Here is a 113,111-nt window from a genome sequence, read left to right as displayed (position 1 = left end):
TGGAATTAGCCAAATGTTGTAGTGGGGCCAATGGGAAAGAAATTGGCCAAAAACCATTTTTCATCTACAACTAGCTGAGGTGGATTTGGGAGGCATTGGGAAGGAATAAATGTGAGGTGCACCTGTAAAGACAAGGCACCGAAGGCAAGTCGTGGATTTCAGAGCAGAGTGCCTGCCCTTTCTCGCTGCGTAGCAGAAATCAAAACAAAACTGAGCTGGAAAGCCTTTTTCAGCCTCATTTTCAAAGCCATCTCCGTCCTGGAAATAGCCCTGAAATGAGTCTGGGAAGTTAAGAGCCACGCAGGGAGGCTTAGGGAGGGCCCTGCTGGTGTGCTAGGAAGGTTTGTTTGTGTGCACGACGTATTATTACATATCTCGGGAAGCAGATGACATTATATTGCTTTACATTTTTGCTATTTTTCCTTCAAGGCTCCACCGTGATTTGTGGTGGTGGGGCCAAGGGAAGATAACAAATGGGTGTCGCGAGCTTATGAAGAATGGGATTTTTCCCCATTCTGTTAGAGTATTAAATAGCTATTTGTATTACAGCCATTTTTTTGTGGTGTGCTGAGATAAAAAACAAAACAAAACACAACTTTATTTGCTAGTGCCACGTTGTTTTGTTTAATCAGGCTGAAGTACGCCTTTTAATAACTTTGCTTTATTGCAAAAAGGTTCTTCTCCGTGAACCCATGTCGCTCCTGGCCCAGTGCTGCAGCAGCCAGCAGGATTTACGCTGCCTGTGCCATGGTGTTGGTCTCACGGGATCAGGCTGAGGTTAATCCAGCCAAAAGGGGTGGCATGGAGATGGACTTTGGGGGGACCTGGTGAGAAAGAGTAGCCAGAGGTGGAAATGCCCCAGGGGAAGAGCGGTGAGTGAGCAGTCCTACCCGCCGGCCCATTTTTACCTGCTGTCACTTGATAAAATGCAGGGAATGAATGAGGTGACATAACTGTAAGACCCCATAGAGTTGCGTGTTGTTCAAGATCTGCCTCCCCCTTCTTGCTAACCTCTGGTGAGTGTCCTCTGGATCCCCCAGTGGCTCCCCTGCATGGGGCAGACCTTTAGGGTGGCCTTGTGCCATCTCCCAAGCACACTCCATCAGCCCCGGCAGCAGAAGCTCTCCGTAAAATATACCCTTCCCCAAAGGGTGAGCTGTGTTTTTCCAGGTTTGCTCGCGATCCTTTTACTAGTTTCCATGAAAACAAATTGCAGTTTTCATAAACATAAACTGCCATCTGGCCCTCAGACGGTGGTGAGTGTTTTCATCTCCCGTTGGCGGGATTTGCAAACTGCTGGGAAAATCCCAGCAAGGTGAAAATGGGCAGCTCTGGCTCGGCTCCATGGGGCCTCTGCCTAAAATCCCGATGGCTGTCTGTATGGCAGGGCTTGCCGCTAGGTTTTTTTGCTCAGGCAGGCTCATCAGGAGCACTCGACCCCTTCGTGAGCCTGGCGTTTTCTGCCTGTATCTCTCTTATCGATGTCCCAGGAGCGCGGCATGAGGACAAAACCACAGAGGGACTGGCATGGCCAGGCTGCCCATTAGCACAAACCTTTTTCAGTCATCCTAAACCGAGGAGACGCTCCCCCAGCTTCACTTAACAAAGCCATTAGCACTCCCATTAAATATTTAGCTCAGCATGGTGTTATCCTACCTGCAAGGAGCCGAGGGCAGCGAGCGGAGCAGATGGGACGGGGATGATTCAGAGTGTGGTGTTATGTCCCAGAGCGCCAGCCAAGGAGCTGCTTAAATCAAATCAGGCTTAGGAATGGGAAGTACATAATTAGATGCTTTAACGATCCTGGGTGCCCCGCGTGAGGTTTTTGCATGATCTCTACAGGCCGGTTTTGGAGTGACTCAGGTCTTGGATGAGTCCTCAGGAAGGGTTTTTGTGGTCGATCTGAGCTGGGGGAATGGAGGGGGCGTCTCTGGGATGATGGGGGCTGGAAGGATGGGTTTGTGTGCACAGCAGAGGAAATCACAAAAACAAAAAGGAAGAGACCTTACTGAAGGTGAGAATCCAGGCAAAGGCCTGCCAGCTTTACGGGTGCTGGGGAGTGAAGGTCAGCAGGCGTGCAGGTTCCATCAGGTCCTGTCTGTGGCCACCAGAGTTAATCCAAGGGTGGGAGTCTGAAAACAGGGGGAAAATCATCCATGCCCGAAGTTTCCTGGCAATTAAAACGCATCGGGGTGCCTTTATGTTCTCTTTGGCTTTTGCAAATACTGTCCTGGTATTGCTGTGGTTTGGGTGAGTGCTTAGCTGACATAGAGGTTGGGGCTTGACTTTTGGAGACCTTGCCCATTTTTTTGGCATTCGTGGGAGACTTTTCGTTTGGTTGTCTCTTTTCGTGCAGGTGGAATTTAAGGGACAAGTTTGCTGCACAGGCTCTTAGCAGGCTGTTGACAAAGGTCACATTACAAATGCCTCCCCAAACCAATGTCACTTCTAAAATGTTTTCTCCCCGGGTTTCTATCAGCAAGCAGATTCAACCTCTTGACGAGACATTTTCCAAGGTGAAGCCACCAGAAAAATAACAAAACCCGGCATTGCCCCGTGGCTTGGGAAAATATTTGGATGCTTAAAGGGCTCCAGCAGGAGAATTTGAAGAGGTCTTTCGTCTCTGCTGAGGCTTCAGTCCCTCACCAGTGTGAAAAGATGACCTATAGCTAAGGGAGGGTGCTGGCCGGGCACGTTTTGTAGAGCTTTTTGCAGGCAGAAAATGCTTATTCATAGTGCATTCATACGGGTTCTGGGAGATCGTGTTCGAGACCTCTGCCTGATGGAAAGCTGGGGTTAATTAAACCTGCGCGGGGCCAGGGAGAATCAGGCAGAGCAAATGTGAAATCCTTCGTCTTCTCAGGGAGCGCTCACAACACGCGTATTGTGTTTCCTACGCTGGCGTGCATCTCCCCCGGCTCTCAATGGAATCAATCGCTAAATTAAAAGGCTTTGGAAGAGAAATCCCCAGATCTCACATCTCGCATGATTTTTGTTTTCAGGCTAGTTCTAGTTCCCGGCACAAGATACTGGCATACTCTGGTAGGGGGTAATTTGGGGGATTTTGAGGTCTTTCTTGGACTCTGGACTGAGAAACTATGTTGAGATGTGGCTCAGAGCCCACCAGCGTGTCAAAATTGATCAGAAAGGAGAGGTTGGTGGGCGTAAGGGATGAATTCCTCTTTGTGCCTGAATTTCTTCCATCACTCCCATGTCCCTTAAGGTGCTCCCTCCCCATCAGCATCTGCCCTTTTACCTCAAACACAGAAAACCTGCATATGGCTCCTCTCCACCACCCCAAGCCTTGGCTGCTCTCTGTGCCCACAGCACCCCGTTAAGAATTTTAATGCAGCCTGATTTGGTGCTTGCCAAAGAGGAGTTTCACATGGGCATGGTCTCAAATTGCTGCAGATGAGAGAGAAAAAGGGGAAAGGTATCAATACAAGTCCCTCCTCCTCAGGCATTTCCACACTTGACGCCTTTTTCCTTTACAGCTTTTTGGCCACATCTCCGAGACAAACCAGGAGCACTCTTCTATTTAATAACAGGGGAAATCTGAGTGATTTCAATCACTCAGGGGCTCTGGATGACTGCAGCTCCAGCTCCCCATCCCCTCCACGTTACGCTCAAAAAATACCCAAGAACATCAAATTTGTAGGCTGGCAACTGAAAGAAATCCCATCACTCAGAAAACATGTAAATTCTGTTAGGCTACGGGCTTGGCTAATGTTCAGCAATAAAGTAAGTTGTCTGAGGCTGTATTTTACCCTGTTTGGCAATTCTAAATGAAATGGTGTCCATCTCTTTCAACTGCTTTTGGCTGGAAACGGAGAAATAAATGTTTTCCAGGGCCTGGGCTGGAGAATCTCTTCATCTGGGCTCTGAAAGGGAAGAGGCTGCAGTTACCTGGGGAAGGTTGTGATTTGTGCTTGGGCAGATCAATATATATATATATATATATATATATTTTTTTTTTTTTTTCTCTTCTTAAGAAGTCCATCAAACTCCCCAGAATCGATTTAGGTAGCCCTCATCTTTTCTGGGGGCTGGTACTTGGTGGTACCCCCATCTATTGCAGGGTGGGTGTTGCTGGGAGGAGAAATAAGTTGCTGATGGAGAGTTGGTGCAGGGGGATGAGGAAGAAAAAAAATGAAAAAAAACAGCATCTCTTCCTTGCTCTGCTCCAGATGAAGGAGGGAAAAAGTCTTTTCTCTTTAGAGAAAGCCATTAAAGAGAGAGGGAAGCCATTACCAGGCTTTGAATCTGGAGGTCTTTTAAGTCTCCCAAATCGAGTGTGGGCTGTCAGCAGAGGAGAAAAGCAGATGCTTTGCTGATACTGCAGGTACCAGTAAAACCTGCTGTGCTTCTACTGAATCCTGACGAAGCAGTTTCGGAGGGGAGGGAAAGCAAAACCCACCGGCTTCTGGAGCTCGCCCTGTGGTCTGCGCCTGCCGCAGGCTGCATGCTCCTCCTAGGAGGACCTGGTGGCTTCTCGCCCACCTGGGGAGCACAGCACATCTGTGTCCTTGTCCTGGGGAAACTGGTGGGGTCTGGGAGCTGGCGGGAGCATGCAGCACCCACCGGGGACCTCGGGAGGGCATCAGGGGTGCCCTTGGGACCGAGAGGAGGCTGGGGCTGAGGCCAGCATCTCCAAAGTGCTCATTGGGTCTAAGGAGGCACAGGAGGCTGGGAGGAGGAGGCCCTGCAAGTCTTTCGAGTATTTGCATGCCCTGAGGATTTCTGTAGGGCCCTTCTGAGCTCAGCCCAGCAGGGCCCTGTGCTGCGTGGTTTAGCAGTACTCTTGCAGCCAGGAGCTGGTCTCCGAAGGCTGTATCCATCGCTGCAATCCTGCTCACGTTGCAACCGTTACATCCAAAGTTACCTTCAGCAACCACAGAGCAAACTTTTCCTTTGATGGCAATGGCAAGAAAGAGTAAAGATGGACAAGGAAGGCTGACAACAGCGCGAATTAGCGGTCCGCGCAGCCCAGAGATGTGTGTAGTAACCTCTTTTATGTCTTATTCTCGCCCAGGGATACCTTTGTCTTCTGCAGCACGGAAGGATTTTTAATCTTCTTCACAAAGACAATCTTTGCAGGAGGGGGAAACAATCAGCTTTTATGGGGCTGTTCGCTCCTTTATTTATTCGCAAATTCTCAGCAACAGTCAAACTTGAGCAAGGGATTAAAAAAAAAGAGAGACAATCCAGGAAAGGTGAACAGGCAGGATGGGTATTTTTCTTCTTACCATATCCCATGGAATAAGAAACGGATGTCTTACACGTATATAAATAATAGCCATCTATAACCTACCGGTATTGAGATAGAAATGAGGTAACAGTGGGAATTTTATCTCATTCCACATGAAAAATGAGTCTCCTGTTGCAGGGAGTTTAAAGGCATGCCTTTGAAGCCGCAGGCGCGTGCTCTTCCCCGGGGCAGGGGGCAGCAGGGGCAGGTGGCACCCAACTGAGACCCACCCTGGTCCCCCCATGCCTGGGGTCTCAAGCAGGTGCCAGTGAGGGGCTGGGGGTCATGGTCCTCTTGGTGCTGTTATCACTATGCCCCAGGTATGAGAAGGTCCCTCTCCATCTCCTGCCCGCTGCCTTGTCCCCACAAAGCAGCACCCCTGGCCTCCAGGCATCCAAATTCTTCTCCTCTTGAGTCGGGGAATATCAGGGGGCATTTTGTACCCACCCAATTCTCCAGTTTCCCATTAAAAGGTGAGCATACAAAGGCCTCCCAGAGCATGCAAGAGTTGTTCCTTTCCGTAAATGTTTTCAGTCCTGGCATACCAATTGCTCGAGGAGGTTTTGGAGATCTTATTAACAATTCTAGGGGAGATCCTATTGAAATGGCACTATCAGGTTGGTTAGGACCAGCCTGTCTTCATCAGTCAAGGAGTTGCCTCTTGATGCTAACCACTTAAATAAAAGAAATCAGTACCTCCAACTCACGGCATCTGCTGGCAAAACAGTCGTATCACTCGGTTAAACCCACAGAGTTAAGAATTAGGAAATCAAGGTCACAAAGAAAAATCATGTAATGCTGTTGGAGATAGGCTTTTCATGAAAGTCTCTGAGATTTCCACTCCTGCAAAATATATATATATGCACATGTGTGTGTATATATATATATGTATATGGCATTTCATTCATTTAAACAGAGAAGTAATTAGATCTTGCAGCTCAGACTGCGACCAATTATCCTACAAACAGCATATGGGCACGGAGGAAAGGAATAGTTCCTGAAACACATGGTCTTGTATCCAAGGGTTTGTCAGCCAGCGAGCAAAAAGGAAGGTCTGTGGAAACATCTGTCTGATCCTGCATGTGCCCCAGCAGTCCTGGCTGAATCCATCCTGTGTGTTCTTAGCCCTAAAACCTGGCCTTGTCTGCAAAGCACGGGCTCGGGAGTGGATAGATAAATGCTCTAATCTCGGTGCATCGTAAACTTGGAGTGCATAGATCCATCACGCTGCTCCTCAGCTGTAGGAAGGGGAATAACAGTGCTTCTTTCATCCTGCTGCATCTCTCTGCTTCACCTCCCCAGGCCGCTGACCCTTCTTTGGTGTCGTCCTCCTCTGATGCGTGTGGTTTGCTTACCACCGAGGCTACTGACTTTTTTTTTTTTAACATATATTTAAGTGCTACTGCACTAAATGGTCATTATAAAGCTATAAATAGTTCCCAACACTCCAATTAGGAAGCTGTACTTAATTGCACAGGCAAGCAGAGGGAAAAGTTGGCTGCTGCTTGCAGTTCCTGATGGGGAGACTCTTGAACTTAGCAAAAGGCATCCTGAGGTCATCTGAGCACCTGGACAGCAGGCACGTGAAATGGCTTCTCCATAGGCCAGGAGCATGAGAGGGGTGGCTGGGGCCACGGTGCCTGGTTTATTTGGCACCCATGGGTGGGATGATGGGTGCACAGAGGAACTGACACGTGAACTTGGGACAGCAGAGCATCCCCTGCTTGTCCCCAAGCGTCCCCAGAGCCTCGCAGAAACCACTGATGCTGCTGGTACGTACTGCGGGAGGGAAATGAAGCAGGGGACATTTTACTTTAGGGCTTTTTCAAATAGTTTGGGAGGATTTCCATGGACGTGGAGCCTGGTGTGAATCGTGTGGTGAAGGCCCTTCCTCTGCCTGCTCCCACAGCGGCATCGCAGAGAGCAGAGCACAGAAACTGCGCTGAATGGAGCGCTCGGCGGTGTCCTTTTCACATTGCTCAGACAGCGGCCTTCCTCTGCGATGCCTTTGGAGCAATTTGCATGCTATTACCCACAGTGCCTCCAGCTTTAATGCTATTACCTCTTGGCAGTCTCTCTAACCTAATGAAGAGAAGCACTGCAGTGTGCCCGGACTACTCTTTGCCACCCCCACCCCCTCCCCAGTTATTTTTTGGGGAAAAAAAAAAAGTTTTGTCTGCTTTTTTTTTTTTTTTGGTTGCTATAGAAGAGGGAGGTTCTGGAGGAAGAAAATGGGAGCATGATAAACTTTAGGACAGGACTGGCCACGATACCAAGTACCACACGGGTTGTCTTGCTCGCCCCAGTGCCCACACGACCCATTGCCTTTATTTTATTGCTCACCCTACAGCCTATTCCCTTTCCCCTTTGCAGCACTTCCACCACCTACTGCTCCTGCTGCCTTCCCTGATCCATTTATTGCAAAATATCATTTATTTTCTTCTGTTTCTTGTTGCTTGTACAGGGGAGTAATGCTGCAGGCTTCCAGGAGATGGTTTAAGTGTGGTCCTCTTCTAGGTCTACGCTGCTCTTCAGGCTACCTTGTTCCTCTTGCACTAGGAAATACTTGCCGAGTGATGTAATGAGATATTCTGAGTTTTGAACGTAATTTCTGGAGATGCAGACATAGTTGCAGGCTGTGAGAGTGTGCCAGCCCGCTGCCGGCTCCCTGGCAAGGAGCCTGGAGCAGGGTTGCTGCAGACCTGGCTTCCTAATGTGGCCTTCAGGAGGCTCCTGCCTCCACCAGGATGGAGGATTTGGCCCCAGGGGAGGGCACTGCTGTAGGAAAAGGACACCCTCTGGAAAGTCAGAGGGATGTGTGCTTTGGCAGGGAGGCATCGCGGCGCTTTTCCCTGTTCCCTGGCGCAAGCCCAGCTTTTCATTATCTTCTTAAAGCAAAGGGCTGGAAGGCTGAGCTCTGCCTGTCAGATGAGCAGGGTTAGCTCCCCGCACGCAGCAGCTTGGTGGCTCTTCTGGAGGGCTGGGAGGTCCCCGAGGTGGGCTTGGGTGGCACAAAGGGCTTTTCATTGGGGCTGGTGTGTGGCTTCCTCCAGCCTGGCCCATGGGGAAGGGAGAAATGTTCTCCCAGAGGGAGGATGGATGTGAGAACAGTAAGAATAGGGCTGGCAAAGCATCCATAACATCTCTTTGGGCTTCTGGCTTTGGCTCCTTGAGAGCCAAAAAAGAAAGCTGCTTTCTCCTCTGGCTTGAACGTCCCGTGCGCTCCCAGAGAGCACCTGAAAAGCGTGTCGGGCACTGAGTTTTGGTGGCCCTGTGTGCCACCCTGTCCTTTATTCTGTGCCTTGGAGCTCTCTGAGGAAACAGGACGAGAGACAGGGGTAGAGCTCATCAGGGGGAGCAGGATTTGGCTGTAAAGCTGCCCCAAAGCAGAGCCCCAGCAGCAGGTTGGGTGTGGGCTGAAGCGCTGGAGAAGTAACCAGGCTCTCCTGGAAAGCTGCCCCTCCCTCCTCCTCCTCCCTCTCCCTGGCTTATTAATTAACCTCTGTTAATTAAGCCACAGCTCTCATTGCTAGAAGGTAGGAGCATGTTCAGGAGCTTAGCAGGATTAAATATTATTAGATGTTCTCAGATAATAACAGTGGCTCTGTGTGCAGAGCTCCAGTTGGTGGCAGGCCCACAGACCGGGGGCTAGAAAGTCGGGGAGAAAGTTTTTATTCACTGAGTCATGCCTGAACCAGAGAGTCTGGCTCAGTGGAGAGAAAAAAAAATAATAAAAAAGCTGGTTTTGGTAGCCAAGCTCTCCTTAACCTCACCTGTGGAGCCAGAGGCTGGGAGCAGTCGCTACAACAGGGGTGGTGAAAGGTGAGATGCTACAAACCAAGCTCGGGCGCTTTGTTTGGTGGAGTTTAGCCCTAAGCAGTGAGTTCTGTGCAATATCTTTTTCCTTCTCAGTATCCTGCGGTGGTCCTTCCCCCCAGCTCCTGCTCGGGGTGGGATGGGGGAACAAGGCAGGGTGATCCTGGAGCAGAGACAGAGGCAGCCGCAGAGCGTGCCGGATTATAAAGTGAGCAAACATAATATTTACATCCATTGGGCTCCCGTGTTTGACTAGAAGCTAAACAATTTAAGGCAAGATTGATTTGCGCGTCAAAGGGTAAACTGGGTCAGGGTTATGAAAAGCAGCTTTAAATACCATTCACAAAAGCACCAGAGCAAATCCCCCCGGTGCTCTTTAAGCGCTGGAAATGTCACACGGAGATCGCTCGGGCTGGGGCGGTGCTGCCGCGCGAAAGCAGCGCTGTGAAGTTGTCTGCTGCTGAGGTCTTCATCTGGTGTGGTCCTTGCAGTCAAGCAGGAGCTGGAATTTGCATCGTGTCAAAAAATTCAGGCCCTTTGCAGGTTGTGGTTATTTATTTATTTTTTATCTTAGGAATAGGAAGCTGCAAACTCCCCGTAAAACAATAAAAAAGTCAAGGCAGATTCACAGAGGCAGTTTATTCAGGTGACAACACAGCATCCCAAAAACGTGGCGAAGAACTTAAATAAAGCGAGCGTGAGAGAAATTCAGATGCTTCCCTGCTTCTCTCCCCCCCTCTGGTCAAACTTTTAATTGCTGGAATTCAAAGCAGCTGCTTTTTCTTGCTGGAAAACTGCTCCCTTGCATTTTTAAAGCAGTTCCCTTTACTCTAGGAGCCTTGGGAGCAGGATGGCACCTTGTTCCCATGGGTCACAGGGTTTGTGCATGAAGCAGATGATTTTTGGAGGGGCAGAAAGGCTGTGGACACTGTGTGCATGGGGTTGGGGTGATGCCGCAGAGGGGAAGGTGGGCTAATAATCACTGACTGCAAAAGTAAAACAAGAAAGGGCCCTGAGTCATGCAATGAATGGCCTCAAGCACGTTTAGCCCTTTTTCCCATGAGCAGGCTGTGACTTTTCCCTCCCCAAATAAACCCTGACAAGCTCCTATCCAAACAGTAATAATAGTAGTAATAACAGTAATTATCTCAGCAGCAATATTAATCATAAAAATAATCTTTTTTTTTTTTTTTCTTAATTCACCGCTCTCAAGAGCATGAAGCAGCCTTGCAGAGCTCGTCCGGGCACTCGATTCTCATGAGCAGGGTGCACCGGGCTGTTTGGGTGCAGGATATGGCCACCCTGATGCTGCTGACCCCCTTTGCACAGCACTCAGGGATGCTCAGCAGGTTTGCTGCATGGGTTCTGGCTCCCATGTGTGTTATCAGGAGCGAGTTAGTTCTTCCTCGGTGTTTTCAGGTCTGGCTCTGCGCTAGAGTCATCTGTAGCCCCGGGTCCTCCTCTGCCTGGCTTGCCCTTTTTGCTCCCAAAACCTGATCTGTGCACAGGGGACGAGGCTCATCCACCAGAAAAGGGCAGCTGGGTGAGCAGCCTCCTGGCTTGATGTTCTGCTGCTTCGGAGGGATTTTCCTTGGTTTTCCCTTTTCTTAGGGAACGACAAAGCGGGAGAGGGAGGCCTAGGGACAGATGCAGGGAACTGGAGAATTCCTCTTTTGGCTGATGCTTTTTCCCCTTTGATTCAGCACTGGCAGCCTCTCTGAAAGCAACGTGCTCGGGGGTCTGCAGCCCTGCTGGTGTTCAGCCAGGCGAGTGGATTCGGGTGGCAGCGTCGCAGCACGTGGCTGGAGGTGATGCTCCTCTGAGGGCAGCACACAGATGGATCTCCGGTGATGGAGCTCAAAATGCCAAGGAAATGCCATCACAGAACTAAGGAAGATGTGGTGCTGAGTTTGGGGAGAAAAAATGCTTTCTGGGGTCTTCACAGTCCCCATCCCTGCGCCACGCCGGCTGCTTGGCGCTGTGGCAATTAATCACTTTGTAAATATCTTCTGGTTTATTACATAAGCAATAAGCACTTTGTCGGAAATTACATAAGTTATAATCCAATTAAACAATAATTACATTGTAATGGCTTTGTAACTATGGCATTAATTAACTTTTATTGCCCTGTAAATTAACCACGGTATTGATACGGCGTGGAGAGCAGGCAGCTGTCTCCGGCAACGGGAGGGGAGCCCCAAAAGCTGGGGGGGGGACCACCAAAGCCCGTGGTCAGCCTTGGCGAGAGGGGGGTTTGTTGGAGCTGGGAGCATGCCCAACGTGCATCCTCTTCCTCCAGGCTCTTTCCCTGGGGAAGGGAAGGGTCCTGGTGGGCAGGGGTCCCTGGGGACCGGGGTTGAAGCAGTGGGAAGGCAGCTGCACATCGGGCAAGCCGCACGCCTACGCCTTGGTGCTCATCTCCACCACGGCTCGCCCGTATATCCCAGGTGCTCGAGGGGCTGGAGCCACGGCCAAGGTCCTCCCAGGTAGCCCGATACCTATCGCCTCTTTGGATGGGAGGATCCGTGCTCGGTGTTGGGAAATCTCCTTCCTACAGGGGGTTTCTTACCTGATGGCAGCACTTCAAAGCGCCCGCTGTTGATGGCTCTCGACGCCTTCCCCAGGGGACCAGAGAGCGGAGCTGGGATGGGGCTCGATGTGAAATTAAGATGCCAGCCTCTGACCAGGAAATCAGCCCTGTGCTGATGCTCCTTGGCACACGGATAGCGGGGGAAGTGTTTGCAGACCGAACCTCCGGGTCTCCCATACTAAACCTCCGGGTCTCACGGGGTTTGCTCTCCATGCTCCTGAATACACACATTGTGAGCAGCTCTGCTGAAAGCCCAGCATTTATTGCCCAGGTTTAGTAGAGCTGTCTTTACACCAGGCATGCTCAGGATCTAGAAAACCAGTGCAGCCACTCGTGTTCTCGTATAACCGGTCTAGTAATGCAGATAGGGAAATATAACAAAATAATTATCCTTTGATCTGGCATAATCTCTAAATCTCCTCCCCGGCTTCTGAACCCTGTTGAACTACCTCTCCGCTCCCTCCCGGTTTTGTAGCTCTCTGGCATGCTCCTGCTTTGCCACGTGGCTGCTCTGAACACTGCAATCGCCCAGGATGTGCAAGGAGCCATTACTTGGCCATGTGTTGTCCTACTTTTGTTGCTGTGTTGTTTTTTTTTTTCGTTTGTTTTTTTTTTTTTTTTTTTTTTTGCTTTGCATGGACGCATTGATCTTGGAAAGAATGCAGTTTGCATGCAGGTTTTGGAGAAATGGGGCTCAGCATCCCTCTTGGCAGAGCCTTGGGGGTGGCTGGTGGGCTTCTGTGGGTTGGATGGCAGCAAATAAAATGATTATGGAGACCTGCCACCTTGTGGGAGCTCAGGGATGTGGCAGGACCCCTGTCCCAAGCCCCTCGCTCTACACACGGGCTGGTTTTGGAGGATGCACCTGGGTATAGGGATGGGCACTGTTTCACCTCGGCTTGATGGGGCATGGGACCTTCTGGTCTCCTTTTGGGGCAGGTTTTGGCACCCAAAAATGAGAAGTTTTTGTTCACTGGAAGAAGAGTTAAGGCCACCCCCTCCTCTTTTTGTGAAAATAGATGGGGAGATAGAAATAAGCTAGGAGAGGCGGTTGGAGGTGAAAGCCGGTGATGGAAGAGCCATCCATCATGTTGGCTTGGGCCTGATGGGAATTTCCATGTTCTCCAGCCTGTGTGCACGTGCTGTGACCGCCCGGCCATGCGTTTCCCCGGGCCCCCCTCCTGCCTGCCTGGGCTAGCAGCCCCGCTCCTCTGCGGGCTGTCGCTCGGAGGGTGAAGGGCATTGCAGAGAAAAAACAAGACAGTGGCGGTGGCAGCTTGCTGTTTCTCTTCCCAAGCTACTGCTTCTGCAAGAGAAGTGGATGTGGTGATGTGTGGCGGTCGTTTTCCCCGGTTTCCCAGGGGTTCCCCAAATTTCCCCTCTTTTCAGGGCATCCTCAGCTGCATGGGCAGACCTTGCTATTTCGCTGGGCTGCATCACGTGTGGCTGCGCTTTTAAGAGATGGGGAGGAAGGAGGGGTAATTAATCACTGAAGATACTTTGCTCATTTAACAACTGGAGTTTAAATTATTGATGCCCAAGCTTCGTAATGCACCAGGAAATGCGACAGATGTCGTCAAAAGAGCGGAGCCCGGGTAATGTGAGACCGCGCTCCAGCCGTATTACACTTGTGTTGCAGTGGGAAGAGGACGACTCTTTTTCAGCAAATTAATAATGAGTGCTGATTAGCACAAAACAGATTAGCGAGGTTCCTCTCTCTGTGCTTTGTTTCGTCAATAGGAAGTTAATTAACAGTCCTCTGCCTTCTGACACCCGGCTCTAAGACAACATGTCAGCGTCGCGCAGGCCTTAATCTTCGATTATGAGTTTGTTCATTTGCTTTAATTTTAGCTACTGTTGCCTACCTCACGTGAGCTGGCTGGGAAGTGTGTTTTCATAACAGACGGGCTCATTTTGTTAATACCCTAAGTTTCCTTATTTCGAGGAAACATTGTATTGGTTAGAGCATTGGGGCTCTCTCTTCTGGCATGAAATTATAGCCTGGTTTAAAAAAGAAATAGAAAAAGCCCCAAAAAGATATTAAAGTGGTATGCAGAGTATTTGGGACATCCTACAGGTAGGAGAGCGTGATAAGGATAGAAAATGCATTTTGCCCTATAAATTGGAATTATGGCCCTGGGGCATAGACACCCCTGGACTTGTTTCCCCTCTCCAAAAGATGCACCACTTGGTGCAGGACTCCTGCACGTAAAAGGTGCCCCTATATACATTCACTCCAACCTTTAGCTCAGGCCGCTCTTTCTTAAATCACCACATGGTTAATTTTCCTATATTTGCCTCTATTTTCCCATAATTAGTGTGATCGCTCCACAAAAGCCTTGCCCCATCCCCACAAAACCTGGCCGCTCAGCGGCGAGCATCGGGGCCCTCAGGTTGGACGCGCAGTGGACCTTCCCGAAATGCCTGTGCTGGGAGCCGGGACAACACCCAAATTCCTTGTCAAGTCTTGACGAGAGAGGAGCGAAAGTCCTGCTCAGGGCTCGCCCTCCCCTCGGAGCCCAGCCGTGACACCCCATTGCCATCCCAGGAAAAACCACAAGGAAAATAGCCCAAAGACGCTGCCTGAATTAAGAACGAGCCTGGAGCTCCCGGCCTTTGATCTTCATCTCCCTTCTCCTGCCCCCACCCTGCGTAATTAAAGGGAGCAGAGAACGGGTTGCTAATTAACAGGAGGGAGGGTTCCAAAGCACAAATCAGATAGATCTGTTTCCATATAACCTCCGAGTGCCTGCTCTTTGTGCCGAATTCACCCGTTCGGGTAGGCGTACCCAGCCCCATAGACATCCCCCTCCCACTGGGGCCATTCCTGCCTCTGCCACCGTTGGTCTAAATCCTGACATCCAGCAGGGTCAAAAAAAATAAAAAGAACCAAACTTAACAATAAAAATAAGCAGTTGGGGCAGCAAAAGGAGAAGAGAAGAATGTGAGAGGGGATCTGAGGGGCTGCCAGCGAGCAGAGGAGCTGGGGATCAGCAGCTGAGTGCAAAGAGGGGTGGCGCAGGATGGAGATGGGGCAAAGCCTGGTGAAAGCCAAGGAGAAAGGGAGGACACGACGAGCTGTCCTGCTGGCTCCGAGCTCTACCCAAATCACCCCTGGCCCCGAGGGAGACACTGCTTGCACCTATTCGTTTTGAAAAATGGGTTCTGTTCCACCTGTCGTGCCATTACAAATCGAGGAGTGACGGGAGTCAAGGGGAACAGCGACTTCCATCCAGGAGCGATGGGCGAAGAAAGGCGGCAAGGATGGGGGAACAGCCCACCTACCTGCCTCCTTCGCCGTAATTAACCCCGGTGCTAATGAAGTGCAGCCAGACAGCTACCTTCATATGATGGAGAGGTTGCGAGGAGCAACACTAGCTAATGAGGACATTACAGGCTGATCTCTCCCTTGTCCTCCTCCTCTTGTTTTAATATTAGGCTAATTTCACTGTAATGTAGATTAATTGGCACCTTTCTGACTACGAATTCCTTGGACAGACAAAAAATATTATTTTTTTATTTATATATATATATTTTTTGTTTTTTGAAATTTGTTTTCCCACCCCAAAAATAGTTTGATTTACAGGAGAGGCAGGGAAAGGGGGAACATCTCCTCTGAATACTAGAAATAAGACCCATATGGAGCCTGAGCAGGAGGAAAAATGCATTTTGTTGTTCGGTGAGCAGATTCGTCTCACCCATTCTCTTGCTGGGCAAATGCCATTCCCTCCTTTCTCAGTGCAGTGGCAAGGTGGAATGAAAGAGGGCTAAATATGGCAAATAACATGAAGAAAGAGCAGGAGGGAGCATTGCTGAGCACCTAGCCTTGCAGACTGATGGAGCCCAAACCCTACTATTTGTGGAAATGCCTTTGCTCATTTTTCTCCTGGGGTGAATTTGGCAATTATTCCATTTCCAGGTGGTGAGCAGCCATAACGGGCTAGGTTCAGCTGGTGAGGACCATGCTGGCTCATCCAGGACGTATGTATCAAATGTTTTCTGGGCAAGGGCTCCTCTGAAAGCTCTACTTTCCACCCCAAGCACGCCATTTCTAGGTGACATTTTGCTTTAATAAGTAGGTATCTGCAACCTTGGAAGTTCTTCATATTTGTCATTACTAGTACCCTAATCATCTCCCTGGAAAAAAAAAAAAAGTGAGATCCTTTTACACCTGACTAATTCTGCTGCTGTTATTCAGTGCTGCTTTCACACCACTTCCCGAGTCTGCCAAGACACCCTTGAACCTGTTTAGAAAAGGCTAGGATGCTAATTAAGAAAAGCTATTTTTTCCCCCCTAACCTGAGGGAGAAATGTAAAAAGGTGCACGAGCAGGGGTTGGATCTATTATTATTCTTGTTTTTTTTTTCCTGCTCTGCAATGTATGTCCTGCTTTTCCCAGGGGAGCATGCTGCTCCTGCAGGTCCTGTGTGCCGGAGTGGATACGGGACAGGAGGTTAATTTGTAGCCCTGCGATGCACGAGCTTTCCCTTTGCACAAATATTGATATAAGGCTGTTCGAATATCCGTCCTGACCGTAATAGCAGCAGGGTGATACTGCTGCGGGAGATGTGCAAGGACGTCGGAGGGGAGGAGAACGGGGAAAGGAAGGAGAGGTTGGTAGGAGCTGCGGGTGGGGAATCCATGTTCCCTGCCTCTTTTCCTTAAATATCTTCTTAAATATCTTCGTCTTGACATCTCCCTCACCGGGCTGGGCAATATTTCAAAGAAGGGGAAAGCTCCCACCGCCTCTGCTCCACAGCAAAGCTCTCCAGAATTCCTTCTCCGTGAACAATAATGAAAAACCTTTGTAGATTAGCTGATTAGTCAGCTCCCCTAATTAGCTAATTGCTCCATTCTGCTTTCACTTGTGCTTTTATGTCCTTCTCCAAACCTTGGGCTGAAGGAACGATGCCCCTGCCTCCTGTGCCAGGGCTCCAGCACTGCCTTACGCAGCTGTACCCTCGCCTGTCCCTCCGAGCTGCCACCATCCATCCCCGTTAGACTCCAGTCCCTCTTTGTGTTTTGTGGGACATCTTTCTGTTGCCTGAAATCCCGTGGGTTTTTCCCAAAGCTGCAGAAGGGGATGTGCTGTCTCTTGGGCAATGGGTGAAGGTGGCTGGCTGCAGATCTTGGGGCATGGTGACGGTCATGGCAGGACAGACCAGATATTTTCAAAATACAAGGTCCTGTCTCTGATAGAGGCAATCCTGTGTGATCAGAAAACTGTGTAAGTAGAGGGCAAACAGTGGTGATATTTCTCCAGAATGCTTGTCCGGCCTCCCATGGTTTGCAGACCAGGGGCCTCCTCACCCATAAGCACTGTGTTTGTACATTAGAGGCTCAGCAAACACGCTTTCAGCAGAAAAAATCCATTTTTGTCATTTTTTAATGAACTCTTAGGAGCTCTTAGCAGCCACAGATCATCTGTTGAAGAGGCTCATGGCTTGGAGACGCTCTGAGTAGAGTGAGCGAGCTCATTTTGTTTGTTTTGAACCTGTGAGCTTCTTCTGGGGCTCCTAGTCCTTGCTCCAGGAGAGGTGAAAACAGCTTTTCTTGTGCTCCTCAGATCTCTGTTGTATTCCTTTCGAAGACTGAAGAGCCCTGACCTAGTGTTCCTCATTCCTTTGATCATGGGATTGCCAGTTTCCGAAGCTCGTATTCTCTGGATCCGTGGTAGTTGCCCTATACCCTCCGGATGGGGAGAGGGGGGGCAGAGCTTTGTGGAGAATTCAAGGCTGGGCTTTCTGCCTTGTTTTTTGCTCTTCCTCCCTTGCAAGTCCTTTCCTTGTTCCTCCACGGGAGCGGGAGAGGAGAGGAGAGGAGAGGAGGATGTCATGGTCAGGGGGGATGAAGGAGGGAGGCGGCAGGGGAAGGTGATGGGAAGAGAGGGGCATCAGTGAAAGCCAAATCCAAGGGAAGTGCCAGAAGGAGTGATGTACAGGAGCTGGTTAAGGAGGGAACTCAAGCCAATAAGTTGACTTTCCCCTTCTGCAGCTGTAGCAACGTCCTGACGAAGGGCCCAGCAAGAGTCTGAGAGATGATCCTGTCTGTGGCCAGGGGCAGGAGCCCCCCTGCCTCCTGCCTTTCCCATTTACTCATAGAAATGAAGTCTGTGGCGCAAGACCCTTAAGCTGGTTAGACACTTGAGGCTCCAAAGTCCTTAAGCACATTAGCAGCTGGAGGTCCATTATTATTCATTGAATCTCTCCGGGGCCGATTGGAATCCTCCTTTTAATTGTCTGCATCCCCCTCTCTCCTTTTATCAGGCAAGAAAGAAAGAAAGAGGGCGAGAGTTGGGTTATCTCATTACCCATCCGGACCCCGAAATGGGACACGCGCCTGAATCTGCTCTTCCCCAGCAGTTCAAGGAGGGAGGGTGGCCTGTTTTACATATTAATGGCAAAATTACAACCCTCCCCTCCCCACACACACCTCCTGCATATCTCCCTCAGCACGCTGCAGTTAATAACTCACACTTCATTAGCACGTCTGTGTGGCCTCGTGGTGCTTCCCTTCTGCCGATGAAGAGATACCGGGGAGGCTTAGAGGGCTGGGAATTGGGGCAGGACAAGCCGAAACAGCTGCTGAGATCAATTGGGCCGGATGGGAAGCTAATGAGCTTTTGGTGCATGGGACTTTTCAGTGTTCCCGTGCATATTTACTGTGGCAGCCAGCGCAGAGCAAAGGCACCAGGGGCCACAGCTCCTCAAGAGCTGGGAGGGAACCAGAGAAGACCCCCAGATTGATCACCAGCAGCAGAGATGGTTGTATAATCCCATTGCCCAAGGAGGTGGACCAGGGCAGGAAGACTGTTGTGGCCATCACAGCCCTCTGCCCAGCTGGAGCAAGGTACATGGGGACACCAAAGCCCATCTGAGCATCATTTGTTGGCACAAGGAGCTGTTCCTCCTTGCACAACCCCAGTGGACGTCATCAGTGCCCTGCATTTGCAGGTGAAGCACCGAACTAGCATGTTGTGAAGCTCCAAGCCACCAGCAGGAGCAGCTTTGAAGAAGGGGGTTAAATGAAACCCACCCTGGGAGGAGCAGGCCGTACAAGTCCTTCTGCCAGCGTAAAGAATTTTACATCGGGAAACTCATCTCTCGAGCTCGGTTCTCCACACACTGAAACATTAATCAACTTTTGAACCGTGTCCCGTATGAAATATTCATCTTTTCTCCTTGTGAAAAACAAACCAGAACCCCCAGCTATCTTCAAAGCTGTCTTGTGGTGCTCCATGCTCTGATCCTTTAGGAATTGCTGTGTCATTTCCACCTAAGTTTATTCTGTGACTGCTGGAGAGAGAGCTAAAAATCACTTCCAGAGTGGCTTCGCTGGTGTGTCTGGCTTCGCGAGACAAATGCTTTTTGGCTTAGAATTTGCTGGCCAGACCCCGGCCAGTTATATTTCCATTAAGGAGAGAAAAGGGGTTTAATGCCATTTTCAAACCTAATTTCATGGGTAGCCAATTCACGCTGTGATCCAGTGGCAGGTGATTTCTTTATTAAAACGTCTGAAAAGAAGGCAGCTTAGATCAGCCATCCTTGAAAGGGGAAAGACCATCCTGCCAGCCCTTCAAAGGCCGGAGGGAAAGTCTTTTTGGGAAGCACGGGAGCTGTGAGCCTCGTGGGGATGGTCCTGCCTTTCATGGAGACGTGCGAACACAGCCCCAGCATGGATCTTCCTCTGAAACTTACTCAGCTATGTGCCCTTGGATAACAGCCTTTTCCCTAACAAATAACTGCTAAAAAAAAAAAAAAGGCTTAAGAAAAAATAATAAAAGGGGAAAAAAAAAACATTATAAAATGTAGCTTCCATTAGCAGACCGTAAGGCACTTTTAGAAACGTTGAGTGAATGGAGTCTTTCCCTTGCCCTATCTGGGGTAAACAAATCCATCCTGTCCTTCAGCTTGATCTTGCAGTAATGTCATAATCCCACCTTTATTACATCACTGTTGTCATGGAAATAACTGTGATTTCATAAAGTCTCCATAATGACTTTACCACAAGATCCATTAGGATGGGAAGATGGATTGTGAAGGCTAGAAAAATGCTTTCTTTAAGCAAATGCATGCTGGATAATTAGCAAATGCAGCAAGGGGAAAGAATGGAAATTTGATGGAGATAAATAAATGGATCCATCCTTAACATGGGCTATTTATGAACGTTTTCCTTGATTCAGTTTCAGATGGCACAAAGGCACTATCATAATATTCCTGGTGAAGTCTAAAAGTCCTATACTTCAGAGCATAGCCAACACATGTTGAACAAGAAGTCGGTTCCTGCCCCAGCGAGTTATCCTCAGCCTTTCGAGGTCCCCCAGATTTTGGAATAACTTTTGAACAACTGGACGCTTTTAGGCTTCCACTGGTGTCCCGAGAGCCACCCAAGGTGTGGTGGGACCAGGTGCCTGAATGGTCCCAGGAGGAAGATGATGGAAGATGGCAAAGAAACCTCTTGGGCTTGCATCCCATGATCAGGTGTTGGAGGAAGAAGGCTGCCTTAACTCCCTCAGACTGTTTGGAGGAGCGATATTGAGCACAATTTCTTGCTGGGCATCAGGTCTGCGGCTGCCCGTTTCCCTGCAAGGAACTGGAGCTGGGAGGGGAGGTGTTGGAGCACCAAAGGTTCTCACTTGAGGCCTGCTGGCCTCATGCTGAAGCACAGCTTCCCTCTGCCAACCATGCCTGGCCTGGGAGCAGAGAGGTAGAAAAACACTCCTGAGCTAATTGGAGTGGTCAAGGTCTAGCCAGCGGCATTTCACGCATTAGTCAAATTTGAGCTAAAACTAATCTCCCAGTCAAGACAAATCTTTCCTCTGCAATCCTCTTACTGCATTTACATATGAAAATCCATGAACGCTTGCTGAACAGGGCCATGGTGAGACTTGAGGGGATTGCTTGTGAAGTGGCTGGCAGTGCTGTCTGGAGAGGTGCAAGGCTCTGATGGACCCGTGTTCCCCAAACTCCTGTCCCCCAGGATCTGGGCAGCTGGAGCCCAGCCCGGGTGTTTATATCAGTCCTCCTGGTAGGTGAGAAATATTGGCAAATGGGAGAAAGAAACCTGGAAGGACCTGATGCAGGTACACAAGCATCGGTGAATGTTATCTTGTTAATTGGAGAGCCTTACCTAATTTTAATTGCAAGCCTTGTTACTGACTGCTGTCAAACCCGTGATTTTGTGCATTGGCTTTGAGGAATAACAACTTTTCATGATTAATCATCGCTGCTGGTCACACGCAGTCTCTAACGATCTCCTGGGATGGCTTGCTGGAGTGGGAGGAGAAGGTTTTTAGCCACTTGTCCTGGCTGGGCTCCAGCTTTGACTGTGATGATTGGCCAGACAAAATTCATCCCGTGCCTTCAGCCACCCATAATGATGTTCCTCACTTCATCCTGGCAGCGACAGGGCTGGATAATGTGTGGTCTGAAACATCTGTTGCAGCTCGTAAAAACACCACGTTGCGGGGGGTGATTGCTCCTCTGCCGCAGAGCCAGGGAGCCACAGGCACAGCGAAGCAGTCATCATTGCTAACGGGGAGCCGAACAGCTTGGCACGTCCCAGGTGGGCACCGCCTTGCCCCTTCCTGCCATAAATACTTGAAATGTCTATAAACCAGCTCTGGAGCACATCCCAGGTTGTCTCAAAGCAATCTGCAGGGAAGCAGGGCTGCCTCGGTGCTCACTCACCATCCCCGAACCAAGGCACCGTGTCCCGGGGCACAACCCAGGGCTTCTGCATGTGTTTGCCAGCTCCCGTGGTCAAGAAAAGAGTCCAGGTGATTATTTTGGATCTGAATTTGGAAATAGGGTGCTGTTGAAGAAGTTTTCTTCTGTTTTCATTTCTTCAGCTAAAAAAATATTCAGAGTTTAAAAAAAAATCACCTGAAACCAAGAAACTACATTTTGGGCAAAATGAAGCATTTTCAGTCAAGCCGAAATGAATCTGTTGACCTCCGAAGCATTGTTTTTGGGGTGTGATTTTTCAGCTGGATCAGCGAGCCAGCAGATCTATTATTCGCACTGCTCTGCTAATGAGGTCCTGTGGTCTGAAGAATACGTACAGTATTGACACCTCACTCCTTTCTGTGTCTGATGCAAGCTCTATGAAAGTTGGTGGAAAAAAAAAAAAAAAAGCTTTTAATAGGAGCTGGGCCAAGCCTCTGATGCCGAGTTTTGTTTGGGCCTGCTTGAAGGACATGGGGATCCTTTCGGATGCATTACGAATGGAGTCCTGGTTTGATAAACAATGGCATCTTTTTCCTTCCCTGAAGTATACTCTTACACGTCTCTCGGATAACACCGATTTATTCTGTTAGGCTGTTAAGGGCTGCGAGCTCTGCCTGTTTATTACCGGGATGTTTTCATCTCGAAACACACACTGCTTTTGATGAGGTCTTCAAGGAATGCTACTTCTGCAAATGCGGTGATGTAGCATAAACACCCAAGCAGAGCAGGGTAGGACATTGCCTATCTCCTTGGCTACCCATGCCAGTCAGGAGGAGAAATCCTTCCACCATCAGAGGTGTCCCTGCACCTTCAGATGCTTGTGTTGCTTTCTTTTGTGCCTGCCTTATTAGCAGTAATAAATAAACACCCCCCAGAAAGAAGCAAAACAATTCCGTCCTGCATAGAGGAGGCTGTAGGTGATGTGAAAAGGAGTGGGGATGGAGATGGGAGGATGTGGATGCTGTTTGTTTCTGTGGGAAGAAGTTAGGAAGGGATGAAATTGACTTTTTTAAAGCATCCAGCTCATTTATTTATTTATTTTTATTAAAGTATCCAGCTGCTGCCATGATTTTTGCTTTCAGGTTAGGGATGAGCGCACAGCCTCCTCCCAAAAAAGGATGGATAACCCTTGCCTCTCCTTCCCCTCTTCCTCTGCTCACCAGAAGGGCAGCGATGGTAACCCTGGTCGGTGGAAAGGTTTGTGAACATACGTGTGTGGCAGCCCCTCAGGATGCCAGGGCTGATTTGCCTTGATGTCGTGCTTGTTTTTGCCCTGTTCTTTGGCTTCCTGAGGACCACTTCTGCAACGCTGAGTCTGCTCTGAGCAGATGTAATCAACCCCCTGTCTTGCCCCATACAGTTACTGCAAATGGAAGAAGTGGCTCAGGGATGTTTCGAGTGCCGAGCCTGGCTTGTGCAGCAAATACTTGAGGTTGGATATCGGCCCCGTGGAGCTGAGCAGGTGAAACCAGCTGAGGCTCGTCCCTGCAGCACTGGATGTGCTCCAGCGGGGACATCGGTTGCGAGAGCAGAGAGGAGCCCACTTTGTGCGTGGATCTGCTGAGCCTCCCACCACCTAATCGTCAGGGATGTCTTGATTTAAGCCAGGAGAAGGACAAGGAGGGTTATTTTCCTGGCTCTGGGGCTGAGCACCTCAAGAGCTTTCTTCATGGCCAGGCTTTGCTGCTCCAGCTTTGGAGGGCAATCTCTTTTCTGTTCTTATTTCAGCAGGTTGTTCAGGACCAAGTGGTGACAAACGGGTCCCTAAATAACCCTGCCTTCAGCAATGGCATTGCTGTTCCATGGAGAAGAGAAAGAAGTGGTTATAGCAGGGCTTTTCTGCGGCATGTTGCTTGTGTACCCCTGTGGGAGCTGAGCTGGTTCGGAGGGTCCTGAGGAGGGGAAATAAGGAGAGCAACCCCCTTGCCAACAGGCCTGAATTAGCCCCACTGCAAAGCCTTTAAAGCTTCACAGATTAAAAGGTGAAAAAACTGCAGGCCTGGACTCCTAGCAAGGGCTGGGGGACGCAGAGCCCCCAGTTTGTATGATGGGGGACTTCTCCACGAAATAAGGCTGCAGAAGTGGAAGTGCGGCATAACAGCGGAGCTGGGTTCATTTGTCAAACCCCTCTCTGCTTCTGCACTTAGGAAAGTGAAATAATAATTGGGAGCAAAGCTTAGGTTAATCTGCGCTGAGAACATGATATTATTAAAAGAAGGGGCATGGGGGGAAGCACAGAGCTTTGGTGGCTCATTTTATTTTCAGCTTTATCTTTGACGGTCACTGGCACTGGAAAATAACACTTGTCTTCATTGAATGAAGTGATGTGTAAGGAGAAGTCCTTGTCTGGGGAAGAGCTGCTGGTGAGACCCTCGACACCCCTTTCACACCAGTCTCCTCCTTGTGAGAGTTTGGACCAAACCTCGTAGGTGCCAAAGCCCCTGAAAAGGAAATGTGGCGTCAGCTAGCATCGGCGGTGTGAAATTGCCCTCTGTCCTCCTTCTGAGCCCAGCTCCCTGCTGAGATGTCCCCAGACATGTTGGGTTTCCTTTCCTGAGGAGCATGGCCAACATCTCCCTCTTGTTGGCTCTTATGGACATCTGCTTGTTCTAGCACAGGTCTCCGCTGAACGTAATCACACCAAAATAATTTTGGCAAGGCTGGGATGTGGTGATGCCACTGAGCCATGGCACAACACAAGAGATGCTTGTGGTTTGGGCTGTGCTCGCACTGAGCTGACGAAGGGATTCCCAGGCACAAGTTAATGGGCCGTGATGCCCATGAACCCCCCGGCAGAATTATAGAGCTTTAACTCAGCTGCCACGATTGGGTTCTCCATACACAGGGGCACCTGTCAGGAATATATTACTAATGTATTTTTATACCAGGCCTCCTAATAAGTAAAGAAGGGCTCCAGCTGTCTCTAGTGACTTTTTAATCATCTAAGGATGCGTTCAGCTAAAAGCTCCACACCTGAGGTGACAAACACCCAGCCTGTTGGTGGGAGCCACTTTGCTTGATGTATTTATGGGAGCTGCATGGCTTATTCTGCTGCTTCTCACATTTCTTTGTGAGGAAAAAAAAAAAGCCAGCTTTCTCTTCTTTACAGGTGTAAAGAAAACCTTTCTGGAGTGCAGCAATGCCTTTCCTGAGTCAGCTGCTTGTCACTTTGCATTTAGTGCATCCCAGGTAGGCGCTCGGGTGCCACGAGCGATGATGGTGTTGGATACAGATGTTTTCTGCCTAGATGATGAGAATTCTTTTGTATTTTATTTTTTTAATGTCGGTTAATTTTCTTATGAAAAGAGCAGAGGGACTGTGGTGCCCAGAGCTGGGGCAGCCTGAGTAAAGCTGCTTTATCAGGCACGCAGGCTGTGAGGGCTCAGGTTTGCCTGCCCAAAAAATGCCCCAGGAAGTCTTGGTTTGCTTTGGGTATGTGCTGGTATTGCTGGGGAGTAGCGTTACCAAATTTTGTTGGAGACAAACTGCTGAAATGGCTCTTCTCAGCATGGATTTGAGCTGGTTTGGAAGGTTGTGTGTGCTGAAGAGAGGCAGGTTTGGCTTGTCTTGAGGCTGTTGGCACTGAGAGGTATGGGGACAGAACAAACCCAGGGGAGCCTGGGTTGGTCAGAACAAGAACTGTAGCAGGCACAGAGCCTCCAGGAAGGTGGCTTTATCCCTGCCAGCTCTTGTGGCTGGGCACAGAGCTAAGCCTGTGAGCTCTGCTGGTTGCGCAGCTCAAACCACACAGCACGGTGTCCTATGATGTGGGTGGGATGCAGACCTGCTTGTGGGTCAGGAGCTGCAAGGCACCCATAGTCCTGTCTTAGTACAACTTGCTTGCCGTGGTTCTTGTATTATTCCCTGAGATTGCTGCTGCTGGGGAGATGGGCTGGGTGGAGCTGGGGTGTGACACCGAGCATCTGGACTGATGTCCCTATGGAGGGCGCGCGTGGTGATAGCATCACCGCTGAGATGTGTAAATCCCTGGGATGCTTTACCTTGTGAGGTTGATCTTGAAATTGGTCTTGGTCTGACCATGTTCTGTTTTCTCCCTGCAGCCCCCCTGATTTTAGAGGTTTAGGATTTGAGAGAGCTGTTGGCAAGCTGACAGCACAGGGAGGTCCTCTGCTGACCTCTTCTCCTGGTGTCTCTGAAGTCCAGGCAAATTGCGTGTGTAGAGCCTGGCTGTAGGTTTTACCTCTCCATCAGGTATCGCGGCAGCTCCTGGGAGGTCTAAGAGCTTCCTGCTCAGCCCCGGGGGCAGGTTAAGCTCGGTTTTCCTTGGGAACGTCTCTTGGTACCTTTTACAGTTTAGTATTTGTCTATGGTGAAGCATCTTCCTTTCATACTAAATGCGCGCCTATTATATGCATGGCTTATTTCCAGATTCCTAGAGGAAGCAGGAGGCTTGCTTCTTCTGTAGCAGGGAGGAATCTGTGTCTGCAGCCTCTCTCAAGCTAGGAAGCTTCCAACATTCAGTGACTTCAAACCCAGCACCTCAAGAGCTGTTTTTTTCCTGTGCCTCCTGGTTGGTTTGGCTAAAGGCAATGTGTGCAGGTTTCCCTGAGGTGCAGGCTACAGGCATGAGCAAATTCAAGGCCAGAAGAACATTTTGGAAGGGCATTGTAGGTTGCGTGTGTTTGCTTTTTGTTGTTGGTGGTGATGTTTGTTTGGCTTTCGCTAGGGAAGGCATTTACCTCTGGGTTTTAGAAGTGACCTCCTGCAGTCACCCTGTGGATTCAGGAATCTTCTCCCACTGTCAGCAATTTTACCATGTCGTAAGAGCTTAATTTCCCACTCTAGAGATTGGTTTATTAAACATGCTTGTCACCTCTGGGCATGAGCTTCAGGGGTCCTGCTAAAAGAAGACAAATGTAGGGGGGGAAGAAAATAAAGAACAAACCCAAACCCCAGTAGGTTCCAGATTTCCCCTTTCCCTAAAACATCCTGGATTATTTGGTTTATTCTGAAGTCAGGGGACTTTGCATCTTTGCCAAGTCCATCTGCACTCTTTGGGATGGAGGTGGGCAGTGCTGCCTTGGTCCAAGGTGCTGCCCTGCTCCTTGTAGCATTCCCGATGAGTTTGCAGGACTGGGGCACGCTCGTGCAGCTGCTGCGGGTGCGCAGCAGGCGAGGCAGGCAGCACGTCGCCCTTCATCATCTTGATCAAACCTCCTGCTGGGAGCAGCACGGCCTTCAAACGCCATGTTAAATGAAGCAGGAAGGTTGTTGTTTCAGGAAGGACCGGTGAGTAGTGCTGGGGGGTCCCTGAGGAGGCACTTGGCAGCCCCAGCGCGAGGGATCCGCTGGGAAGCACGGGTCTGGTTGCGCTCCCTCCTCATTCGTCTGAGGCCTTGGGAGATAAATGTCGGATTTGAATGACTAGACTGTGGGCAGCCAGTGGAGAAAATCAATTAAAATACCAAGCGGCTTAGAAACAGGAGCTTTAATTACTACATCGACAGGTCTTAAAAGGTGAAAGAAGGCATTGCCCATGAGCAAGACCTTGCCTACCCTTGTGGTTTTTATCCCAGTGGTCTCAAGACATCTCTGGGGCACGTTGTCTGCGTGCACATGAAGAACAGCCAGCCAGACCTCCATTGCTCTGGACAAGGGCTTGCATCCTGTGCCATGCAGGGTGAGCTGTGGGTGTCTGGGCTCACCTCTGGACATTCTCCTATGTGACTGCAGAGAGGGATGAAGGCTGCACGAGCCGTGGGCTCTGGTGGTGACCACGTCTCCTCCCCTGTCACAGCACGCCAACGCCATTTGCAGTGCCATTGCACAATGAAACCAGCATGCTAATAATACCCCGAGTGTGGAAAGCACAGAAAAAAAACACTGATGAAACTACTGCAGGCTTTCCAGAAGCCTGTCCACATCGGTGTCATGCACAGGGTGAAATAAGGCTTGGTGGGAGCCAGCCAGGGGATGCTTTCTTCTCCCACCCTGGTGGAAGAGGTTCAGGACGCAAGGATGCTCTGCAGGATGTGCTGCTGTCTGCCAAGGGAACAAACCAGACTATTTTTATGTTTTTATGTAACTTGTGGGGAAGAGAATAGAAAGATAAGCCCTGCTCTGTATCAAAAGCTTGGACGCATCAACTTCCAGCTCTTCTTTCCAGGGGCTCCCAGCAAGCGATTCCAAATCTTCCTGTAAATCTCCACTCCACTGCTGCCCCAAAAGAAGGCGGGAGGATTTGGGATTTAAACCCCCGTTGTTCGGAGGAAAATTAAAAAAAGGGATCTGCCTGGAAAAAGTGGAGGAGGTGTCCCCTGCCTGCAGGGAGGAAGAGATTTAAAAATATTCCCCGTTGACAGCAAGATGAGTTATTGCAGTCCCTAAGCTGCCGGGATGGGGCCGAGCTAAAAGCCTGTGCCGTGCAGTGGGGGAGTTACTGGGGCTGTGGCGAATCCAGACTGGGGGAGCTGGAAGGGATGAGTGCTTTTGTCTGCTAAATGCTGTGCTGTCAGCTCTTGCTGCTCTTGAGAGAGCCTTGCAGCATCTGGTGGTGTTTCCTGCAATGAGCCGCGCGGCTCTGTGATGCTCCCTGCTTTCGCTTTTCCTTTCTGAAGAAAGTTTCCAGGCTTGAGGCTGCCAAAAACATCCTGGAGGCAACAAGCTGAGCTCACCCCAGGGCTTAGAAACAGGAAGGAGGAGCAGTGAGAACCCATTCTTTAAAGAAAATTTTAAATAAAGTGCTTTATTTTGAGGAGGGGGGAAAGATGCATTGCTTCTGTAGAGCTGGTGCCACTGTGGGGCGATGGGGACAGGACAGGGCCCACTCCTGGGTATGTTATTGGGATTTTGGGGTGTGTAGTGCCACAGGTGGCAGGAAGGACCCACTCGTGGCCGTGGGCTGTCTCTCTTGCATTTTGGTGCTCTCCTTTGGGGTCAAGCTGCCATGGGATGGCTGTGGGGACCGGCTGCTCATTGTGCCCAGGACATGGGCACGATGCATGAATGCCGGCTAACGGCGCTTCCCCCGTGCCAAAGCCAAGAGATGACATTGCAGAAACAGTCTAGGTCAAAATAAATTGCTTTCTGGCATTCTGAGATTATCTAAACCCTTCCTTTTCCCAGGATGGAAAGGAACAAAGACTCTGCTCTGGAAAAAGCCTGGGATACCATTTCTGTGAGCCATGAGAGCTTATTAGGGGAGAGGGTAAACAAAGAGATTTGGGGTTAATTTGCTCAGGAGGGGGAACGAGGGAAGAACAAGATGCTGTTTTTTAAAGCCTGCCACTTCTCCTGTCAATAACAGCAGGCTGCTGGTTGGGGCTGTCACAGGCAGTGGTGTCTTTTCAGCGTATTGACGGGCAGCCCTCGGTGGTTTCTCTAACTGAACATCGATTTCACATGGACTTGCTTCCAGCCCAGTGGCTGCCCCCCTGATTGAAGCGGTGGCAGCGCTGCCGTGTCACCTCGAGCCCACCCTGGCCACCTCTTGAGGCTGTCCGTTGGGTTTTTTCCCCTACACGAGGTGCCCTGGGGCTTTTTCCCACCCCGAGGCTGTGCTGATGCTGCATTCCCCGCTCGCCCTCCCTCGCATCTTCTGCTGCTCCTGCTGTCAGCTCAGCAGCAGATGCCCCTGCACCTTCTGAGGCAGAGGATGCCGGGTGTTTTCGGAGCTGGCAGGCTCCCAGCCCCCCCCCCCCCAAACCCCCTGTCCTGGGAGGATACATCTGTTTGCAGCACTCGAGCTGCTGGCAGCTGTCAGTACTGCTGGTGGTGGGACCAGTCCCAGCTGCTGGTGCTGACCCCATCCTCAGCACCCAGTGCTCTTCTGTGGGGTGACTGCTCCTTTTGGAAGGATGAAGGCATGCCTGGGGGAAAAAATGATGAGGAAACCTAGATTTAAGAAACAAAAAGCTCTATTTCTTTGCTTAAGTGACCATGTGTTTAAGTCCTTTTCACAGGAGGGGTTAGGTTGGAAGGGACCTCTGGACGTCATCTGGTCGTCGCTCCCTTCTTGCTACACTGATGTCTCCTCTGGGTTAGGTGTGCCTGGCCAAGGAAGGTCTGCTCCAGAGCTGTGTGCTGAGCCTCCACAGCTGGGGATTTTCCTCTAAAGTCTCCTAATATCCTCATTTCCTTGTTCCTCTTGCAGACAGGTATCCCTGAAGCTTCCCCAGCTTTGTTCTAGCACAGAGAACTTTGCTTGGGAGGGCTCCAAAGAGAGAGGCGCATACAGGGAGGAAATCAAGTATATGTTTTTTTTTGAAATATTATGGGTTTCAAATGCTTGAAAGTGGGCTATAGTGGAAACTCTTTTCAAAATGCATGGAGTTCCATGTTGATGCCTTCTGCAGAGAGCCGTGGTATGAAGGGAGAGTTTCATGCTCTGAGCTTCCAGGGGATGGACAGAATAAAGTGTCCCTTTTCTCCCTGAGCTCACTCTGGTGAGCTCTTCCTCCTGCTTGGGAAATAAAGATACATCTGCAGCTGAAAGATAAATCCTAAGGCTTTTAGTAAAATTGTTTCCTGCTGGGGGCCTGGCGAGAGCAGCTCAGGGGGCTGCTGAAAACAAAACCCTGCCGGGGGGACTAAATCTGAAAGGCACCTGGCTGGGCATCGAGAGCATCCCGGTCCTCACCCCAAGTAAGAGAGAGAAAACTTCTCTAGAAAACATTGGCATGGGCCAGGAGCATTAAAGTGGAACTCTAAGCCAACTAACAGCCATGTAATTACAACCCGTCCCCTCCTCCTTGCTGCTGGCTTCCCTGTGTAATTTCCTTTTAATTTTTGCTTAATAGGCATGTGTGAGAGATGAGCGGCTCGGCGCATTGCTTGCCCTCCTGGTGTTGTTGGCTGGAAGCAAAGGAAGCCCCGGCCGTGCTCCATCCATTCCCGGCTCCAGCAGGGTGCTGCAGCCCACCGGAGCTCCTATGTGAAATCTCTCCCAGCTACGCTGTGCTATCCCAGTTCCAAGGTGTGTGTCAGAATGGGAGGCTTTCACGAGCATTAAATTAAACCAGTACATGGGCTCTGTTTTGGTTCCCAGGCATGCATGTTGTATCACTGCGCTGCTCTGTGTGCTGTCTGATAACAGCAGCACCCGCTGGCTAGGCTTGGCCTGCAGGACAATATGCAAAGAATCTTTTAAAAAAATCAGAAAAATAAAAAGCAGGAGACTGGTAAATGCAACTCTGGGTGTCTTGGCCTCTTTAGTCCCTCTGACTCCCTGGCTGCCATGCAATTAATTCTGCAGAGAACCCCCCCAAAATGTCTAATTGAGTTGTTTTCCCCTGGAAATTGCAGGAAATGAGGGCTGAGGGCTGCTCTGGTTGCATGCTCAGCAGCTTCACCCACGTTTTCTGATGGGTCTCACAGCTTGACTTACCTTCGAGCCAGCAGCAAGACCCAGAGCAGGGCTGTGGAGGTGCATGAGGGAACCAAAGAAAGGTGGAAGGCCCTTCTGTGGACATCCCTTTAGGGTGGATGGATTTGGAGCTGTGCAGGTGATGTTCCCACCAAGTGGGGAGGCTTGAGGGGTGCTCAGCTCTGTGGAGAGCAGCGGAGCGCAGGGTTTGTGCACCAAGCATCTGAAGCATCCTCCCCACCGCGGCACCCTTTGCAGAGCCTTTCCCCCAGTGCACTTGTGAGGTAATTAGATAACTGCCACGAGCAGATATGTGTGCTTAATAAGCATGCTAATTGGTATTGACCAATGTGTGGCAGGCACTTTGTCAAGTGCCAATTAGAAGTGCCTAAGAAGTGCTTGAGAAACGAGTGGCCAGTGATTAGACCTCAGGGTGGGGGATGTGCATGCTGCTGGATAACCAGGACAAGAGCCACCTGGCTCCAAAAAAAAAAAGCTTTTCCTACCCAAAACAGCACATGTGGACTAGGCACCATGCTGCTAGGAAGCTGCTGCCCAAGTCTCCAGGCATTTGGCTGTGGGCACCCAGCACCCCAAGGCTGATAACTGCTGCACGTCTGCAGCAGCCTCCCCAGAGCGGCTCCGATGTTCTCATTCGCCTGGCTTGCTTTATTTATTGCCACCGTTAATTAATTTTTTTTGGATAGGAAGGACAAGTCCCCTGAGACCGTCTGTGTGCTGGAGACCATTACTGCATTGGTGTCTGAAAGCTCCAGCACACAAAAAGCCCCGGCTGCTGTCAGCTGGGTGCAATTAATTAACTGGCCCTGCTCAGGAACTGCAGCCCCGTGTGGCTGTGTTGTAGTGGCTCTGGTCTGTGTGGCACCAGGACACCTGAAAAAGGGGCTCGGCTCAGAGGCACAGGGCTGCTAGGACCCCCAAGCTACACCAGGTGCACCAATCCCTTCCCTAAAGGGGGCTAGGGTTAGGGTTATGTGTGACACCCCTGTATGTGTCCTCCAGGTGTGAGCAGGTTGATCTGAGCCCAAATTCAGCCTCTGCATCCTTTTTTATTGCAGCAGAGGAGAGCAACTCTTGTTTTCCCCAGTCTGTGCCACTGGCTTGGTGCACACACTCGGTCCTGGAGTGAAATGGTGAGCCCCAAAGTGCGGGGCTGTTTGGTTTTGTGTGCCATCAGGAGCCCATTGCTCAATAGTGCAGTGACATAATCTCACTCATATTGATTTTTGTGTATATATCTAAAATATATATGAACATGTATGTGTAGACAGATGCACTACTGAAGATGCAAAATCCTAACTCCTGGAAGGACAAAACCCCTTTCCTCCAGGCTTGTTTTTAAACCTGAGAAAAGAAAGAAGCATGCGGGGATGCTGATGCAGGTCTGTAACGTGGGGCTCCTGTCCCCACCCCATGACAAAAGCCAGCCCCAGGAGCGTAGGGTTTCAGCAGGTGACTCCTGTGGTCCTCTCGTGTCACATTTGCTGCACCAGGTGAGGACTTCACAGCAGGACAAAGCGAACGGGATGAGGACAACACAGCTTGTAACCTGTTTTATTCTCTCTCCAAGGTGCTCTGGGAGGGTCCAAGGCTTCGCCCACAGCGATGCCCCCCAGTGACTGCCAAGTCAAGCAGGTTCCCTGAGCCCACCTCTACTTCCAACCTCCCCCCCTAGCAGGGCATCGGCCAAAAAATCCAGGCACCAGGAGGAGCAGGAAAGGCTCCAGCCCCGTTAACCTTCAGGAGGTGAATTGTGCCTCGTCCCCACCCCGTCGCTCGTGGTGCCCAGCCTCCCCAAAGCACTGCTTACTGTTATTGCTCCTTCCCTCCCTGGGATATACAGAGTGGGAAGAGAAAAGCCCCAGCAAATTAGGCAGAGCAGTTTATCTGACAGGCCAGCGCTCTCCAGAACAAAGGAACAAACAGAGTTTGTCTTGTGGCCAGGGTGACACTGTGCCACAAAAGAAGAGCAGGGAGAAGTTAATTAAAGTGTAAAGAAGCCATTTGTTAAAGGAGGAAAGTAAGACATGGCTGTTCTTCAATACTGCAGGAAGGCTCATTATAGAGGGAAAACATTCTTCAGCAGTTAATAAACTATTTTCTACAGCATAGCTTTGAGAAATGGCTAAGGGAGTGTCCATGGCTCACTTTAATGTGGAGTTTTGCAAGGTGTCCATGGCCCGTTGGCTCAAATGGTGTAGAAAAGGGCTGTCCCTGAAAACTGGGGAGCTTGGTGGGTGGGTAGCTGCATGCAGAGCCCCTGCTGCCTCATTTTTGCTTTGCCCCATGTGCACAACTGCCATGAGATCTTGGTCATGCTCCCAGCTGTGGGGTGGGAGCCCTTTTGGGGTGAGCTTTTTACTGGCTGGAGCACAACTGGGATGCTTCTTCCACATGTGCTGGCAAGGACAGCCTTGGCTTGTGGAGGGCTGACACTTGACAGCCTTCCTTGCCACTGGATACGTATATATATACATATTTAAAAACCACAGCCAAACATGATTTGGGGTGACACGCTTTCCCATTTTTTGGGGAGGATGCTGCCTTGAGAAGAAGCTCGTGTGCTTGCTGACACCCTGGAGCATCAGTCCGGCTGCAGCTCCCTGAATCTGGAGAGCGATGTGATGCTCCAGTGGGCTGGTGATTAAAATGGCTCTGCAGCTACCGTGCTACCCCAACATCACGTTGCCCCAGTTCTCCTCTGTGACATAAATCATATTTTGGGAGATGTCACCAGCAGAGTCCCAAGGGAGCCTGTGCTGGCACCTTGCTATCTGGTATCCTCAGAAAGGACCTGGCTGCAGGTCCGGGGAAGAAATGAAATAACAGCATGTGCTGGCAACGCTGAGTTAATACCAAAAAGATTAAAATACAGCCAACCTCCAAGAATGGGAAGAGGACCTTCTGATTCTTAGTGACTGGTTAATAAAAGGGCAGATGAAATTCAAGGCTGCTAAATGAAAAACAATGCACAGGGGGAAAATCATTCTAACTTCGCACATAGAGCAGTGGGCTCTGAACTGGCTGTTGCTGCTCGGGGAAGAGATCTTGGAGTTATGCTGGAAATATCTATCAAAGTGACAATTCGCGCTCTGTGGTAGTCCAAAAAAACGAAACATAATGATAGGAGTTGTGGGGAGATAAGAGTGAAATGGGGAATGCTACTCTGCTGCTTAACGAATGTCTTAAGTAATTTGTGAGTGGGTCCTGCCTTCTCAGCCCCAAAAACGGATGGGGAGAAGCCTAGAAAATCAGCCACTGATGGCAGGGGTTGACTTAAGTTAGGGATGAGTATGAAATCACATATATCGTGGAGCTGAAGAATTGGCAATGATAGCTCAGCTGAAGAAGCACACAGTGCTGGGAGTAGGGACAAGTGAGAGAGGCTACCAAGAGGCAAGAGAAACAAAATCTTTCTTGGACGCAATATCCCTCAGCCCTGGGAGGTGACATGTCGGACCTCAGCCCAGTCCAGCTGACGGAAAGAATCTGCCCGGCATCACCCTTTACAGCCAGCAGACAGCCTGAGATTCACTGCCACCACTTACCAAGGAATAATGAAACATTTCCGGAGACAGCAGTAAATCTCTCCTGCCACGATGCTTACCAGCGCCTCTTCGATCTGGGAAAAAGGTTTTTAAAACTCAGCAAAGTGGGAGTTATGATGCTGCCATGCCCATTGCAGCTGTTTTGGGGGTGAGCGGTTTGATGGGGCCCAAAAATGGGTGCTGGAGGTAAGGTCGAGGTCTGGATGCAGACCTCGAGGTCATGGCTGTCCCCAGTGGTCATCAAATCTCCAGGCTCAAAGGGACAATGCTCGTTTCTCCTGTCCTTGGGGCTGCAATGTGCACAAGTCCTAAGAAAGTCTGAATAATAGGGGGATCCGAATAGTCATGTTGAGAGAGCTTGTTGGGTTGGAAGGATGCTCAGGAGAGGAGAAGAGCTGGATGAGAGCCTTGGGATGGCCACCCTGGGATGAAACTCCCTTAGTATGTCCTGGTTGGAAGCATGACAGAGGGCTGATGATCATCACCGTATTATATTGATGCCCAGCAGAGCCTGGACAATAAAATTTCAGTCCCCCAGCAGCACAAGAGGAGGGGGGAAACATGCAGTGAGGAGCAGTGGGGGAGAAGGGGACATCAGATGGCAGCAATCAACAGAAAAGCTCAACTTAATGGGATCAGCCCTTGTTTTGTTCCTATTATCAGCACCTCAGGAGCGTGCCTTGTCTAATTAAATCCTCTGGTCTCCAAAGCACCCAGCTGAGGTGTGTGTCCCAGCAGCAACTGCTTGTGTTAGCGCTTGCAGGTCGGGGGCAGGCAGAGGAACGTGGGGTTCCCTGTGCAGCCACTCTTGGCCCAATAGCTTTCTATAAGCCTTGTTTCAACTAGTTTGGCTCTCCTTTGGTGGATTTCAGTATCTTAAGGCTGAGGACTTCTCTTCCGGATGTTGTTGTGTCATTATTTTTGTTTGCTTTGCGATGCATTTAATGCATGGTCTGCTCGAGCTGTAGAGGCTGGGAATGGTTATTTCTAGAAGAGGTCTTAATCCTGCTTTGGAAAGAGCAGCCTCTTCCACAAAGCGCTCTCATCTTCCAAAATCCTCGTGTATCCTGAACACATCCAAGTGTACTGTGCAATTTTCCTGCTGGCGTGCTGGAGCCAAGCCTGGGTCTCCATGCTGCTGCGTGGCCCTGAATGTGCTGGCTTGGGAGGGAAAGCATTTCCTTTGGTCTCTGTCCATGGTTTGCTAGGCCTTTCAAGCAAGGCAGGAAGAAAAGGAGAACTCAATTTATGCTCTCAGTCTCACTCAGCAGTTTATATGCCTTTGGTAAAGTTGTGATTGTTATCAAGGCTATCAAAGCCTCCAGAGTCTGAAAATCAAGGTGAAAGCTTGCTTTCATGGATTATTTCCAGTCACTTTTCTTCTGGCTCTGCTAAAAATAGCACAGGAATAACTTTCTTAGAGCTTTCCTATTCCCTCCTGGCCGGAACGGAGAAGGTCAGGAGCCTGAAAGTGAAAAAATAGTGGGGGGAACGAGTCACAGCAAACTTCTCACGTGCACGGCTGCGGATGAAATTGCTCACTGTTTTTCCTTTGATCTGAACCTGATTAACTTTCCCCTGCCTCCTTGCAGCTCGTTTGTGCTCCTAAGGCTCTTTGTTTTCCAGGCTTAGCACGAAGGAAATTTTTGGACTTATGGGGTGTTTGGGTCCGTCTGGAGCGGCAAACTTGCATTTTCATCCATTTTCCTTTGGAAAGCTAATTGGGAACATCCCCTGAGCTAGAAGTTGGTCTGACAACTTCTCTCTCTGTGTTTTAGCACCCTGATCCCAAACCCGAGGGTGACAGGGCATCACACCTTGGTGTCATGATATATCTGCTTGGTTTGCAGGTGAGACCTCCCCATGCTGGCCATGGCACAGGCATGGACCCAGGTTGCTCTGAATCCTCTGGCAACGTAAAGCTCTTCAGCTGCACTGATGATGCCTGACTTGCTAGGCTTAGACAGGCTTTATATAAGAAAAAGGCTTTTTTTAGGTGCTACGTTGCATTTCGTTATATACAATAGCTTTGCCTTGCAAGAGCTCTGGGTTTTGTTAATTACTGGCTTTGTGTCTAAATTTGACTCTGGTTTGTTGTATCTTTATTGTCTGAAGTGTTTCCACATGATCTAACATGAGATAGCTGTTCCACATGAGATTACAGCGTTATCTTGAAGTACGGGTACAGCCAGGAGAGGAGAACTCTTTTTAGGGCACGTGGAAATGGCAAAATAATAGTTTCTTCCCAGAAAGAAAAAAATAAAAGGAAAAATAAGAAGCCTGGTGCTAACCAGGAGTGGGAAGGCATTGCAGCTGAAAATACAGGTTTTACCCTGTACAGAACTCAGTCAGCTGCAGGTCCTTGAGTTGTGATGCCTTCAAACAAGGGAGTAATGCTGTTTTTTCTCAGCTGGCTGGTCTTCACCCATGGAAGAACCTCCTTTCTTCTCGTCTCCTTAACTAGACGATGTGCAATGAACCTAGGGCCCAATTCAGATGTGTGTGCTTACATCTCAGGAGCATAAAGCAATCCAGAGATGTCAGTGGGATTGTCATGGGCCTGCGTTTACCGATGGCCTCACAGTGGTTTTCAGCCTGGGCTCCATCCATTGCCCCAAAGTGGTGTCTGAGCAGCTCGTGCGTACTGATGTTATCCCCCAGACCAGCTCAAGTGGTCACTGGGCTGCTTGTTATAAATAATAAAAAGAAATAATTGGGGTAATAAATAACAAAACCACAAGGAGCGAACCTCAAGTACCTTTGTTTGTGCACAAGGGCCCTCTTTTGCATGCAGAAATGGGGATCTGCCTCTCCCTAACCCCAGAGTTTTATGGGTGTGATGGGTTTAGGTTCATTTTCCCTTGCTCACTTCTCTCTGGAGCTGTTCGCAACCTGCGTGTGCTGTAGCCAGGAGAGCTGGCAGCATTTGACCCACTCTAAATCCGTTGACAAAGCTTTAAGAGAAAGAGGAAAAAAATACAAAACCAACAAACTGATGCTTTTTGTTCCAGAAACTTTTCTGCCACCAATTAAGTACAGAATTGAATATGACCAGCCAGGTAGAAAAATGAAATAAAGAAGGGGTTTGCTTGCTGTTGCTGCTTTCTTCTGCATTTTTCTCCTGGCGCAGGCGGGCTGCCAGCGCTGATGTGTTGCTGGCTGTGTCAGCAAGGGTCAGGCATGCTTTTTTTTTTTCAGCTTCTGTCAGCCACTCGGCCAGTCACCTCCCTGTGTCACCTCTTCTCCCGTGTCGTTTGAAGGCCAGCAGCATCACCTTTTTGAAAGGAAACATAAAGCTAACACCATTCCCAGGTTTTGCTGGAACAGGCAGGGGCACAGATCACCTGCACTACGCTGTGCAAGCATTTGCAAGGGCGAGGCTGGAAGTACCAGCATTGCTCATACTCCGCGAAAGCCAAAAAACCATCCCCAGTCCATTTCCTACCAGCAGGGAGTCCAAGTGCCTGCAAATGTGGCTTATTGCTCCCTGGCTTTGTGCTATAACAGCATTGTGGGCTCCCTCTCCTTCCCCTCCGCAGTTTTCCAGGTGATCCACCTGGACCTGCCCATGGAGCTGCAGAAGGTACATGAATAATTTTGTGATGTATCTTGGTGCCTCTCCATCTAGGGCTCCAAATCTCAGCTCAGTTCTGCTCCTCAGGCCCCCTTTCTGGTGTCTGCTGGCCCTGTTCTCCAAAGTTTTGCTCTGTGCTGGAGGAGAACACGAGGACACAAAACTCTGCTCCTGGGGAAGGGCTTCCTGGGAGTGCTGGGCTCCGTGTAAGGAGAGGAGACTGTTTTTTTTTTTTTTTTTCCAGTAAATAAATCAATATTGAATGTGTCCTACCTTCCTTTTATTTTTTGGTCCGTAGCCAGGAAACAAGAGACAGATGTATTTTTTTGAGGGCAAAGAAGGCAGCAGTTAGCCATGGAAATAATATTGGCTGCTCCCTGCATTGGAGATAACTCTCTGTGAGATGCTGTCTCAGATTCTTCCTCCCCCCCCATCCACAGGTGAGACCAACTTCAGAACTTAAATCCAATATATAAAGGCAGAGAGGGAAATGTTTAATTGTCCGGGCTCTGCTGCAGGCTGATAAGCCCGCATTGATTTTCTGTAGCAAAGTCTCCAGAGCGTACGTGTTGGTGTGTGTGCGGGACGTGCATGAATGTTTCCTGCTCCTTTGGTATTTCTGGTCTCCCATTGCATGGCGAGAGCTTGATGCTTCCTCCAGAAAATGGCCGTTTACAGAGCAATTAGGTTTTTTCCTTGCTTGCTTGTTTTTTCCTCCTTTCAGCTTGGCTTCCCACACTTTCCCTACCAGAGGTGGGAGAGAGGACTTGGGGAAGGTGGCCCTTCACCAGCACGTGTCCCTCAACCTGGAGCTAGAAGGTGGGTGAGTATTTAGGAGGTTAAACAACCCTCCAGCCCAGGGGTCTAATCCCTGCCTGTTTCTGCTTGTAAATACAAACAATCAATAACACACACACAAAAAAAAATGCAAGTCCCAACTGTGTTTTTATTAATAGCTTGAGCTGTTTTGCACTGGAGATGCACAGAAAAAATGTTCAGCTAACTTTTTATCTATTTATTTTGAGGGCTTAGTGGAAGCAAACACAGCAATAAGAGATGCTCCAGCAAGTTTTATAGCTCATTTCTGAAAATTACAAGCTCCGGAAATTTTGGATGTCTAGCTAGGACCTGGCTGTTTATCTCACCTGAGCCTCCAAACCCCATGAGGTGCTCCCAGTGTTAATTATAAAATGTTGGTCTGTAGTCGGTGATGGAGAAACGTCCAGAGGAGCCCAAAAGGGGGACAAGCAGCGTTCAGAGGGGATAAATAAATAAATAAATCAAAGAGAAAACTCCAACCTCCCTGGAGATATAATAGGCTTAGCAGGCCTGCTTGACACATGTCGGATGAAATAAAATAAATAAATAACCGAAAACATCACCGTTGGTAAGAAGATTAGCTTGAATGCGGGGAAATTTCTCTAGGGACCATCTGTGGCCAGAGCTGGAGCCGGCAGCTCCCTGGGCCTTATCAGAGCTGTGGATTCCCCCTCCCTGCCCGCAGGGGTGGTGATGGGGAGCTGGGGACACATCTGCGGGGGCACCTCGATTGTCACCGTCCCCATCCCCAGCTCACCTGCTGGAAATAACGCGATGTGACTGCCCAATTTGTGAGTGCTGCCCCTCCAGGAAGATGACCAGTCCCTGGGCAGCAGATTATCCTCTGGTTTATTACAGCATTGTTCCGAAACAAATCCCACGAGCGTCTGCCTGTAATTGTTTTTCCCTACGTGTGGGCAGACCTCTCCTGTACAGACCCCAGGCTGAGCTTGAGGCAGTGGCGTGGAGTGGGGAGAAGCCCCCTCTTGCCTTGCTGCTGGGGTTTCCACCTGCAGCATGGATGACAAAACAAAAGACAGGTGTAGTTTTCTTTGTTTTAAAGAGAAAAAATTGAGCTTTAAATATCTGAAGATGGAAGTGCATGGGAGATAAGGGGTTAGCATGCGGTCCCCTTGCCATGCTGAAAGCAGGACGGTTGCTGCTGACATCAGCCTGGAACTGGAGTTGTTTGGGTGATTTTGGTGATGTCCCTGGGGGTGCTTACCCAGCAACTCCTTTCTTCCCCCCACCCCATCTCCATGAGTGGGCCCTGCACCACAACCCTTATTTTCCCTTCCCTTTTTCCTGTTTCACAGGGACAAGCCCCACTACGAATTGCTGCCTGGCTATCAATAACCGCTCCAACACAGGCTGCCTGAGCTGGTGGCCGGGCTCTGTTCCTGGAGAGTGCACTTTTATTTAATAAAACAGCGCTGCATACAAATGAAAAGGTGTGCTGAGCTCGCTTCTCCTACCTGATATTTATGGCTGGAAATAGGAGCGTTTATTTGGCCAACGTGTATTAAAAGGGCTGTGCAAACCTTATTTTCTTTGTTACAGACCCGCTTGTGACTTAAAGCTCAAAGCTGCTCACCTGAGAGCTGATTTCCAAGCAGAAGTAACCTCTTTTGGGGAGGAAAGGACCTCCTCGCCTGGATGAAAGCGTCTCACCATCATAACCACCATGTTCTTAAGGGGTTCAGATAAAGCTCAGAGGCCACAAGGTAAGGCTGGAGATGGAAAAACCTTCTCATTTTGCTCCTTAGCTCTGGGCTGTCTGGAAGATCAGCTCAGAAGACAGTGTGGTGGAGGGTTGTACCCATAAAACCACATCTCTTAAAAAGGAATGCATTATCTATTTTAAAGGAATAAATGAGTAGAAAACCTCTGGGTCTTTTACGAAGCAGCCATTGGGAAGAAAGCTTTTAATCTTCTTGCTGTAAGAGAACTAGGAAATTAGCTGCTAACCAAGCGTTCCTCTTCCACTTTACTTTTTAGGAAAAAAAAGGTATCTGAATGGTGTTTGAATGGTCCTGAGGTCCTGGCACCAGGGTGGGATGCTCCTGTTGGCGGGCTCTTCTCTACAGGTGGACCCTATCCTTGTGTTGGGGTGTTGGGATTTGGACACGGTTAAGATCTGGGAGGTGCCCTAATGCTGCTGGTGGTGTAGTGGCAAACTGAGCTTGGCCAGGCAATTTGTTCTGCGGAAGGTTTGTGTTGTTTTTAATTAATACCAAGAAAAAAAAAGAGTGAGAACATAACATCAGCTGGGACCCTGCTATGTCTGACACCTCCATCCTCCCATTCTGACGCTGCCTGGCCAGCCTGTCTGGTAAATGTATTTGATGTTTTTGTCTCTAAACATGATGGATAATTAAGGCTGGGCTGCTGCTGGGCGCTGGGTACCGCACCTGGGGGGATGCGCCACGCTGGGCACGTCCTGGGCTGCCCAGGGCTGCCTCATCAACACCCCCTGCTTGGGAAATAGGTCTTCTTTCTCCACTGATGCAATTTCTTCCACCCTTTAGACCTGGTTATTCAGCCTCTTTCCTCAACATACCTACTTCTGTTCCTTGACCTGTGCGTGCAGCTCAGCATTCTTTCCAGCTTCTCTTTCCCCACCTCGTGCCCTCCCCTCTGCTCCTGTCTCCCTGCCCTGTCCCTTTCCCCTCCCATCCCCTACCTCCTCTTTGGGTCTTGCAGATTTTGGAAATTCACATCCCATTTGGTTCCTGCCGATGTAGAGATATCGTATCGCAGGCAAGGCGTGCAGGGCCTTCTCGGAGCCGCAGCGTTAATTAATGGTAATCCCTTAATCGCAGGGTTACGCCAGAGACCTCAGTGCCCGATTTGTCTCCTCCTGAGCAGCACCGGACCCAGAACAGCAAAATTGCCTGCCTTACAACAGGCTGGGCACCCGAGGTTATTTTCCCTCTGATTACCTGTGTTTGAACAACAAGCTATTATCATATTCTATTTTTTATTCTTCTTGCTGTTGGCTGCCATAATCTGACAAAAACACCTTTGCCACAATTAAAAAAAAAAAAGGGAAAATTATTTCTTTCAAAATTTTTAAAGGGAATTAGAGTTTGCTAGGATGTTTTTTTCTTCCCTTCTGCCCTTCCCCCTGGCATCAACATTTTTGTTCAGAAAGGGGCTGAAAAGCCCTGTTTCACTCAGACAACTTATCTCGTTTGATCTGGAATTTTCCCGAGCTCTTTCATCCAGTCAGTCAAAACTGTTCAGCTCTCTGCTACCTGACATAAAAATGCCTTTTTTTGGGGGTAAATTTTGTGCGTTCTTCAACACCAACAAGAAGTAACCAGAGAAAATATCAAGATCATCTAATTCCCACAGAAAACTCCTCAGAGCACCTTGCAGCCTCTCTAAAGATGCTCGATGCTTCCTTTTGGGCTGTCTTCTCTGGGTGTTCTGGTGAAACCTCTTCCTCCAGTGCAGAAAATTACAGACTTCTCCCCAAAACCCTCTCTGATAAAACCCTCTCTGGTGTACCCAGCATCAGGAAAGTGGTCATTGCTGGGGCCAGCCCCTTCTCTTGCTGCCCAGATGGGTGTAAGGAGGGATGGGCTAACAGGTGGGGCGCATTGCCACCCACAGATAACTGGCTGCACCCAGCTGCTGGGGGGAAAAGGGGAATTGGGGAGCAGCTCTGGGTTGGCGAGGGGCTTTGGGGAAGCCTGGGGCTCTTCTTTGCTGAGCCTCTGTCCCTAGGCTTGTGCTGGAGGAGCTCTGGGTCTGCTACAATTCAAGTTAGTGCTTACTAGCTCCTTAAAATGTCTTTTTTCTTTTCTTTACAAGAGATAAAAAGCTCTCTCTGGCTGTGCTACGGTTTGCCTTTTGCACCTTTCCTTTCCTGGGGAGGTAGAGCCTGACTTTGTGCGAGCTGTTAAGCCTGCACCAGCTTTCCCTTCATCTTGGGGCTTGAATTTCCTTATCTTCTAGTGCTTGGATCAACCTTCTAGCTCATGATTACTGTATGGGGAAATGCCTGGGAAGATGTTGGCTGAAAGCATCTTGGTTTGCATGCACAACAGCAGCAATCCTTCGTATGGAAAGGAAAATAGCAGAGGAGTATGGGTGCTCTGAGATGTGCTGATGAGTGTGTTTAGTGGCTGTGATGTGGATAAAGCCTCAGCTGTGCTTAGCCTTGCTCTTATATTACTTTGGACGGGTGAACCGGAAAAGGAAAGAAATGAAAAAGGAGTTGCACATGCATAAAAATTAGAGATGGAGAAGACCTGGGTCACCTACTCAATACTTTTCTGCCACAGGATGATTGTTCCTGGGCTGAGAGCTCCGCTCAGGCTTATGGCAGGGAATACATTAACCTTTAAAACAATGGCATTACAATGTTAGATATTTTCTTTAACCCAGATGCTACAGTCCTGAGAAATGCGAAGTGCAGGTTGTGTCTGAGCAACTGCTCCCCCAGGAAAGGTTTTGGGGGCTTTTTTATTTTTTATTTTTTTATGAAGGGGAGCTTGGCCTGCAGTTGCAAGCAGTATTAAAGTGGAGCACAGCTGGCCAGCTGTGCCACGTCCTGCCGTACCAGTCTACCCTTGGGAGTCCAGCTTTAGCTGTAGGATCAGCTCACGATTGTACAAAGCATGGAGGAATTGTTGTTTTGCAGAGATGCTGTTGGTTTTCCAACCCCTCGCATAGGGTGGCTAAATGGTACTTTAGAGCTGAGCTGCAGAGGTCCTGGGTAATTCCATCTCCTGCTTCTGGCTGTTTACTGGAGGGGGATGACATAGAGATCTTTCTTGATCTCTTCCCATTTCAAAGCAGGCTGGAAAACATCGAGGGGATGCATCTTCTTGAGCTTTGTCAGTGCCCAGGAAAGCACTTCAATAGCAGTGATTCGCCTGTGGCTTTCAAAGGGGTGCTCTTAAATTTCTAGCAGCATTTCTGCCCGTGCTTCATAGGCAGGGAAAGGGGAACGCCAAAGTAGAGGAGCTCTGCCTGGTACCATCCTTGATACAAGCAGAAGTAAATGAGACTAAATGAAAAAAGAAAAAAAAAAAAAAGGAAGAAAACCCCTAAAATCCCACCCATATGTCTAGGAAAAGCCTGGTGTGTTAATCCAGAGCACTCTGTCTCACTACCTCATTTTGAAGTGGTCAGAAACCTTTCTAAAGGTACCAGGGTGGTCAGCCAGGCCTGATTTGGAAGCCACTATTTTATTTTATTTTATTTATCTTCCATTTGGGCTGTTGTCTGCTCCTTCTCCAAGTTGTTCAGCAAGATGCGACACAAAGGCATGGAGAGATGTATTGTTATCGGTGGTTGTTGTTCCTCAGTCTTTATTGATTTTTATGAAAGAAATAATAACAACGTGCATGAGGGATCCAGCTAACAAAAGAGGTCCTGCAGTACACATCTCGAATTAAATATATAGAAGCTGGATCCAGCTGGGATATTGACGGGCAGGCACAAAGCGACGTGAGTCAGTGCGGTGCTGGAGCAAAGGCAGGACCTTGCCTCACCACCTTGGTACCAGAGCTGGTGCCTGGGACCCAGAGTTGCCCCAGCACATCCTGCCTTTTGGCAACAAAAGAAGACACGAGGAAGGAAAACAAAGGGCAGACCTGGTCCTTGTGGCTGGTCTCCTCTTCCCACCGTGTTGACTCCATGGCTGATGCAACCCATGTAGGGAAGGAGGTGAGGAACCAGCTCCAGCGTTGCAACCTCTCAACTTCATCTGCTTTTAGCCAACTCCAACAGAGAGCTCAATCTCCTTTCTCCCCTTTCTCCCCTTAATTTTGCACGTTCTCGTTTGTGGGTGTAACTCACAAGTGAGACCTTTTTGCTGTGGTTCCCCAGTGGGAGCAGAAGCGACCTGACCTGACGTTGTTCTTTGTGGGTCTGTGCCTGATTCTTCTTCCAGGAAGCCTGAGAAATTCAGACAAGGCTCAGGTAATCCTATAACGTCAGAATTTGTCTCTCCCCTGACTTTACAAGGAATTCCAGAGCATAATATTGAATCACAACCATATCTCTGCTCTTAAATCATTTCCCCTAGCAAAACATCACCCCGTAGAGGAAGTCCTTTCAGCGAAGACAAAAATGAAAGCATTTATCGCTTTGAAAAGATCCCTCTGTGTGCCAGAATCAGTGAGAGAGAGAGAATGGAAGTGTTAGTGCCTCCGGCGATGCCTTTGCAAGGCTGTTTGTCATCCCAGCCCAAGAAGCTGAGCACACACAAATATTAAACTAATATTTTTGGTGCTTGGTGAGTTTTGATCGGCGGTTCGCGGCGCCTGAGGCATTGAGCAGGAATGAGATGCAGTATCCTGAAGCTTCGTATTCATGGCTGAGTTGACGCTCCTTTTATATTTATTTATAAGTATGTGTGACTCTTATTATTCCTATTTATCTCTAGTATTTGAGAGAGGGAGATGCTAATGATAGCCAGTAGCAGCACCCACCCAAACTGCCAAGTCAGGAAGCAAAACAGCAGAATAAAGTGTTTTGGGGCCTCGAGACGCTGCTTATACCAACTTGATGACGCAGCAGGTTTGTGCTCCAACGTGAGCAGGGAGCTGGCAGAGGATGCGCAGGAATCCTTGTTTCCCAAATCTCCCTGGTTTGGGGTCAAAAATCCTTCTTCCTACCTAGGTACAGGCTGAAAAACAGCAAAAAAAGGAAACTGAGAGTTGGTTAATCTCCACAAGGTCGAGGTTGGTGCAGATGCTCCTGCACGCAGTGGGATGGAAGCCTGTCCTGAAGTGGTGCTACCCGATGTGACTTTGAGGAGCTGGGTTGGTTTATTTTTTTATTTCTTTTTATTTTTTTCTTGTACAAATGCAGAGGGAAAATAAACACAGTTGTCAACCCGTGACCCTTCTGAGCAGCCAAGGCCACCCCTCGTGCTCCAAATAGCCACTGTCGGCTGAGATGTGCTTTGCGGGGAGCGTACAATTATGTGGGCTCTTTCAGCATCTGGGAGCGGTGTAAGCTGTTATTTTCTCGAGCAAGGAAGAGGCTGAGAGGTTCAGGAGACAACAGGCAGCTCTGCGAGGAAGCCACAGTTAACCCTGAGTTAAATTTAACTCCCTGGGAACATCGGGAGCCTTGCGGCACATGAGGACGGGCACCCTCCTGGAGGGAGCTTCTCTGGCTCCAAGCTACTTTGTACAGGGAGGTTTTGGGGCAGAAAAGAGCTGAATGCTAAAGAGGAGAAAAGACGAGAGGTTCCTTTCCCAGCCGTCTGTGAGGGTGACTCACCCTTCCCAAATTCCTGGCAGTTTCTCTCGGTGACCAGCAGCTCTAGCTCGCGTTGCTGATTCATAACTGCTGGAAGCTTCTCTGCCTGGGTTCAGGGTAGGAAAATTGATGTGTTGGCTCTGATCTCACAAGAAGTTGTCTTAGGGCAAGGGGCAGCCCGAGAGAAGGGAGGGACGGTAGCAAGAGAAGACGTAGGGAGGAAGAGGTAAAGGAAGAGGAGGTGGTACCCAAGAAAGAAAATGTGTTTGGATTTCAAGTGATGGGGAAAAACACTTAGATGATCCGAAGCCAAACAACAGAACAGCTTGATGTGATGAATGATGCAAAACTCTGCTGTGATTGATTTCTTATTGCGGCAGGGATATTAGTAATAAAATCAATACCAATAGTTAGCTAGGCCTAATAACTACACAGATCAGGTCGGATTAGATTGATATTACTTATCCTAATAATCCACTCTTGTTGCTATCACATGCTAGGTAGAAACAGATAGTGGCTTTAATTAAAAACAGGGGCTCCAGCACTTCTATTCACTCAGTCATAACTGGAGATGGCCCGTCCTTACCCCAGCAATTAAATCTGTCCTGAAGGCTTTCTAAATGAGAAGAAGGACTCCATTGTTTCCTTGGAGCTGTTTCTAAAATAACCAAATGTTGTAACTCAAAGGTCGTAGCACAAACACCGTCTTTGTCGGTGGATGGGTTGGCTGTGTTGACCTCGTGTATTTCTGACTCGTGTGTGTTCCCCAGGCACTTGTCTGGAGGAACCAGCAGCTTGTAGTGTCCAGAAAGCTGGATCTGTGGTGGGAGAGCAAGGAGAGGGGACCTGGCTGAGCTTTTGGGGATGAGCTGCCCTGATGGGTTAACCTTTAGGACATCCCCTGCAAGAAGACAAGGTGCTAGGGGGTGAGATGGGACCCTCGACCTGCATGGTGTCAGGCAGTAGAGCTTTGTACTTGCCTGCCCTTGGATAAAAAGGGCTTTTTGCAGAGCTGTGCCTGCCTGCTGGGCTCAGCAGGGTGGGTTTGGCTGACTGAGGAGCACGAGCTGCTGGCTTGGGGAGGCAGCTGATGGAGCAGCCCAAAGGTTTCCTGCCCCCAGAGCATCTGGAGACCGTGGCAGGGCAACTCCTGGGGATGCTTCCCTTTGGATGATCATTACCAAAAAATAAAAAAATAAAAAAAAATAAAAGCCACCACCATGCTGCCACCGTCCATGCTCTGAAGCTGCTGGGAATTAAGCTTTGGACTGTGCAAAAGCCCCCAGACTGATCTTGCAGCAACTCTTGGTGTTCTGACATCAGGTGTTGGAGCTACGCCTCATGCTGGAGCATGACCATAGCCCTTCAGGTGTTCATGCCAAAAAAAAAATGTGTTGAAGCCCTTGCTTGCAGATGAGCTGGGTCAGGCTGTGGTCACCACCCCCTGCCCCATCTCGAGGTGACGGCCGTGCCCAGCAGCTCACCCCGGGGAACCGGCTGGTGGCCTCAATCAATGCGCTTCCATGAAAAACGCCAGCGTAGGGAAAACAGCATATTTAGAAGCAAAAAGCTCACCGGGTTTTATTGAATTTGTTCCAAGCCGTTCTGCGTTCAATCACCCAGAAACTGTCTCCCTGCAGGCAACGATATCTTTTACTAACAAGTGTTTGCTGTACGAAATAGCCCGTCTTGTACTTCCCGAGGTCTGTGCGCGGTGCCTGCCCTGCGTTGGGGCTCCTTCCTCCTCTCCTCTTTGTGCCTTAGTCATGGTAACGAAACCTTATGCAAAAGGGGAAGAAAAAGGAGGAGGAGAGAGAAGGAGAAAGCATAAGAAAATGTACCTAATGGGTTCTGCTCTGGTCCCCAGGTGGAAAAACTGCATCCTGCACTGGGGCAGCATCACCTGAGTGATTATCTTCCTTGGGATGCAAAGGGAGGCTTTCCACCTGGAGTGTTCCCCAAGTTACCCATCCCAGCAGGCAGGGCTGCCTGCCCGTGCCCAAGGTGGGCTCTGTTTTGGGAAGCTTTGAACCCTGCGGTGGCCGGGCATTGAGTAGGCAGCAGGTATTTTTCTCTTGCCAGGAGCCAGGTCTAAATCATTTCTCTTTGGGGAAAGGGAGCAAGAAAATGCACGTGCTGCTTCTGGGGAGGTGTGTCTGTGCTGTGCCTCTGATGCTGGAGCCAGGAAGCATCAAATTGCCTTTTTCTCCTCCGCCTGGCTTGGTGCTCTTCTCGCTGGCTTGCACATCCTGTTGGGTTTTGTGTGCTCTTCAAAGCCTAACAGCAGTGTGTTTTCTGTGTTTTCGGGGTCTAATCGGGACAAGCTTACCAGGCCTGGGCTTTATCTCACTTACAGTGGTTAATACAGCTCCACACTGATTTAGAAACATCAGGAGGCAGGAGCTGTTCCTCCCCGGGCACCCTGGAGAGAGCACAGCCAGAGTTTCCCCAAAGCACATGGGAACACCACTTCCACCACAAGTTTTGTTTGGGCTGCTTTTACTGCCCATATATAACAGATTTGCCTATGTCTCTGCTTCTCTGCAGTCGTCAAATATCACACTTCCCACCCAGCTGCACCCTTTTTGTGGAGTTAGGTTTATATTTGTTCTCTTTTGGCGTGTTTCTTGTTTGGCTTCTGTTTGATTTCTGTTTTTTCTTTGTGCTCGAGCACCCATTTAGGCCCCAAGGACCATGTCCCTGGAGGGCAGCACCTGCCCTCTTCCCACTTGCTGGGGGTCCTCTTTGCCCTGTCTCTACCCTACCACAAGTCTTACTCTGCTGGCTTTCACGTGGCTTTCTGCCCCTCCAGACGTTTCAGCCCATGTCTCTGCTTGCTGTAGGGTGAAATCCTTCGTGAACCCCAGCAGCACATCCAGGTGCCCACCCCCTGCTAAATGCTGGAGGAACAGGGACTGGGGTGGCTCAGAATCGACTGCTTTTCGCTTGGAGCGTGGCTGGCTTTCTTGGGAGTTTTGGGAAATTTTTAATAGCGCTGACTATTGATAACCTGTCACTGGGAATTTGCTTAGCACTTCACGGTGCGAGCGCTAAAAATACAAGGTCCTGCTCCCTGGAGCCTTCGGGAACGTTGAGAGAAAGCAAAACCTGAGAGGCAGGAGGGTTGTGGAGAGAAGTGGAGATACCAGGGCATGGTCAACCAAAAGCATAGCTGCCAGATTAATGGCCCTTGAAGCTGGAACCCTCTATTTATCCTCCAGACATGCGTGGCAAGGGAAGCCACCAGGTCTGCTGCAGCAAGCCTCGCTCTTCTCAGCCCAACGGTGGTGTTGCATCAAGAGAGATGGTTCTGGAGGGCTTCTGTAGGCAAAACTGCACAAGGAAAAAGATAGAGAGAAACCTCAAAGTGTCAGTCCCCTGCTGATTGTTTGGGAGCTCTTGTACCACGGCAGAGGGAGTCAAAGGGAATTTTTCCTTCTGCGTTAATGGAAGCGGGATCGGGCCATTTATCTTTGATGAAATGCCAAGAAAAGGTTGATGGTGTTTGCAGGAGGCAAAAAGGTATAATAAATAGTGCTTCCTGCTGCCTTTGGCTCCTGCCCTGAGATAGGAGGAGAAGCAAGAGGCAGGAGAGTGGATCTGATAACCCCGGCGTCTGTGCTCATCCCTTCCTGCCCTGTAACTGATGTGACTCAGGTGTCTGCCCCATTCTCACTCAGGAGAAGGCTTTGAGGTCTGTCGACATCTCTAAGCCCCATTATTTTCCATATTTTGCACTCATTTTCAGCCCATCACAGTTAAACCCCATAAATCAGACTTTGAATTTGGGCTGCGAGCTCCTCGGGCCAGGAAACTGTCTTGCACACAGGGATGTTTGGTTTTTTGTTTTTTTTTTTTTTTCAGTGCCCCTGATCTGGTGGAAATAGATGTGTTTGGGAGACTTGAACAGAAGTGGCAACAGACGCGCTGTGAAATAAAATCATGAAAGCCAGGGTTATGCTTTTAGGAGGGGGACAGAGAGGAGGAAAACCTGCAGGCATCGGAGACAAACCCAGGCAGAATTAGGGAAAGGCGATATTTAATAGCTCAGCAATCATGCTCTCCTTTCCAAGGTGCATTACCCCTAGCACTGAATTAAGGCCAGGTTTGTTGTGTTTAATACCTGTGCTTTTAGCCCTCTTTCCTTACTTTCTTGTCATTAGATAGATTTGCCTTTAGAGAACTTTATTTTTCTTTCTGAGTGTCTGTGGTGGCTCAGAAGTGACTCAGGACTTGATCGATACCTCTGGTGGCTGCTGCCGTGGCCACTGATGGGAAGCTGGTGAGAATTATTCAGGTGAAAGCCCCGGAGAAACATCAGTCAGGGTAAGGTCAGGTAGTTTGCTTGTTCTAAATCTTCTTTGTTTTCAGAAATGGCAACAGTGAGAGAGTGCCAGAAAACAGATCTTGGGGAATATCAGGATGGTTTAAATGCGCAATGGAGGAAGGCAGGAATTTATGGCAAGGAAATACGTTATCAGTAAAAAAAAAAAAAGTGCATTTCTAGTAAAATCAGGCTTTGTTTTGGCTTTTCAAAGGGGGAAAGACTGGTTTTGAGCCTTTTGAGGTTCAGATCAGGAGTGCTTCTGTACTCACCACCAGGACTGTCCTGCCCTCCAACTGTTCTGCTCCCCAGGGAGCCCTGGTGGGATCTCTCTGCCTGGTAGCACCCAGCAGATTCTCCTCCTGCCCAAGTGATTTCTCCCGGGTCTGGTTGGGGTTGGAAGTGATGTGAGCATCCCTTGTAAATACGATCATGCCTTGGGGTGGCTGGTTTGTTCTGGGACCGCCGCTGGGTTTGCAATGTTTGGTTTCTCCACCCCATGTGCGGATGGTAGGAGCTTTATTTGGTGCTGATTGCTTGGATTTCCACCTCTCCTGGCAGCATTCCCAAGCTGTGGTCTTGGTCCAAACCTCTCCATCCTGCTCAAGTGCCACCACGCTACATCTGCTTCCCATTCACCCAAGGGAAAAAAGGACAACTCTCGCTGCACCCAGGATGAGTTTGGGCCGTGCAGATCAAACCCTGTTGCCAAACTTTGCGGGGTGATGAGCAGAGCCCAGCAAACGATAACATGCAAACAACTTAAGTGAATCTTCTCCCTGTTCAGATGGCTTGCATAAAATGAGATGGAAGAGAGGAATAACTCTTTAACGTGCATACATCAGGCAGCATTTTCAACATTTGCCCAGAGGATGTTCATGCCTGGTAGTGCTATTTTCGTGGTGGCTCTTTGCAATGATTAATTTAAAGTGCCAGCATCAGAATCATGGGAACACACAAGAAACTCAGTTTTTCTTTTAAAATAGAAGTGAGTTTCCTTCCTGATGCTGCAGAAAAAAAAGAAAAAAAAAAACACTTGTTAAGGTCACCGTTAAAGGCATGTAAAACACCCCTCTGCTTCTCTTCTAATCTCATACTTTCCCTTTGGTTTCTTAATTTGGAGAGGAACCCTCTCGCTGGGAGCACACCATATGGTTGCGGCTCACCAGAACGGAGATGCCGATGTCATCCAACCTTTTGCAGCAGATGCCCCAATTTCCCGTAGCCAGGGCGCTCGATGAGAGCTTTCTGTGACGAAGCTGAGCCCTCGCTTTCTTTCCCTGAGCTCCTCAGAGGCCATCCTTCAGGATGCCTCGTGCCCCATCTTCCCCCTGAGCATCTTCACGTGGAGGCGTTGGACCAGACCCCTCTTGTGTTGGGTGCATCCCATCCCTTAAAAATAACCTCAACTCCTCTTCAACTAGTGGATACGGTGGTCTCCACTCTGTTCATTTCTTTGGCACCTGTGGGGCATGCCTTGGGGCATCTTTCCTTTCACCACTGTGGTATTTGGGATGTGCATCCATGGGTGGCACAGATCTCGTGCGGATAGCGAGCAGAGAGTTTGAGGTTATTTACCGGGAAAGGATAAGCCCCGGCATTTATATAAAACATTAATAATTTCGCCCTTTCCCTCCACGTTTACCAAATTGATTTTTGAACTGCTAGCAGTCGTATTGCAATAAATATAGTTGAAATCCATTGCACGTAATGGTTTATAAATTGTGAGTCATAATTCAGCGGGAGCCTTGGGTTTGGTTTGCTGGCTCCCGTCGGTGCATGCGCGGGTGCGTGTTTTCCTTTCTTCAGCCCCTAAGACTGCATAACTCTCCAGTGGAGTAATAAATTGGGAATAATAGAAGCTCGGCTAACTAAATTTCACTTGTCAGGTTGAAGATTTCATGTTGTGCATTAACTTCTTGCAAATAGCACGTGTCAAAAAATAAAAATAAGATAGAATAACCCCCTGGCTCTGCAGTACCAGGCTGTCTGGGTGAGAGGGGAGCCCCTATTTTTTGCTCCTAACAGCAGCATCTCTTTATCCCTCTGCCAAAATGGGCCTGTGGGGCATCAGGAATAAGCTGTCCCCACCCCAAAGTTTGGTATTGGAGAAGAAGAGGGGTTTGGGTAGAAGGAGCATCCGAAAACTGTGCAGAAGATGCAGAAGGGCTTAGCTCAGGGTTGCAAATATGTGCAAGACACCTTCCCAGCAGCCCAGGATGCACGTCCCTCCTCTATCCCTCCTTCTCCAAAAATGCAGCAGCAAAGCCACGGAAAAATCCCCCCTGGGTAAAGAGAGGGAGCCGGAGCTTGGAGCAGCGGCTGGGCAGGAAAATCCATATCTGCTGCAGATTTATTATCTGTCGTGTGAGATGTAGCACGGGTATTTTTAAAACGTGGGCCCATTAAGCTCTCCAAACGGCTGGCTCACCTGCTATTTTAACAACGTGCTGTGACACCGGCTCTTTTATGAGTATTCCTCCTGGACTTGTTAGCTCTACGCTGTCGCATCCCATTCCGAGGGAGGAAAATGCCAGCAGGGTGACCACGCCAAAAGGGCTCGCTGAGGCTTTTACAGGGGGTAAAATTACTGAGCCCAGAAATGCAGAGGGAAGTGGGGGAAGAATGGATAAGTTTGGAATGATGGGTTTAGGTGTTTTTTTTTATCAGATGCTGGGGCATAGAGGTGCTGGATGGAGGGGCACGAAGCGAGCAGGAGAAGCCTTCCCCGGGTGCGGGCAGGGCTTTGGAGCACGTCAGCGCTGGCACCCACGGCCAGAGGAGCTGAGCCAAGGAGGGGAATGACACATCCCAACACAAACAGCCAGGGAATGAGTGTGTGGAGGCGAGGAACGGCAGTGCTTAACCCTTCGGAGATGGCACACGGGGGGGACCAGCTGTGCACAGGTTGGGGAAGGTAGGGAGGAGAGCCAGGTACCAAAAGGAGGTGCATTGGAGCCCAAATGCAAAAATTTGGCCACCAATGCTGGCGAGGGGGTCTAATTTCCTATGCTGTTCCTATACCATGTGCCCAGACCTCATTGGTGCTGTGCAAGCACCTTCTGGCTTTCACCTTTGGGAAGGAAAAAGGAAATTTTGGTCCAAATTCCTGGCAGAGCATTCTCCTTGCTCCCTTTTTTATGTTACAATCACGGTGGAGATTTGCTTGGAAAACTCGCAAAAGTAGCCCAGAAGAATAAACACAACTGCCTGGCAGAGATAATCAGTTGCTAAAACATGCCTACTGCTCTAATTATAAGGGAAATGAAATTGGGTTTAAGCTGGAATTAACCTGAGACCCCCCCCCTTATCCCATCCATCTATCGATCGCTCCTGGCCCTTCTGGACAAATGGGATGGGAAGAGGAAAGGAGACTCGTCCTCACCCCAGGGCCCCAAAACCTCGATCCCCCCCAAGGCAGCACAAGGTGCCCATGCCAGCCTTCACCCAGCCTCCACTTGCTTGTGTCTGACTGACTGAGGGTGGTTCGCCTGTCACCTCATTCAGCTCCCCAGCCTGGTCCTTCGGCTGATTTCTGCCTTTTCTTCCTCTTGTAACAGCACTGTGGCTCTGCTCTCTGTAATACAACACCGAGAAACCTCACCTTGCCCCTGCTGCCCTTTTCTGCTCAGTTAGAGGATGGATTGGGACCGCGATCTTTGCTCGGAAGCATTTTTGGAGGTGTTTATTTCAGTTCAAGCCCTAGAGATGGCACTGCCAACGTGGTGCGTCCCAAGGAAGCCTTGTTCACCCAAGGTTGTCTGCCCTCTCCAACCTTTGCAGACACAGAAAATTTCACTGTGGGACAGCTGTGAGATGGGCAATCTTCATAATTGTGTGTTTTACTCATTTCTGGGTGATTAATCTGTCACAATTAATTGGCAATCCTTGTTTTCTTTATGACCATTGGCCGTGCTTATCGTTCACCGCACGCCTTTGGGCCTGAGCTGGGTACCCAGAGCTGACACACAGATTGTTTTATGGTGATTTATTCTGATTCCCAGCCCTGAGGAGGCAGAGGTTTGATCTTTACCTGTCTGGATCTTTATCTTTCCCCAGCCCTCGTGGGATTTTGGGGTGCCTGCTTGGGTGCTGGGGATGCTCAGGGTTGCTGCTGTGCACATCACACAAGGTCAGCCGGGCTGTGCAGGTGCTGCTGGGTTGCAAGGAGATAATAATTCATGTCTCCGTTGCTGGGTCACAGCTGAAAGTAATGAATGGCTTCCAAAACTTGTGCAAGTTTCCTTTTATTAATATATCTGGGGCTCCTCCTTTGCCCATGGGTGTCTGGGCACAATTAGGTCTTACTTTTCCAACCTAGAAAACATGAGATTTTCTTTCTGCAATGAGAACTGAGATTCTCTGCTAATGGCAACGCTCCTGAAGAAGGGTCTGGGGGGGGGGGGGCGGGGGAGGAAAAAAAAAGGCAGATGTGGCAAGCAGACCGTGATAAAACTGTGATCTGGTGTGATTCCTGTGCACAGCTATTCTGCACTAAGAGCGTCTCTTTCAGAGGGTAACCTTCTCTGCATGGGTCCGATCCTGAAGCCCACTGGGGACCTTGGAGCCCTCTCCATCACTGATCTCACCTTCCTCCTGCATCTGGAGGAGGCAAAACTGTCCCAAAACAGGGATGGAGGGGACATCAGGAGCACCACGGTGCTCCCACCCCACTGCTGGGCTGCATCCCCATCCTGCGTGCACCCTGTAAACCCAGATTTTTTTTAAAAAAAGAAAGCGACCACGTGCACAGGAGGGGAAAATAATCAAGCCGAGGGGAAGGAGAAAAAAAACAACTTGTCCTCGTCTAACATAAAAGCCCTCCTCCCCTCGAAAGAAATAAAAGCCAGAGCGAAATGAAGGTAAATGCCAGAGGTTTAAGTACCACGCTGCCGGGTGTGTTTTAAAGGTTACCTTTCAGGGGGTTGAAGAGAGACAGAGAGGGAAGGAGCTGGAGCACTTCCCGTGGCGAGGGCCACTCCAGTGCTTAATGGCTTTTTATATCCCCGTCTGCTTTCCGTGACATTATTAAAATTGTTTATTTTTAATTTTTTTCCTCCCTGCATCTGGAGGAAGGGGTCGGGTTGGGGAGGGAGGACAAGCCGTTGCCGTGGCAATACCCGGTGTAAATCTACATCGTGGATTGGGAGGGAAAAGGACGTTTTGGGGTGGTTTTTAAGGATGCTGTGGGTGGGGGCACAGGCAGGCAGGGGTGCGATGCCACCTGGGAGGAATGGCATTTTCCTCCCCCCCAGGCACCCTGTCCAGGCTCTTGGGGATGTCAGATGGCCTCATGGGGACCAATTATGACCAGGGCTGGGGAGGCTGTTGGTGCAACAGCCCTGGTGGGGCAAGCGGAGGGGATGGAGGGCTCCCCCCTGGCTCTGGTACCCCAGCAGATGCTGGGGAGAGGGAACTTGTTCAAACTCTTCAGCTCTCATGCCCCAAACCCGTGTTTTTTTGGCAAGCAGGTATTATGGCTATTATGTCTAATAAAATAAGCCTAGTCTTTACTCCAAAGCTGCTCCAGGGGCTCTGGTAACTGCTGCTTCGCTATTTTTTTTTCTCCTACTTGATCTGAAAGCCCAGAATAAAAATACAGCAGAGACACTTGGAGAAAAGGAACTGACAGGACAAACAGCCATGGGAAATCCTGGAAAGACACCGAAGTCCCGCAGGAAGGAGGCACCCGGATGGGCTGAGGACAGATCCTGGCACCCCTGCTCTGAACTGGGAAGTTCTAGGGGTTTTCCCGAATATTCACGTGTGTGCAAGCAGGGTTCAGCGTCCCTGCTTACAGACAGCACTGGTGCCTACTTCTGCTGTGCTTGTTTTTTTTTTTTTTCCCCAGCTCGCAGCCTCAGTGCCAAAGCAGAAAGGACGGGCTGAGTGAAGAGGGATGAGTGCTACCAGAAGGAGAAAAACCCCTCTGGTCAGCACAGGCCCCCTGGGGGCTCCACCAGCATGTGCTGGTGTATGTATTTAGGTTTGGGGTTAGCTTTGCCCCCCCCAGCCCCAGCAGGGGACCCAGCACCACGGTGCCCGGGGTGATGGCTTAATACAGGAGGCCCTTGCTTAGGGCCCCGTTGGGTGGGCTGATAACGCCGCCACAATGTGGAGAGGGAAATGAAAGCAAGGGAGAGGTGGAGGTTTAATTGGGTAATTCTCGCTGGAGCAGCTCTGGTGTAAGCAGGCAGAACCCCACCTGCATCTTTACATGGTTTTGCATGTTAACAAGGCCTGCGTCCCGTCAGGAGGCTGGCGGGGTGTGAGGGGTGATTAAACCCGGCAATAATAGCATGAAGCTGGCTACTGGGAGTAGAATGGAACAACCTAAAATGTCCGGCTTGTTTATTTTCCCCCCATTACTTATCCCAAACAACCCGAATGGATGGATTCCTCTCTGCCAAGGCCGGGCTGAGCTGAGCACAGGCGTTAAGCTGGGTGGGAAAGACCTGCCAGAGCACAGGTCAGGGACAAATGCTGAATATATTTATATATCACTGGCAATTTCTGGAATTCTTCCCATCCTAGACAACCTGACATTCAGTTTGCTGAACTCCATCCTGCATTTGAATGGCCGCAGGTGTAAAAGCAAGGCGCTCGTCCCTGGAAGCACCAAGACGTCCCCCGAGGAGGTTTAGCCCCAAGTGCTTTATTTATCTCCCAACCCCGTGCTGTTCTCAGACTGGGAAGGGACTCAGAAAATCCCTCGGGTCTGTGATCCAGACGTAATTTTTAGCCAGATTTCCCAAGGAAAACGACTGCTGGTGCAGTCGTGGCTGTCAGCGTGTGAGCGTCTGGCTGCTTGCCAGCGCCCGTTTCAGCCCTTCTGACCCTGTGGCCTGGTTTGGGGCAGTTTGGAGAGGGTTTGAGGTCTCAGAACAGGACAGATCCCACAAGATCTGTAAGCACAGCATTAGTTTAGCATCAGTAGGGAACACCCTGGTCCCCCAAACCCATTCCTGGTCACTGGTAGCTCCCCTTGGCAAACACGGCCAGAAGGCTTTGCGCCACATGTCCCTGCTCCTGGCCAGCCTTGTTTTAAGGTCAGGAGGCCAAAATGAAGTGGCCAGCATGCTCCTACGCTTGTCAGCTTTACCCAACATGAGGCTTTGGTTGCAGATAGAGACATGGAGCCCTGCTTCAGCAGAAGAACAGCAGTCAGAGGCATGCCCTTGACTTCACTGCCACCTGGGCTTATTGCATGCTGGAAAAAGCTGCCAGACGCTTGCTTGTACAAAGCTGGGGGAAAACTGCACCACATTGCCATCCCACCCTGGGAGCACCCGCCACATCCGCAGGAGCCCCACGGCCACGCAGTGTCCCCAAGCTCCAGGTGGCTTCAGGCAGCAGCAGAAGCAGCAGCAAACAAAACCACACCAGGACGCCTGGTCCGAGACCCCGGCCCCACCGCACCGCGCCCTTTCCGGGTCCATGCTGGCTGCCCCGGTGCTGTTGGCAGGTATATTGCGGGAGGAAGCTTGCCTCGGCCTCCGAGAGCGCCGGGTGTCGCTCCCAGGGGATGCTCGCAGCGCCGGGCAGTGACACGCATTGTTAGCGAGGCCAGGCTGCATCAAGGAAAACAAGTGGAGTGACACTTGGCCATCAGTGATTCCTCCCCCTCGCTCATAAGTCTGTCAGCCCTTTCAGCTGGATTGTCAAAATATGTTTGTCACAGAACAATTCCTACTCTTTTTTTTTCTTTTTTTTCCCCCTTTTCAGACTCTGGCTGAACTCATCCATTTGGAACAAAACCCAATATTCATTTCCTCTCTGGGCAGTTTATTTTATTATTGGCTCACCTGCTCCCAAGCTTGAAAAGCTATAAGACTAGCTGGGTCTTCAAAATTAAATTCTGCTGGGTTTTTGGTGTGTTTTTTCTTTTTTTTTCTTTTTTTTTTTTTTTTTCCCTAGTCTCACATATTCCATGGCTGCAGGTTACTGGCAGGGATTTGGAGATGTACTTGGCAAAAGTGCTTTCTGTCTGGGATGGGGATGAGCAAAACAGGAAGCCTGTTTCTCTCTGAACCAGCATCTTTCCAAGGGCTGGAGCTGTTTTGGAGCAGGACAGGCCTTAGCTGTGCTTTGGGTGGTGGCGAGGCGGAGCTGGGGGCACCCAAACCGTCCCAGCACCCAGAGCGGGTGCATCCAGCACCTCTCACGCTCAGCGCACCCTCCCTGGATGCATAGGGCTGGTGGGAGTGGAGCGAGGACAATTTGCTGGTGGAAAACCTCCTTCTGGTGCCACCCCCAGTTTCCCTGCCTCCAACAGCACAGCTGGCTCACATTTAAGGACTCAGGAGCTCCCAATTAGTCACTTTGGGGTTAAACTCCCCATCTCTCCATGTATAGGTGATGCCATCTTCCTTCTACAGCCAGACAAGTGAGGCCCAAAGGCAGGAAAAACCCCCAGATTGCAGCTTTCACTTTCAGGGACACATTCCCTGCCTCCTTTGCCTGCACCCCCAGGTTTTGTGTGTGGCTTTTCCGTGGGAACCCTGCCAGAGATGCTCACTCCCTGCAGACATTGGCGGCGGTGCGGGAGCCAGGAGCTGACCTCACCATTTCTCAGCAGGAAACCAGTCACCAGCAACTGCTGTTCCCACTGATCTCATGCTGTGGGAGACCTGTCCCGTCTCACCTGGAAATGCCAGCAGCCAGACAAAAGCTGCTTTAACCCGGAGAGCTATTTCTAGCCTGGATGCATGTTGTACCGGGAAGCTTATTCCTTGGTCCCGTGGTGCGGCCATGTGGGCTCCCCGGGATGGGAGCACCCCAAGCATCCCCAGCACCACGAGAAGCATCCAAACCCGCCTGCCTGCCACGTGTTGGAACAAGAAAAGCAATCACGGCTGAAAATGAGAGGAAAGGGAGGTGTGAAGGAAAGGCTGGTGGGTGTCAGACAGGCTCCCCGCTCAGGGCAGTAGAAGAAGCAGATGGGGTGATTTTATTCATTTTGGGGCAGAAGGAGGCAATTTCCTCCCTGTGAGCACCTGGAGGGCACAGCTGATGAATAGGACTCTTCCACCCGTGCAAAGCTCAGGAGGGTTTTTTTTATCCGGGGCTGCTCCATTAACGCAAACAGACAGCGACGCTGGCTGCTGACACCGGGGTTAATTAAATCCATCTCTCCATCAATTCTTATTCAACTATTATCGATGGTCATTAGATCAGCGACAAAGTGACAAGCAAACGGTAATAGACTCATCTTAACCCTTGTGGTGCTGGAGAAGGGCAGCGGGATGAGGAGTGGGGGGGCTGCTGGTAGTAGTTAATGGGTATGGGGCTGGTTCACCCCTCTCCGGTACGTGCTGCTGTTTCTTTTTGTGGGGTTCGGGCTTCTTTCTTTGTGCAGCTCTTTACGTTGGCTGTTAACACCTGCAGGAGCCACAATGTGCTTGAGAGCAGCTGAAGAGATGCTTGCAAGTTAGACGAACCACTCATTCCTTGGGAAAAAGTATGCACGAAAGAAATGGACAGAAAAACTAAGGCTGGACATCCCAAGGCATGGTGCCGGAGAGGGACCTGGTAGGTGCTCACGATCCGGCCTTGCTCGGCGTTCTGAACTGCGTGCGTCCCTCGCTTCTTGCAGAATAATTGCCATCTTCATTTGGGGAGGGAAATAATTACTTCCTTCGTGACACGAAGTCAATTTTGGTCCTGAACCAGAGGGACAGACTGACAGAGGGAATTTCAAAGAGAGTGAAAACAAGGCTGGCATTTGGAGGCTGCAATTAAGGACACCAGGGGGGTTCTCACCCTTCTTTTTTTGCACATCAGATCAGAGAACTTGTAAGATGGGCTGGCTGCTCTGCTTCAGGCTGGGGGGAGAGCAAAGGCCTGCCTTAACTTTTCTACTTTTTGCCCAAATATTCAAAGATGCACCTTTTTTCCCCCCTTTGCCATGGGAGCAGGGTCATTTAATGGGGTCCCTCGGAGAGCTCCACCATGGGAGCATGGCCACGACATAAAAAATGCTCCCGGGAGCAGGGATCCTGCAACAGGGACACGAAAACCCAAATAAATCATCAGGTGGTTCCTTTTGTAGGGTTTCTCTGCTCCAGGGCAGCCCTGGCTAAGTGGCAGCGGGTCCCTGCCGAGGGCTGCACACATCCCCGGAGCAAGGGGGAGGCCGAGATCCAGCCCGGCTAATTGATGCTGAATTATGTGTATAAAAAAATAAATAAAAGGAAAGCAAAGCGGGTGGTTCTATAAACATACATATTTTTCACAATCCGCACCAAACTGATTGAAGCCAGTGTCAGGGGTGATATATGGTAGCAAATTGATGAAACATTGATGCCGGGGATGAATATTTCAGGAGGAGCTGTATACATCGTACGGCACTCTTCTTAAATCTTTAACCAGTGTTGGGTAACCTTGAGAGGGGTGTTTGTAAGTTTATTCGTGGTGAGGCGCCACAAGTAAAGAGCAAGGGCGAAGGGACCTGAATTTGGCTTTTGCTTTGCTTGGGCTGTTTGTTTGGTGCCAGGCATTTCCCCCATGCCCAAAGCAGGAACCAAGCGAGGGACCAGCACTTCTCGGTGACATTTAGGAGGTGCCCTGGGCTCTCTGCATTCGCCTCTCTGAAATGTGCTTGTTGAGTTTGGAAATGAGCAGCACTCAAGGTTTTTTTTTGTAAAACCTCTAAGAATAAGTGTTGTGTTTTTTTTTCGTGGAAGCAGCATCACCAGGAGGATGCGGTTTGGAGGGGTTTATTTGTTTTATTTCCAGGGTGGGGAGAGAGAGGAAAGGTTTGCCGTTTTTTTTTTTTTTTTTTTTCCTCGTTTTGAGGAACTGTTTTGATTTTTCCTGAACAAAACCCATGTTATTGTAGCACAGGGAGCGCCTTCCCGTGCGCAGGACCTCCTGCCGCACCGGCTCCGTGCCTCCTGCCCAGGACAGCTCACACCACGCACGGGGAAGCCTCTCCTACCACTGACACCATCTCGTAGCACTTTCCAGCCTTTGGGTGCTTTTCTTCCTCCCCTTCCACGCTGAAAGCTGCAAGTCGAGCCCCTGAGGCACTCACGTAGCGCCAAGAAATCCCTGCTGTATGTCTTTTGGTAAGACGCATTTGCTGTTTTACAGTGCTCAAACACCATCTGCTGTTTTGTGCAGTGGCACTTTCACACCGGGGGGGGCATTTTTAAGTTTAAATCGCTCCTTAAAGAACAAATTTACAGTACTGGGGGCGGCTGGGGAAATCCCACGGTGGATGCTGAAAGGACCACAGCCAGGGCCTGCGGTGCCCATCCTCATCCTGTGGGCACTGAATTTCTCATCCTCCCACCCAGCAGAACATCTCCTGCCCCTGCTCTCTGGCAGCCCCAGGGATGATGGGCAACTGAGGTCCTTCCACAGCGCTTAACTCAAAGCCCTGTTTAATGGGGCTGAAAAAACCCCAAGCCCTGATGGATCACAGGCAGCATTGTGCCGCCGAGGCCACTTGTGCCGGTGACAACGCGGCGGTGTCGCTGCTGTGACATATAATTTGTGGAGGTGCGTGGCTGAGCAAAGCGGTAGCAAACACCTGCTGAAGAAAGTTCGGCCATGATCTGTAGTGCTTAAACAAATATGATTAAAATAATTGGTGGCTGCTCTCCTTTTTCTAGTTTGGGAGCATCACTGGGATGTAATGGCTGCAGCAGCATGGCCCTGTGCTCGCACAGCATTCATTTGGTGCCTCATTTCCAGATATTGCCTCGTTTGGTCTAGAAATTTTCATTTTCGTGGAGCCAGGGATGCCACTGTCACAATCACATGAAGGTTGGCGAGTGTGTCCTGCAAGCAGCGTGTGGGTGCCCTGTTCCCAGGGTCCCCCCTGTCACCCCGGGAGCCACCAGGGTGTCTGCGCTCAGACACGCTCCTTGCACGGAGCGTCTCCAGCCATCAGCAAAGGCAAGCAAATGATGGTGTATTTATTTATTTATTTTGATGTTTCTTGGCTTTTTTTCCCCTCCCTTTTTTCTATTTTCTCCTTTTTTTTTTTTTTGCTGTTCTAGCTTCTTGCTGGCAACAGCAGACGCTGTATTTTGACGAGTTAATAAACATCTCCCCCGGGAGTTAGGGAGCTCCGGTGTGCTCTGCCTCACCACGCTGTACGTCTGCCGAGCAGAGTTTGTAGAGCACGAGAGGCTTTTCTCCCCCCTAATCTGAAAACTCAGCCTCTCACCTCTCAGCCTTCCCCACCTGCTGGAGGTCTGCCTGGCCTCCACGGCACTGACAATGCTCCTGTGTTATCACAACCTGCTTATCAGCCTTCCAGACCGAAAAACGAGACTTCATAATTTCAGAGAGCGGCAGTGATGCAGCCCTTGGGGCAGATGGACACAGCTCCAAAACCTGCCGTTTTTGGGGTGCTCCTCACTGTTGTATCAGCCCAGAGCCGGCCACTGCCTTTTGGGAAGAAATGCCATTTGGGACGTGAAGATGGCAAGCGGTCCAGGGAGCCAAATTGCAGGCTTGAACTTGTAGAACATTACTGCTTGTGAATTATGGATAGCGATTGCACCTCCTGGACAATAAATTATTGAGCTGACATGCTGGATGGAGACCACATGCTGGTGCCCTGCGGATGAGGGGAGATGTTTGGCGCCCCCCCGCTCCTCCTGAAGCTGCGGGAGCCCACCCAGTGCCACCGAGTTCCCCACGAGGACAGCCATGGGTAACAATCCCAGCTGATGGGGGAAATTTTGGCTCAGCCCTCGGTGCAGACCCATTGCACGTGGAGCTCCTGGCTCGCTGGGGCTGCTTGCACTTCTGCAATGCATGGGGCCAGGTGTCACCCTGTCCATTCTGGTGCCCCTCATGCCCCTTGCTGCCCATCCTGGGCATGTCCGAGGTCCAACAACCTCCTTCTTGCCCTCAAGAGCATTTGGGAATGGCTTATTCCCATCCCTGGAGGTGCTCAAGGCCGGGCTGGATGGGGTTCTGGACAACCTTACCTAGTGGGAGGTGTCCCTGCCCATGGCAGGGGGTTGGAATTAGGGGACCTTTAGGGTCCCTTCCAACCCAAACCTCTCTGTGGTTATTTCGGTGATGAGGCATGGTATCTACTTATCTCACAGCCATCCAGAATCCCTGGCTGGGGATGGCAGGTTGGCCGAGCCCTTGTCTGACGTCTGCCGCGGGCCTAGGGCTCCCTAGGGTGACCCCTCCATCATGTTTAATGCCCCGTGACAGCCCCGTGCCCCTCCAGGGTGCCTAAATGCTTTCTGGGGCCCGTTCAGGCTGTAGGTCTCCATAGCACCCCGTGGCAACGAGGTCCCTAATTCAATCACGGGCAGCGTGGAAGAAGAGCTGCCTTTTGTTTGTCCTTAAATCTGCGGCCCGATAACAAGATTTGGGCACTCCTCGTTCCTGCAATGGGAGAAATGGGGAATTATCACCGCCTCTGCACCTGCTCCACGGCGCTGGCGCTGTTACACGGGCCCGCTGCTCTTCTCTTTCGCCTCTCCCTTCTTCTGACCTCCTGGCATCACCCCCCCAGCCCAGCTATGATGCCACCGGGGAGTCTCCGAGGGACACCAGGCAGGGGTGGCACTGGGTTTGCATGGCCCTGGGGAGCTGCTCCCAGCTCCGTGTCCCCATGGGACAGGGGGACGTGTGCGATGCTCCTGCAGGGTTTGCACCGGGTCACAAGGAGGCTCTGGAGCCGGTACAAAGCGAATTGGGTCCCTAATCGAATCACACGCCGGCTCTGCATCACTTGTAAAGCTCTGCAAAGCAGAAAGGGCTCGGGAGCCGCTGAACCACAACCACCTCCTCCCTCCCGGCACCTCCACGGGGATGCTGCTGCTTCTCTTCATGATTCTGCGTGTCATGTCTTGCTCCTGCGGTGGCCCTTCTCCATCCCTAGCTGCCGTGAGGGTGCTGCATCTTCCCTGCCAGCCCTGTTTGGGATGGGTTTGCCCGTCTGCAGCTGGGTTTGGTGGCGAGGGGCAGGCTCCTTGCCTTCACCTCCCTGGTCCTGGGGTAGCCTGGGGACCGCAGCCTGAGCCAAGGGGGCAGCTGGCTCCCACCCAGGCACCCACCACCCCTGGGGAAGTCCATTTTCCCCAAACAAGGACTGGAGAGGGGCTTGGGGAGCAGTGTCAGCCCTGCTGGGGTGAGGGATGGTGCCCTGCAAATTGGGGAGCTGGTGGCTGGTGGTCCTCAGGAGCGGTGCTGGGGTGCACGTAGGACCTGCGTCAACCCCAGCGCAAGCTCACGTCCCCCCGCAAGATGTGGGGGTGCCAAGACAAGCATTGGAGAGTTCCCCTCGTCGCCACCCAGTTCCCCTCATGGCTACCTGGTTCCCCTCGTGGCCACCAGGCCCTCAGGGTTTGCTGTGTGCCTGAGACCCGAGCACCTCACCACACCCCAGGACCTGCTGGGAGCGCTGGGGCTCGGGCTGAGCCACGCACCCCAGGGATTTCAAGGCAAAGCAGGGGCAGCATGAAAACACCTGGGAGGGAAAACAGCCCTCGTGCCTTAATGATAGTTTGCCTTGTCGTATTTTTTTCTACGGTTGCGAAAGAGCGGTCGGCTACCCATTAATTTGCATTGCTTTAATTCATATTTTGAATACCAGACGATGACTTAAACGCCACCAAGTTTAACCCCGTGTTCTCCCTGCTTTCTAAAACAAGCTCCGGGCTAAAAACCCCCTCCACTTCCAAGGGGCTCCTCGTACCAAGCTTTTCTCCCGAGTCCCTCAGCACCAGCGTTATCGGTGTTGTTTGAGACCAGGATAAATGCCTGCATGGTCGCAGAGGATGCTTTGCACGGAGGGTGCTGGGGCTGTGGGGTGGCCGTGCGTGGTGCTGGCTGTCTGTCCGTGCTGGGGAGGCGTCCGTGTGTCCCGGCCCCCAACACGCGAGCCAGATTCGAGGCTTTTATGGTGATAGCAGCTGGCAAGGAGATTTTGATTTCACTCCCGAGCCTTTTCCAGCACGTCGCCCTGCTCTGAATATAGGGGATGGAGGGCTGCAGGGCAGCGGATGCACCGCCGGGTGCCACCCTCTGGGTGCCACCCCCTGGGTGCCACCCCCCTAGGGTGCCAGCCTCCATCCTGGAGGGAGCCGGTGCCAAACCCCAGCCCTGGCCGCTGTAATTCCTCCCTGCCAGGGTTCCTTCTCCCCCAGTCCCTAAACCTTGCGGCTGCCGGCAATGAAACCCGCTTAGCAGCTCCCGGGCTGCCGGAGCTCCCTCTCCCCGAGCAGCGCGGTTCCTGCTGCCCCCCTGCGCCTCGCACCCTCCTTGCAGTGCCCCCAGCAACACCCCCCCACCCCCGTTCTGCCGCAGGGAAGGGCTCACATCCCCCAAATCCTCGCCCGGAGAAGTTTGCAAACCCATAAACTCGGGTTTGGACGGGGGGGGTGGGTTCCCAGGTACCGAGGAGGGGCTCGCAGGGCACCTCCCCTGTGCGGGGTTTTTTGGTTTTTTTTTTATTTTTTTGGAGCGGTCAGGGTGCTGGAGGTGACCACTTTGCGGGTCCCTTCCACCTGAATTATTTTACCCTGCCTCCTGTACTTCCCTCCTGGCTCTCAGAGCTGGGGGGGGGGAGGGGGGGCGGGGGCAAAAAAAATAAAATAAAATTAGGGGCACCCCCTCTCCGTGAAGCAAAATCTCTACCCAAAACCCCCGAAATTTGGAGTGGATCTCAGCACCCTTGGAGAGGGAGGGGTTGGGCTGCAGCTCATCGCGGGCTGCTGTGGGGGGGCAAGGAGGGGTCGGGGGGGTGGGGGCGGGGTTAAGCCCCTCCCATGCCCCTCCCCCTCCCGCCCCCTCCCGCCCCCTGCCCGCCCCTCCCGGCTCCGGGCAGCCCGGCAGAGCGGCGAGGCGGGCGCGGAGGGCGGCCGTGCGCTGTGCGCTGCGCTCCGCCATGCAGCCCCCGGGACCCCCCCGCCGCATCTTCATCCTCCTCCTCCTCCTCTTCCTCCTGCACCGCCGCTGGGCGCTGGCCGCCGCAGGTAAGTTGGGTTTTTTTGGCTATTTTTTTTGGGTAGGGGGAAGTTTTTTGGGGGGGCATCCCCTTGGCTGAGCGCGGAGGGCTGCGCCTCCCCCCCTTTTTTTGGGGTGTAAAGGATGAGAAATGGGGGTCATCGAGCATCCCCTCTCCGGACCCCCCCGCTGCACCCCCAGGGCTGGGGGAGCCTCGGGGAGGGCTCGGGGCTGCTCCTCTGCCGCTCCCCCCTCGCCGCTCGGTTCGGCTGCTTTTGGTTTTATTGCGCCGTTTTCTTTCTTTTTTTTTTTTTTTTTTCCCTTGCCGTCTGGGAAGAGCAAAACAAACCCATCCCTGTTTATAACACCGTGGGCTGTAATTTCCCAGCGGGTCAAATAAGTAATCACTCAGGCTGGATATTTTTTTTTTTATCTGTGTTCTTCTAAAAAGCCAACTCTGGATGGTCGGGCAGCTCAGCGATCTTTTTTCTTCTTATTTTTTAATTTTTCCGCTATGGCTTTTCAAAGTTTCCTGTGCGGCGCCGAATCTTGTGATTGAGATGCTCTTAAAATCCTGCCCTTCCGTCGTAATCCCTGCCACGGACAATAAAATAAACAGAGGCACGGCCCTCCCACTGCCCGCTCTCGTTGGGGCTCCCATCGTCATCCAATTCAGCCTCTTGCTATAAAAATATGTAAAAATTATTTCCTTCCTCCCTCCTCCCCACAAATGACACCTCCGGACTCCGCTCCGTCCTGCGGCAGCGGGTTTCTCCTCCGTGTCCACATGCAGAAAGTCATCCTCTGATGCTCGGACGTGGAGCCCTGAAAAGTTGGAGGCTGGGGAGGCCGTAGCCATACATATGGGACCTGCCTGCCCTGGGCACTGTTGTAATCCCAGGGGAAACTTACGGGGAGAGCATCCCGCCGGCTCCCCGCAGCTCCTGGCTGCTCGCTGAAAGCGTCCCCTGCCAAGCTGCTTTTCTAGGAAAATGAGCTGAGCCTTCCTTTCTGAAGCGTAATTAAGGCGACGAGGAATTTTGGGGAGGGAGTTTAATCAGATTATTATTTATTATTTTTTTGTCCGCCCCCGCTGTGCAAAGATCCTACCCGGTTCTGCCAGTGGCATCTCTGGTGGCCTGGGTGTCGCGGTGCAAGGAAATCCTCTCGCTTGCAGACAGGCCGAGGGTTTGGGGGGTTTGGTGGCTGCTGGGGACACGGGGGGAACATCAGCACCCCATGCCTGGCTCCGTCCTGTGCGTTGCTCTTGGCTTTTGCATGCCCGTGAAATGAGAGGGAGGGAACGAAGAAGCAAAAACGAGTCAAGCCTGACCGGGGTGGTGTGGGGAGCTTTCCGGCGTGCCTGTATGAAACCACAGAAAGTTGGTTTTCCTTTTTCTTCAGCTGCTCTGTGCCTGATGCAGAGCCTAGATTAAAACACCCCGGATAATGGGGGTGCTGTGGGGTAGAATAGGGATGTCTCTATGGTGGGCAGATTGTCCTCCTACCCCTCTTCTGTACCAAATACCAGTGGAGATTGGGATCTGAATGGGATCTCCTTGGGGTTCCCAACACCTGGGGAGAAGGGGAACAGGGGATCGGTGACAGTACTGGTTCCTGTGACCCCTGCATCATCCCCATGGGTGGCAGGAGAGCTGCATGGGGACCTATTGCTTGCCATCCTGATGTCCCAGGAGGTGGAGGACAACTGCACGTGGCTCTCCGTGCATAGCAGGAAGAAATAACACCCGCGTCCTTGAGCTCCTGCAGCGCGAGGTCCTGCGGGTCCTCCCGGTGCTGCACCAGCCGGCTCCCCTCCCTGTGCCGCTGAGACAGGAGTTAACTAAACCCGTGTTTTGGCTTCCAGCTTCGCGTCTCCTCCTGCTCCTGGCGAGCCTGGGGCTGGCAGGATCAGGCTGCCAGCCCCGCAGTTTAACGGGAAGCTTTGCCCTGCAAAGCAGCCCAGGCCCGGCAGGAAGCGTGGGGCGGCAAGGTGTGGGTGGAAGGGGCTCGATGGAATCTGGAGGAATTCACTACAGCACACATCGGGGCCATAAAGCCCCAGGTTCCTACTGGGCCTTATTCACTTGTATCCCCCCAGCTTTAGCAATGCTAATGCGAGGGGAAGTGTTTCCCCAGCTCCCACCCGTGTCTCGCCTTCCTTGCCCTTTTGGACAGAGGTGGCTGCACTTGCTGATGCCACCGGCCGCCTCGTGGCCTTTCGAGGCCCGTCGCCTCTGCTTTTTGGTGTGCCTCGCCGTGATGAGCTGTAATTTGCTGTAATCACTTGTATTGTGCAAGCCAGCCCTGCTTGTGAGTCAGCACTCGGGGGGACTGGGCCCTTGCACTAGGGGTGCTGGGGGTCTGGGGCTGGTGGTGTGAAAATCCTGTCCCTTCTGGTATGAAGGGACCTCAAGAGATGCAGTGTGGGATGCTTCACCCCAAACCCAGAGCTGTTTCCCCTTGTGGCACTGCGGGAGGGATGAATTGATCACTTTGGGGTGATGCGGCTCCTTGGATCCAGCTGGAAAAAACAAATCCTGACCTACTGAGGGCTTGCATTAGTGCACAGCTTTGGAGAAGAAAACCCCAAAAAAACCCATCTGGCTGTCCCCAGGCTCGGCTGGCACTTGACATTTTACAACCGAGGCTGTTTCGGAGCAGGGCTTGGCTTCTACTCGTGCACTGGAGCCCCAGCCTGGAGGGCGATGCTGTCCCTGAGGGTTTTGTCCGAATTTCGGTCCTGTGCGGGGAGCTGGGGCCGCGGTGGAGGCGAGCAAAGCATCCCAGCCGCGCCAGGATTATTTTTGAAGCCTCCTGGTTTTTCGGAGCCCTGACTCACGGCACAGGAATGCGCTGGGCTGGCAGCCCCGGACCTGCTCCTTGGGAGCGCGGCGGGGAAGCGCGAGCAGCCCTCTCCTCCTCCGAAACCGCCAGGCTGGGAGCAGCCGCGGCTTTGCTGAGCTTGGGCTTTTGGGGGGATTTTTGTCTCTGCTGTTTGTTTTGAGCTTATAAAGGAAAAGAAAAAAGAAAATGTGGGGAGTTGGGAGCGGGGGTTTGGTGAGGCACCATCGGGGTGCCCTTGGAGGGGAGGGAGGGGCAGTGTGAACCCCGACATCGAACAAAAATCGGGCTGGGAAAGGCAGCGTGAAGCACTGCTTGGGAAGCAGGGATTATTTAGCACGGGGCTTGCTCCGGCGTGTCCTGCACGCTGTCTTTCATCTCCTGCGAGTCCCTTCCCGCTCCAAGGGACCCCCCTGCTCCAGGCTAGGTCTTCTCTGAGACCCTCTGGGTTTTGGGGTGCTGTTGCCTTGCTGCGGGGAGGAGGAATTACCAGCTCCCCAAACCCACTGGGGAGGCTTGGGGGTGCACGATGGAGGGCTGCGCGTCAGGGCTGCCTCCTCCAGCAGCCCCAAACGGAGCCCAAAATCTCAGGACCGGGCTTGCTCCTGACACGAGATTTGTGTGGATTGAAATATCGATGGAGAGGTGGAGCGGGGCTCGCCCCAGACGGATGGGGCTGGGATAATCCCCCTGGGATTTGAGAAGTAAATGTTCGGAGCCAGTTTGCTTCCTTGTAGCTTTGAGAGGTGCTTTAGCTTCTGTTATGGAGCAAGAAAAAGGGATTGCCCCCATTTTCTGCCCAGCATGGCTGGGAAGAAGGGGCTTGGTTGCCTGCCCTGCCTCCAAGCATGGGCTGTCCCCAGGCGTTACCAAATGCTCACCCATTTGGACTCGAAGCCGGGTCCTGGCATCTCTTGTGCTTGCTGGTGGTCCTGCTGGTGTGGCTCTGTGTGGGTCCCTCGGGTCATCTTGCCTCCCCTTCTTGTGAAGCCTGAAGCTGAGCGATTGTTTTCCTTTGAAAGAGCATGGAAAATCTTGTTTTGAGGTGTTAAACGTGTCTGGGGTGAGCAGCTGCAGTTCGGAGGAGAGGTGAGGACCTCTGGGTGTGGATGAGCTTCGTGGTCCTTTGGGAATGATGCTATGGGCAGCATCCTTGAGCTTTATGTTTTTTTTTTTTTATGGTTTTATGTTGTTTGAAAGAGTAAAAATCCCCTTTTGTATAGCTGGAGAAATGTGCTTGGCGTTGATGTTACTGAACACAGGTGGAGGACCACTTTTGGATGCTTTTGCTCACCAGAGGGATGGATCCAGCACACCTCGATGTAGCTGCACCTGAGTAGGATTTGGTTTGCTAAAATGAGGACAAGAGGGGGTTTCTGAGCGGGCAGGGATGGCTCATGTAAGTCATGGCACTGCTTCCCATAGAGCATCCCTCCCCATTGAAGTTTTATGGGGACTGACACGGTGACTTGTTAAACGATGCAAGGGAGATGAGTGAGCTCTTCTCCACCCTGCCTTGATCTGCTGTCGCCTGGTGAGGCGTCTGTGGAGCATTTCTCCTCCCTGGGAGCTGCCAGCCTGGAAATTATCCCCGATGACCCCCTCGTTACTGCCTGGCAGCCTGCAAGTGCTTATCCTGCAACCCGGGTGGGAGGAGGAGGAGATGTTGTAGGACAAGAACCGGGCTTCCCGGCCGGGCGGCTCGCGGGGGTGGATGTGGGCGGTGATGAAAGGGGTTGCGATGCCTTGGATGGTGTGGGAGCTTTCCTTGGGCGGGAGCTTAGGGAGCCCAGGGGCCCCTCGGGATGGATTTAAAACAGGAGGAGGGACACGCCTGGGGTGCATTGGGGTGATGCTGTCTGCTCGTGGCCTCAACACTGAGGTTTGGGGTTGGGTCATCACTGGAGCCGTGGGCGCATCCAGCCCGCAGCAGATGAAGCCCTCCGAGTGCCTCTTCCCCATCCCTAGCACCACGTGCGTTATGCCAAAGAGTGACTTCTGCAGGCGTGTTCAAAGGGTGTAAGGCCTTCCTCTCCCTTCCCCATCGGTTAGGGGCAGGATGTATTTTTGTGGTCACTCGGGAGCAAAATGGATCCCACCCAACGCCGTGCTGAAGCCGCAAACCCCCATGGAGACCTCGTCGTCGCCCTTCTGCGTGCTGCCACCCCGTTCTTGTGCTGGAATAGTATTTGGAAGGTTTTTCCTTTTGGAACAAAGCAAGGAAAGCTTGAAAACCCTTCATTTTGCTACGTGCCACCAGAAAATGTGGTGGTGCAGAGGGATTGCTGAGCACCAAAGGCTGTGAGACTCTCCCTTTTTCTCCACGTGTGCCTGTGCTGGGTGAATTACTGCTGGTGAATGGACAGTCTGCGCTCTGTTAGGGTGAAGCAAGAAAGGTTTTTTTGTGTAGGTTTTGAATGTTAAAAGTATCGTGTTGTGATAGCCTCGGGATGCCAGCTTTGGGTTGAAGGCGTTTTAGCCATGCGTTTAATCCCTTTCCTGGGTGTTGGGTGCTCCAGCTACCGTGTTGTAACCTGTAGAGAGCGACTTCAAAAATAACCGGGGCAGCGGCCGCAACGGGTATGTATAAAACAAGGTACGGAGGCACATATTTCAGGCCCTAAAATTTATACAACAACATAAAAACCTTGGCTCTGCCCAAAGCTGGAAAAGCGAGCTCCAAAAGCTAGAAATAGGGCTGGGTCGGTTTGCTCTGAGCAGTGACTAACAGGAGCCGAAGTTTTTAAAACAAACACTGGGATAAACTGGTTATGCAAAGCGGGGCGAAATGGGCAGGTTCCTTTGGAGTTTGCAGCAAAAACACCGAGGCTGGGGCGTGCTGGGGCCGGTCCTGCCGGGGCTGGAAAATCCCACGCGCCGGCTCTGCAGCTGGGGTCCCAGCCGATCCGCATGGATGCGGGGCGCCGAGCGGTCGGGGACACAGCGTGCCGAGCTGTGAGCCCGGCTCTGTTATACCCTCTAAGTGAAATCCATCAGTGCTTGGCTCTGAGGAAGTGTCAGGCTTCCTGATTCTGTGCTGCAGGGAAAATAGCCGTGGGGCTCGTGGAGAGCGGAGCTCCTGGTTTCTATCACGGCTGGTGCTGCTCTGGCCAGGGGCACCCATCCCATAGCCCCCCGGGGTTGAGTCTGCTCTGTGTAGCAGATGTGGGTGCGAGGGGCCTGGCGGGTTTGAGGGGATGCTCTGAGAGTGCTGCTCCTTAAGGCTCCCTCTCGCTGGGTTGTTTAACCTAAAAATATGGTACAAATGGAAAGAATGATGCTCGTGGGAAAGGAGAAGAGGCTGAGTTGATGCTTGCCCCCAGCTGTGGCTGGTGCCTGCCCTTGGAGCAGCCTTTAGGCACGCAGCGATGCACCCATCCAACGGGATCACTGCTCTTCCTGGCTTTCCCCTGCTGGTACGAGGGGACAGGGCTTGAGGTCTGCATCTGGGTGTTTTTTTGGTGGCCTAGAGCCTCTCCTTGCCCCGCACACCCTCTCTGCCTTCCCCCTTCTCACCCCAAAGTACACATCCATGCCCGTCTACCTTTTTGGGCGCACGGCGCATCCCTCACGGCTGCACGAGGCAGGCGCAGCGCGGGGCTCTCCCTGCAGCCTCTCCATCTTCAGAGAGGTATGCCTGCGATTTCCTCCCCGCGAGAGGAAGGGCTCGTTGCGTCCAGAGGGGGAAGGCTGTGGAAAGTAGAGGGGAGAGAATGCAAACCACATGTTTTCTGCCAGGCTCGAGTTGCAGGGCTGCAAACGGCAGGGGAACAAAAGGAGCCGGAGCCGCACAGCTCGGCGGCCTTTCGCGGCCCGGTGGGATGCGGCGCGGCCGGGAAGGAGGATTGAAAGGGTCAAAAGCTGCTCGGGGAGGAGCTGGGTCCCTGCCGGGGCTCTGCGGTGTCACTGCTGGCCCCTGTGTTCAGGGCTGGTCCCAAATCCTGAAGATCCCATAAATGAGCAGTGCTGATGTTGGGAAGAAGATTCTCTGAGTTGTCCTGGGCTCATGGCTCCTGTGCATTAATGAGAAGGCAAGGGAGGAAGTTTTAGGGTCCAGCTGCCTTCTTCCCATCTCTGGGATGTCTTGCCACCTTCTGGGGGCACAGCTGAGAGCTGATGTGAAATCCCATGGGGAAAAAACTTGCTCAACCTCCTTCCAGGTCCCTCCTCTCCATATCTGCCCTGCCAAAGGAGCAGTGTGGGTTTGATAATTTTCTTCTTCAGGCTTTGAAACAATTTCCCCATCCCCTTCTCTCCTCCAAGGAAACTTCCCGTGGCCTCTCCCCCTTCCCTGAAGACAGTAAAGGTTTGTCTTTTAGTGAGAGCTTCAGTCTCAGGGGAGAAATTACAACCCCAAACCCTCAGATTTGCTGAAGACATCAAGGTTTTGACCAAAACCTGGTAATTTCTACCATGCCTAGCTTCCAGAACAGTATTTCTCAGAGCCTCTGCAAGAGGGCTGGTGCTTCTTGGCAGACCGGCCCCAAAAAAGGGGAGAAAGGGCTGGAAATCCCCCCAAAATGCGCCCATGGACGCGTGGGGCAGGGAGTGTGCTGGAAAGCAAGCCCCGTGTTGTTTTTGTGTCCAAACGGTCTCAATCCAGCTCTGTAAGGGATGGGCACGTGAAAGGATTTGCTTTTCCCTTCACAGGGTGGAAAAAGTGATGCGCAGGCACTCATAGAGTTGTTGGAAGTCGGTGGAGGTGCTTTTAAAAAAGGGTGTGAGACCCAGGGTGGGCAGCAGCCGAGTTGTTAGCTGGGAGGGATCTTCCCTTCCAAAACCTAGAGGCACGGAGACAATATCTGATCCCCTGAGCGGCTCGCCGGAGCTGTTTGCAACCTGTCAGCTTGGAAACCATCTGCTCCAGCCCGTTGGGACCCCGCTCCGCGTGGGATGCGGGAGGAGACGGAGGTGCTACCGATGCTCCAGCCCTCCCAAAAGGGACCCCGGGGCACCGCGGCCCAAGAAGAGGTCCCGTGCCCGAGAAAGTATTTATTTTTCTGTCTGGGTTATTTTTTGTTTGTTTGCCTTGGGGGGGGGAGGTTTCTGTTTTTAGCCTGGCTTCCTAAAAGAATCCAGATTGGTAGGGAAGAGATGTCAGGGTGCTGGGAGGCATTAGTGCGGTCTGTGGGGTGCTGAGAGGGGGCCTTTTGGGGAAGCAAAGCGTGTTTTCCTCCTGAATCGGGGTGTTTATTCTGGATAAAGCGCACGCAGAGGGACGGCATCGCTTCTGAATCCAAAAAAAAATTCTATATAAAATCTGTTTTGAAGCTGCCCCTTGTGATGTTTTGCGGCTGAGGTCACTTCTGGCTGCGGGAGGTTTTGGTCTCCGTCTCCGCGTTGGTGAGCTCACGTTACTAAGTTTTGCAGGGAAGGAGGGAAAAACCTCAATAATTTTGGACCAAAAAGTAAACCAAAGCTATGAAGAAGCATTGGTGAAGAGAAAACATGCGGGTTTTTTGGTGAATCCTGGTCTGGAGCTGCTCTGCTCCCCATTTTGGGGGGGAATTGTGTTTACACACGTGTGAAGTGGAACAAGAAATGCAGAGCATTCACCGAAAGAACATCAGTGAGAGCTGGAAGGAGCTGCTCCTCTCATCAGAAAGAGGCAGTAGGCATTATTTTCGGAGCAATTTAAATTTCCTGAGTGCTTATTTAGAAAGAAACATGGTCAGCTCGCCGTATTGCAGGCTTTTGGAAGGGAGATTAAGTCCGAGGCAAGCAGGCTGCCTCCGGGAGCGAGCGAGACTGCGAGCAGGGCTTTAATTTCGGCGCAGTACCGGCGTGATGGCACTGTTTGGAAGCTGCCCTTGCCACATCAAAGCAGCCCTGCGTTGCCCTGGCTGGTGCCGAAAGCAGCGCGGGAGCCAGCGGAGGGATGATTACAGAGCAGCTCTTTCTTCCCATGGCTACAAAAGAAGAAACAACAGAGACCTGGATGCGGTTGTATGTGATGCGATGCCCTCCTCCTGGTGCTCAAACCACACGCCGCACGGGGAGGCGGTGGCTTTGGGACCGGAGTGGTGACCCTTGCACTCGTGCAAAGAAATGTTTGTTTTTTCTTTTTTTTTTATTATTTCGGAAAGAAGGACGAACCGGACCTGCAGGAGGTGGCAGGATGCAGCAGCATCCATCTGGAGGTATCCCCTGGTGGCAGCGATGCCAAACCCCAGACCTGCCCCATCTCTGTTCTCTGCCCACTCTGTGCCTTCTCAACCTTTTTTTTTTCCTCCCCTGCTAATCCAGCTTGCAGTTAGGAATACCTTTTATGCGCTCAAGACTTATGGTTCAGCCTGGATGTGTTATCAGCGTGGTGCCTGATAAGTTTGCTGCCTTGAAGCCCTGGGGAAGCGCCTGCTCAGGGTCGCTGCAATAGATTTACCTCCGGCTTCCCGGTGTGATTTTACTTACTCCTTAACCGAAAGGAATTACTTTCATCGCTGGAAAGAAAAATGCATGTCATAGCCAGCGTTGTCTGTAAAAACTCATGACGTCTCTCCCCGTTTTCATAAATTTATACGTCACTGCCTGGGTTTGCTGCTAGGAAAAGAGTGAACCTGGTGATCGGGGTGAGCTCAGAGCGAGTGGGAAAGGTGGCAGGGGAAGGAAGGAAGGTCTGGCTCGGTGGAGCTGATATCCTTATCTTGGCCACAGAGGTGGCTGGGCGTGATGGATAGGGGATGAGGAGCCATCGTCTCCCTGCGGGCTGGTCCCCATCCTTTTTGGGGTGCTGGGGGTCTCCACCACGGGTCACCACGCTGGCTGTGGCACTCCTGGAGCAGCCGTTGCCCAAAACCATAGCACAGGAGGGCAAACACCTGCATGATGCTGCCATCCTTGTGCCCTTAATGGGAGGGAGATGCAGGGCACCCGGCAGCCGCTGAGGCAGGAGGAGGCTCCAGGTGGCTTTGGATGCCGAGGAGCAGTCTCATGTTCATCAATCAAAGTGCCTGTAGCTCCCCTTTCAAGCTGCAATAACCAGAGCTGAGAGTCAATCCATATCTATTTAAAGCACTTCAAGAAATAAAGATGCTAAATAAAAGCACAGTGGCCCTCTGCTCCCTTCCTGTGGCCAGGACTTCGGGGACCAGCACCAGCAGCACCCCTGTCCCATGGGCACCTGCAGGAGGGTGGCAGCACTGGGGGGACACTCCTAAGGACACTTTATTAACATGTGCTTACATTTTTGCCTTGGTGAGGGGGTGACGGGCCGGCTCTGCAAGCCCTCTGCCGTGCTAATGGGGGCTGCAGGCTGGCTCCACCTCGGGTGGTTTTTCCCTTCCCAAAGACAAGCCAGGGAACACTTGTGGAAGGGTGAAATGAAAAAGCCCATGGCGGTTTATTTTGAGGACAGCGTGTTTGCTTTCACATCGTGCCGGAGGGAATTGCTCTGCTACTGTCAGCAAATAAATAAAATAAGAGCTTTGTTTTAAATGAGGCTTTCTTCTGCCGGTTAATTAGGCGAGCTGGTACCTGCAGTTGCGCTGCCACAGCACCGACTGCACCGTGCGTGTCGGAGGCATATGGCTGGTGTCGGCAGCTCCCAAACTTCATCAGCCCCTTATTAGTGATTTTAAATATCCCTTTAATGGTGTACAACCCCCCTGGGGGTTCGGTGGCACCGGCAGAGGCTTTTTGAGCTGGCTGTATGTGAGCACGGCTGGGCTGCCCGTGGACGCACACACCTATGGCACTGGGTGCTGAGCATGCTTATGCCATGTGGTGCTTTCCTGCAAGCATGGGGCAAGGCTGGTGAGCAATATTTGCTTACAGGAACAACTCCTTGCGGCTTTTTTGGGACATTGGAGCATCATACACTGGTTGTGGAGGGTTGGGAGGGAGCTGAGAGCATCAGGCTTTAGTGGTTGCTCATCTCTCGGTGCCCGTTGGCTCCTGGTGCTGCTCCGGGTCTTGCTTTTGGTGCCTCACGTCTGCACCCAGAGCTCTCCTCGTGCCCGTGCGGGGCTTGCACTGGCTTGCACCGCTGCCTCCGCCGCCTCTGCCCTGGCGGGCGCGGGGGAAAATCCATTTTGGGGTTGTTTTCTGCCTGTTTTACCGGGTCTCCCCTTCCTGAGAGGGTGCAGCAAGCAGGGTCTGCGGGTGCCGCTGGGCTGGGACGTGGAGGAGGCTGGCACTGGGACGGCCACCGTGGGCCGAGCAGGGCTTCCCGCAGGAATGGGGCACGGCAGGCGGAAACCCAGCGCCTTGGCTTGGCTTTCTCCTCCCCTCCTTCCCTCCCTGCTCCCAGCCTGCTCCAAATTCCTGCCTGGCCTGCGGGCAGCTCCGGTGCATGTCCCCGGGGCTGGGCAGAGGGGAGGATTTGGGGGGGCTCATAATTTTTCCGCCCTCCGTCCTGCCGTAAAGGCCGCTCCGACCTCAAGGGGTCCCCAAGCCGTTAGAGATCTTTGAGTATTTTGGGATGCTCGCGGCATGGGTGCCTTGGCTCGATGGGAAAGCAAAGCAGGGCGATTTTCCCCGGATAATTACAGGGCCCTTGCGCAAGGCCGGGTGGCGGGGAGCTTCCTCCGCCTGCAGCCATGCTGGGGCTGGGAATTTGGCTCTGTGCAACCCGCCTGTCACCCACCCCATCCCTTCCTCCCTCCTCTGGTCCGTGCACGTGTGTGTGTGCACCCACTGGACGAGGTGGGGGGGGGGGGGTCTTCTTGCCTCCCCCCTTTCTCCCGAAGCTGTTGCAGGGGCTGCCCCCATCCCACATTCCTCGAGATAAGGATCCTGTCTGGCGCCGGGGTTTCAAATACGCTCCCTGATTATCAGCAGGCGCCGGGCTAGAGCCCCAGGCAGCAGATAAAGAGGGAAGGGAAGAGGAGAGGAGGCTCCCTGCATCCCTGCCCCGTTGCTCCCGCACCCTGGGATGCCACTTGCTGCCCCCGATGCGCTGAGAAAATTGTTAGCCCTGCTTGAAAGGGTGTTTTTTTTTTTTTTATAGTTTTTATTATTATTATTTTCTCTCTCTTGCCGACTGGCTCTACCAGACCGTCCGGCTCTCGCAGCCCAGCCACAGATGGGAGTGGGGAAGGTGAAGCTGTAATGAGAGGCAGCTGTGGGGCACGGCCCCAGGCCCGGGGCTGCGGCACAGCATGCCCAGGGCCACGCACAAACCCTTGCTCCGCGCGCTGCCTTTGGCATCCCACCCCTGGCGAGGGCAGGGAAAGGAGGATTTTCGCTTGCCTCTTGGCTGCAGGCCCTCGCCGCCCTGGCTCATGTGGCTTAAGAAAGCAGAGAGCAGCCATGATGGCACCCCTGCGCCTTGGGCACCCTGGTGCGCTCGTCCCCCACCAACCCCGGTGTCTTTGGCGATGGATTTTGGAAGCCCCAGGACCAGATCTTGACCCGCTGGCTCAGACAAGAAAAACAACAAAAAAAAACCTCTTATCACCACCGTGTCCTGGCTGTGGCATCTCTGTGTGCCATTAAAACCCGGGCTGTCTCCTCTCTGCCAAGGAATTTGGAGGTGAAAGAAGGCGCTTATCTACCCCGGGGGCAAGCTGCTGGCTGGAATGCATCCCAAAGGCATTTCTCTGCAGCCCCAACGCTGAGGTCTGGGGAGTTTTGCCCTCTCTCCCACCTCTAAGCTTATAAATAAGAGCCCAGCACCCTGCTCCTGCCTTTATTCTCGGTGCTGCCAGCCCGGCTCTGCTGGGAAGTGCCTCCATCTCCGGGATGTGGAGCAGAGGAATGTGGTCCCTGTCCCAAAGGCAGCTTCTGGCCACCTTTTTCCATGAAAGACCCCAAACTCAGTGGGGTCTCACTTCCACCGGGATGCTCCCCAGTACATGGGGCCTCTCTTTTTCCCCTGTGATTTCCCTGAAGCTTCTGCATTAATTTTTGATGCTTTTCCTTGGGGGGGTGAGCATTAGAAAGAAATGACCACCGTGGAAAAAAAAAGAGAGGAAAAAAAAAAAGAGGTGTTTTTAGTGAGCAGAGAGAGAGAAGGAGGGGGAAAAAGGCTGAAATGTGATCGCTTTTTATGGCTTCCTGGAACTGCTTGGCTGGGGGCAGGTCGGGAGCAGATAGCCCCATGACGGTCTGCATGCTTGCATCTTTCCCTTTCAGGTCGTAAATATAAAACCACTACTTGAAAAACAAAAAGCTCGTGAAGCTGTCAGCGGGCTCCCCCTTGGAAGGTCATAAATGGGGCTCGGAGCAGCAGCTTTTTGCTCTCGTCCCGGCTGGGGGCCAGGCACCAGCACCCCCGTGGGGCTGTGGGGTGGGACGGGGACGCCGTGGGGTCGCCAGCCCCATTAGTGAGGGGAGCAAGATCCCATCCCTGCAGATTTGGTGTTCCCCATCCTTGTGCGTTCGTGGACCTTGGAGTTCCTCCTCCTGGCACCGTGGTGGCCCTCCATACCCAATCCTGCTCGGGGCTGGGGGTCCCTTATCTGCGGCAGGGTGGGCGCAGGATCAGGGCATCCCTGTTGGCTTGGTGCTGTGCCACCTTGGCTTCTCTCATCAAGCTTTGATGCCTCTGCTAGGGTGGTAAAAGCCATCCCCAGCTCTCAGCACCCTCAGGATCAATCCCTCGTGCCCAAACCTGGCACGTGTTGTTTTTTTTTTTTTTCCTTGGTTCCACCATGTGCTGAGAATGAAACTGCTCCCGTATTAACATCTAATTAGCAAAAACTTGTTTCGTGCCTGAAACAAGAGCAGAAAGAAAAGGGTGAGAAATTAAAGATGCAAAAGACCTGTTAGATCATCTGGCCCTTCCTCGGGGATTGTTTCTGCCCTGTTTTGTCCAGTCTTGCTCAAAAGTCTCCAGGGCCATTACCGCTTCCCTCAGGAGGTGATTCCATTGTGCATTGAGGGACCAGGCGAAACCTTTAAAAATGTAAAAAGCTTCATACAATGGAGGTAGGAGAAACAGATTGAGTCATTGTATTGTTCTTTGTAATCAGCTTTGCCTTTCATTAATTTCCTCCCGCCCTCCTCCCCAAAGCCTGATTGAGGCTGGCACTCTCAAAGAGAAGCGGGGAAGCCGCACACGTGCCCAGCTCCGAGGCGCTGGGGCTGACTGCGCAGCAATGATGGGGGGAATTAATTGACTTTTCTAATTATTTACCCTTGAAACGGAGCCGTGGTGTCACTCGTGTAGCTGCTGGTCCTGTATGTCAGTGTGCATGTCTGGGATGGGGAGTGGGCAGTGGGTGCTGGATGCTGCGCAGCCCCTTCTGCGGTGTTGGTGCTGCCTTGTTGCGGAGCTGTTTGGTGTTTGGGGTGGGAAAGGGAAAGGAGAAAATAAAATAGCTCCAGCTTGGCGGTCCTGCGATGCTCGGGCAGTCCTGCGATGCTCAGAGCCCTGCACCGGGGCATCCTTTAATGCTCAGGGTGTCCTGCTGTGCTTGAAGACCCGTACCAGGGTGTCCCGCAGTGCTCGGGGCATCCTTTAAGGCTCAGGGTGCCCTGCGATGTTTGGGGTGTCCTGCAATGCTCAGAGCCCTGCACTGAGGCATCTTGCAATGCTCAGGACATCCTGAAATGCTTGAAACCCTGCACCAGGGCATCCTGCGATGCTTGTGGTATCTTGCAATGCTCCAAACCCTGCACCAGGGCATTCTCCAACTCTCGGAGCATCCTGCAATGCTTGAAACCCCACACCAGGGCACCCTGCAAATCGCTCCCCAGGCAAGAGGAGCGGGGTGACGGGCCCAGCTTTCCCCCAGGAGCTCCCTTTCAAGGCAGGGGATCATGTTTGGGGTGCCGGGGCTGACTCAGAAGCATGTGAGCAGGTACGCAGAGCTGTGCCGGGGCTCAGCCTGCGGGGCAGCCGGGGCCAGATGTTTCCCAGATGTTGCTCACTTCCTGGCTGGCTCCTCGGCATTGGGCTTTTTATGTACTTGTTTGTTTTGGACTACAAACAAAATAAAAAGGGTTTTTATAACCCCGTTCCCAGGAGGCCGCGAGTTCAGGATGTAATCTGAAATCTATTCACTATTGTCTCGCTGCGTCTCCCTGCCCTCGGTGCCGTCCCCGGGCACGCACCGCTTTTGTTAAAACGCCTTTTTTCCCACATGACGTCTTTTCTTGACGGGCCACCGGGCATTTTCCTTCGTGACCCCCCCTCCAGGGCTCAGGGGAGCTGTGGGAATATCCCTGGCTGGCTCGGGATGGAGGCAGGAGGAGGAAATCCCGTGGTTTTTTGGGCCCGTTCCACTCATCATTGTGCGGTTTTCTGAGGACGGGAAACTCATTGCACTGGTGGTGCCCAACCCAGCGGCCCCTTTGTATATTTGGGGAGGGATGGGGGGCTGAAAAAAAGGTTAAAATGTATGGATTCAAGGTGTTTGGATCAGGTGAATGCAGGGGTTTAAAAAAAAAAAAAAAAAAAAACAAGGGGATTAGGGATGGCATTAGGTAAGGGAACGCTGTCGGCTCGTGGTTAGGGGGTGGGAAATAAATTTTAAAAATCCCTAAAAAATCCTGTGATTTCTGGGAAGTCGCCACCACTGCTGTGGGCAGCAGTAGTTGAGGATGAGCAGTTGAAGCCGTCCTCTCCTGGAAAGAAACTGGGGCAGAACTGGCTCCCCCTGGGGCTCGGGGCATCCTCTGGAAAAGCAGCCTGGCAAAAACCCGCAGCGAGATGTGCTCGAGGCCGGCAGCATCCCTCTGACGTGCATGCGTTTGGCTCTCGCTGCTCTCTTCTCACTTCCATTTTTATTTTTTCTCCCCCCCACCTGCGGGGTTAAGGCCCCTTTTCCTCTTTCCTTTCCCTCGCTCTTAATTGCCTGTTAAATAATTTAAATATATAGGACCAAAGGGCTTCAATTATCCATTAATTTACATTAGTAATTTATATATCAGGCTGGATGGACGTGCTGGTAGCCTGATGGGTCCCCTGGGACGGGCAGGAGCCCTGCTGCAGTGCATTTTCCTGGAATGGGGGCTGCTCCTCCTTGCTTTTAAGGGCACAGGATGGAGCCCACAGCACCTGCAGGGCCCCCCAGGCACCAGATTTTAGAAGCTGGATATTTGCTCGCAGTGAATTTGTGGACCCAGGTCGGGCCCTGCTGCTCCCGTAGCACTGCCTGCTTTTTTTTTTTTTTTTTTTTTTTTGATTTATGGCTGCTGACAGCAAATCCCAGCCCGGTGGCATCAGGGGGATGTGCTGGGGTGCGTGCTGCCCTCACCTTTAAAGCAATTAGTGCAAATCACTCGTGGGAATGAGGGTGCCAAGGGGCCATGGCGCAAGAGGAGGGGGCCCGTGGCACAAGAGGATGAGGCTGGGGGGCTTTTTTCCCCTCTTTCCATCATTTTTTTTTGCTCCTTGGCATGCATCAGCCTTCGTCCCCTGTCTCTCTGAGGACCTTTTTGGGTCGCCTTTGGAGGAGGCTGGTGGCGGAGGATGCAGGAGCCCGGAGCCCCGGTTGGAACTGGGGGCAGGACAAAAGGAGGAAAGAGAAATTCAGCACCGGGGGAGTGGGGAGAAGAAAAGGTGGAAGGATTGCCAGGGCTGGCTTTGTGCAGCCAGCCTCCGTGGACAAATTGGGGAAGAAACAGTCAAAAGGTGGAAATTGCTGGCGGTGAGAAAGGAAGGAGCAGGCTCTGGGGTCCCATAGGCTTTAAGCACCCCTCTGGTTTGGTCCCAAACATCGTCAGGTTTTTTTGCTTTATTTTTTAAAGACTTAGTGCGAAATAACTGGAGATAACCTCCGGGAGGAGCAGAGCTGGAGGCTGGGAGCTGCTCCCCTACCTGCGCCTTGCTGCAGGGGTTAAAGTTCAGCAGCAAGGGGATGGGGAATCCTCGGCCCTGAGCAAGCCCTGCTGAGGGCTTTCTTCTGGAACAGGGGCAGGGCTGGCATGGAAGGGGAGAGCAAAGTCTTAATATTTCATATTCTGCATCAGGGATTATTTCTTTTTATTTTTTTTCCCTCCAATCTCTTTCTATCCTTGCTTTCTCCCTCCCCCCTTTTTTCGTTCTGTTTGTCCCACATTGTCCCAGTGAAACGAGAAGGGAAGAAAAGGGCAGAGAAAGGACAAAAGCAGAATATTTCCATCCTCTGTTAATGCTTTTTTTCTTGATCAGGGCAACAAATCTGAAAGATTAAGGGCAACTTTAAAGGCCATTTAATAAAGGGGTCTTAACCAGCTGCTCTTTGACATTGCTCCCCCATTTGAATTTCTAGTTATCTGGGGGCATTGAATGAGCTGTTTTTTTCCTTTTTTTTTTTTTTTTGCAGTAGGTTTTGTGTTTTTCCACCAGCAGCCTCATGCCAAGGGAGCAGCCTTCCAGGAGGCTTTGGCTTCCCAGGGCTTTGGGGGAGCTGCTGGGGAGGAGAGGGCGGGTGCCAAAAAAAAAGGCACAACCAAGCAAAGTGAGCTCCTTCTTCTCCCTTTGCACCCCTCCTCCAGCTGCCGAAACTCCTTGCTGTGCCTTGTTGGGCTGCTGCCATCCCTTCCCAACTGGGGATTGGGATGCTCCAAGGGCAAAGCCCTGTGCCCTGCGCGTTCCCATGCTGGCCCCAAGAGGGTTTATTTGAAGCTGGGGCACCCCGTGGTGAATAACCAGCCTGGCAGCAGAGCATCCTTCTCCTCCTGCTTCTCCTCCTGGAGGAACACCTTGTGTCCCAGGTAGTTTCACAGTGCTGATTTTTTTAAATTGCTTTGTTGGTTTTTTTGTTTTTTGTTTTTTTTTTTTGCATGCCCTAAGCAAACACGTTTGCCTCCGCATTTGCATGTCGAGAAAACCCATTGCAAAATGCCTGCCTCCGAATTGCCAGGCTCGAGTTGGAGTGCTGGGGAATTTACATTTTTAAATATGGATGTAATTTGTGTGAACAGGAAATCGCTTCCTGCCTGCAACTTGACTTCTCTGGGAGCTGGCGTTTGGAAACTGCCTGGAGAGGAGACCTGTTGTGTGCATGCCCACCGTGGTCCTCCCGAGGAGAGCTTTCATCCTGCCCTTGATTCACTGCATCTTGAATTGATAATTCATAATTCTCTGGACTTTCTGGCATCAGTCGGGACAACAAGTCCCTCTTCATTCCCTGTTTTCCTTTCCCCTCTCTCTTTCCTCGCTGAAATTATTATTCTTTGCACAACGGGAAGGCAGCGCATGCCATACATGTGAATAACCAGCATATTGCCACGTTATCTGCTGCTGGCTTTTTTCCTTCTCCAAGCCAAAGCAAACAAATAAAGTCTGTATAATTATTATATCCATTAAAAATAATGTCGCAGCTCGGTAAACAGAGCAGGCTGCACGAGGGGAGCGCGACAGTGGCATTAAAATAGCACAAAGCCAAGTGTCTGGGCCCCAATGAGAACCAGTGTAGATGAAATTTGGCGATAGTTTTCAAACATAACCCTGAAGGAAACGTGCGAAATAGCACAAAAGACTCGAGCACAATAGAGTGTAACGGGGATTTGCTACATAATTCCTCCTTTTTTCCTTCTCCTTGGGTATTTTTGGGGAGGCGCGAGGCATCACAGGAAGCTGTCTCTGAGCTCCCAGCGAGGGAAGTTTTGGGCACAGCCTCGTTATCATCATCTGGGGATGGAGGTTTTGGGATTCCTGTGCCTCGGGACCCTTGTAGCAGGGCTGTTTGGGTATGGAGGCTGCAGCAGCATGGGGATGCTCTCGTGGGATTTCCCCTAAAGGGGACCCTTTGCCAGAGCACGACCCATGAATTTTGCAAAAAAAAAAGAAGTGACGATTTCTGGTTGGAGAGGTGGTTTTGGTTCGATAAGGCTGTTGCATGCAAAGCAGGCCTGGTGCCGCCTGGCTCCTCCGTCCCACCCTTTTTCAGCCCAGACTTTGCTTTCTCTGGTTTTTCCCTCCCCTCCCTGCTTCCACATCCAGTCCTGTTTAATAAAGGTGCACAGCGCGGGCGTCCGTCTGCAGGCTTTTAATTTCGCTGGGAGAGGAATCTGCTTATTTTCTCCAAGGGTGTAATTAGGGCTGGCTGGGAGCACCCCCTCATTACTGCGCCCTCTGTAATTACAATATTTGCCTGCTGCGGGGAGCCGGCCGGTCTGGGGAGCTGCGCTGAAATGCTGGGGGCAGAGATGTCCCATGTCCCCTGTCCTGGGGCGCTGGCTGAAATAGAGGAGGGGAGGTGATGGGACGAAGCTGCCAAGCCCTGCTGCTCCGTGCTGGGGGGCACCGGTGTGTTGCCCCTGCTGGGTCCCCAGGGCTTGGATCTGCTGGTTTTGGGGGCAGCAAATGTGAGGCAAAAGGTGCAGAGCCGAGCACCCTGGCCATGGGTTGGATGCAATCGTGCCTCAAGTGTTGGGATTTCATGGGTTTGGGAGGAGTGTTGGACACCACGGGGATGTGGACAAGAGGTCGGGTGCCCGTGTTCCTTCTTTTTCCCTTCCCAAACCCTCCTTACCCAGATCTCCCCCTCGTGCGCCCCCAGCCTTGTATCCCGCTGGGGTCCCCCGCTCCGATTTGGGCTCCGTCCCGTGGCAGGAGAGGTTAATGAGGTTAACGCAGGCTGCTGAGCTAACGAGATCAGAGCTTTGCATCAGCACCTTGCAGGCGAGGGCTGTGAGGTCCTCATGGGACGTGGTGGCAGCCCTGCTGCGCCCTCCCCGCCTTGCTTGCCTCCGCTCGCCGCGGTTTGCGTCAGCCCCTGGTGATGCCAGAGGGTTTTTGGCTTTGCCTTCGGGACCATGCTGGTGTGCGTGCGGTGGGCGGGGTGTTCGGGGGGAGAGGGTGCTTTTTGGAGAAGTTCAGCTGCTTTTTGCTGAGCCCATAATTGTCCCAGGAGGGCTTTCTGCGATGAGAAGCCCTTGGGAGCGGGCACTGCCCACCAGGTAGCCAGCCCGTGGCTCTGCATCTACCACCATCACCCTTCAAATCCTTTTGCTGTTACTTCATTTAAGCCTCAGGACACCCCCATGAGCCGGGCACCCCTGTTTAGATGGAGAAACCCAACAAAAACCCAGGCTCCCAGCTCCATGCTTAATTTTAGCATCGTGTCCCTGCCACCCCGTGCGCCGGGGGTGACGCCTGGCCCCGACGATGGGCACCAGGCTTTGCTGCCACTAATGCTCCTGTAATCTCCCAAATATTTGCAGGGATAACAATTGCAGGAGAGAGGATTTTAATGCTTTCCTGCGGAGGTTCTCCCAGCTCGGGGGAATTGCTTTCTGGCCTCTCCATCCCTCCTGCCGTGCCTTTGGGGTGGTGGGAGGGGGTTGGTGCTGGCTCAGTGCCTCGCTGTGCAAGGTGCTGCTGGGGTCAGCGATCTTCTCGCATTGAGAGCGCTGGCTGCCAACATCTGCACGTAACTCCCCCGGGAGCAGATGCTGCGGATCATCCGGCTCAAGCCCGCGGGATTAAAACGTGTGATGAGGGAATGGGGGAGAGGAGGCCGGAGAGAAGTCAGTGCCTGTTCTCCCCTCCTCCCTTTTCCAGCTCGCTGTTCCTCCTCCGCTTGGCATCAGGGCTTGGTCCCTCCTCCTCCTCCTCCTCCTCAAATCCCTCGGTGTGACCTGAGTGATACAGAGCACCATACCCAGGCTGCCCCTGAACATCCTACAGCAGTGTTAGCATCCCAGGATTTCTCAGGATGCAACAGGTGTCAAACAACTTGGGGAAACGTGAACGCAGCACTTAGGGGACGGCATGGCTTTGTCTCGCTCCTCACCTACGTGGCTATCCCCAGGGACACAGGGAGCCCTTGCGGGTGTCCATCGAGCCCTTACAAGCTCTCCAGGGCCTCTTTTCACAGCGGGGTCAGGGAGGCACGAGGACCCTGTTTACAGAAGCCTCATGACTTTTTATTGCCCCCCAGAAAGCCTCTGGATTGCCCAACGTGGCAGAAAATGCCAAGCGGCACCTTGGGGTGTGCGTCATGTCCCATGGGCTTTTCTTCTCCTCACCCTGGCTTTTCTCTCCTTTCTCTGTGACTTTTCTCCCCTTTCTGGGCTGTTTTCACCCTGATTTTTTGCCAAGAGGAGGTTTGCAGCAGCAGGTGCAAGGATTTAGCAGGAAATCCTCGCTGTGATGAAGGTGCTCGTGTCTGCCAGTGGGTACCGGTTCCTGGAACCACTTCAAGCCACTGTCCCTTTGGGAAATACCGAGTGGCTTGGGGAAAAAAGCACCCACTTTTCACCCACTAAAACTCACATAGCCTCAAGTGCCTGCGTCCCCATCCTCTGAGTGCACGTGGTTCATGATTGTTTGCATTACAGAAGGTCCTGATGTGCTCTGTAGCCTTTAGGAAACAGGTATGGTGCTCAAGTGGTGGCTCAAGCATGCCACATAGCTGAGCCATGGGTCCTGAGCTTTGTAGGATGTTGGGATGGTGATAATCTGGGAATTCTGCCCCAAAAAAGGGAGGTGGGAGACAAGCGCCCACCCAGAGTGAAGGGAAGGCGGCAGGTGGGAACCCCCAAAAACCCAGGCAGGAGCACTTGGGGGTGCCGGGGGAACCACCCTGGCACCACAATGGTGATGTTTGGAGGATGCTCTGCACACATCCCCAGCCACCAAGCCCTGGATCCGGCTCTGCAGGATGTGCACACACTGCAGGAGCATAGTGTGACTGAGGAGAGGTTTTCACACAAGCCCTTGAGTTGAGTTTTGTTGGCTGCCTCTCTTGCCAGCCCTGTGGATTAACTCCTGCCTGCCCCCTTTGCCAGGAAATTTAGGTTTATGGCACCAGAACGGTTTACAAGAAAAAAAAAAAAAGTGCAACAACAGCTTGGCAGATGCAAAAATGAGTTGTAAATGGGGAAAAAAGAGGTGGTGTTTGCTACTCTGATACAGTGCCTCCTCGATGCCCTGCATCCCGTGCAAGTGGTGGGGTGCCGAGAAAATCACAGCCCGGCGAGCGAAATTGGGGAGGGAATGGCCAGAGAGGTGGGGAAGAGCCAGGGAGACAGGAATTAGCCCCGAGTTTAATTCATTGTTTCCAAAAGAGCAGTTAATGGATTATGACGAATGTCCTACTGCTCTCCCGTAGCGCTGCGTTAAATGGAAATGGAAAGTCAATTTTCCTAAATGGATTTTAAACGACTGACCTCGCGTGGTTTTTTTTTCCCTCGCTCGCTGGTTTTTGCTCGGGAGGCAGTTTGGACACCTCCGTTCCTTGGCACGTGGGGCTTCCTCCTCCTCCTGCTGCCATCTCACGCGGCTTCCCAGGCTCTCCGAGCCCCCTTGCCAAAGGGCGACGAAGGGAGTGGGCTTGTTTCTGCCGCGCCAGCTCTTGGAGATGTTCTCACGGGCTGGTGATGCTGTTTGCTGCAGTGCCTGGCGCTGGGAATTAGAGCTGCAGGAGAGGAGAGTAGGCTCCCTAACTCTTTGCGATGTAAGGAAGAGCCTCGCTGTGCAACCTAAAAGCTTGCCAGGTGCCCACAAGCGGCAGGTTAAGCAATAACACCCCGATGTGCGTGCGCCCCACTGCATCCGCGTGGTTTTTATCTGGCCGGTGATGTTTGGGGTCGGCAGGGTACCCAGGGAGGATGCTCCCCACCTGGCAGAGATCTGCTTTCCCCTGGGGAGCCTCCAGCCCGCTTGTGCTGCTCTGAGCATCCTTGGGGAGGTGCTGGGGTACGATGGGTCTGACTCCCCCATGTGCTTGCCCCGCAGGGCTGGAGTACAGCGACGTGCTGCCCGACTCCTTCCCCTCGGCCCCGGCGGAGACGCTGCCCCACTTCCTGCTGGAGCCGCAGGACGCCTACATCGTGAAGAACAAGCCCGTGGAGCTCGTCTGCAGGGCCAACCCCGCCACCCAGATCTACTTCAAGTGCAACGGGGAGTGGGTCAACCAGAACGACCACGTCACCAAGGAGGACCTGGACGAGGTCACGGGTGAGCGCAAGCACCCCAGCACCCCTCCCGCCTGCCCGTCCCCTCTTTTTCCAGGTTTTTCTGCCCTTTTTTTTATCCCCTTGGGGCTCTCTGACTGGGGGGGCTGTGGGCCAGGAGCTGGGTAGGTGTTTGGGATCTGTCCTGGGGCTGGAGGATGCCTCCTGCTCCTCCTCCTCCCATCCACACAGCCCAATGTCTCTCACCCCAAATGGCACCGCTCTTTTATGGGACTGTAACAGGCTGACTTGCTGTCCTCTGACCTCACCCAGGAGACTTTCTCAATCTCCTTCCTCCTTCCCAGGTTTCGTTTTTCCACTGCACCTCCATGCTGGGGATTATTCTCCTCCAGCAGACCTCTTTCCCATTCGTTTTAGCATTCCCAGGGGGCTGCAGCCCCACGAAGTAACTTTAATACATTTCCCACCTCCTTGGTCCACGCACAACTTTTTTCTCTTATCATCTGAGAGCCTTAAAAGAGGAGCTGCCCCTCTGGACCAGGGGTGGAGGCACCATGAACACGATGCCCCCATCCCATGCTGCTGTCCCTGCACAGAAGCAGTTCTCTGGGGAACTTGAGGGCTGGCGGTTAGCTCCGCTGTGCTGTCTTCTCCCCATGGGGAGGTGCTTTTTGGGGGCACGGCTAGCCCCAGAGGTCTTTGGGGTAGCAGCACGAGGATGATGAGGTTTAGGGCATGCGGGAAGCTTCTGCTTTGCAGCAGTACCTCTGGTGTTGGATGGCGAAGCACTGCTGGAGGGCAAAGCCGGTGCCCGGTGGTGACCGAGCTGCTCTCCGAGGGGCCATTTATTTATAACATCTTCAAGGCAAAGGAGCAGGGGCTTAGGGGAAGAGCACTGAGGAGTAAAACATGCTGGAGAAACCAGCTTCAAGGGAGCATGCGGGCAGTTTGGGGAGAAAAACACAAGTTCTTCATCCAGATTTCAAAGCTGCTGTTGCTGCTACCGGTGAAAAACTTGACAGTAACTTCAGTGCAGAGGTGGTGCCACGCGTGTAAAATATACACAGGCTCGGGCACATGTGCCCAGCAGCTACCCTGAGGAAAGGAGCTGGAACCGAAGCGGTTTGCTGCTCTGAAAATCTGCATTTGCAGTGTGCTGTTGGGAGGGAAAGCTGCTGCAAGGGGCACGGGGGGAGATGGCCACAGAGCGGTGGCGGATGAGCGCGGTTAGATGTCCGCGGCTTTTCAGCGTCTTCGGTTAAAACCTTGGAAAAAGGGACCCTTAAAAAAATATTAACTTTTAAGATGGCGTGTCTTGAATGAAGCAGGCTCTGTAGGGCTCTGACTGCATCTGATCCAAAGCTTTTCATGCGGAAGAAAGCAAAAATAGGCCAAGTCAGAGAGGATAACTCAGCCGGATGAGTAGGGACCGTTTGGAAAAGCAGCCGTGTTTGGATGCGTGTAAGCCGTTTAAGTAGTCACTCTGTGATTCATAAGCTCATCCTACAATTTTGGGGGTAGGGCATCTTCACTTGCAGTGCTTACAGAGGCAGCAGAGCCCCGGCAGGTTCCCTCTCCGCTTTTCCTTATCCTCTTGGCTGGGGCTTTCAGATGAGACGAGAGGTTTTGGAGCATCTCTTTGGAGGTCTGGGTCTTTCTGAGAGCCCCGATTCTTCCAAGAGCACTTGGCCTGATGCCTTTTTCTTTCTTTTTTTTTTTTTTTCCCTTAATAGTGGCAAAATAAGTGATATTTCCTTGGTGCATGTCTGTCAGGAAGGTGGCAGGGAGACAGTAATTGCTCCTCACAGCGCTGGGAGCGAGCTAAGGAAATTACAGCCAGGGAGCATGCAGCCACATCATGAGGGGTCGATGCTTCATGGAAACCTCATCATCCTCAGATGGTTTCCAAAGCCCTGGGGACCGTGTCCTGGATGCTTTGGTGTCACCTCTGTCCCTCTGTCCCCTCGCAGGGCTGCTGGTGCGGGAGGTGCAGATCGAGGTCTCCCGGCAGCAGGTGGAGGAGCTCTTCGGCCTAGAGGACTACTGGTGCCAGTGCGTGGCCTGGAGCTCGGCGGGCACCACCAAGAGCCGCAGGGCGTACGTCCGCATCGCGTGTAAGTGCCCGGTCCGTGTGGTGGGCATCATCCCTCCTGCCTGGGCGAGGGGCTGTGGCACCGGCTGGGTTAATGCTGCTTCACCCATCCGCCTGCTCAGCTCTTCCTGGTGCTTTATTATGGGTAATAACCCGGTGGTTAGCACCTTGTGCCGTTTCCCTGAATCAGCGGCTCCGCATCCCCGGAGTCCCCGCTGTCATCTGTCACTTCTCTAAGCCGCTGTTTGTGGGTGTCAGCCTGATTAAGGGTGAGTTAATCAGGCTGTTACCTGGCTCAACTTGCTCTCGGAGCAAATGAGATGGCAAAGCTATAGGGGAACAGCCAGGCTTCCCGAGTGGTAAACAGATTTCGCTGTTAGAAGGCTAATAATCCGGCATGCTATCCAAAACGGAGGTGGCTGGTGAATCAGCTACGTTGCTGACGTCCCCGGAGGATTTAGTCTCAACAAGGAAAATGTTACCCAGCACAGAGCTGGCCACCAAGGAAACCCTTTTTTCCCCAAGCTGGCCCCAGCTGAGCGTAGCTCAGATGAGATGAAGCAGTTTAAGACATCTCCTGTATCTCCAGCATCCTGTAACAGGAGCTCCCTGAGCGTGGCACTCTCTGCCATGCCATAAATCAGCCTCTTTCCCTAATGCTGTCCATGCAGTTCCTGCTAACGAGCTTTTCAGCTTCACGCCCTTCCAGTTCCTTCGTACCTGGTCATTTGGATCAAAGCCTTATGTGTGGCACTGCCTAACATCCCGGTGCCACGTCCCGCTGGAAATATGATGAGTTAAAATGAGGCTTGCATCATGGGCTGGACGCACAGCGTGGCCTGTATTTAGGGTGTACTAACAGCCGGTGTGGGCAAGGCGTGGGATCACCGTGCTGGTGTCCCCTGGAAGGCACAGGGGTGGGCAGCTCCCGAATTCGTGGTGCCCTGCACCAGCAGGAGCCCCAGCTTTTGGGTGCCAGAGCGGAGGATTGCAGCACCACCTAGTGATGCAGGGGGGCTCCTGCTCCTCCCAGAGCCCTGAAACCTGGGAAATTGCTTTGGTGCATGCATGGGAGCCCCGCAGTCATGCAAATCCCACTGCCCCTCTCCAACAAAGTGTCCCAAATGCACTTTGGGAAGTTGGCAATTTGGCCCCATCCTCCCAGGCTGTGTTTCCCTGCGTGTGCGCACTGATGCTCTCCCCCTCCGAGGTTTTGTGGGTGCCCTGTTTCTGCCACCTGCCGGTAACCGCTGGGTTTCCCCCTCTCCTCCAGATCTGCGGAAGAACTTTGACCAGGAGCCGCTGGGCAAGGAGGTGCCGCTGGAGCATGAGGTGCTGCTGCAGTGCCGGCCCCCCGAGGGGGTGCCGCAGGCGGAGGTGAGTGCACAGCCTGGAGAAACCCCACAAGGCAAGCCCAAAAAATGGAGAGATCTGGGGAGAGATGAGCCAGGTCCTTGCAGATGGCTTGCAGCTGTGCATTGAGACTGCCAGCTCGCGTTATTCAGCAGGGTTGATTATTTGGGGTGGTGGGTCTGTTGTTCTGGCTTCGAACAATGCACGTAACCTCAGCACCCACTCAGCCCATTTCTCCCTTGCCCCCTGGTGTGCTGGTAACCCATCAGCGGCCAGCTCTCACGGAGAGGAGGAGGTACCCAGTGGCTTCTCTGAGAAGCCACAGCCTTGGCCAACGCAGCAATGAAGATGAGGAGGTCTTTGGAGCTGATCCGGGGGGGGTTTGCTCTCTCCATCAGGCCCCCCCAGTCTGCTGTTTGTCCTTGCTCGTGCCCACGTGGTGATGTTATCGGCTCACACCTATCCCAAATGGCCTCGTTAAGCGCAGCCCTGCAACTGAGTGCTGCACCCCGCACTGCCACCCATCGATGGCGCAACTCGTCTGGGGTCAGCTAGCCCCAGGAAGTCCATGGAAGTGGCCGTGCAACACGAGCAAAGAGCTGCTGGACTTGGCACGCTCTTTGTGCCCACGCAGACCTCTTGTGCCCTGTTGGCACCAAGGGATTTCAGCAAGCATTGAAGCAGCTGGGTCCTGACTTAATTTTGGGCCCTTTGGTGACCATCCTGGTGGGGGAAGCATGTGGGATGGGCATTTCCACTACACCTACGATGTGCTTTTCCTGGCCAAGTTCCCGCTCAGCTTAATCACCATCCTCCCCCGCGTCCTCCCCCCATCCCGCCCTTTCCGCTTGCCAGGTGGAGTGGCTGAGGAACGAGGACGTCATCGATCCCACCCAGGACACCAACTTCCTCATCACCATCGACCACAACCTCATCATCAAGCAGGCCCGCCTCCTGGACACTGCCAATTACACCTGCATGGCCAAGAACATCGTGGCCAAGCGCCGCAGCACCACGGCTGCCGTCATTGTCTACGGTACTGACCCTCGCTATCAGGAAGGGGCAGTGTCTGCGACCCAGGGGGGTGAACCATGTTTTTAGCTCCGTCTGCACCTTCCCTGCTGGGCTCTGTTGGCGTGGTCGCTGTGGCTTTGGGTGCCCCGTGTTGACGTGTCCCTCTCCTCCTGCAGTGAACGGGGGCTGGTCCACCTGGTCCGAGTGGTCTCCGTGCAACAACCGCTGCGGCCGAGGCTGGCAGAAGCGCACGCGGACGTGCACCAACCCCGCACCGCTCAACGGTGGCTCCTTCTGCGATGGGCAGCCCTTCCAGAAAATAACCTGCACCACCCTCTGCCCAGGTAAGGGGCAATTCAGAAACCCAAGGTCCAACCCCCAGCTTCCACGGTCCCACCATGCTCCTGCTCCCCAAGGAGAGGGGCTCAGGAGCGGGCACCTTTCCACTGCTGGAGACGCTCGTTCCCCATCCTGGGGGGGCTGTACCGAAGCGTCCCCAGCCCGGTGTCTGTGTTTGGTGGCCTGCAGTGGATGGCGCATGGACGGAGTGGAGCAAGTGGTCGGCCTGCAGCACCGAGTGCACCCACTGGCGCAGCCGCGAGTGCGCTGCCCCGGCCCCCCGCAACGGCGGCAAGGATTGCAGCGGTGTGCTGCTCGACTCCAAAAATTGCACCGATGGGCTCTGCCTGCACAGTGAGTGTCTGGGGAGGCTGAGGGGACAGGGGACAGTGGCCCCGAGGGGATGGTGGCCCAGAGAGGATGGTGGCCCTGCTCCTCTTGCTTCTGTGGTCCCCCTGGTGCGCGGGAAGGAGACATCAGTTTTGGTTGCAGCAAGTCTGTTGGCCTTCAGAAAGTGGTGATGGGCTCAGAGGGGGAGGATCAGTGTGTAAAAATGGCAAAAAATGGAAAGTCTTGGGTTGAAGGTCTCCAGGGTGGTGGGGTTGAGGGGTGTCTCAGCTTTCTGTGCCCATGGAGGTGCTCAGCACCTTCCTGAAGCGAGGCTTGGTGGTGCTTGTGCAGGGCCCCAGAAAAGTTTTCTTAGCATTTTTTAAAAATTCACTCACATTTTTAAAAATTTATTAATTTAAAGCTAGTTCTCGGCCGGTGCAAAGAAAGGTTTGTGGGATTTCTGGTGCCCGGTGTGGGACCTCACTGTCCCACTGAGCCTTCTGAAACCATGTTAGGTTTGGGGTCTGCTGAAACCATGCTGATTGTTGTCAGTGGGGGCAATCCAGCTGGTTTTCTCAACCCCGCTGCGAAAATGTCAGTGCTCAGTAGGAGCTCTGAAGCAGCAGCTAGCTTCTAGGTTTTTAGGGAAAAAAAACCACTACCAGTGCGCGCTGCACTCCAAGCGGGCGCACCGAAGGCTGATGCTGCCACCTGCTGCCGCATGACACCAATTTCCCCTTTCTTTATCCCCAAAAGCCTCCTGCTCCAGCATCCACATTAGAGTAGGGGCTTGGGGCACGTGTCCCAGGACACGTCCTGTGGCCGCTTCCCTCTTGGAGAGCTCAGCAGTGGGGTCAGTGAAGGCGCAGAGGCAGCAGAGCCACCCACAGAGCTCCCCGTGCCCCCAAGCACCGCCCAGCTGCGCCTGCGTTTTGCATCATTTCACCCCGCCATCACACCATCGTCACCTTTTCTTTTCTAACTTTGTTTCTCCTAACAGATAAAAGAGTTCTAAGCGAACCCAAAAGCCACCGTAAGTGCTCATTTCATGGCCATTTTATTTCTTCGCACTGCATCGCGTCTGTTTCGTTCCGTTTCCCCCACGGCAGGGCTCCGGGGAAGGACAGGGTGGGAAGGGGGAGCAACTAAAAACCTACCACGAAATTTTTATGTGTGTTAAATCACATGCCATGCTTTACACCTTGCTTTCGCACCCCTGCTCCTGTCCCCCCTGTTGCTGCTGGCTGCATGCAGTTCTTGGGTACGGCACGAGGCGTCCAGTGTCGCTCCACCAAAGGTGCTCCAGGCATCATCACCCTAGCCAAGGGCACCCTTCCTGATGCTCCCCATGCTCCCAGCTCCAGGGTTTCTGGTTTTGGCATCCAGATGGGGCGAAGTAAGGATGAGGAGAGCCCCCTGCTTGCTTGGCAGAAACAGGGGGGCTTGGAGTAGCTCGTGCTGTAGGGTGGTGCAAGTTCTCCGTTTGGATAAAAACCTCCCAGAAACAAAATAGATCTGACATGGTTGTGATCATGAGGGCAGGGCTTCGTTTGAGAATGAAACCATAGAAACAAAGCAATACGGGCAGCACGAAGGGAGGAAGGAGCGAAAGATGGGCTGTGTGCGTTCAGATCTGGCTGCCAGAGGGCTTTTACTTGGTGGCCACGCACAGCACCTTGTGTCTGCGTCTCATGGCTGGTGGCACTTGATTTCTTCTTGGTGTTGACTCTTGCTCTTTCCAGGTGGATGTGTAGCTTGGGCACATATGTATGAGCTATGTGAGCTCAGGGTTGTCTATATTAGGATATTACAGTTGATGATTTTATGAGTTCAAGCTGCGTAAACCTAACATTTCACCCCCTTTCTTTCCTCCCTCCCAGTGCTGGAGGCCACAGGTGACGTGGCCCTGTATGCCGGGCTGGTGGTGGCCATTTTCGTCTTTATCGTGATCCTGATGGCCGTGGGGGTGGTGGTGTACCGGCGGCGGTGCCGGGATTTCGACACGGACATCACGGACTCATCAGCTGCCCTGACGGGAGGCTTCCACCCGGTCAACTTCAAGACGTCCCGGCATGGTAAGGGACGTGCCCCGCGCAGGGGACAGGCTCCTGGTGAGCCTCCAGCCCTGATTTTCCAGGGGTGCCTGGGGGTGATTCCTGCAGGTGTTTCCCACTTTGGGGGAAGTTTTACACCCCCTGGTTCCCACTGATGCCTCCCTCCTCTCACAGACAACCCGCAGCTGCTGCACCCCTCCATGCAGCCCGACCTGACGGCCAGTGCCGGCGTGTACCGCGGCCCCATGTACACCCTGCAGGACTCCTCCGACAAGATCCCCATGACCAACTCCCCGCTCCTCGACCCCTTGCCCAGCCTCAAGATCAAGGTCTACAACTCCTCCACCACCTCCTCGTCACCAGGCCTCCACGATGGGACGGATTTGCTGGGGGGAGGCCCCACCACCGGCACCTACCCGGGGGACAGCAGTAGGGACGGGCACTTTGGGAACGTGCGGAGCAAAGCCCTGGGCTCCCAGCACCTCCTTGGCCTGCCCCGGGAGCACGGCAGCAGCGCCAGCGGGACTTTTGGCTACCTAGGGGGAAGGCTCACCATCCCTGGCACGGGTAAGCCCCGAGCTGGGGAGGAGGGTGTTTTTGGCTGGGGCGAGTGGTGCAGCTGAGGAGCATCTGGAGATGTTCCCCCTGGGATGCTCTGGAGTGTCCTAGCTCGCCTTGAGTTCACCTTTTGGGGTCTGGGGGTGGCTACTCCCTCATTTTGGGACTATCTAACGCCTGTGTGTGCTGTGCTAGGGGTGAGCCTGCTGGTGCCCCATGGAGCCATCCCCCAGGGGAAGTTCTACGAGATGTACCTGGTCATCAACAAGGCAGAGAGCGCCCTGTAAGTTGCACCGTGCCCTCCCCTCCTCTTTCCGTCACCCACCGTGGGGCTCCTTGCACCAACGGGTGCCCCCTCTCCCCAGCTTGCCCTCCGAAGGCACGCAGACGGTGCTGAGCCCGGCGGTGACCTGCGGCCCACTGGCCTGCTGCTGTGCCGCCCTGTCGTCCTGACCATTCCCCACTGCGCGGACATCGGCTCCTCCGACTGGATTTTCCAGCTGAAAACACAGTCCCACCAGGGAAACTGGGAGGTAATGAGCGAGCCCATCTTCTTCAGTCAGCCAAGGCCACAAGCTCTGTGGGATACATCCTCTAGCAACCCCACCCAGCAAAGGGTTGACCCCAAACCTTGGTTTCCCATCTGTCCCTGTAGGAAGTCGTGACCCTGGATGAGGAGACCCTCAACACCCCCTGCTACTGCCAGCTGGAAGCCAAGTCCTGCCATGTTCTGCTCGACCAGCTGGGCACCTACGTCTTTGTGGGGGAGTCCTACTCCAGGTCAGCCATCAAGAGGCTCCAGCTGGCCATCTTCGCCCCCACTGTTTGCACCTCCCTGGAGTACAACCTCAAGGTCTACTGCTTGGAGGACACGCCGGACGCCCTGAAGGTACCGCAGATGACACCTTGTTGTCATTCACACTGATTTGTGTCAGCCTGGGGGTGACATTTGGGGAGTTTTGTTCCCCAGTATGCTTTGTTTTCCTGGTGCAGCCAAGGTCTGGTAGCTTCAGGAGGGTGACGTTCTGGCAGGCTGCCCCCCGGTGCCACTGCCTCCCAGGGCGGCAGGGTGCTGCTCCAGGGAGGAGCCAGCCTGATGCAACTCCCTGAAAAGCAACCACGCTTAAATAATAAGCATGTTTACTGCTCTCCACGTCCTTCCGGATGCTTGGAGATGCTTCTCTCCCCTCCTGGGGAGGTTTCATGGCATAGACAGCATTAAGCACAACATGAAGGGCTCAAGTTTTGATGCTTTGGCGGCATGGAGCGCCAGCACCATGGCCATTTAATTCCCTGTGCCTTGTCCTGCTGCATCAGGATTGCTGTAGTGCCTCTAGGTGGAGGTGTAGGCAGCATTCTTCCGCCTGGATTTTGTTTCTCTCCTAAGAGTTGCTGGTGGGACAGTGGGATTGTGGTAAAAACAGGTAGGGTGGCACCTGGGGAGGGTGTTCCTGGAAGTGCCCAACCTTTCTGTGTTGGTTACAAGTTACAAAATCCCAAACAAAGGCCAGGCCGGTGAGCGGGGTGAGCTGACGGGCTCTTGGTGTCCTGCCGCCTGCAGGAGGTGCTGGAGCTGGAGCGGACGCTGGGCGGTTACCTGCTGGAGGAGCCCAAGCCACTGCCCTTCAAGGACAGCTACCACAACCTGCGCCTCTCCATCCACGACATCCCCCACTCGCTGTGGAGGAGCAAGCTGCTGGCCAAGTACCAGGTGAGGTGCCACAGAGGGGCACCAGTTCTCGTTTCCCAGTGGGATGCTGTCTGTGGGGTCCCTCCGTACAGCTTTGTCCCCACGGGGTGGCCAGAGATGGGATTTCCCCCTCGCTGAGCCCGTGCGTTGGTGGCCTGCAGGAAATCCCCTTCTACCACATCTGGAGCGGCAGCCAGCGAGCCCTGCACTGCACCTTCACGCTGGAGAGGTACAGCCAGGCCTCCACCGAGCTCACCTGCAAGATATGTGTGCGGCAGGTGGAAGGGGAAGGGCAGATCTTCCAGCTCCACGTCATGCTGGGAGAGGTGAGCGGGCGGGGAATGGCGAGGGGATGTGGGCAAAGATGGGTGGCTTATCCCAGCCCTCCGCCGAAACGCCTCATGTCGCCCTTCCCCTTGCAGCACGCCGGCTCCTTCGACACCCTCCGCTCGCACCACAGCAGTGCCCCTGCCACCCAGCTGGGACCCTACGCCTTCAAAATCCCCCTCTCCATCCGGCAGAAAATCTGCAGCAGCCTGGATGCCCCCAACGCCAGGGGGAACGACTGGAGACTTCTTGCCCAGAAGCTCTCCATGGACCGGTGGTGTCCCCATGCTTAGCTCGTGCTCCTTCGGGGCTGGGTTGTGTCCAGCCACGTTATATCCATTTACAGATGTCCACTCTAAGTTGGGGTACACCTAGGCAGAGTTATACCTGTGGCGTGGGGCTCTCCTCATGTTGAGCTGGCCCTTGGTAGTTTGTTCCCGAAGGGCAGCGGGTCAACCCGGGCCTACCCCTCTGCCTCTCCCCGGCAGGTACCTGAACTACTTCGCCACCAAAGCCAGCCCCACCGGGGTGCTCCTGGACTTGTGGGAAGCCCAGCACCAAGACGACGGCGATCTCAACACCCTGGCCAGTGCCTTAGAAGAGATGGGCAAGAGCGAGATGCTGGTGGTCATGGCCACAGAGGGCGACTGCTGCTGACGCTCCCCGCCCAGTGGCTGAGCGAGGAAGGGCCGAGGGTGCCCGTTTATCCCTCCCCACGTCACTGCCAGCCTTAGAGACCGATCCTCACAGTTTACAAGCAATTCAAGTGTTACGTGGCGTTCCTCCTCCTCCTCCCCGGCCGTTTTTGGGTGGTGCTGGGGGAGTCGGGGCTTCTCGGTCGGGGCGGCGGGGGCTTTCCTTCTCCTTGTGCGTGTGGGTTCCCCTCCCCTCCGGTTCTCCTCCTCCTTTGATGGCATTTCTGCGTCGAAGAGGCGAGTCCAGTCTAGGCAAGCAGCTTACTTCTGTCAAAGGCTTCAGGCAGCTTCGTAAGGCAAATAGGAAAGGAAAAAAAAAAAAGGAAAAAAAAAAAGTTTCTTAGGAAACGCAAATAATTTATTATCCGATCTTTGGATGACTCCTTTTAAAGTGTGTGTGTGTGAGAGAGGAAGAGCACTGTTGTGGTCAGAGTGGCAGAGAGAGAGATTTAAATGAGCGGTCGAGTGGAGCAAAACTTGTTTACATGTCCTGGGACCCCCGGGAAGTCCGTCGGGTTAAGTGCCTCTATGCCCCGTGCTTCAGGGCAAGCTGAGACCCTCCCTGAGATTTTCATTGCAAGTCGCCCTTCCTGGCAGCAGCGTCCCCCACAAATGTGTCTGGAGGGATGCTGCTTGGTTTTTCTTGCTGGTTTTCCTTCAGGAGCAACCCGAGGTGGTGCCCCTGTTCCCAGGACCGTGCTGGATGCTCTCCTGGTCGTCGTCCTCCTCCTCCTCCATCACTGGGCTCTGTCTCCTTCATTGCTGGTGGCAGCAGGGAATGCCGAATTCATTGGGTTTTTTAATGAATTCTTCCCCACTGTAGTTTTGGGGGAGCTTTTTAGGGTGACTGCGCCTTTATTATACATAAATACAAACCAAAGACTTCAGCCCTGCACTGATGCACAGGCCAAAGTGGTGGGTTTTGTGGTTTTTATTTTATTTTATTTTATTGGTAACAAAACCCCCAGATGTTTGCAGTTCATGCCCCGAGGTGGCACGGTCAGGAGGAGGCAGGTTGGGATGCAGGCCCGAGCAGACCTCACTGCTGCGGAGTCCCTGGTTTTGAGTCAGTATTTCGGCTGGGATGCAGGGAGGGGGTTTTGGGGCTGGGGGCTGCTTTGGAAGAGGTCGGCAGGGCTGCGCTGCTCCTGCGTGGGCTCCGAGGACAAAGCCCCAAGGGTTTATCCTGCTGGGTCTCGTAGCAGGGCTGTTCTGTGTTCGCACATAGACCCTCGATAGGACGGCTGTGGCCTGTGCTGCCCAGCATTTTGAAGAGCTGGTTTCTCGTTTGGGGTTGGAAGAAACACCATTGGAGCTGTTAGCATGCTTTATTTGGGTTGCTTTGGTCCTGCGCTGAGTTCTACCTCGCTGGTGAGGAAGGGTCTCCAAGCTGCAAGCCAGGCTATGCCTCTTAGCTTTAGGAGGGGCAGCATCGTAAGTGGTCGTCGGGTTTCCATCCCATTGCACCTCCTTTATTTTCTCCCCTTTTTTTTTTTAATGGACTTGTTATAACAGTGGAGGGAGAAGTTGTGCGATGGATGAAAAGTGATCAACGGGTAACGAGTTTCATCGCAGAGATACGGTGTCTGGATGAAGGCTAAAAATTTAGACTACCTGCAGATAGAAGTATTTACTCGGTGATCGTGGTATCTTAGAAATTTCTCTGTTGAAAAATAAAGAAATAGGAAGGGGATGAGAAGCTCGGGATTAGATCAGACCACGCAGCAAGGCTGTGGACCCTCCATTGATGGAAGTATTAAGAGCAAAGCGTGGAGGGCAGCTCCTGCCTCGGGCTGCAAGGCTTTGTGATGCGAAGACCAGGATGCAAACTGAGAGCATCATCACAGGGTGGCGCGGGAGAAGCTTTCAGTATTGCAAGCGTCTTCACAGGGTTGTTTTTGGCAAGATGAGAGGCTTGGTGTGCTAACCCAGCACATCCTGGTGTCGTCAGGTTGTGTGCTGGGTGAAATCACAGCCAGGAGCCCAAATTTCTCAGGGGGGAAGCGTGCAGGCTCTGCCGAGGGGCTTTTTTTTTCCTGTGTGTTGCTCAACCTTTTTTGAAGTCTGCAGTGAACACGCAGACCTTCAGACATGCAAAAACCACAGGTGGGTCAAATGCTCACATGCATTTCTTGGCAGCTGTGAACCCAACCCAAACAGCACTCCTTAAAAACAACAAGTGAGGGGCTTGGGGCATCCGACAGGTCCCAGCTCCCTCCCTCCATCTCCTCCGCTGTCTCCCTGCTTTACTCTCTGGACTGGATTTCCACCAGGTTGGAAACTGAAGGTGGGAAGACTTGTAGGTGACTCCCCTTGCCACCTAGGAAGGGTTTTCTCTCTCCGTTAGGTTGCATTTAAGCATCCCATTAGTGGCACCCCACCCCTGAGCCGAGGGGGATAAGCGAATTTGGGGAAAAAAATGAAGAATTGCTCTCGCGCCATGGCTGCTGGCGTTACCCAGGGCTTCAGCGGGAGACGAGCTGCCCTTTTCTGAATCTCTCTCGCTCTCATTCTGCTCCATGGACCTCACTGCGCCAGCGTGCGTGCCTGTCCGTCCATCCGTCCGTCCTTCCGTCCTGCCCACCCATCCACCTGTGTTCGTCTCCCCTGTCCTTTTGGGGCCATGTCGTGCCGGCAGCAGCCGCCCCTCGCTCTGGGACCTGTCCCTGTATTTATAGCCCAGGGGACGGGCATCCTCTCCACCCGCGTCTGTTTATTCTGTAAAGAACTGTAAATAAAGTTTAGCATTCCTATTGTAACAAATTAATTTTTATGCAATAAATTATATTTCCTAGTCTAATAAAAAAAATAGCCGATCTGTTTTCTCCTCCTGCGTTCATCACTCGGTGGTGCCTGCAGGAGCTTTGTACAGCATCCCCTTGGCTCCACTGCCCCTTGGGTCCCTGGAGGACCTTCGGTGCCTGGACTGGAGCCCCTGGGGAGGGGACGTGGGGACCCTCGTGCAGCACGGCCACCCCTCCATCCATCACTCTTCCTTACAAGCAAGTTTCTCTGAGCTCAGCTCTGGTCCCTCACCATCACCCTGACTGCCCTGGGTGCTTTTCCCTTTTCCACAGGTGTGGCAATCCCAAGGGACTTCGTGTGCCTCTGGCCAGAGGAACCCAGCCAGATGGGCTTGCCACGACAGGGTGAAGGTCGCCCTGCCAGGGCCACTCCACTCGCCCAGCTGCAGGGAAAAAGGTGCCACCAGGAGGTGGCAATGCTGGCCCTCTCCGAATCTGCAGCCAGTGAAGGAAATGGGAACAAATGGGACACAGCCCCAAACCCATTATGAGCATGGGAACATCCCTAAAATCTGACCGGAGCCGACCCGTGGTGCTGAGCAGCTCTTGAACAGGGGTAACTTTCACTTGAGGGACCGACGAAGCCCCAGCCTGGCTTGGTTGACCCCGCTCAGTTGTCATAGCCCCTTGCACTGATGTGACCTGAGGCTCTTCCCCAGCACTGGGTTTTTTGATGTGATCGACTGCAGCAGGTCAGAAATATCAGGCAAATCCCTCGGAGCCCGTGGGTTACAGACTCAGAGAGGCTGCGCCGACCCCTCAGGTGCTTTCCCAGACTGGCATGTCAATGTGCGTGAAAATCCCAAGGAGAACCCCTGGAGACCCCCTCCCCTGCCCGTCTGAAGCCTTTACAGCTCAGTGCACTGCTGGTGGGGGACATGGGTTGTTGGTGGGCTTCTGCTTGGGTGCTTTAAAAAAAAAAACAGAGTCTTGGGGTATTTGGTTAGGGTTCTGCTGCCCTTTAGGGCTCGTGGAGGTGGCTGGTGCTGGGGGACGTGTAAAATGGGGGAAATGGGGGTTTGCAGTGAAATCACATTTACAGGATGATGCAAAATGGGGACTTTGTGGCCATGTTCATCCAGAAGATGCTCCCCGTCCCTTGTGTCCTAAGGAGGGGAGAGTGTGCTCAAACTTTTTACCCAAAATTCAAGCCCCAGGAAAGTAAAAAAAACTAAAGATAATGGTGGTGTGGGGATAATTTTGTTAAGTTTCTGACCAACGGCTGCAGGGCCATGCTGCTGGCTGGCCTGAAGGGGCTTCAGAATTTAAAAAAAAGGGGATGGGGGAGAAAAAAAAGAGGGTTTTATGAAGAATGGGAAAAAAAAAGAGAAAAAAAAGTGTTTTTTTTTTGAAGTGTGGGAAAAAGTGGAAGAAGTGAGGGGAAAGGGGAGGGATATGGGGGGGAAAAAAGGGGAAAAGGGGAGGGAAGAGGAAAAATGAAGGGGGCGGGGCTAACTGGGGGTGGGGTTAATTGGGGCGGTGCTAATTGGGGGTGGGACCACGCCTCCAAGTGGGCGGAGCTTCGGCCCGGCTCGGCTCGGCTCTGGTGAGTGGGGCGGGGGGCTGTAGGGCTGCGGGGTGGGACGTAGGGTCGCCAGGTTCTTCCCACCCCACCCACAGCTTGAATTTATGGTTTTGGGGTGGCTTTTTTCCTGCAAAATCCCCCATTTCCGGCATTTTGGCCTCAGCCCGGCCTCCCTGCCTCCACCCGGCGGAGGGTGGTGCTCAGCGGGTGGTGCTCAGCGGGGTTGGGGCTGTCCCTTTCCTTCTCAAACCTGCCCCCAAAGCCCGCCGCTGGGGGACCGGGTGTGGAGGAGCCTTGGGGAGATGCTGGGGTGGGTCACGAGCCCTCCTGGTTGGTTTCAGGTCGCTTGCAAAGCTTGCTTTGGGCGTCTCGGTGCAAAGGGCTGGGGGCTCCTAGGTTGTTATTTGTGGGGTTTTGTCCTTGTAGGGGCGGAGGGTTCCTGCTTTGCAAGGGGGAAAGTGAGCGCAAGGCCACGGGGCTGGTTAATGATCACCTCCGCTGCTATGCTGCTGCACCCGCCTGAACCCATCGCACCTCTCCCAGGTTTTATGGGGTCCCGCACCCCGTGCTGACCCCATTCAGCTCCTCAAGTTGCCTTGTCCCAATCACTAACCACCCTCGCACCCTGACAGGCTGTTTGGGGTTGTCTTGCAGCACCATGCAGCCGGCAGCCAGCACCTTTCCCCCAGACGATGAGCCCCTGCTGGAGGAGCCTTTGGTGAACAGACCCGGCGGGCGAAAGCCAGGCGACCACTCCAATGGGGCTTACGTTATTTTTTTCCTGCTGGGCATCGGGTCCCTGCTGCCTTGGAATTTTTTCATCACCGCCAAGCACTACTGGGTGTACAAGTTGCAGAACTGCTCGGAGCAGGCAGGACAGGCGCCCTCGGACCTGCGGGTGAGTGCGTGGCTGCTGCAGGTCGGCGTGCCCAAAGGAGCAGCTACCTTTAGGTGTTTAGGGCCAAAACAGCCACTTTCCACCTTAACTCGCTCCTTTTCCCTCCGCCTCCCCAGCAGGTGGGTGAGCATCCTTTGGGGTTTTGTGTGCTGCCAGCCTAGGGCAGGGATTTATTGGGGGAGCACAAATATCTGCAATAAAAATAATTAAAAGTTGTAGTAATTTGTGGCCTGACCCTTACCTGTGTTCAAAGTACTAGGGCACAGATTTATGGTGCATTAAAAAATCACTTAGTCTGGCCCGTAAGCAAGCCTGTAGTTCTTATTTCCTTCTGTGCATTTCTTGCACTTTGTGCTCCTGTGCTTCCCCAGCCCAGCTCCGAGAGGGATGGGCTTGCAGCTGGGTGCTGACTTGCTCTGAACTCCTGGCGGGGCACTGACACATTTTAAGTGTTTTCTTCCTTGCAGTGGCTGTTTGGAGGTGATGGCAGCCACGGTGGCAGGGTTTTCCAGGAGTGTGGGGTTTGCAATGTCTTGCTCCCCCGGATGTTTTACGGTTTCTCCTTCAAGGTCTGGCAGGTGTGACCGGAGCATCTCCTGCAGCCATAAACTTCTGGCATACAGGACAGAGTTCTGGATGTGCCAGCCAGGGGTCAGCAGGCTTGCTAGCAAGGGGGTCACGAAGCACTTTTTCTCCCCCCAAAAACCTTCCTTTGCTCCTCCTTGTCCTCGCTGCTTGTTCCCTTTGGAGACCAGAAAAGCCACCCCTGGTGCCGCAAGCACCCAAAATCAGTTTTATTTTCAGAGTTTTGCCATCTTGAGATCCAGCTGCTGGCCAGAGAATCGTCCCTGAGACTCAACCACCCAGGAGCCACCCAAAATCACCCCTGCCCGGGGCATGTGGCCTCCCTTTGCCTCCTCACGCTCGTTGCACCGGGTGATGCCATTTCTTTGTGGCTGGAAAAAGCGTCGGCATCATGAGCCCACAGCCAGCCCTCCTGCTGCCCAGCTTGTCCAGGCGGTTTGGGCACATTTTTTATTAACGAGGGCAGAGCTGGATGTAATGCCCACGTATCCTCCGTGCTTTCTGACCAGCATCCGGAGCTGGGCTGATTTTAACGCTCAGAGCAGGGTGCGAAGGGGACGCTCCTTCCTCCCCATCGCACCCGCAGGAGGTGAGGTTTGGAGCAGCTGGTTTCAAGTAAAGTAGGTGGTTATTGCTGATTCCGGCTGCTTTTTGTTGGATTTTTTCCTTCTGCTTAAAGTTTTGTTGCTGTGTTTCTGAAGGTGCATCCCACAGGTGGATTTCTCTGGGAATCTCAGCACTTAGCTTCCAGTTTTTCCTGCTCAGAAATAGCTTAGCACAAACAAACTGTGCTAGTTTTTAAAAATATTCTTTATTTTTATATTATGCTTTTCCTCAGAAGCTTTCCCAGCACCACGAGAGCCCCTCTTTATGCTTGGGACAGTGGCGGGCTGGAAGGCGGCCCGCCCAAAAGACCTTATTTTCCTCCCGCACCAACATCTCCATCCTAAAACCTCTTGTTTTGAAGGTACCCTTGATTGGATCAGCCATTTCTTTGTTGAAAAAGATGTTTTTCCTCTTTCCACATGTTTTTTTTTGTCCCCTGGTGCTTTAATTGTAGTAAGGGCATGGTAAAGTTTGTTTTCTTCCTTGGTGATGTGTCCGTGTCCAAATGTGTACGGGATGCTGCTGAGCGTGAGGATTTTGAATTCCTTCAGTGCAGAGCAACCTGGGTCTTCCGTGGTGGTTGAGTCTCATCAAAAATAACGCCATCAGCCCCCATTTCTGCCATGGGAAGCAATCTGGCCATGGCAAGGACTTAAAGCTTGCAGGTGGTTTGTGATTCCAGCCCAACACGTCCTAGTGCGCTGCGCTCCCGTCCACTGGGCGCAGCGATGCTCTGGTGCTCGCTGCTCCTCAGTGGTACAACGTAACCCTGCTGGTTTCTGAGCTTGCAAATTGGGATTTGGGGCAACACCGAGTGGTTTAAAAACGGATACACCAAGTGGTTTAAACAGCAAGTGGTTTAAAAATGGATATACTTCTGCTTGGTGGAAAGCTCCCTAAAGCTTTGTTCCCCGACACACACCTCAAAAAGAAAATTAACTTGAAAGTGTACTAAATATCCATGGGTTTTTTTTGATTTTCTTTTTTTTTTTTAGGTAGGCTGGTAAACAAGGCTTAGTTTCAGCAGGTCGCTTTGTCTGTTCTCCCCTAATTCGGTGCGTGGCTGCGGAGCTTGGATCCTGCTGCTTTTCCCTGAGCTGATGCAGTAGCTGCAGGTGTTTATGTCTCTGCATATGCAGCCCCTCCAGGAGCAATTATTACATTTCTTGTTGCTTTCAGTAAAGCCCTTGATGGGGAAGAACAAATTAACGTGCTTGCAAACTGATTAAGAGACTACAGCGCAAAGCTGCAGGAAAACCTGTGGCGGGGAGAGCAAAGGTGCCGGATTCCCCCCGGATGTGGCTGCTTGGGACCCGGGGAGGATCTCATTTGGGTCTCATATGTAGGTTGTCCTCCCTGCAAACATCGTCCCGCCTGCTGGCTGGGACTCCTGGGGGGAAAAAAGGGGTTTTAGGGACCTTAAGGAGGATGGAGCGGACGGGGTTTTAACAGCGTGATGTGTAAAGTGGGTTGAAGATGCAGTCTTGGCATGGAAATCTCACTTTTTGCTGTGGTTTATTGCTTTCTGTGACCATCTTCTCCACTGGCCGTGACCAGCCTGGTGGTATTGACCCGTGCTCCAGCCTGGTTTCCCAAATGATGGATGAGCCCGTGAGGAATGTCCACTAAGCCTCAGCCTCCTTCAGAGAGGGAGGCCAGGAGGGAAAATCACATCCCTCTGCTTGAAAATGTTTCTCTCTGACCATTTATTTTCCCCCTTCTTCCTGGCAGGACTATTTTGAGAGTTACATCTCCATCGCTTCCACCGTGCCCTCAGTGCTGTGCCTGGTCGGAAACTTCCTGCTGGTCAACAAGTAGGTGCAGGGTGGGCACCTTCCCCCTCTCCTCCTCCTCCTTTCTGCCCCAAAAGTCCATGCAACGAGTAATTGCTCAAACAATTAATTATCTCCCTTTACCCTTCATTTTCTTTACTTTAAATGCAATTTGCTCCTTCTCACAGCAGAGGAGATGCTCTCTGCGTCACGTTATGGTTATAAAATGGGGAGGCAACAGCAAAAGGTGGGTTTGGGGTGGGTTTGGAAGGATGCCGTTCCTCCTTGCCGTCCCCAGGGTGCCCGCCAGCGTCCGCATCCTGGCCTCGCTCTTCGTCATGCTCTCCGTCTTCCTGGTGATCACGGTGCTGGTGAAGGTCGACACATCTGCCTGGACCCCCCTCTTCTTCGGCCTCACCCTCGCCTGCGTGGTGGTGGTCAGCGGCGCCTCCACCATCTTCACCAGCAGCATCCTGGGCCTGAGCAGCTGCTTCCCCATGAGGAACTCGCAGGCACTGATCTCAGGTTCGTGTCCCCAAGCACTGGAGGGTTCCTCCTGCGTGGGCATCCTGGTGGGATCGTGCTCCTGGGTCCCCTTGGGTTGTTGGTTTGTTGGTTTTTTTTCCCCCTCCTGCATCACGTGGTGTTTATTTTAGAAACTTAACTTTGCTTTTTAAAAAAAAAAAAAGCACAAAACTTGCAGGCTGAACTAAAGGGAAGTTGCTGAACGAGAAGCACAACGGGTCACATGAGCCAGCACTCTCATTTCTGTAAATACCCTAAAAGCTCAGCGCTGGGGGCTCGGCAGAGACAGACCCTCACCATCCCTGTCCCTGGGGGGAACATCCCCCCGAGCAGCCATGGCTCGAGCTGTAATTTGTTCCCTGTAGGGAAAAGGGGTGAAGGAGGTGTTATGAATGTGCAGTAGGATGGCTGAGAAGCCAAGAGGAAAGGGAAAAAATGGAAGAACGTCTCCATCACCATTTCCTGGGGCCAAAAAAGGAGTGTTTTAAGGAGCAGGGGAACCATGGCGGTGCTTGCCTGGTGCTCCAGTGCCTTGCCAGGTTTTGTGGAGCCGGCTCCAGCCTTGGGGCATGGTTTGGACCCACTGCTTTGTGCCCCACAAATGTCTATCTCTCAGGTCAGGCCATGGGCGGCACGCTCAGCGCCATCGCATCCCTCGTCGACCTGGCGGCGCGGCCGATGTGACCGACAGCGCCCTGGCTTACTTCCTCACCGCCGACATCTTCATCGTTGTCTGCATCATGGTCTACCTCCTGCTGCCCCGCCTGCAGTACTCCAGGTATGGGCTGGGCTTGATGGTAGCACCCACGGGATGTTGCCATCCGACCAAAACCACAAACTGGTTTTGTTTTCTTTTGTTGTTTTTTCCCATCCCTGGGGTGGGAGAAGAGGATGCTGACTTGCACCCCTCCCGGATTTCCAGCACCTGTATGACTTTGCATGAGGCTCACGACCTCCCTCCTCTCTTTTTTTTTAGATATTACTTGAGAAGCCACCAGGAGAGTCCGTCCCCAGCCACCGTGCTGCCTGGTGGCCCCATGGGGGACGAGGCAGAGCCAGGAGGCACCGCGAGCAGCGTGCTGCTGCCCGGCCGCCCCGGCGTCCCCCCGCTGCGCCCCATCCTGCGCAAGACAGCTGCCCTGGGCTCCTGCCTCTTCTACGTCTTCTTTGTCTCCATCATCATCTTCCCATCCCTCTCCTCCAACATCGAGTCCGTCCACAAGACCTCAGGGAGCCCGTGGAGCACCAAGTACTTTGTGCCCCTCACCAGCTTCCTCCTGTACAACTTTGCCGACTGGTGTGGGCGGCAGATCACCGCCTGGATCCAGGCACCAGGCCCAAACAGCAAGCTGCTGCCCGCCCTGGTCCTCCTCAGGACCATCTTCCTCCCCCTCTTCATCCTCAGCAACTACCAGCCCCGGGCTCACATCCAGACGGTGCTCTTCGCCCGCGACGCCTACCCGGTGGCCTTCACGGCGCTGCTGGGGCTCAGCAACGGCTACCTGGGCACACTGGCCATCGTCTACGGCCCCAAGATCGTGCCGAAGGAGCTGGCCGAGGCAGCGGGGGTGGTGATGACGTTGTACCTGGTGCTGGGGCTGGCCCTGGGCTCCGCGTGCTCCGCGCTCATCGTGCACCTCATCTAGAGCAGAGTGTCCCCAGAGCCCCCCGAGGACAAGCTGGGGACCAAAACCAATGGACCAAAAAGCCCCAAGCTCAGGGACAGTGGGGACACCCAAGTGGCCAAAGAGACCTCTCCCTCCTTAAAATGCACCCTGGGAAATGGCGGCTTGCTGCGTAAAAGCCTGGTGGCGGCATGAGACCAAAGATCCTGCAGCCCTCGAAGTCCCAAGGGAGCTCGGAGGGCAGGGAGCAGCTGGGCATCGTTTCAGGGGGATTTCCCTGAGGAAAGGGAATTCCTGGCGTGTGTGAGGGCAACTTCCTCACTTGCACTTCTGCTTGCTTGAGTTGTTCCAGCTGAGAGCAGCCCGTGGCTGTTGGACTTCCTGTGCTGCGGGGTGCAGCTGTGAATTGGTTAATTCCAGCAGGACCCCAAATGCCTCTGGGGGGTGAGGTCTGGGGCACCCAGAGGGCTTCAAAGCCACTTAAACTGCTCTGTGCAAGTGCAGCCTGGGCTACATGCAATTATTATATTTATTTTCTCAAATTTATGGTCTGGAAGAGGGGAAGCAGTGAGCAAGGAGGCAATGGCATAGCTTGGCATTTGCAGCTGCTGCCTCGGGGGGGAATATCTGTGGAAAACCCTTCCTGTTAAGGCTTGGTGACTAGAATTACTGGAAGAGGAACGGATCTCTCTTATTTTCTTTGTAGCCCACTGGGTTTAACCCCAGATCACTTACAGGGACCAAAGCGCGATGTTGTGCCTTCAGTGCGATGCTCTAGGCATTGTTTGGGCTCCTGGGTGATGCATGTGCAGCTTTGCTTTACGGGTGATTTTATTTTTTTTAAATGATAAAATCCTGACACAGGTGGAAAATTTACAGGGCACATGGTACAGAGGCTAAGCTGTACGGCCCACAGCTTTGCACACAGAGGCTCTGCAGTGCACAAGCACTGGTGATGGCTTTTATATTTCCCTGGTTGGACACTGACTTGCTCTGGGTGCAAGTTGCTTCTTGTCTGCAGGTGTGAAATCATTTCCGAGATGGAAATACCCAGGGCTGGCACCTGCAGGTGGCATCTCAAATATTCATGTCTTCAGCTTCAGGTGGCCTCGGTGGGGTTTTATGGGGAGAGGTGTTGTGCTGGGCTGGTTCCTGAACTGCCCGGTACCAGGTACGAGGTCCTGCTAATTACGGGCTGCTCTGCTCGTCCTCCTGTGATGTTACAGAGGGAAGTGACCGAATACCTCTCGAGACAGCACTTGATGGTCTGGTACTGTCGCTAATAAAGTTAATTCTTGATACTGTGTAAATGCTGGTGGCTGGAGCAGTGTTTTGGGAGACGTGCAGGTGATGCTCTCAGGTCTTTTGCTGTTGCCTTGAAGGCAGAACACTAACACTGGGAAGCTGGTAGGGAGAGGGGGGTGGATGAAAGGGCAGCGAGTGGAGGAGCTGCATCTGTCGCAGCTTCTGCACAGAAGAAATAACCCAGCCTATGCCCGACCTCTTTTGTGCCCTGTCTGTCCTCGTGGTGATGTCAGCTCCTCCCTGCTTCCAGAGCCTCTCAGAGCACAAGGGTTTGTGCCCCTTAAGGGCCTCAAAGCAAACCCTTGTGCCCTGAGAGGCAAGGGACCGTGCGTTAGGGTGTGCTGCCCATCTCACAAGGGCTGTGAGCGACTTTCTCATCTCCAAAGCCTTGCGTGGGCTGTCCCTGCTCCGCAGAGCACCCTGCGGGGTCGGGCTGCTGCTCCCTGCCAGCTCTCCGTCTGTAACACCAGCCTTCAAGGCGCGGGGGCTTTTGGCACGGCGCTGCCAGCATTTGGCAGGTGGGAGCATCTTTGAACCCACCTCGCTGCCCTCCAGCATCGCCTTGGCGAGGGACAGAAGAGGAGTGCCGCTGCCTCTTGGCCGCATACGCTTTGGGGCAGGAGCCATCCTTTCAGCGTTTTCTGGGATGCTGGGGCCAAACCAGAGGCAGCTGCAGTGCCAGGAGCAAGGTGGATGGAAGCTGAGCTGGGGGGGGGGGGGGATGGAAATTTGGGGGTCTGGGACCCCGCGGGCGAGCTCTGTGCCCCCAAACAGCTCCGCTTTGAAACAGCGCCAGCCAGCTGCAGGCTTGCCCGGCTGCCGTGCTCCTTCTGCGTGCTTTATGGGGTAATTTGTACTATATTTACACGGCAGCGCTCAACAGTTTTTTTAAATGGAAGCGAGGAAAACGCTGTCGAATGAATTGTTACAAAAAAGCCCCGTTTGCCATTCCAGCAGGGGGGGAAGAAAGAGGGATAAAAATCACCGTCCTAGGGACGTTCTGTTCGTCAGATCTGGGTATTTTTTCCCTTGATTTGTGAGCCTAATGCGAGGAGAAGGAGCCGCAGATGCATGCTGAATTCTGCAGGGAACATATGCATGCATTTAAATCATTTACAGCATTTACTGGTGCAATTGTAAGGCACATTATTTTCCTGCATTTGTAATTAGGCTCCAAGCAGATGGCGAAGGACTGTAGCTTGTGATTAGACCGGCTTGTGCTCTGTCGAGCTGCACGGGGAGAACAAACCGCGCCCGGAAAGTTTCTCCCCTAATTCTCCCTGCACCGCTCCCGGTGCTCAGCCGCACGAGATGTGCCACCCGCTTTGATGAATGCTTTTAATACGAAGCAGAAGAGGTTGGAATGGGATCGAGCTCCACGTAGGATGCTCCACGAGCCCTGAGTATGCCCAGCGTCTCTGGCCGTGCCTTTTTTCTTCCCTGGGCAACGTGGGGTTGGATCTTCATCCCTAGGACGTGGCTCCTGCTTTAAATGCACCACCTTGGAGACCTGCAGGCATCACTTTTTGTCATTTGGTTGGACGAGATGATCTTGTAGGTCCTTTCCAACCTTGTGTTTCTGTGATTCTGTGATTGTGTTTCTAGGATTGAGCAGCAGCAGCCCAAGTGCCAGCATCTCCATGCCAAACCCACGTAGTATTTCCATGCACCTTCACTTAAATAGTCAAGAGCCACCTCTTGCTGTCCAGTAGTCACATCAAGGAGGCTTCATTGGGTGTCACGTATTCATTTTTCTCCTCTTTCTCATTTCCCTTGCTTGCCTTCTTCATTTGCAGGTGTGCCAGCTCGGCCAGGACAGCCCGAAATGAGAGGCAAGGGGAAGAGCAGAGCGGGGCAGAGGACCGGGAAGGCAGAAAGCAAGCAGGAGGGTGCTGTGTGGGTGCTGTGCCTGTAGATGGCACCTTCCCCTCTGCCTGCGCCGAGCAGGATGGAAACGGGAGCAAAAACCGGCTGGGCTCGGGGCTGGGAGAGGCGGGGAAGCTCGTGGTGCCCTGCAGGGTGTCCCCAGGGGGCCAAGGCGCCCAGCTCTGCCTCCTGTCGCGATAATCTCTTGGGGGAATGGATCCCCTCACTTTTTCCCCAAGTGTGGCTCTTCCCGAAGCTGGAGGTGCCAGCCGATGGAGAGAGGCACAGTAAGTGGGCTTGCGCCCAGCCCACCGTCTTCAAACACATTTCCTTCCCCCTCAGTATAAGCTATCACCCTATAAACTTGCAATTTGAATGCACTGATTCTCTACTTTTAAAGGAAAAATAAAGAAATCAGCT

The 113,111-nt window shown here is 52.5% G+C and overlaps 2 protein-coding genes and 2 long non-coding RNA genes across 4 annotated transcripts; all 4 read left to right on the top strand.

Moving 5' to 3' along the window:
• The first annotated feature begins 15,807 nt into the window (after positions 1-15,807).
• Positions 15,808-62,907, top strand: LOC121072982. The gene is made up of 9 exons (XR_005821453.1): positions 15,808-17,327; positions 17,649-20,216; positions 30,142-30,317; positions 32,299-32,474; positions 38,575-38,673; positions 39,986-40,120; positions 40,230-40,393; positions 55,805-61,289; positions 62,520-62,907. It is a non-coding gene; the product is annotated as an uncharacterized LOC121072982 (long non-coding RNA).
• A 3,112-nt stretch (positions 62,908-66,019) lies between these two features.
• Positions 66,020-99,571, top strand: UNC5B (unc-5 netrin receptor B). The gene is given in 18 exon segments (XM_040563380.1): positions 66,020-66,179; positions 88,550-88,771; positions 90,699-90,842; positions 92,094-92,197; positions 93,029-93,209; positions 93,364-93,531; positions 93,716-93,880; positions 94,857-94,889; positions 95,737-95,931; positions 96,085-96,477; positions 96,664-96,751; positions 96,834-96,886; positions 96,889-97,001; positions 97,124-97,357; positions 98,030-98,179; positions 98,320-98,484; positions 98,581-98,759; positions 98,974-99,571. Coding segments are annotated over 18 exon segments (2,844 nt in total). The 5' UTR covers positions 66,020-66,091; the 3' UTR covers positions 99,143-99,571.
• Positions 82,865-84,837, top strand: LOC121072981. The gene is made up of 2 exons (XR_005821452.1): positions 82,865-83,577; positions 83,788-84,837. It is a non-coding gene; the product is annotated as an uncharacterized LOC121072981 (long non-coding RNA).
• Positions 99,572-103,499: 3,928 nt separating the features above from the next.
• Positions 103,500-110,826, top strand: SLC29A3 (solute carrier family 29 member 3). The gene is given in 7 exon segments (XM_040564103.1): positions 103,500-103,530; positions 104,164-104,407; positions 107,330-107,412; positions 107,669-107,895; positions 108,512-108,565; positions 108,568-108,673; positions 108,872-110,826. Coding segments are annotated over 6 exon segments (1,380 nt in total). The 5' UTR covers positions 103,500-103,530; positions 104,164-104,167; the 3' UTR covers positions 109,542-110,826.
• Positions 110,827-113,111: the final 2,285 nt, after the last annotated feature.

The sequence above is a fragment of the Cygnus olor genome, chromosome 7, assembly GCF_009769625.2.
Source record: "Cygnus olor isolate bCygOlo1 chromosome 7, bCygOlo1.pri.v2, whole genome shotgun sequence".
Classification (NCBI taxonomy): domain Eukaryota; kingdom Metazoa; phylum Chordata; class Aves; order Anseriformes; family Anatidae; genus Cygnus; species Cygnus olor.
The sequence above is the reverse complement of the archived record's forward strand: the minus strand, read 5'-3'. Positions and strand labels throughout refer to the sequence as shown.